The sequence below is a fragment of the Myodes glareolus genome, chromosome 15, assembly GCF_982192425.1.
Source record: "Myodes glareolus chromosome 15, mMyoGla1.1, whole genome shotgun sequence".
Lineage (NCBI taxonomy): Eukaryota > Metazoa > Chordata > Mammalia > Rodentia > Cricetidae > Myodes > Myodes glareolus.
In genome coordinates, this window is record NC_142040.1 from 22,687,591 (window position 1) to 22,790,355 (window position 102,765).

The window sequence follows — 102,765 nt, forward strand, 5'->3', positions numbered from 1 at the left end:
ACTATAAACAGACTTGGACCAGTTGGTTGACATCTCCCTACTGAGTCCTGGGGGCCAGTGCAAGCTCACTAGGCAACAACAACAACAACAACAACAACAACAAAAGCGGAACCTCTCCAAGCAAGGAAAATACAGCAGCTTCAATTCTGGAGAGCTGTGAAAAAGGTCAGCAAAGGTGGAGGGTGATCCCTGGGGAAAGAGCTATGGGAAGGGAGTTACAGTTGCAATTAGAGACAGAGGACAGAACCATGTACTTAAGAAAAATAGTTAAGAATATTACTGAAGAACATTTGCATAAGCAGGGCATGACATGCAAATGCACGGTTGGTGGAATCAAATGAGCCACCAGTGTCTGTGCGTCACTAAGACTTCACGATGCCACTGCCGAGTTTCACCCCGGGCACTGTGACTCTCGTCTTCATGCTGCTGGACACAGCAAACATCATCAGATTGATACCTCACCCTCTGATGGTCATCCCGAGACTTCCCAGAGGCTGTTTGTCATAGAATAGCTTTGCCCGAAGCCAAGAGCGCTGTAAGGAAGAAAGGACGGTTGGGTGTGAAACAAATGCAGCTGCATTTCCTATATGATAGGAAACTACTAGAATTCATTCACAAATTAATTCACCAAACTGACAACTAACTTGGTTTTTCTTTAGCAAAGACTGAGATCCGGCAGTAGGAGGGGCAAATAAGCAGCCTGAGGAATTTGGTCTCCTGTTTTGTTTTGTCTTTAAAGATGTGCCTGCATGAATGCCTGCCAGAAGAGGGCACCAGATCTCATTACAGACGGTTGTGAGCCACCGTGTGGTTGCTGGGAATTGAACTCAGGTCCTCTGGAAGAACCTCTGAGCTCCTAGCTTCTGAGCCATTTCTCCAACCCTGTTCTTCTCCTGTTTAGGGACCTGCACCAGATAAAGCTGGATCCTTGACCCGATCCTTTGCAGCAAAGAAGGATTTCAGGACAATCTTGGGAGGAAGCAGAGTTGGAGCTTCTTAAAAAATGTCTCTAGTGCTGAAGAGTTGGTTCAGTGTAACAAGCGCACTTGCTGGTCTTGCGGAAGACCAGAGTTTAGTACCCAGAATCCCTTCCTTCTCACCCACATCCACAATTCTAGTTCCAGGGCATCCAAAGCCACCTTCCAGCCTCTGCAGGTACATACACGGTACAAATACATACACGCAGGCAAACCTCATCCATTTAAAAATAATTTTAGAAAGACTTCTTTACTATACTTAGGAGAGGGTTACAGGCACCCGGAGAAAGGACTGTAAGACCCTCTGAGAGCACGGAAGTGGACTTCTCGAAGGACAATGGTGCTTTACTATCTTTGTGATAATCGGATACGGACACGGGTGGTTTCTAAAATTCATATCTTCAAAAAGTCACTAAGAAATTTAAATTAGGTCGCAGGATAGTTTTTGAGCTGTACCTGACAGGATTACAATTAATAAAAATAAGACCCAAGGGCCAGCAAAGTGGCTAAATGGGCTTACCAGCATTTTCCAGTCAGGTTAGCTTAGCTAAGCGTTGAATTTGATCCCTGAGAATCACAGAAATGTGGAAAAAGAGAACAGACTTCACAAAGTTGTCATCTGACATCCACATGTGTGACATGACACAACATACACATCACACAAATGCACACACACATCACCCCCCCATACACAGATCACAAAAATGCACATAAACATCAGACACAGACACATACTTCATACGCATGCACATACCAATAATAAATAGAAATAAAGTTAGGTCACCTTCGCTAAACAAAAATTAGTATTTTGGTTTGAAAATTTTCTTGACAATATCTGGGAGAGGAGGAGGAACTGCTCAAAGTCATAAGCACTTAAGCCCTCAGGCTGGCTTGTTGATGCTTTAATATTTTTATTTGAAAATCTCTCTCACGGAGTGGTGGTGGCACACACCTTTAATCCCAGTACTCGGGAGGCAGAAGCAGGTTGATCTCTGTGAGTTTGAGGCCAACTTGGTCTACAAGAGCAAGTTCCAGGACAGGCTCCAAAGCTACAGAGAAACCCTGTCTTGAAAAACCAAAAAAAAAAAAAAAAAAAAAAAAAAAAGGAAAAATCTCTCTCTCTATATATAAGACATTTCATCTCTGTTTTGGAAACCTTCAGACAACAAATACTATTAATTGTACTGGAATTCTTGATTGATAGCTGGCAAAAGGTTTTAACCAGACTCTAGAGTCGGGGTCCCCTTTTCTTTCCTATGCGCTCAAATTTCCCCCTGTCTTTGTCCTGCCTCAAGGCCTCACAGGCTTGGTATTTCCAGAGGAGGAAGGAGCAGCCTCAGGCTTTTTAGTGGTTATCAGTGTTTTTTTTTTCTTCCCTCTGTAAGGAATGAAAACAAAAGGTGTATGTGGTACAAAACAGTAATCACTTACTTAACCTCCAAACGAATGGGCTCTCTATGAACTCCAGAATCAAGCAATGTTTCCTTCCGTAAGGCGCAGTGACTCTCCTGGCACATCGAAGGGTGGCTGCTGTACAAACAGGGACTGAGGAACACACAGAATAGCAAAAGTAGACTGAAGTATTCAAAGTTACTTCTGTTGTAGAGAACAGTAGAAAATAAGGGGTTAACCTTGCATTAACCCTTGTTTGTTTTGGAGACTGGGTCTCACTTTGCTGCTTAAGCACGGTCTAACTCATGATCCTCCTACTCAGACCAGCAGGAGAGAGGCAGGGAGCTTACACCTATGTGCCTACATCTGTCTCACATTACCCTTTAGGTGGAGCACAGGATATACAGATTAAAGATAGGCAATGTTGTTGTTCGGTCATGAAAACTGGCCTGCTTGGGCAAACTGGCTCTTATCTCTCAGTTTTGCTCATTGCTTAGAATTCAGATAAGCATGTATGCTCTGAGTTGGTGGTGTGAAACTCTGGCACGAGTAATTCCATTTTCATTGTTAGCCAGGTGTGTTGGAGCCCAGTGTAGTATTTTAGTCTAAAACAGTGGCCTTTATTTAACAGTGCCATTTGCTACCCTGAGTGTCCATGGGCCATCCTTTGTATAAACCCTGGGTCCCACGCCAAATAAAACAGATCCCCAAGCAGAGAGCTCATGGCCGGAAGCAGGAATGTCTTCAAGTTAGTTTGGTGGGGGTCGATGTATGTGAGAGAATGAATTTGAAGCCATAGAAATGGGACAATTAAAATAGCAATCGCACTGCAATCTAGTGGAGATGAGGAAACGACTCTGCAGTTGTAGTTTGGCATGCTCAGAGGTCTCAGAAGTGTCTTGGGGTCCTCTGACCTGCCTTTTCCCTTTTCTAAAGTACTGGGAAAGGCTTTCTGCCATGTCCCTTCATCTCTCTGAACACAGCTGCCGAAAGAGGTCAGAATCACGTCTGTTTTCACACTGACATGTCAGTCACTACAGGGAATTAGACTTCTACGACAGTAAAGAACACTGAAAACAGAACATGACATCTAGAGTCCAGCTGAGGTTTTCTCCAGGATGATGTCTGTTCCTTGTCCATCTTCCCTGAAAGAGATAAAGAGATCTACCCTCTAAAGGTGACACATCCTGTATCCTCCCTCCCACCCCCGAATAAGAGGGTATTTAAACCTCACCTATTTGGCTCTTTCTTCTTCTTCTTCTTCTTCTTCTTCTTCTTCTTCTTCTTCTTCTTCTTCTTCTTCTTCTTCTTCTTCTTCTTCTTCTTCTTTTCTTCTTTTCCTTCTTCTTCTTCCTCTTCCTCCTCTTCCTCTTCCTCTTCCTCCTCCTTGTCTTCTTCCTCATCTTCCTCCTCTTCCTCCTCTTCTTCCTTCTCTTCTTCCTCCTCTTCTTCCTCTTCTTCCTCTTCTTCCTCTTCTTCCTCTTCTTCTTCTTCTTTTTTTGCTGTTTTGTTTTGAGGCAGAGTCTGATGTAGCCAAGGGCAACTTTGGACTGCTCTCTGGTTTCTGCTACCTCCATCTCCACCAGCCAAGGCTTATGCAATACCAAGATCTGAACTCAAGGTTTAGTGTATACTTAACCGGCTTCTTCCAAATGAGTTGCATGTGCAGCTCATCCACCCCCGCCCACCCCTGCTCCCACCCGTTTAAGTGTTGTGACTCATATACTTAAGCACAGTAGTAAATAACTCAGCAGTTAAGAGTGCACACTGCTCCCGCAGAGATCAGAGTTCAGGCCCCAGCACCCACATTGGGTGGCTTACACTACCTATAACTCCAGCTCCAGAGACTCCAGCGCCCTCTTCTGGCCTCTGGGGGCACCTGCACATGTGCCCATAAAACACACATCACATAGTTAAAATGTATTTAACCTAGAAATAAATAAATCAACGCATTGCCTTACTTGTTATTGGTTATGTGAATTATGCTTGTAGTTAAAACCATGAGCCTGCACTTGGCTCTGGCTTTCACCAGTTGCATCGCAGGCAGGAAATTATGCCACGCTTTGTCCCTCAGTCTTCCCATTCTTATCAAAAGCGCTGCCGCTCAGAGCTCAGCTGCGTACACAGCTGGACTGCGCAAATGCATCCTAGCAGCTCATGGGTTCTGTACCCTGATACCCTCTCCTTTTTCTCCTTTTCTAGTGAGTCTTGTGTGACTTGGGAATGGGGTAGACAGAGGCCTGGATAAAGAGAAATTGTCAGTACAGTCATCGTATATAAACAGCCCTGAGGTGAGCAGGTCTGAAGCCTGCTCCAGCACCAAGAGGACAATCCATGACTTTCCTCTGGCTCCGCCTCCCGTCCCTTCTCTCCCAAACCCCTCTTAGCATGGATTTAACAACATTCTACTTGTTTGAAATGTCTACAAGCCCCTGCAATGTCCTCTGACGGGAACAGCTTCTTTCTCTGTGATGCCCTAAGTTATCTCATGATAGGGGTGCTTGCCTGACTCAGTACACTTATAAAGAGCAGAGACCCCATTCTGTAAGTGTTTATATCCAGAGCCTAACACAACGGCAGACACGGGCAGCGCCTCGATTGTGTACGTGAATGACTCCAGGAAATCTCTGCCAGTCCTTCCCGTGCCAGGCTTCTAGCCAGTTAGAACAGAAACTAATTTCAAGTAGGTAATGCATGCCAAACTTGGGAAGAGTACCTGTCTCACACATTCCCGGATTGTCAGTTTCCGGCTTTGATCATTATTTTGAGTGTCCTTTGTGCCCGTAGCCAGAACTTTCCCACCAGGTCTCCTGATTCATGTGACATCCAATCAGGTCACTAGCCTGCACCTGTGTCTTTCAGGTCAGATTCAAAATTCTCAGGAGAATGTAGTTAATCCGCTCCAGCTAATGCGGCTTGGTTATCATTTCTCATCTTATCGGCTGGGGCCAGTTGGTGGGGTAAAGGTCTCTGTGACTGGGAGCTGTTTCTGTGACTTCCAGATTGTGGGTGGTTGGTGAGTAGGGGTGGGTAGAGGAACCCTCCCCTTCTTTAATGCGTCTGTAACACAAGGGTTCTGGTGCATAGAATTTGCCATGTGGTGGTGGTGGTGGGTGTTGAAAAACACAGAGTCCAGCTGGGCATTGGTGGTGCTTGCCTTTAATCTCAGCACTTGGGAGACAGAGGCAGGTGGAGCTCAGTGAGTTCGAGGCCAGCCTGGTTTTCAAAATGAGGTCCAGGACAACCAGAGCTGTTACTCAGAGAAACTCTGTGTTGAAAAACAAAAGATAAAATGCATATATCTCTCTTTTTCTTTTCTTTCTTTCTTTCTTTTTTTTTTTTTTTTGAGTCTGCATCTCATGTCTCTAACTGGCATTATGTAACCAAGGATCCTAAATGCCTTTGAACTTTTGATCCTCCTGCCTCCACTTCATTTGAACTTCTACTTTTCATGCCTCCACCTCCTGAGTACTGTGGTTATAGACATGTGCCACCATGCGGGTTCATACAGTGCTGGGGTTCAAACCCAAGACTCTGTGCATTCTAAGCAAACACTCCATCTACAAACATCTCAAGCCCCCTTAAAACATTTTTAAGTTAGAAAAATCTTTCTATGCTAGAAATATATGAGACTATCACAGCAATTATTTAGAAAAGTGTCTTTCGTTTTTCTCCACGAAGTTAGTGTGACAGTTAAGGCAGTGTGTTAGATCCTCAAGGGAGTTTGGTGAACTTTGGGACCTGGCATGCTACTTCTCACTTGTCCAGCAGGTGACAGGCTTCTCAAACATAAATGCTTCTGAGAGCCCTCAGTGCTGACTAGCTCTGGTTTCCTTCAGAAATCTAGTATTACCTTTAAGAAATCTGAGAAAGAAAAAGCGATCTTAGAGTCTGAGGAAATTCCTGACTGTGTGACCACAGTGAGGTTTCTTGTCACCTGCCAAGTCCAGTCAGCCACAAACTTGTGAAGTAAGCAAAACCTTTGGATCGGTATTTACTATTCACAGCGAGGGCATGGGGAAGCCAGAGTGCTCAGAAGATGCACACCCCACAGAATAGTGACTATAACTGCTCCTATAAAAAAGACTGGCATAAAGGCTCATCTGGTGAAGGTGCCCGCTGCTAACCCTGACCGCCTGAGTTAGATGTCACATGTCGTAAGTAAGAGTCAACCAGCTGGGCCAGGATGGCAGTCGCTACAGCCAGTCCATATAGTCTTGACGTCCTTTAAATTCAGGCTGGAAGCCAAGGTTCAACAGAGATCCACAAACCCCTTACATCTTGTCTTCCTGCAGCCTCTCAGGAAGCTGTTTATGGTAGAAGGACGTTATGGGGCCAAGAGAGGAGCTGGTCAAGCCATTGCCATAGTCTTTCCCCTGGGTTACTACTCTCTAGGGCAGTGGTTCTCAACCCCCCCCCCCAATGCCACAACCCTTTAATACGGTTCCTCGTGCTGTGATGAACCCTCCCACACCACCAGAAAATTATCTCGTTGCTACTCCATAACTGTAATTTCACTACTGTTATGAACCGCAACGTAAATATTTTTAGAGATAGAGGTTTGCCGAAGGGGTCGTGATCCCACAGGTTGAGAATCGCTGTTCTGTGGGCTAGGAAAGCCTGGCTTGTTCTCTAATGTTTTAGATTCCTTTTCTTCCCAATGACTTCCCTGCAGGCCAGTGTGCCACGTGGTCACTCACCTGTAACTCAGCCAAGATAATAGATGCTTTCGGGGAAAACACCACATCAGACTGCCGTTTCCAAGCGATTATACTTGTTCTTGTCCCAGACAGCAGTCACGCTTTTCTGTAGAATCCACTGGAAAATATAACTAGCCAGGAAAGTAGAAGAAGCATAGGTCAGAGCCATCATTTTCTGGTTAACACAACAAAAGCCAATAGGTCACATTCATGCCCTTTCATACTCTGGTCTTGGCCATGCAGTTACAGAGATGTAATAAAACAAACAGCCTCTAATAACATCGGAAAGCCTAGGTATCAAAGCAAATCAAGGTGGGATGCACTCATTACATCGAACCAAAGGCTCAGAACTTCATGACTCTCAGAACGGTCATGTGTTCAGGGCATGGCTTCTTATCGCTTCCCTTCAGTAGAGAGTTACCAGTGACAAACACAAGTCTGCCGGAGGTGTCTGTCAGGGAGAGGACAAAGGTGTAAATGTGGTGGTGCCTTTTGTGAGCTAGGACAGAGCTCAGTGGTCACATGCCTGGGCCCTGCATTCACACACACACACACACACACACACACACACAGAGAACAGAATAAATGACTTTCACAAGTGTGACAGGGTCGAAGTGTAGTCCTACCTCATTTAATGCAGATGAGAAATCCAAACACAAATTACTCCTGAAATTTTATAATGCAGGAAGGATTGAGACAGATGAAGGGGAGCAGTCTCCTGACATATAGCCAGGAAGTGAACTTTATTATAAGCACCCTTAGGGCCAGTAAGATGGCAGAGGGAGATGGGTAAAGGTAAGGCCCTTGCCAACAGGCTTGATGACCCGAGTTTGATCCCTGAAACTGACATGGTAGAAGGAGAGAACCGACTCCTGAAAGTTGTCCTTTGACCTCCACATGGGCACAGTGGTTCAGACATGTCCACACAGGAGCACAAAATTAATCAAATGTAACAAAGGTGTGTTACTAAGCCCTTTTAAAACAAATGCCACTGGCCACAATTAGTTCTTATTGTAAACGCCCCTTAAGACATTCATTTTCTTCACACCCAGACCAGAGAAGGATCACTTCCCTTGGTGGTGACCTAGCGTGGGTACTATAGGGACCAGTGCCAAAGGTCAAGGCTATGATTTATGTAGACACGAACCCTCATCTGCATGGCAGGCTAACCACGGTTGGTGCAAACTCCCTCTCCTGGGATGTTCATCCCCTTGGTGAACCAGCGGGAAGATTCTCTCCTAGTCTGCCTCCTCTGGTCTTCAACATCAAGCCCTATAAGAGTTAGTCAGCTCTTGACTTGACTTGGCTTGCTCACTTTTAGAAGAACTGGCTGGGCTGGTAACATGGAAAAAAGAAAGAAAGGAAAGAAGGAAGGAAGGAAAGAAGGAAGGAAGGAAGGAAGGAAGGAAGGAAGGAAGGAAGGAAGGAAGGAAGGAAGAAAGGCAGGCAGGCGGCAGAAACAGCAGAGTACAGAGTGGCGGTAGCCGAGACCACAGGGACAGCGGTGGAAGTGGCAGCAGGGAAGCCTGCTCAACCTAGCCATGGCAGAAGTGTTGTCATAGATGTGGGCTATCCTGTCAGCCCTGGCGGACTACAGAGGCAGCAGGCCGGCCCAGCTGCAGACAAAGCGGAGGGCTGCATCCACTGCTTCAAAAGAGTCAGAGCCACAATGTCAACGGCTAACAGCGGCGGCGGCGGCAAACGGGTGATGAGAGCTGCTACTCAAGCTGAAGCAACTGTGAAAGAAGTCACAGCAAAAAGAAGCGGCTAAGTAGTCAAGATGGTGGCTCCGACAGAACGAAGCAAACTGTACAGGTCGTGGTAACACGGGAGAGAAGAGGGTGACGCTGAAGAAGGGCAGGAGGCTACAAAGAGCCAGAGAGGTGAGCCCTGGACTCTAGATGAACTCTTGAGAACTGTCAAGTCTTCAGGCCCAAGAGCGCCCTAGGCATGGGAACTGAAACTGCTGTCCCTGGGTCTCTCTCCTATCTCCTGCACTAGAGGGCGCCACCTGCTGGCGCCCCGGGCTAACTGCTGCCATCGTTTGCTATGATCAGAAGCCCCAGAGACCTGCGCTGAGGAGCTGCACCAGCCTACATGCTGTTTCCCTTTCCACCTGGATAGAGAAAAAGGACCTCGCTCAGCTGATCAGAAACAGAACAATTCAGTGAAGGCAGTAGACATATGTGGCCTAAGCTGGCCAGCACTGAGGTCACATCTTATGGCTCTGACCCTAAGTAACACAGTGGAGTTTGTCTATGTCCTTCCCTAGAATCGGCAGAATGTTTCCACTACTGCCCAGGCACTTCTAACTCTTCAGATGACGACAGTTACTAATAAACTAATTTCCACTAAGGTGTGATGTGAGATTTCACTCCTGGAGGAGTTCCCATTGGACAGACATTAATATTCTAAGCTCAACATGAATTAGAGTAGGCATCAACGCTAGTCCAAAAGACTTCCATTGGACAGAGACTGAATAGCATGAAATAAAATATAAGTAATATTGTATTGCTGCGGGAGTACCTTCTGCTCCTTCAGCCAATATCCGCTGAAATACCAGCCCACTGGGGCATGTATATTTCTCTTTAAAAGAAGAGCGGCAAGCCTCGACTCGGCCTCTTGGTTCCAGTGCTTGGTTCCGGCTCCTGCTCCAGCGACTAGGCTCCTTTCCTGACGGTTTATGTGTATGTAAGTTTTACCCCCCCAAAATAAATACCCCTTTAAAACCTAACTGGTGTGGGATTGATTCGCCATTATTTGGCGCCTAATGGGGGGCCGGGCAGAACAAAAACACAAACAAGCAGGCCCAGCCTTATCATGTTACATTGTATTACTCAAGTAATATAATATCAGTATAAGTAATATATGCAAGGCTCAACAAGCATATTGATAACTGTGAGCTCACAAAGATAATGTAAATAATTTAAAAAGGAGTTTAGCAATTACAATTAGGGACAACTGAAAACAGGTGGATATTTATTCTGCTTTCTTTATGAATTGAACCAGTGAGGAATAAACTAAGTGGTGTGTGAGAGAGACTCCCAGAAAATAATCCCACCAATAAATATGATCATCTAAATGATAGCTAAATATCATTTTTACCTCTTAATAAAGTAATGATTGTGGGACATAAATACTAAGACAGCTAAAAGTTATGCGGGAGAAGGCAAATGGGTTGAGAGGCAACAGATAATGCTCCCCTAGATGGGAAACAATAGCGTGAGTCCTACAATGTTTGTACCAGGCCTGCAAAGAAACAGGGAACCCAGATTCATACAGAGGAGGCTCAGCCAAACCAAGAAGCCTCAGAACTGACCTAGTCTTAGAATCATCAGAGTACATTCGCATAGTTATTTTAAATGCTATTTTATTTGTTTACATTTTTAAATAGTATAACAGAAGGTATTTTTGAAAGATCCTAATTAGATTCTAAATATCTATTATTTATCCAATCTTTTATTTTTTAAAGTCACATGTTTGTATGTGTCTGTTTAAGAGTATGTGCATGTGAGTTCAGGGGTCCGCAGAGGCTAAAGGTGTCAGAGCTCCCTGAAGCTAGGGCAGCTGTGAGTCATGTGACATGAGTGAGGGAAACACACTCAACTCCTCGACAAGATGTCCTCTTAGCCACTCAGTTATCTTTCCAGTTCCCAAATCTTGTTATAGACCCGAACTCCTGAACTGTAATGTAGCAGACATTATACACACTTGGTCTGTACAGGTAGGATCTGCTAAATAACAGATTTATAGATTAGATGGATAGATAGATAGATAGATAGATAGATAGATAGATAGAATAAAAACTTATAGATACCTCCCAAAATAAAAATAAAGTACAACGAAGAAAGCCAGAGAATTTTGTGAAAATTAAGGGAGAAAGAGTAGACCACAGGGAAATATTAAGTGGTCAAACACAAGTTCTATCAGAGTTGGTAGAAGACAGCTTAGGGATGGCTTCCATGGATCGCGCAGCTGCTTCCCTCTCCCTCTGACTTATGACGAGGATGAACTCGTGCGAAGCACCCACAAGTGGTTGTCAAGCTCTTTCTATCCTATTTGTGAATGGGGCTGCATTCTTCTGCCCTCAGACCAAGACTCTGCCTTTGTCTCCCAAGCCCTACAGCTTTGTTGGAGCATGGCTCAACTCCCCTCCCCTGGATTTCTCAGGGCCACAGCTGTCCAGTTGTTATGGAATGTATTCTCCAGTCAGGACATGACCACTGCCCTCTTGAACACTCAGAAACTTGATTACTTACACAAGGTCAGGCCCACTAATGTTCTGCCCAGGGGAGGTGGACATTTCCTGGTATTCTATCTGTCTTCAAACTGTGTGTTTTGTTTCTTCTTATCCCTCTTGTTCTTTTTTATTGCAGGCCTGTGTAAGAGTAATTACTAATAACCACACGCAGAGGTGACACCAAGCTGTCTTAAGATCTCTGCTGCCAAATAAGCTTCCTTTTTCAATTTAACGTCCTTTCCTTTTCAATTTAGCATCACACAAGTTCTTAGGATGAATACAGGAAGCAGTCATGCTCTTTACCAAAATATCACCCAAAGTATCAAAATAAATCAAAAACAAAATAAAACAAAAACAAAAAAACCCTTGTCTCTAGCCCAGTTGATAATATTCTTTCTCTCTGAAACCTCTTGAGCTGGGTCACCACAATCTGACCAGCTCTCAGCACTACTGTCTTCAAGCGTCTACTAGGATGGCCCATTTAGGCCTGCTTACAGCATTCAACCTCTTTCCTAGCCTGAAGTTCCAAAGTCTTCCACATTCTTCGAAGTAAATCATGTGACCAGGTCTGTCACAACAGTGGCCCCACTCCTGGGTACTAACTTCAGTCATAGTTATTTTCTTTTTGTTGGGACAAAGCATCATGGATCAAGGCAACTTTTAAAAGAAAGCATTTACAGTTACAGAGGGCTAGAGTCCACGGCTGTAAAGCAAAGGCTTGGCAGCAGAAACAGCCAAGGAAGCAGAGAGAAAAAGCACACTGGGGACCACGTGAGTCCTTCAAGATCTTAAAGCCTACCCCCAGTGACACACCTTCTCCAACAAGACCACACCTCCTAATCCTTCTCAAAGAGTTTCACCAGCTTGGAACCAAGTGTCGCAACATACGAGACTAGAGGACTATCCCCATTTAAACAACCCCACCTTGTTCCATCCCCTGACTCTGCTCTCAGTTCCATCCACAGCCCCTGTCTTAGTTAGGGTTTCTATTGCTTCAACAAAACACCATGACCCAAAGGCAAGTCAGGGAGGAAAGGGTTTATTTGACTTATACTCCAGCATTGATGTTCGTCACTGAAGGAAGTCAGGACAGGAACTCAAACAGGGCAGAATCCTGGAGTCAGGAGCTGCCTGCTGGCTTCTTTCCCATGACTTGCTCAGCCCACCTTCTTATAGAACCCAGGACCAGGAACCCAGGGATGACACCACCCACCATGGGCTGGACCCTCCCCGACTGATCACTAAATAAGAAAATGCCTTACAACGGGGACTCATGGAGACATTTCCTCAACTGAGGCTCCTTCCTCTGATGACTCTAGCCTGTGTCAAGTTGACACACAAAACCAGCCAGTACATTCAGAACCACCCTTTTGAGTGTCCACTGCTCCTTACTGGTGTCGTGGCCCTGTAGGTATGATGACAAGCCTGCAGGATTTGGTTATGGTATGGCTGAAAGTTGTGACCTTGTCTTTTAATACTACATAGATGGCTTTGAAAGTGTGCGTGTGCGTGTGTGTGTGTGTGTGTGTGTGTGTGTGTGTGTAGAAGTTGACAAGGAGTGAAGGTCTTTGGTACTAAATAGTGAGTTCTGCCTTTTTCCAAGCAGGTTTGGAAAGACATTTTAGGCAGGAAGACAGGCTGTCAAGGGGATCCATCTATTCTAACTTCTAATGCTCACAGGCTGACTTCTGGGCAGGTCATCTTCTCCACCCCACATCTGAGTCGGGACAAGGTCAAGGTTCTCCCCTTGTTTCCAAACCGCAGCTGCTAACTTGAAGGAGCCTGGTGCCCCATACTGCACACCTTCTTCCAAGCATCCCCTTTCCTTCTCAACCATTTTCTTCTCCATCGCAATTTCCAGTGTCCCCTCTCCCACACCCTTCTTATCCAATGACTTATGTCTAAAACAGAGTGTGACTGTCAGCTACTGGGTGGCTTGTTACAGCAACATAAACATCATGCGGTCTAGAGAACTTAACCATGGAAATGCTATAAAAATGCATTTGAGTATATTCAAGGACCTCCCCCCCCAATAAACTAACCCTCAATCACATAAATATCTAACGTTTTCTCGAGAGGGAGGGGAAAGGCGTGGAATTGTCACTGGTGTCTCTAGAATGACACACAACTGCTCACCTTACCTGTCTGCTGTGATCTGTGTTTCAGAGCTTGGCTGTGGAAAATCACTGCGTTGTTTCATTTCTCCACGCACAGAAATTACTTTTCATTTATTGCAGTCTGAGCACACCTGGGGGAACGTCACACACTCAAATGTGAGCAGGAACACAAGAGAGATTGGGCGGAACTGCTCCAGGGAACAACTAAGAACGGTCCCTTTGCTGTGGGGACATTTCTAGACGATTAGAGAGAAAATCTCGCTGGTAATAATGATATCATGCTACTTTTGGACTACACACCTCAACATAAGGCTAGGTTTGGAACCTAGATTCTCAGGTATGCTAGGCAAGGGCCCTATCACTAAGCCAACTTCACAACCTCATTTGTAAGTCATGACCCGGTTGCTGTTGATATCCTGTCTGCCTTCAGTTGCTTTTTATTAAAAAAATTTTACTCAAAATATTTGTACATATTTATGAATGCAGAATGATGAACTCAAATTGAAAGTTTTGTGTGCTTATGTGTGTGTGTGTGTGTGTGTGTGTGTGTGTGTGTGTTGGGAGATGGTGTGCATGGAGGTCACAGGACAGCTTTCAGAAGAGGATATTTCTTTCTACCATGTTGGCTCCAGGGATTGGACCTGGTTGCAGGCATCTTTACCAGCGGCGGCATCTCACCAGTCCTAATATCTCTTTTCAAAGCCCTCTTCTTTTAACCTGCTGTGGCATCTGGAAACAAATTCAAGCAGATGCAGTCGTTAGCTTGCCCCGTTTTACCTAGTTTTTTTACTTCCTTGTTTCATGGAACAGGGTAAACAAACCTGCTTTCAGTGTTTTGATGAATCACGAAGCCAACAGTAAGATGTGATCTCATGAGCCCAGCCTAAGACACAGACAATGCCTGATCTCACTATCCAAAGGTGAGTACTTGGAGGACAGGGTTCCTGTCTTCCTAGCCTTGTTATTGTTGCTGAGGTTTAGATGAATTCTTCTCCTCCATTCTTGATTTCCATGGCTTTTGCATTTTGAGAGGGTGAGTGGAGAGAGAGTTGTGGAGGAAGAAGACAAAGACACTGGTATCCCTAGCCATATTCTGTAGAGTCTCCCTTAGAAGTGGCATGTCACTAGGATTAATGTTTTCTAAAGACAAATTTGAGGCTGTAGAAAGGTCGACTTTCACAAACAGAACCATTTTTCTCAATATCTAAGTTAATGATGTACCTACAGGAGATTGCTTTGTTCTCCACTAAAGTGAGCCTGGGAAGGGATTGTCAGAGAGGCTGAAGCAGTATCCTCTGGGTGCAAGGAAGGTGCTATCTCTGTATTAACTCATGTTAGAGAAGTTCTAGCCATTTCAGGAATTATCAAACTAATTGGGACAGTTTGGTTTGTCTGTCTATCTATCTATCTATCTATCTATCTATCTATCTATCTATCTATCTATCTATCTATCTATCTACCTACCTACCTACCTACCTACCTACCTACCTACCTACCTACCTACCTATCTATCTATCTATCTATCTATCTATCTATCTATCTATCTATCTATCTATCTATCTATCTGTTTGTTTTAGGAAGATGAGAGATGCGTTGCCCCAATTTGGAGAGCCCATCAGGAGGAGGCATGGATGATGTTGTTGGCAGCCTTGAAAAGATCAATATCTGATGTGGGATGTCCTTCTGCATATGTGTTGCTCTTATTGGTTAATGAATAAAGCTGCTTTGGCCTATAGCAGGGCAGAATACAGCCAAGCTGGAAGAGATATAGAGAGAGAGTAGGCAGAGTCAGGGAGATGCCATGTAGTTGTCAAAGGAAAAAGGTGCCTAAGGAGAAAGAGGCCAGAATGCTGGAAAATTACTGATAGGCCACAGATTAATAGAAATGGGTTAAGATATAAGAGTTAGCAAGGAATATGCCTAAGCTATTGTACAGACAATGTTTCAACTTAATTATATTATATTGTTAATATAGTTTCTGTGTGATTATCTGGGTCTGAGCAGTTGAGAAATGAACGAGCAGTCTCTAATTACAAAATGGCACCAGAAAAACCTTGCTGTCTACTCAGAGACTCTCTGCAATTGTACCAGACAGTAATCATGAAACTTAACCATGATTTTAGTTTTTATAGGACCCCACAGAAATAACATTGCCCCCACGAGAGCTGAAAGTAATTCTTGAAAACCAAGTCCCCTCTCCCAATGAAGTTTGCCTTCAAGGCTAGGGATATCATTACAAGTGGTATAGGATTGGGGGTGGAAATGAAGTAGGCTCAGGGATCTCTTTCGGGGAAAAAAAAGGGAATGGATGGGATGAGATGGTAGATAATAGGTAGATTATTACTTGCAAGCTATTATTTATAGATAATTTACCTTGGTATAGATTCTTGTTTATTGATACAAATTCAAATTATATTTGTTATATTGAATATGCTCCTATTTCTGCTTATAATATTGGCATATCTATGCAAAGTTATTTTTATCATATTATATGCATGCTTGTTTCTATCTCTGCTTAAGATATTTTGTATATTGTTGCAATTTTAGAATATATTTAGCATATTGCACTATACATTTCTACCTCTGATCATGATACTTTACAATTTTTTTAAATATGAAGACTTAGTCTTTAAGCTGTATAGGTATTATGAATTACAGGTCAACAATCATCCATGTTTGTTATAGTTAGATTAGTCAGGTTCTTTAGATACATAGAGATTGCATTTCACATAGATAGGTAATCTTCAAACACTTTAAAGAACTGTAGAGAATATGGCATTTAAATAATTTAGGATTCTGTTGATGCGATGTCTATCAAGATGAAAACAAGATCTAAGTGGAGTGTCTTCAGTACCCTACCTTCTCTTAGGAATAGATTGGTGTTGCCAGAAACCAAGAAACACCAAGTCGGGCGAGTGACTATGTCTTTTCTCTCTCTCTCTTTTTTTTAAACATAATTTCTTTATTGATTCTTTGGAAAATTTGAAACATGCACCCAAATTCCACTCATTTCCCAGTCCCCTGTATCTGCCCCACACCTTTGCAGCCCCCCCCCCAAAAAAAAGAAAATTTAAAAAGTGTCAGGGTCTGATGCCCCAATATAAACTACTTTTTCCTCTCTGGATCAGCATGGAAGCACGGGAATAATTGAGACACAGTTCACACAGCAATATCAGAAGGGAGTCTCAGGCTTCATTCAAATCCTGAAATTTTATCCCCCAAGGTAAACTAAGGTAAAAGTCCATTAACATTCTGTTTCAAGGGTAGCAGGACAGGACTATAGTCAAATCCTCAGCTCACTCACTAGCTTGGAATTCACACCTCTTCTCAGGTGAGCTACATAATTACAAAAAAAAAAGAGCAACATATCCTGAGCTTTTGTTAAGGTAGTAACCACTTGTCTGGCAGGGTATATGACTGCTCTGGATACTAACCATAGCCCAAGAACTTGTCTGTCACACCATGTAGAAATATGGGCCTACAAAAAAAAAAACTAACTTAAAACTAAACAAAAACAAAGAAACAAAACAAAAGAAAAACCCCTTCACTTCTCCATCTTCTCGGCCTCTCTGTTAGGGATATTTTTTAACGCGAGCTCCCTGACAATGCAAAAATTCCCAATCAAGCTAAATCAAAACAAGCCAAATAAAGAAATATCCAGGCTTAATGGGAGATCTGTGCCCCAAGGAAGACCACATGTTCTTCTTTTGGGGGATCACTTAAGTACCCTGGGGAGGGGTCAGGACCTGGCCTGCTGGGATTTGGAGTCCAGACCAGGCCTGGGGGCTGGGATAGATGTGAGGGACTGGGACCTACGTTCCCAACTTAACATCCTCCAACACCTACCTCTTCATTCATTTTTTTGGACCCTGAATCCAATCACCAAAGAGGAGTTGCCCCAAGAGACCACTCTCACACCACAGTTGATGTAAAAGCAAGAGGATTTAATTGTTGCGACAGGGTCTTTCAGCATTCGAGAAGCCAAAAGACCCCGAAGGACTGTTACAAGCTATTTTTAAAGCAAAAAGCCATAGAAACAAGGAGGGGGGAGACTCAGGGGTTGTTTTTTAACTATTGGGATTGGTTTATTCAAAGGGCTATTATCAATAATTGGTTCTAGAGCAGTTGCCAGATCAGGTGAAGTAAGAGGGAACATCTTAGGGTCACTTTGCCCCTTCCCAGGGACTGAGTCAAAACATCTGTGGACATCTGTGGGTTATCTTATCCCAATTCCAGGAATGGAGCTCTATTTGGAGAACACTCACAAGGACTCAGGGAGATGGAAAGTCCCCAACATTCTAGTACGTGCAGGTGCAGTTGTTGGGTTCCGGGGTATGGAGGAGCACTAAGGCTGAGAAGCCTCAGAAATGGTCTCAGAGTTCTACAATCTTATTGACAATGGGAGCCGAGGTGTGTCACACAGTAGACCCTTTTATCCAATCAACCTTACTTGCAAATGTTCATTGCCATGAGTCATTCATCTGGTTCAAGGCCTCTGTTTTCTGATATGCCATCATCACTGGGCACTCACCAAAACTCCTCTTGGGTTTCCGACGGCCACCCAAGTCACAGAGATCCTGTGGCTATGGTTCCATAGAACAGTCCGTTCACATGCCCCAGCAGGACATAAACACAGTAGATGTTAGGGTGAGCCAAACCAAGACCCCAAGTGTGGACCTGGGTGGTAACTGAGTTGGTCAGTGTGGGCCACTATGGCCACCCCACTCAGACGAGGGGAGGAGCCAGCTCTCCTACACAAAGGTCATGGGGCCAGCTCTTCCACGCTATGGTGAGGAGTGGGGTCATCATTCCCGAGTGCTGGGGAGTGGGAGCCGCAGCCTCCCAGTGAGGGGCAGGGCCAGTTCAGCATAGTTCCTCTGGCCCCCTGTGGTAACGCTGACCACAGACATCAACACAGACCCAATTGCTGCAGGACCAGGGACCCAATCATGGCTCTCGGCTGCAGTTCAGGTCCGGACAACACCATGATTCCGCGTGGCAACACAGGTCACTCAGATCGTCACAGCTCGGTCAGTGACACCACCCTCAGACACCACTCTCGGGTTTCAGCACCAAATGTCCCGCGCTATCGTCTCGCCAGCAAGAACCACGCGGGACACTAGGATTCTTCTGCAGAGAAGCTTTAATGCTTCTTGAGAGAGAGAGAGCATTAACTAACATGGCGGGGACCCCTAAATGAGGGAACCCATCCTTTATATAGGAAACAGTCCTTGCTTCGGACATGTCACCCTTGGATTGGCCCGCTGCCCATTAGCCCAGGTGAAGTCTCGGGAATAGGCGGGGACAGCAGTGGGAAGTTACCAAGCACATGTGCGCTCACCTGGCGGTGAAACCGGATGCCAGCGCCATCTTGTAATGGAGAATGTGGATGCGGCCCTTCACAATAAATGAGTGAATAAATTTATTAAGTAGGTTTTGTTTTTTTCTAAATTGTGATTCTGATCATGTGTCTTTTGAGTAAATGGCACTTGAATCACAGTTCCCATCAGAATACTCCTCAGGGGCTACAGTTGAAAATATTCATATTTTTTTAGATCATTAAAAAAAAAAACCTGTACTATTCCATGAGCAAGAGGAGTCCCTTTTATCTTAGCGTCACGCTGACTAATAAGGACTGTAATGAAGGGAGATGGATGGAGCCTAAGAAGCTAAGATAGGCAGGGTCCTAGGTCTGCAGCAAGGAACAACAAGATGACGACATTCCATTTCATAGGCTTCTTTCAGCCACAAAGGGGGAAATGTCAACACTTTTATAAAACACCAGATGTCAGAGTAATCGTTCCATAAAGGTTTTATTCAACTACCAAGAAAAAATAAATCTTAGAATTGAGTCACAGATAAGAGGCAGAGCGCTCGTGTTGTATACGCCAATCTCTTTAATGACAGAGCAATCAACAGCGTATTTCTGGAATTTAATTTCGCTGTGCGTAGATGACTCACAGCTCTTTGCAGGACACACTTGTTAGGAGTGTTGGCAGTTTGTTCGGTCTTCCTTTCAGCAGCAGATTCAGTGCTGAATCCACTGAGAACTCACATCTGATGTCAGAGTCCATACAATGGCAGAAGCTCGGGACCATCAGAGACTAGTGCCTTTTTTGCTATATCCTTACAGCGTCTAATTCACTAAATATGAGTCGCTGACCACCATTGCTGTTTTGGGTCACTTTCCAGTTGTTCTCAGTTATATCCACATCTGGAATCCGAGGACTTAGGAGGTAGAGGTGAAGGGTGAAAGGTCATCTCCTATTGTCTACTGAGTTGGAGGCCGGTCTGGGATATGTGAGATCCTGGAGTGAAAAACAGAAGGGAGGGGTGAGGGAAGAGGTCTTTATTGGGTTCACTGATTGAAAAATTGGCAAATAGAATAAAAGTGGAAGAATAGGTTCCTCTATATAGTGAGACACTCTGCAGCCATCAGACAACGACACCAGAATATATTGTCATATTTAGTTGCAGCTAGCCTACATGTTTTAATTTTTAAAAATAAGTTCACAAAATCTTAATATGATCCCATTTCTACATGTGTTTACAAAAGCATGGAAAATAGCTTAGAGAAAAAGCCATCATGATATAAGTGTTATGTGTGGTTGAAACATTTGGGTAGACTTTAATTTTACTTAAGTAATCTCAAAGATTTTAAAATAAGGTTGCATTAAGCCTGTGATGAAAATCTAAAAAAAAAAATGAAATAAAGACAGAGAAGATCCTGTTAGCTTGGATTAGAGGAACCTCAGCGTTAGCCATTAATTCATGATGCACTCAAATCACTCTGCACATGCGTGTGGTCTGTCTGCTGTGTACACAGACCTTTTATATGTGCTGAGGGGACTTGTATGTATGGGTAACAAATTCTTAGATGCTCAGGTTTTTTAATAGGAACTGTAGGCCACAGGCAACAGAATCAGAAAGCTTGAGTCAGAATGAATGCCAGCCGGCAGGAGATGGCAGAGCGCAGCGCCAGGACGAATAGGGTTCATTCACCCCCTGCTATGTTCTGGGTGCGAAACCCCTCCCCAGAGTCACCTGTTTTAATCTCTGCTGGTGGAACCTGCTGGGAGGCAATCAGCTGCTGGAGCACAGACCTCTGTCAAACAATCTGCTGCTCCCATTCCCGTGATGCCTTGCCTCTTCTCAGGGCCACAGCATTGGAGCAAGACGACCATGAAGGAGCACCCTGAAACTGTGAGGCAAATTACATCTTTTGTCTTCTTAAGTTGTTTCCTCAGGCATTTTTGTGACAGTGACAGAGAGTGGCTAATGCAACCACTTAAGAGACCAGATCCTTTGGACAGGGATTTCAACACCACATTTGAGCCAAGTTGGGGGTCTTCAGAGACAGAATTAAGTCCAGTCTTCCTCCTGAGTCAACTTCCAAACTCATGTTCAGGCTCTACAACAGTTTTGGAGCTAAGTAATTGAAGCAGGCCATGGATTGGCTGTCTGGCCTTGTGTGGTCATCAGCTCACACTGTACTTACTAGATGGAATATTTCATGATGAAATATTTTATCATTGCTTGAGTCAATACATCAAGTAAGCCACCCCATGCATAGTGGAAGTAGCTGGGTGAAGGCTAATGGACGGCTAGAGGGATGTATAGGAGACTCATGCGAGAACAATATAGCCTGGCCTCTAATTTGGGGGAAGTAGGAAAATGAATATTTCCTTTCTAAGGACTGCACTGGGAGCTGTCCAGGTGCCCAGGAGATGAAGAGAAAGAGGCAGTGACAAGGGACAGTGGCTGTGACTGTTGATGAGTTGGGGCTCTCATCGCCGAGTTACACACAGTCATCCAGCAGGGGCCTGCTGTTCTCTAGTAACACACTCTGCTGTCTCACCCTGCTTCTCCAAGTATTTTCAAGAGATATAAACATTTTCTGCTCAGTTTCAGACCCTGTTGCAAATTTTCCTGCCAGTGAGTTCAATCACATAGCCAAGGGGGAAAAAGGACGCAAAGGGAACAAATAATAATCACAACCAATCAGAAATCCCTGGGTGGTGATGATGGATGTTTTCCTGTGCATGAGCGTTTACAGGGATTGTCTGAGGAGTGCAGCAGAATGCCAGCAGTATTATAGGAACATCAGATAGTCTTAGCTTGCTCCAGCCCATGCTGGCATTACTGCTTTCCTCCAAGAGGCAGGGAGCTCTCATTCTTAATAGGCTAAGCTGTGTGCATTCTGTGACAGCGCATCAGCAGTGGGCTCATGTCGTGGGTGTGTGCAACATTGAGAAGGACGGTCACAGCGTATTAGGGACTTAATTTTCCTCCTCATGGGATGAAATTGAATCCAACAGAAGCATGAGCAGAGAGCTGAGGAGATGGCTCAGCTGATAAAGTTCTTGCCAAGGAAACCTGAGGACCTGAAGGTGGATGCCTGGCACCCACATTTAAAAACACAAAACAACAACAACAAAAACAGTCATGGTATTGTACAAGTGTAACCGCAGTGCTGGTGGGGCCAGAGACACATAGATCCCAGAACCTTGATGGCCAACCAGCCCAGGTAATTTGTGAGCTCTGGGCTCAGGGAAAGATTTTGTCTTAAAAACCAAGCAAAAGCCTGGAGAGCATGGAGAGTAATAGAGAAGACACCAGCTTCAGCCTCTGGCCTTTATGCACACCCACACAGAGACACAGACACACACACAAACTCTTTCTCTCTCTCTCTCTCTCTCTCTCTCTCTCTCGCTCTCTCTCTCTTTCTCTCTCTCTCTCTCTCTCACACACACACACACACTCACACACACAATCTCTCTCACACACTCGCACACACACATACACACACAAACTCTCTCTCACACACACATAGACACACACACAAACTCTCTCTTTCACACACACACACATACTCAACACACAGACACACACACAAACTCTCTCTCACACACACACATACACACACTCTCACACACACAAACACACTCTCTCACACACATACACACACACAAACTCTCTCTCTCATATATACACACACACACACAAACTCACTCTCTCATACACACACACACACACACACACACACACACACACATACACGCACAGGATGAATAAAGGAGTGGTAAGCTTTGTGAGTGCAAGGCCCCCTCAGAGTGCATTACACTCTCCAAGCACTAGCAATAAGCCTGCCCGTTCTGCTTACCTGGCAGCCTCTTCCTTCTGCAAGCTGATAAGAGAGCGGTGTGTGGACAGCTCATCCATCTCTGAGAGTTTAACCTGCCCCTGTGATGTGCAAACAACAGAACATCCTTAATGCAGTAGAGAACTCACTCGGAGAAGGTTACTTGAAAATCAGACTGTTCTCTTGCTGAATGCCTTCTAACCTCATCAGTGGTTCAGCGATTCCTTTTCAAATGGAAATCATTTGGTTATTTATTTATTTGCTATGTTTTGCAGCGCTGGGTACCAAACCCAAGGCCTTCCTCGTTGTAGGCAAGAGCTCTACTATTGAGCTTACACCTCCAGCTTGGTTTTCAGTTTTTTTTTTTTTACTCCTTTATGTGTATTTGTATATGCATGTTCTTGCAGGGTACACATGTGTTTGATGTGCTGGATAGTTTTATGTCAACTTGAAACAAGTTAAATTCACCTGAAAGGAAGGAGCCTCTCAATTTAAAAAAAAAAAATGTCTTCGTAAGATCAGGCTTCAGGAAAGCCTGTTGGGAATTTTCTTAGTTAATGATTGATGGGGAGGGCCCCGCCCATTGTGGGTGGTGCTATCCCTGAACTGATGATTCTGGGTTCTATGAGAAAACAGGCTGAGCAAGTCTTGAAGTGCAAGCATGTAAGCTGCCTTCTCCCATGGCCCCCATGGCCTCTGCATCAGCTCCTGCCTCCAGGTTCCTGCTCTGTTTGAGTTCCTGTGTTGTCTTCTTTGGATAATGAACAGTGATATGGAAGTGAAGGACATATTAACCCTTTCTTTCCCAAGTTGCTTTAGTTGGGGTGTTTATTCCAGCAATGGAAACTCTTACTAAGACAGTGGGTGTGCGTACATGTGTGTACACATATGTGTGGCGGCCGGACTTCATCTTGATGTTGTTCCTCCTCCAGTGAGAAACAGGTTCTCTCACTGGCCTTAGGCCAGACTGGCCGCCTAGCCCAGAGATCTATCTGTCTGTCTCCATAGTTCTGTTCCTGGAGTCACAAATGGATGATACTGTGCCTGGAATTCTTACATGGGTTCTAGGGATTGAACTTGGGTCCTCAGGCTTGCTTGGAAAGCGCTTTTTCAGTGGAGCCAACCCCACCCCCTTCAAATCCTTATTTATGTATGTATGTAATTATGTATATATGCATGTAAGTATGTATGTATTTATTTATTTATTCATTTTTACTTTTAAAGTTCTCATGCATCAACCTGAAGGCTTATTTCATAATTTGTATATATTGTTTTCTAGTTATTAAAAAGTACATAAAAAGATGTAAAATATGGTCCCTTTCCTTCAGAGACTTAAAATATTTGATAAACAATGTAAGGGATATGATTAAACATGAAAAATATCCTAAAATGAAGGGACTGAGTTGGAAAATCCAGGTCTCCGGGTGAAGTTGAGTGACCAGGACTATGTAAACAAATCTTTACCTGAAACGGATGGAGAGAACACTTTCAACCTGGAGGACAACACATCTCGAGCCACTAGAGTCACTTTTGAATCTGGTTAGAGGCAGAAGGAGTGTGCCCTTTGTGTGCATGCACACAAAAGAAATACACCTGGCAGCAATTTTTTTTAAGATTAAAAACTTGACCTTCCCAAGGTCATTGAGAGAGGGATGCCTGTGGGGTTTGTCCTTTCATTAGTCTGATACTGTAATGAAATACCTGAGGTAGGAGTAAGTTTATAAAGAGAAGAGGTTTGTTTACTTCTCAACTCTGAAGGTCAAAGCTCAGCACTGGAGAGGACTCGTGACAGCCGTCCACCACAATGGCAGAAGTTCACGCGAGAGGCATCACAGCACTGGATGGGAAGCTAAAGAGGCTAGGGAGGGGCTTGGCTTAACACTTCTGTTTTATCTGTTAAAAGTCTGCTTGTCCCATCTCTGGGTCCCATCAGAACTATCTTAATCTCTTCCGATGACTGTTCTCAGTGTCATCTTCATAGGCTCCAGTTCTCAAAGATCCTACCACCTCTAAACTACCACACTAGAAATCTAACATCCTTGGGGCACACAAAGTACCCAAGTAGTACCAGTCCTTAGTAATACTTGTTTCACTTGTTATACTGAGGGATAACCAAAAATTCATATCACTCCTCTGTTTGGGCATTGTGAAAAGTTAAATTCTGTTCAATTTTGTCAGTCAAATTTTGCTTTGTTGCTACATAAGTGTGCCCCTTCTTGATTGGCATGTTTGCCCTTCATGTTCACTTTAGTAACTTTTGAGATTCTCTGATGAGTCAGGGGCTGTAGTGATGAGGGGTCAGCAGGTCTGCTTTTCATCCAGCCTGGCTCCCGCATGGCTGGCTTTACACCCAAAATAACAACATACAAATTGTCTTTATTTAAACACTGCCTGACCCATTAGCTCTAGTCTCTTACTGGCTAACTCTCACATCTTGATTAACCCATTTCTATTAATCTGTGTATCACCATGGGGTCTTGGCTTACTGGGAAGATTCTAACCCACGTCCATCTCAGGCCAGAGCTTCATGGTGGTTGACTAACTCTGCTTTCTTTCTCCCAGAATTCTGTTCTGTCTACTCCACCCACCTAAGGGCTGGTCTATCAAAAGGCCAAGGCAGTTTCTTTATTAACCAATGAAAGTAACACATAGACAGAAGACCCACCTACATCAAGGGGCCTACCCTCTGTGCCTCAGAAACAGTCAAACTGAGATGGGTGGAACAGCACAGAAGGAAGCTCAGCTGACTTGAGACTCCATGTCAGTGTTCTGAAGACAGAGACACTGAGGTTTCAGAAAGGGACGCGCACCCACAAACCATCCTGCTCAGAAATCTTTGGGCCGGTCACCACCTCCTGATCTTAGCTTCCCTCCTGTGCTCTCCTGAGCTCCATTTGACAAAATATGCTAATTGAGAGCATTAATTGCCCTGGAATTAGTAATCAGAGGTTATGTGTCTATTTTGTTGACACTGAGTCACATAATAATTAAAATCTTTGTTTGTTTTATTTTTCTAATTTCTAAACAATGTTCAGCCATGCTGGGGCTCAAACCCAGGCTAGACAAGTTCTCTAAGTTAAACTCTGAGTTACCCACACTCATATCAGAGTGAGGGGTTTTAAAGAAAAGTTTTATGAATAAGTGGTTTGGGTTTTTTTTTTTGCTTGTTTGATTGTTTTTATTTATTGTTTGTTTGTTTGTTTGTTTGTTTTTTCTTTTGCTGTGTTTTGAGACAGAATCTCACTGTGCAGTTCTGGCTGACCTGGAACCTGCTCTGTAGACCAGGCTTATCTCACACTCACATAGATTCCTCTGCTTCTGCCTCCCAAATGCTGGAATTAAAGGTGTGCACCACCATGCCTGACCCTTATGAATAAGTTTATCCACTGAGCTGGAGATGGGATGCAAGACAAGTTAGCTCCAAGTAAAAGTGGGCAAGGCTAGAAAGGATCAATTCATTACAGAAGAAAAAGAAAATCAAACAAGCCCGTGGTGAGGCAGAGTGGTTCAGAAACTAATCCTCTGGTACCCAACTTCAAGTCCCAGCCCTGCCTGGCTATAGCACATGTCTTGGTTTCCTTGTCTCCAGAGGACAAGTGCTCCAAGTGGGCTTAGGTTCTTAGTACAAAGACTTCTTTCTAGCAAGTTCTTGGCGTATGGAAGCCATTGCTCTTCTTCCCCAGGTCTCTTCAGTTAAAGCTTTGCTTGCATTTGTCATTTATATTCAGAATAAATTCAAGCCGGATCTGTGATGTCAGACCTACTAAATTTACCTAAACTTTGACCAGGCAGAGGAATGGGTAAGACTCCAGGGAGAAAAGATTCCTGGGTACCACTTGTAGTGTTTGAACTAAGCAATGTCAGCCAGCCAGTGTCCACTCTAAGGGGAACAGAGATTGGGTTCCCTCCACAAGATGCTGTAGATGGGGGTCACACCAAGGCATGAATGGGGGGATTCCCTTCATATATACAATGATCTCCTCAATTTTAATCAATTCAAGGAGAGTTTTAAGAGTACAGATTCATTTAATTCCTGTTTACAACAATTATTTTAGGGTTTGGGTGGTATTCAACTAGAGAAGGCAGACACAGTGGTCTGAGTGATTTCAGTTATTCAGTTACATATTTGGTGATATCGTCAATGAAAGAGGGTTCTTACACAAAGTTCGAGGGAGAGAAAGATGACTAAGAAACAGGTTTAAACAAGAAAGATGACTGGAACATAGGACAGGCCGGAAGAACTTATTTATAGAAGGTGACCTCATCCTCATGAATTTCTCACCAGATCCTCTTACCCACCTCCCTTCTGATGTCACGACACTATCCCAGACATCCATCAATGAGCTGCATGCCCCTGCAGACATCCTCTGGTGAACTGAGAAACTGATGATGTGATTAGAGATTGTTCTGAGCATCATCCAGAAGTACGCAGGCTTGGCTTTCTGAGGCAGAAAACAAAGAGAGGTGGGGAGGGATTTAAACTGTGGCAGTTTAAAGCTTTGACTGAGTTTTGAGAAGAGGAAATTGGGGTTGTTCTTTAAGGGCTTAACTCACAGGGATTTTTTTTTTCTTTAGACAGGGGAGAGGGTAGTTATTTGAACTCCTCAATACACACCACTCAGTTCCTTTAGCTCTCCTCATTCATCGCATTTTTTTTTTTTGGACTAACGAAACACAGCCAGTTGGGTGGCTGAGTAGCATGGTAGAGGACTCTCCTGTGACTCTGGAAGCCAGAATCTAAAATCAGAGTCAGTGCTCCCTTGCAGGGTTTCTTGGAGAGTCCTTGTCTTTTCCTCAGCATTCTTTAGCTCATCACCGCCTGCTGTCCATCTCTGCCTGGTTGTCACACTCACACACTTCCACACACCTCCATTTCTGTGTGTTGTTTTCAGTTGCTGAAAACAATCTTTTTGCATGGAAGCAACAAAACCCAGACTTAGTCAAGCATGTGGGGGATACAAGTAAGGCTTTTAAGGAGAAGCAGTTCCTGAGTAGAGGGAGCCCAGCACTGGACTTGATCGTTTTGCTGAGGCTGGTTAAAGGGGAGTCATCTTGTTGCAGGAAGGACTGAAGAGCTCTCAGAAGCAGGAGGATGGGGAGAAATTGGGGCAGGGGAGAGCTAGGGGAAAAGCTGGAGGATGGGGAGAAACTGGGGGGGGGGCACATCATGAACTGGAGCTGCTACAAGTGAAGGAACCAGAGTGCCCAAGAGTTTGCCCTCTCGCTGTCCTCCCACAGTGGTTCCCACAGTCTCGTTTTCCTCTGCGCAGGACACCGGAGACTGGGTTTGAGTTTCATCCTAACCCAGCACAACATCTGTAAGGATTCTTTCTCCACCCAAGGTTATACTCTATGCTCATCGGTGACATTTCCAAGTTGATACAGTGTCGTCATGGGGGATGGAGAAGAGGACCAAAGGGGCAAGTGAGGTGCCACTGCCCTCTTAGACCATCCCCTACGGACAGTTACAGAAATCCAACGTCAAAATACCCAGAGCCCTTGGGACAACCTTCCCCTTCCCCCGCTTAAGCTGGGGGGGGTCTAACATGAGCTTAAACAAATTGCTAGAAGGTAACTTGTACATCCTTATCGACAACCAAAAGTTCTCAACATTGTTTCTGTTAAGACCCAAACAAATAATGAGCTTTGTGCCACTCAGAACAGTTAATTAAGCAGGGCGCTTTGGGTAAAGCTTTGTTGGGATGCTGATAAGCAGAGATGGCTGCCTAGGCAGTCTCTTTCTCAGGCCAAGCACATCAAAAGTTTTATTATAAATGGCCAGCGAGCATGCTTAACAAGACAGGAGTATCGATCAGGAAACAATTGTTTGCTGGGAGCAGGCGCTTGTTTCAATGTGTAATTAAGATAGTGTCAGTTGATAAAGACTCCAAGGAGAATCACTCCTCCAGCTCAGTGTCATTAATCTGGAGTCATGGCAACAGGCTGGCCTTGGCTCCTCTCTCTGGAGTTTGGTTTTATTAATGCATCTCCTGTTCACAAGTTACAGCTTGCTCCTTCCGAAGCTGCTCCCAAGTGATGAGGCGGAAATAGAGCGAGCCGCTGTTTATCTAGCACAAGACTTGAAGAAAAGCAAAAACAACCCACCCGCCGGGGCCGGCAACCTGCAACCGAAGGCAACCTTCCTCCTTAGTTCTAGTTATACATAGTTCTGTATGTGCTGGGGTTTCTTGCCGGCTTCGCGGAGCGTTCCTAGGACTTGTGAAACACTGAGACTCTCAGAGCCCACCTGATACCAAACCTGACTGTCAACAGGATGCCCAGGGGATCTGCAATCACACTAAAACTCAAGAGGTCCTGCCAAATATAGACTCCCCTTGGACCTTTCATCGATGGCTCTACAGGGCTTTCCTCACAGGAAATACCACTTCTCCCCGCCTCATTAGCCAGGGTGGTTTACGGTTTCAACAGGAAGTGCGAGACAGCCACTGTTTATCAAGAGCAGATGTGGCAATGTAGCCCACCTAGTTACTCTCGGGATGGCTTCGGTGCCATCATCCAGAACATCAAAGGCGGCCATTCTTGATATACCTAGAACCTGCCACACACAAGCTATTGCCCACTGCAGCCACAGTGCAGGAAGATGCAGTTGCCCTTTATTTATCACAGCCATGAAGTTCTTGTCTTACTCTTGACCTAGTGATCACGATTAAACCATATGGCTCCCCTGGGAGTCCAAGTCAGTGGTCTCGATCCTAGCAGGCGTGGGACAACCAAAGCCAAATCTTTGCAATTACAGTGAATGAAAAGGATGGTAACCACCCAGGTACTTGCATTTGAAACATTATACAAGCAACACTATGAGACTCTGTAGACAGTGATCCCACCCTTTGGTTTGGAGGAGTGTGGGTGGGTTTGTGGTAAGGAGGGGGTGGGAAGGGAGGGCTGAAAGCTATGGCTAACAAAGGAGAGATTTGGAGGGAGGGATGGGATGAGCCATACTTTCTCTTTTTAATTAATTAATTAATTTAATTAATATTTTTATTGTTTAAAACAATCTTTAAATTTAAATATATTTTAATCATCTTCTTCCCTTCCTACCCACCCAACTTTAAGTCATTTCTCAAAAAAAAACAAAAACCCAGGACAACAAAATCCCAAAACCCAAGAAAACAAAATAATATGCTGGTCAACTATTCCTGAACATGAGGCCTGCCCTGAAGTGGTTGATAGACCTAATGTCACTCCATGGGAGAAAATTGATTTTCCTGCTTGCATCAGGTATAAATGAAGGTTCAGTTGTTAACCTTTACTCTAGTGACTAGGTTTTCAATCAATCATTCATTTTTTAAAATATAAAAAATAAAACATAAGATAAAACAAAAACTAACACATCCAAGTTGGACGAGACAGACCAACAGACAGGAAAGTTGTTGAATCAGAGAATTCCCAACCAAGAGAAGGCATGAGAACCCAAGACCTACTTAACTGCACTCTCAGGCATCCACAAAACACTAAACTGTGAGCCGTAATATATAGGCAGAGGACCAGGAGCAGACCTGTGTGGGCCCTGAGCTTGCAGCTTCAGTCTCTGTGAGCTCTCGTGAGCTTTGCTTAGTTGATTTAGAACAACTTGTTCCTCTGGTGTCCCCTCTGGCTCTTGCATTCTTGCCACCTCCTCTTCCTCAAGATTCCCTGAACCCTGAGGGGAGTGATTTGATGGAGACCTTTCCTTAGGGCTGAGTGTTCCAAGGTCTCTCACGCTGTGTGATCTCTGGAGATGAGCTATACAATCGGTGACTTAATCTTCACAAACAAATGTGAATTCTAATCCTTTTTGGATGACTACCTGAGTCCTTGTACTTTGTGAACTGAAACCCTAAAAAAAATTCTTACCTATGTTAAATATTCTACACACAGGCTGATTATCTGATCAGAACTTGGATTATAGAGAATCAGAATGTTGTAGATACGCAACCAGCATTATCTCAGGCTGTCTTTAGTTCTTTAATAGTCATTTATTGCTTACCTCTATACATGACCTAAAACCTTTTTTAAAATTATTATCAGGTAGGATTTATTTTGTTTTCAATCATGCATCTCTTTTGGGCAGATATGTGCACATGGATGCAGGTACCTGGGGAGGCTGGAGGCATCGGAGCCCCTGGAGTGGATGTGAACCATCTGATGTGGGTGCTAGGAGCTGAATTCAGGTCCTCTCTGATAGCAATGCATGCTCTTAACCACTGAGCCATCTCTCCATCCCCTTGGTTATCAGGAAATTTTTTTCTATGTATTTTTAGAAGACCACTAGATTCCACCAATCAAAAAGTAAGAGTGTCATTAGATGAAATCTAAAACTTATAGCAGAGACTTTCTACAACCCATTTACCTGTAGTCTCTACCAATGTATTTGGTAAAGGCCTTGATTTATGACTTTTTTCTACTCTATCAATTAAAACTTCATGTAATAGTTTCCACATTGAAATATGTCATTCAAGACAACAATCTGTGTTTTTGGACTATGATCACTCATATTTAGCTTAAAATAAACTACCTCTTACTCCCTCTGAGGTGAGAGCTGTTTTGCACAGGCATATTGGTACCCAATGTGGGACTGCAAGGATCCTCCACTATTATCTCAAGTGTCAGGAGGATTGTTGCCAGACTCCAGCACAGCTTCATGTTTCTCTGTCTCCTCCTTGGATGAATGTTGCTGAGATATCTTGGGGCCCAGACTTCCCCTTTGGTTTGTTGATTTATTCTGAGGTATTTGGTGGCTATCCTCTGATTTGCTTCAGAGCATCTGTTTGCCAGCATTTGGTTCTTCCCCATTCCACTCCCCTAGTATGTACCTACATTTTTTTCTGTTTCCCATTTTCTACTCATTGTAACCTTAGTTTACTTTAGAACTTCCAAGAGCAACTGATGACGAAAATGCCAATGATAAGAGGCATTTGCTTCCTGCAATTCTGCAGGGTGGTGGTGTCAGGGGAGACTCTTCAAGATCATCAGCCTTGCTGATAGCCTCTTCCTGGGTTAGAAAGAACCAGATTGGCTCAGCTGGGAAGGCACACATGACACATGAACACCATGTCATGCACTCTGCACAATCCTATGAACATGCCTGATTCACCTGACTCAGCGGGCAGTATCCACCTTGTTGGTGAGACCCTGGGAGCTACTTCTGCATACAGCACATAAACCTGATCTAAAATACAATTCCCTTCAGCCTTCTTAGAGGTTTGCAATTTCCAGTAGAGGAAATAAACAATGCTGCAATGAGAAACAAACTCAAGTGAGAAGGAAATGTTTGGAAAAGAAAAAAAATGTCATCTGGTACTCCAACTGCTTCTGCGTTTGACAACTATGGTAACCCAACCTGCAAGCATTTGTAAATATTGGAAACATTTTATATTCATAATCTGGGGAGGAATGTTAAACTAGAAGTCTTAGGCAACAGAACTAAAGATGATAAGTAGCTCTACCTTAATTGGAATTTATAAGAATCTATGGTCAAACATACCTTTAATCCAGCATTAAAGAGGGAGAGGCCAGCAGATTCCTGTTATCTTAAGACCCGTGATCTACATAGTGAGTTCCATCCCAACCAGGGCTACATAATGATACCCTGCCTTCAAAAGAACATAATAATAAAATAAATAAATAATGTAAAAGCCATATGAGATTAATCATGGCATTCCTAATGTATGAGGAATTAATAAGAGACTTTGGGGAAATGTGTCAATATAAAGAGTGAGGAGGGAATAAACAGGCGGCTCAGCTGACGAAGTTTTTGCCACACCCTCATGAAGACTTGAGTTTGAAACCCTAGAACCCACACAGAAAGTCATGTGGGATTGTGTGCTCATGTAATCATAATACTGGGGCAGGCACAGCACGATTCCAGTCCACTAAAACTGGTGATCCCAGGCTCAGTGAAGAGCAACTGAAGAAACACCCAGCACTGAACCCTTGGTACACACCCAGAGGCAAGCATGAGCACACACACCGACACACACACGCACACCAGGGTCAACGGGATGCAAGTGTTGTCTTTCTTCGCCAAAGACGCTGCCTTTAGGTCTCTTAAGCTTCAGATCTACCCCTGATGGGAGCATCAGTTATCTCCTTACCAAACAATTACTGAGGATTCTGTTAAAATGAACGAAGCCCTTACCAACTGTCCCCAAAGGGAAACATTCACACTGCTGCAAGAGAGTTGTAAAAAATAGTAACTAAAATTCAGAACTGGCTACAGAGTCCCTGCCCAGTGAGCTCCCAGGAGAGGAAAAACTCAATGAGCATAGAGTGAAGCCCAAGTGGTTTTGCCAACTGGAAAAGACACACAACCGATAACTCCATTCTGTCTCAGGGGAAGGGACCCCCGTCGGGTAGTTCTAGCTGCCCCTAGGTGAACTCTTGGGCTCACGTTCTTCATGTACTAATAACTCCTCCAGAGAATGCACGGGAGACATCAGAGGGTCCGGGTCAGTTTTCAGCTACATCAACAGTTGAGAACAACAGTCGTGGAACTCAAACCTCTCTGGTCACACTTCTACTAGAGAGTGCTTCTTGAATCCCTTTCTATTCAGATTTTTTGAAAATCGTTGAGATATTTGGAATTTGCCTTGATTTGTTTTCCTAAGTATTAGGAATACTGCTGATGTTGGCTCTTCTGAAACTTGTGGGCCCAGTGACAGATTGATGATCCCTAGTCCCAGCAGCTCTCAGCCACCCTCTCCTTGGGAAAGCTGGCCCTTCATTACTGATTTGTTTATTTATATTCACTCGGTTTATGAAAGTGATTAATTCTTCATGCTAGCCACTTTCAAGACATATAGTGATATTTTATTTATGTTTTATACATAAAGTTTGCCTGAAGACCAGAAGGTAAAATAAGCCACTAGAGGCCAGGGTGTGGTGACTAACACCTTTAATCCCGGTACTAGGGAGTCACAGGCCTTTAACCCCAGCACTAGAGAGGAATATAAAGCAGAATGAGACAGGAACTTGCTCTCTTTCAGTCTGAGGATTTCTTAGAAGTAAGAGCTCTCTAGTGGCTGGCTTCTTTGCTTTTCAAAGTTGAACCCCAATATCTGCCTTTGGATTTTTATTATTTGGGCTACAAAGACAGATTTTTTAATAATATTGTATTTTATTTCTCTGTGTGCATATCTGTGTGAGTGTGTGTATTCATGTGTGTGCCATGCCCTTGGACATTGGTGAGTCTTATGACAGGAACTAAACTCAGGTCTTCATTGTTGAATTTTTAACTTCTGAGCCATCTCTCCAGTCCCAGGAGAAATACTTTAAAAATCACCAAACTGTGTGAGAACCTTCATTTTCTGTAATGAGAAGAAATGAGCATGTAATATGCATTGCCCCAAAACACAGCTCAGTGGGAATATAGGATTGTTTATTCTGGGCCAAATGTGACTGACCATGGCCCAGAAACAAGGATTCAGGTCACCCTGAATGACATGTTATAACATGAAAGCAGTTACTTGAACTAGTATGCTCACACAACAAAAAGGAAGTCCCTAAATCAATGCCTTTACCAAATGCCTTAGTGGGAATCACAGGTACGGGGTTCCAGGAAGGTGGGGAGACCTGTGCGGTACATGTCAGGTGCTCTCTGGTGACCACCTTAACTCCAGAGTTAGCGGAAGCTAGTGGCCACTAAGCTAACACACTCCTAACGCCTTCCTGACAGTCAGAAAGATGTGAGCTAAACACAGCAATGAGCAACGGTTAAGGGGGCCGAAGACAGCTGAAGATCTGCAGCATCCAGACTCTCCGTAATCACACAGTTCTACTCAACCAATCATACTTGTAAAGTCATCAGTAACGGGGATGACGTACTTTTTCCTGACAACTTGAGAGAATGCATTCTAGAACAGTGACCCACCCAAATGTTTACAGGTACGTTTCATCCTGTCCTCCCCATTGCCTGACTAGCCGCTCAAAATTGCTTTTCTTGAGTTGTGATGACTCTGTCTTCCTTACCTTCACACACGGAGGATTCAGTCTGCATTTTCCGCTCCCACTGTTCCGTTACCATTCCAGCCCCGCCCCCTGAATGCTTGTGCAGTGCGGAATAGAAAGCGCGCTGTGGAGTCTCGCTCCTTCTAAGTGCGTGGTCGTCTCAACGACCTGAGGTGACATAGTGTTCATTCATGTGTGAGGGAGGGCTTCCGATTACAGACCGTGTCTGAGAGAGAACTCTAAATTCGTTTCATTGAAAAGAATCGAGGAAATTAAAAGGTTTTTTTTTTCCTGTAGATTTGACGGTAGCCAGAAAGCCTTTGTTAACAGGGAAATGTTAAGTGATAACGTTTAATTAGCATGGGTTATTAATAGCTGGCTGCCTCGATTTACAAAGGCGCAAACTCAAGTTTTTACGTAACTGCAGCAGCTCCCTTGTGCGGTTCTTCCTGAATGGGACAGGGTGTTTGAAATCTTTCGGGTATGTTTTATTTGCCTGAGAAATGAGTTTTGTTTTGGGTCTTGCCATCTTGGAGAGCTGGTTCTCAGGGGAGGGGGGGAGTAGACTGAGGGGCCACAGGAAAGATGATAAGGCGCCTGACGGCGTCCACTGTACCTTGCGGTGCGGTCTTCCTGTATGTGAAGGCCAATTTGACTGTGCCTGGGTCCCACTTTAAGACTGTGACTGAGCAAAAGTGGCGCATTCACCTCAGATCCTTAGAAGGACTGCAGCGATAGGTCTGTTTGCTCACTACTTGTGTGCTTGACACAAGCTGGAGTCATCTGGGGAGAGGGAATCACAGTTGAGAAAATGCCTTCATTGGCCTGTGGGCCAATTTGTGGTACTTTTTTTTTTTTGAGTGATGATATATATGAGAGGCACTGTGGGCAGTGCCACCCTGGGCTGGTTGTTCTGGGTGGCCTAAGATATAAGCAGATTGAGCAAGCCATGAGGAACACGCCAGTGAGCAGCATTCTCTGTGGCCTCTGCTTCAGTTCCTGCTTCCTGGTTCCTGCCATGAGTTCCTGCCTTGACTTCCATCAGTGAGGGACCATGACCAGGACACATAAGGCAAAGAAACCCTTTCCTCCCCAAACTGTGTTTGGTCAGAGGGTCTTATCCCAGCAACAGAAACTAAACTGGGACCTTCTGGTTACCACACACTAAGGCTGGGGTCAGGGAGAAAGACAACATTCCACCATCTTCATGCAGGTAGCCAGATCTCTCCAAGAGGCAGAACACAGGGTGGTAGACCTTCCTCGGGGGGCTGTGCTGCCTCCAACAGGATAAACAAGGCCCACCAACCTCAGGGCGAATCTGCTCTGTTGGAGCCTGTTGACATACATATTTTAAACTCGTCCACAAAACACCTTCATCGCAAAGTCTCGATGAGTATTTAACCAAAAGTCTGAGCGCTGTCACCTCAGCAAGTGGAGACGTAACATGTGACGGTGCATTTGGCCCTTTCGTGACTGAGGTTCGCCTGCTATGCTATCTCCAGGCGTGTATATGGTCACTCTCGCTTTCATAAAGGCCAGGAACTGAGGCTGCCCCTGTCGCTTTCCTGGTGGTGCAGACCAGCCAAGGCAGCATGTCTCCACGTTGCTCTAGTGACTCACCTCAGCAGGGCTGGGCAGCAATGGGGCACAGACTCCCAATTGTGTGCTGTGCTTCCCTGGGCCTCCATTTCCCTATTTGTATGGTATGCACAGGTTTTATGGTGCATAAAGGTTTTATGGGAAGTCCGGGAAGCGGGATAAGGTACATCCAAAGTCACTAATAAGCATCAGCTCTTGTCATTTGAAAGAACAGTTGCCACAGTTCCTGTTTGTCCACCTTGCTTCTGGCTTTTTGCTTTTGAAAATCTACAGCCTTACAAAGCCTTACGACTGCCACTCTTCTCCCTGCCTTCTCGCTGGGGACAGTAATCCCAGGTCCCCAAGGGCTCTCAGTGTCACAGATTGTTTATCACAGCAAGGATCTGGAGAGGGAAGTGCTGGCCAGGCCTCTGCTCACCAGCCTGGAGTGCTGACACAGGACTGGCTTTCTGTTAGCAGAGGGTGAGGTGACGCTACCAACCTTGCAATGAACTATTTTAATGAATGGATCCCCTATTTCAATGAACTGTCAATAAAATTGTTTGCAGTAAGGATATGGTTTACGGTAAGGGTCTTTTAAGAAAAGAATATTTTCACACAGAAGAGTGGGCTCTGCACCCTGTCTGGGCACAGTTGCTGTGTGTCCCCCCACACCCCACATCTGCCATGTGAAGTGTGCATGGGCCAGGAAAAGCATGCCACCCCCACACTGCTTGCTACCAGTGGCAGGCAAGGGAGCTGGCTTTGGGGGAGAGAGAGAGAGAGAGAGAGAGAGAGAGAGAGAGAGAGAGAGAGAGCTAACCCTGTCCCTCACCAGCTGCAGCACACAGGAGAATGGGCCCTGCACCCCATCTTGATAGCACACTAGAGCTGACCCTGTTGTGGGGAGCACAGGTGAGCCATCCCTGAGGGTGTGAGAACAGGAGAGCTGACCCCCACCCCCCAAAATGCATCTTTTAGCAGTCCAGAGAGAGGGCCCTGTGTGCTCTTGTTTCGCCTGGGCAAAACAAGAGAACTGATCCTACCACTTAGCTGCAGGCTGCCCCCGGTAAGCTAGCCACCCAGGCCCAGAGCCAGGGCTATGGGTGAGCCTTCCCCTACAGCCACAGTTGAAGCATGTGAAGGAGCCAGACCTACAGATCCAAAACAGCAGGATCTCCATAACACAGGACAACATCAGGATATCCAAGAGAAGCCCCAGTGAGAACCCATTATCAATAATGTAGCAGAAGAGGAGGGCTCTGACCAGACCAGTAACTCATGTCAATGACCGCTTAACAAGTGAAGATGAACAGACCAAACCGTAAACTGTGGGACTCTCTGGGCCACACTACAGCTTCCATGAAAAGATTCTTATTCTTCTTTTTTTTCTTTTTGGTTTGGCTTTGTTTTGTTTTGTTTTGTTTTGTTTTGTTTTTTTTTGATTTTGTTTGGTTTCATGGGAGAGGTTGCATGGGCAGAGAGCAGAGGCCAGGGGACCAGAAGGTAAGTGGGCTCTGGATACAAGATATGAAATCCATGGAGAATCAATGAAAGTTAGGGGAATCCAAGAAAGGAATATTTTGTCTTTTACTACCATAAAGGCAACAAGTTGCTTTGTTTTCTTTTTGCAAAACAACTTCATTTAAAGGAGCAGCTCGGTTTCCTTTCAAATACAAACTTGTTCATAGCCTCTGAGATGAAATATGATTACCAAAGACCTGACTGAGTCCCATTAGAAAGACCTCACATCTTCACGATCGTTTTTACATTATGTCAGAACCATGGTCAATACTTGATACAGCCAAGTTAACTATTGCAATATGAACTACCTCATTAACTAATTGACTCTGTGTGCTTGGCCTTTAAGGAAAAAAAAGTCCAGTAGCTGTTATGGTTTAAATATGAAATGTCCCCTAGAAGCTCACAGGTAGAATGTTTGACCCCGGCTGGTGTTGCTACCTTGGGAGGTATGAGAAGGTTCGAAGGCATGACCTCACTGAAGGACATGGGTCACTGGGGACATGCCTTTGAAGGGCACACTTGGTCCCTGGTGGCATCTTCTTCCTCTCCCTGCTTCCTGTCTACTGTGCAGTGAAGTGTCTTTCTCCACATGAGGCCATCATCATGATGTTCAGCCCCAGCAATCCGCAGAGCCCAGGATTCAGAACTGGAACTCTGAAGCCATGAATCAGAATAACCCCTTCCTCCTCCTATTGTTCCAGTCGGCATTTGGAAGGACAAGCAGATCAGGAACTAGTGAGTTACTGCTCCCTTCAGTACTTGTTTGAAGGGCTGGAGAGACGGTAGCTGTAGCGATGTCAGAGAAAGACAACACTTCAGTCAAGAGGGCCTTTGCTGTCCTTCAAATCACACACAGGGAGCCACCCACTTTCCCTGCGCACTAGTGGACTTGGTCATCTGAGTCATTAGCACAGGTTTCATTGTCTCATACACAAAAACCTGAGATGAGGAGAGGAGTCACTGGGAGGGTCCCATACCTGTCCACCCTTCTAAAGAGGAGGCCATGGCTCTGTCCTGCTCATCCATCCTTCCTTCTTAGTGTTGACACTGAGCCTTTGTCCTACAGAAAGCACAGGCCACTTTGTCCTTCCTTATCTGCAGAGGGGCTGAGCACACGCTCGCCAGGAGCAGAATCCAGAGTCCAGATCAGAGACTTCAACTTCTATCATGTGCCTCAGGCCTCTAATCAAGTCCTTTCTTCCCTCTCTCTTGCCTCTGATTCTTCACTGTGTGACATTTGTCTTCAAACACAAAGAAAAGAACGTGGGATGTGAAGAGGAAAATGGGCAGTGATCGTTACAGATGACCCATTAGAAGACTAGGTGCGTGCTTGTTTATTTGCTCATACAAAAGTATCCCTTCTGCCACGCTCCGCTGCAGACAGGAGTGCATTCAGACATAATTCCCCATGATTACCCTTTGATTGGAGATTCTTTGTACAGCTTCTCTTGGGCACTTTGAGCATATAAACAAACCGCCTACAAGTAAATCCCACCCATCAAACCCGTCCATCACATCCTTCTTCTTGTTTGAAGATTCTACTTTGCAGGCAAACATTGTGTCCCGGTTAAAATGACAAGAAAAGAAACTTCAAAGTTGAGACAAACCTGGGTGAAAAAAAAATCTTTGTTCATGAAATTTGTTCTGAGCCAAATGCATTTCCTTCCCCAGGAAGAACTAAGTAATAGATGAAGAAAAACCCATCCAATGCAAGTAAGATTAATGGTTAAATAGGGAGCAGAAGCTTTGAGCTACTAGCAGCTCTGCTGGAAGCCGGCTTAATGAATGTTTTAAGTAGCACCAAAGAGCCAGGCTGAGCAGACTGACATGGAGCTGACCTTTATCATGATTTAAGGGTCCTCACTCTGAAGCCCTGAATGGGGTGCAGGGGTCTGTGAACTCTTGGCCAAATCCAGAGGTGTTTATAACTATATGGGATTTCTTTCCTGGCCCGTGATCCACAGGTTGTAAAGGAGTCTAAGAATTCCCATCCCAAGAAGATCCTTTCAGGGCAATGGGCAAGCTGGATGGAACTATAGCAGTGGGACCCTTGGGTTTATGTGAGCAAAGATGCGCATTTGAAGTATTTGTCTTCAAAGGAGAGTCAAGGCAGACCTGTGTGGATAGCTAACAGCCAGATCAGGGAGAAAAATTGAAGAATAGCTGGGAATTGGATTTAGATAATTGCCCAGTAGAAAGAATGAAGCCTCTCGGCAACTCAATAAAACAAAACTACTTCACATAAGGTCGAATGTGAACATTCTTTGTCTGAGGCCATGCAGAGACTCGGGCTCTTCTCCTAACATCCTAGGACTCTGATGTCTGATGACATTGCGATTCTCTGTTAGGATTCCCGTATTTGAACAATAGATAGAGAACGTATGAGAGAAAATGTCACTCTATTCATTTTCCTTCAGTCCGAATTCAGTCAGATGACCAATGCTCTATCTACTAAGGGAGGCTGGGAAATGTAGTCTTTACCCTCAGAAGGGTGAAGAGAGTGGAACCCTTCTACCCCACCTGCTTAAATGAAGCGACAATCCTACAGAGTGTCTAGGATTGCAGAAAACAAACTGGTCTAGAAACTGGGAGAAAACCCAATGCCCTGGACAAAGTCATCCTCAGATGCCATGCAGTAGAGGCAGACTTCTAAGAAACGAACAGAAAGGCAGCAAAGTGTGGTGGCACATGCCTTAGATCTCAGCCTTTGGTAGGCAGAGATGGGTAAATCTCTGGGTTCTGAGGCAGCCTGGTTTACATTTCAGGCTACCTGAGGCTATAAAGTGAGACACTGTTTCAAAAACCAAACAGAAAAGAACTGAAAAGGCAATCAGACAGTGAGGCCGGCCATGGTCATAATCAACCTATGAGTGAGACATAAAGTCACAAGAAATTTAGAACGAATTGTGAGTAGTGGTGCCTTAACTGCTGAACTATCATTTACAAACACCAGGGTTGAGCCTGGTAGGGTGAGGGTGGGGCAAGACATAGAAAGATTAAAGAGATTGAAAGGGGATGCCAGGGGAGGCAGTCAAGACAGACTGTGAGATCTGTTGTTCAAGTCCTTCCAAAAGGTTAGGATTGGGTCTAGAAAAGGCAGGGCCCGCCAGTAGGTCAGATGTGAGGAGAGACACATGGGAACCAGGAAAGGCCTGGCATGACTTATCCTTTATGTTGCCAGTATACCAGGGTGTGATGCACACACCTTTAAACCCAGCACTCAAGAGATAGAGGAATCCAGATCTCTCTGAGTTCGAGGCCAGTCTGGTCTATACAGTGAGCTGCAGGCCAGCCAGGGTTACGGAGTGAACCTGTCTCAAATAAAAATAATAATAAAAATGTTACCAATAACATCTTTCAGTTTCTTTCCAAAAGTTTAAAATATATATTTGTTTATTTTTTCTCTATCTCTGTCTGTCTGTGTATGTGTGTGTATATGTGTGCGTGCGCGCACGCATGTGTGTATCTGTATGTAGGTAAGAGGGCAATTTTTGGGAGTTGGTTCCACCATGTGTGTCCCAGGGAACAAACTCATCGGTTTGGTAACTCATTGCCTTGGTGGCAAATGACTTTTCCCACAGAGCCATCTCACCAGCCCCTTTCTCAAACATGGACACACTCTAAAACAAAGAACTCATATTTCTACAAATTGTGTCTCCAAGAAGAGTGTAAGATACTTAATTCCTGTTGGAAATAACCTCTGTGATGAGGCCATGTACTCTGAGTTTCCTCAGTGGCTTGTGGAGAACACTCGTCTGCTCCCCACTTCCTGGCCAGGAACAGCCAGTGCCCACTGCAATTCTCTCTCTCAGCACTACATTACCCAGATCACCACTCCGGAGTTCTGTCAGCTCTAAGGAATCCAAAACAGCTTAGTTCATGGCTTGGCTCTGCCCCACATGGGAACATGATTTTTCTTTGAGTAAGGAAATGACCACCCAAGAAAGCCAATACACCAGTCTGTCAAGATGCCAACATTCTGCTTTATTTATTGACATTTAGATTTATGAATGGAAAGGGCTTTTTGCTCCCATGCTATAATTTGTAAACAGAAGAATGAAGTAAAAATAACAGATACAATTCCTTTGGTATACCCAAGACTTTGACATCTTTTTATTTTGTCGCAAGACTGTGAGTGCCACCGATGTCCTCCCCTTGTGGCATCTGCCCTTGCCACACAACTGTTTTCCTCACTTGCTTGACTCTTGCTTCACCAGTTCATGGATGCAGCACACCAAACCACAAAGCGTTTCCAGCTCCAGCCTGTTGTCTACCTTCTGTTCCTTGATACGACAAAAGGAAGCAAAATTGAAACTCATGTATGCACATGTTCAAGGCTTGGAATACTGACTGTCATGAGAAACTTCTCACACGCCGCCAACCAAGATCATATACAACAACTATCAAGACCTCACTCAGCTAGCAGCGTGCCAATTACCAAGCCAGTTATTCAAAGACTAGACAAACAGAATTCCGGGATGTTATTTGCGCTCGAGGCTTCTAGCTCAAAGGGTTCCAGCTGACGATACTCGAATGTCACGCGGTTGATGTGTTTCCCACTGGAGACCATGCGCACCACAGCGTTGTCGCAGCTGATTTTCATCTGGGCTGTAATTGATGGGAAAAAAAAATAATAAACGTTTTCCAACAGGCTTAGAACAGACAGTGAAGCCCGTGCTCTCCACTACGTAAGTTAAACAGGAAGGTGGGATAGGGTCATGAGCCCTCACATAGTCAAATCACTTTCAGTCAAAACATCTCTCTCTCTCTGTCTCTGTCTCTGTCTCTGTCTCTGTCTCTCTCTCTCTCTCTCTCTCTCTCTCTCTCTCAACTATTTAATTAGTTGTAGAAATGTGTAGTGGATCCAGCCTTTCTCTACACATACAGGAAAACCATAGGACAAGGAAAGCTGGCTAGAAAGAGGTAAGATTTCTCTTTGACCTTTGTCCTGTCTTCCTGCCTGAAATGCTTAAGTGGCAAAGGGGACAATGGTAACCAAGAACTCTGTCCCATGCTGGCCTTTCTAGACGCAGCAGACAGTTTAGAGTGGGAACAGAATCTGGGGGTTTAAGTGGCAGTTAGTGCAGAGAGGCAGGACTGTATGGTGTTAGTGTGGACCAGACAATCCCGTTTATACCTTAAGTCTGGATAAAGACTACAGTTTGCAGATAAATGAAACTCACTTGCACAGAGAGGGTACACACCGAGAAGGCCAGCTATTGTTCTGGTGTCGTGGTTCTCAACCCTCCTGATGCCTCAACCCTTTAATACAGTTCTTCACACTGTGGTGATCCCCAACCATAAAATTATTTTCATTGCTACTTCATAAATGTAGTTTTGCTACTGTTATGAATTGTAATGCAAATATCGAACATGCAGGATTTCTAATATGCATTTGACCCCAAAGGGGTCGAGACCCACAGTTTGAAAATCAGTTTGCTATTGTTTGCCAACACCTTTCAAACTGTCCTCATACGGAATAGCTTCGAACGTTCTCACTTGGCCTACATCCAATGCTTTCATGGTCTGAATGGGCACCCGACACCAGTTTGTCACTTCTCCTGGCAGATGTGCCCAAGCGACTCACAATGAAAGTCAGATTATTTCCATTGAAAATTACTTTCCATCTATTTCTATTACCACAGTTTGATTCCTGAGACACATTTTATCTGTCGTATGATAATTCTCCGCTGTTTTAATTTTCTCAGTCTCGCCCCTCATATGTTGCCTCTGCAGGCTATTTCTCGGTGCTGAGACACGGTCCCACTATCACCTTGTCACAGGCACCTCACACACAACCCTGGGAGCAAATGAAGCAACGCGGCCTGATAATGTCAGCAGGGTGACAGTCTATTTGAAGGCGTGATGAGTTTCAACCCTGATTTTTTTTTTTACACACAAATATGAAAGAAGCTAGATTAACTGCTGCCTGGAGGCCGTGTTTGTCTTTCTTTAGATAATTCGGAAGCCTGATTTTCTTTCTGGTGTCTCTCTGAACATGAATCTACATGATATGTCCTGTTTCCTTTAGCTAATGTGCATACTATTTGCTTTGACATAATTTCTAACAAAATTCAATTTAAAGGACAGGGTCTCTAATGGTTCCATGGGTTTGGACCAAGCTTAGAGGACATGGAAACAGGGAGGGTTCCAGAAGGAAGCAAAGCTGCCTGTGTCAGCTGTGTAGGTCAGCGGTAAAGCATTTGTCCTGTGTGTGGTGCCCTGGATATGGCCCCTAGCGCCACATAAATAAATGAATAAGAAATATTTTTAAGCAAGAAAGAAACCTAAACTACCCAACATGAATCAGAAAGTGATATAATTCTAGCTTTAAATCACTTAACTTTGGTTTAACTATGCCCCTAATTTAGACAAAGCAGTTTTTGGGCCTTCGTAGTACCTCCTCACCTAACCTAAGTCGTATAATTCAAGCAGAAATAAGATGACTTCAGTTATCTAATTTTAAGTCACAGGTGTTCTTCAGGCATATCATTTCACTCCACTCAAGTCCATGTCCCTCGGTTGTTTCCCACGGCAGTGCTGGAGCCATGCGGCGTCTCAGAAGGCAACTGCCGAAGACCGTCTGCACAGCCATGCGCAATGACTGCGTCCATCAGAGAAAAGACCAGTCAGTCTAAAAGATTCCTCTGGGCCTAATCATGTGTACCTGTGATCCCAGCACTCCAGAGGCTGAGACGGGAAACCAAAAGTGCTAGGCCAGCCTGGGCTACTTAATGAGACCCAGGAGAGAGAGAGAGAGAGAGAGAGAGAGAGAGAGAGAGAGAGAGAGAGAGAGAGAGAGAAGGAAAAAAAGAAAGAAAACTATCTTCTCAACTTCAGCATAGTCAGTTCAGACACCTTTAGGAAGCAAACTTTGCCCCAGTGAGACAGCTTGCCTTGGTCCAGTCCAACCTGTCTCATGGAGCCATTTCCATGCCCGTGAATCTGAGGAGGAGGCAGGACATACCAGGTGACCCTTCCTGCCTACCTGTGTGCACGACTTCTCTTTCAGAGATGTTTTGTTTACTGAGGACTCAGAGAGAGAAAATACTGGTGACGTGACCTTATTTTAACATCTGGAGGCAACTGATCAAAACAGCTGTCTGCTTTGCAACTGCATTACCCAGTTGGAGGAGGGTCTATGAGGATGAGAGAGGAGGGCCTCTGGGGGGGAAGGGTCTGTGCCATTTGGTGCTGGTGTTCTTTGTCTTCAGTTTTAATTTGCCTCTTTCTAGACTACCAGTGATTCCTGTAACCTAATGTACAGGTATGAGGACGACTGTATAGAATTGTTCTATGGAAACCTCTCCCACCACATACAATTATTAGTTTGGTCCTAAGGTCAGTAGTGCATACCCCATCCTCACACACCTTAACTTGAGCATCCCCTTAGGTCCCAGACAAGGCAGAGCTGGCCCCATTTGGCAGTTACATCCTAAAGTAGCTTTGTATTAAAGATGAGTACTTGGAGGTTTCAGAATTTGCAGGTGGGTAGCAGTGGCCTCTGAAAGGCTAGTATAGCCGCACAAGTTGGGGAAACTCAGGAGCTTTGAGGTGTTCTAGAAATCTTGCTGCTTTGCTGTGTGTGTGCTGTAAGTAATCCAGCCCTGCATATATGTATGTACATATCATATATGCACACCAATATATGTATATATACCCACATATGTACACATACATGAGACTTATCATATACAGGTGGCAAAGTTATATAGTTATCATTTCATTATTACGCTGTTACCAATCACAGATATTTTTACCATTTGAACTGCCAGTCAACAAACACATTTGTCTCCAAAGAATAAAAGCAGAGACCTTCCCTAAACTGGAGAAACATTGTCTTTTTCATAGTTTTCTCTAATATTCTCACTGTTCTGCAGGCTCCTCTTTTGGTATTTTTACTTAGGGAATAAGTTCTATTACTATACATAGCCTCTAAAGGAAAAGTCACACATTGACTTGACATCTAAAACAATTTTTTTTGGTAGAATTTGTCTTCTTGTATGTTAAAAGTTGGAGGGTTTTGTTCAAGGGAATCACCCTGATAGCTACTTATGTGACAACTGAAGAACCATCTCACCAGGGCCATGAAAAGGGGAGCACAGGTCCGCTAAAGGCATCATCTTGGAGGGGTCCAGTCCAGGTCCTCCCAGCAGCTCCACGAAGTCACCAGTTCCGCCACAGCTGGCTGCGGGTTTCTAAGAGAATAACAGCAGTGGACGAGCAAGATGTAGGTAAAACCTATCTCAGAGACCAAACTGAGGCAAGAGAGGATCAGCAAGGGCCCTCTGTCGGCCCTCATCCTCTGCCTGTGCCGTTGACTCAAGCATCAGAGACTCCAGAAATCGTTGAAAGTGAAAAACAAACAAACAAACAAACAAACAAAAAAACCCTCCCAAGAATTAGTTTTCTAAATCGGTCAATTAGTCATGTTTTTAAATGTATGTGCACTTTTTAAGGGAGAAATTCAATGACTGGAAAAATGAAGCTGGAATTTGTAAGCTCAGAATAAGATGTGTAAACACAGCCTGTGCTTGGACACATGCCGTCAGATGGAAAGAAACCCAGTCACCTGCAGTTTATAATTGTATTATAATATGTATATTTAAATTCCATGTTCTCCCTCAGCTTCTTTGCCTCTTGTTAATAATGGAAAGTTTCAGTACTTAGAACATGTCTCTTCTACAAGAAAGGATTTAGATTACTCATGAGTATATTTTCAAAAGAATAGAACTGTAATTTGGGGCTCAAGTAAGTCAGACTTACCACTGACTTAAAGAAAACCTTTAAAGAAAACCAAATCAAATCCTTTTCATTGCACTCAGAGGAAGAAGTCATCCTACTCCTCGGAACCATCATTACCTACTTCCCCGAAACCTCCCACTCTTCTCAGTCAAGTGATTTCCAGGCCTCACTCAACACACAGCAAGTGTGCCTTCTCAGTCCCAAATGTGGCCCTTGGCTCCTGCTTCGCATACCCGGGTTGGCCTTGACTTCATGCCAATCCTCCCAAACGCTGGTTTATAGGAGTGAGCTACCACACCTACTAATGTGTCTTACGCTCTTAGCGAAGCTTTCATCACGGCTTCACATTTTCAGTGTGGACTGCCTCCCACCCTCCGTGTTGCCAGAGACTCATTGACTCAATTGATTCGTTGATTCAATTGATTCATCGATGTGTGCTCATTAAGAGATCTAATGGTATGTGGCAGGCAGCCAGAAGTTAACCAGCTAAATCCTGACACATGGGAGCCCAAATCTAAAACTGAGACCTTTAAACGCCAACCACGCAGGTGCACACATATCAGACATTTAGAGGGCACTGAAGATTGATGGGAGCTAAAATTCAAGCATTATATAATGGTGACTATTTGGCTAAGGAAAGGCGATCTCGGGAGCGGTTTATGTTTAAACAGCCTACTATACGCACGGCTGTTTGCTTAGGTACTTCGAAGACAATTTCATTGTATGATGAAATAAAGATTTAATTAGGCCCACTGTGCACTAGTTTGTGAACTGAGAGTCAAATAAGCTATTTAGAAATGAAAGAACATAATTGCCTTTCCCATGAGTAGGTAGGCGGAAGTTTCCACTTGGTGAGCGGTGACGTCTCTCTCCTCTCGGTAAATCCTCTCAGGTTTTCTCATAAACAGTGGCAGAAAGGGAGCTGCACAGGGACCTGTCTGGGGTTCTGGGCCTCCCAGTACCAACTTCATGGCTGTGTTGAGGTTTTAAGCTCCTACCACCTCTTGCTAGACTGACCCTATGTCAAAGGCGCACCCCAGCTTGTTGAATTGGAAGTTACGTTCCCACTGCTCATGATGAACACTTGCAGTCTCTCCTCCCAGTACAAAGAAACTGAGGTGCTTACAGAATGATCTTGAGCGGTTCTCTAACAGCAACCAGGGTCATCTCACAGGGGCCGTGGGAAAGGTAGCATATCCCCAGGCCATTCACCAGGTGGGAGTCAGAGTGGCCTTCAGACAACACTCAACGGGTCATGGCCAGCAGAACCCATAGCTTTCCTACTGCGCCTGCTGCACACACCTTCACAGGGACAGCACACGCTACACTGCCTCCATTCCCTGCTGCACACGCAGCACTGCACACACCTGCACAGGGACAGCACACACTGCACGGCACACACCTTCACAGGGACAGCACACACTGCACTGCACACACCTGCACAGGGACAGCACACGTGGCACTGCACACATCTGCACAGGGACAGCACACGCGGCACCGCACACACCTGCACAGGGACAGCACACGCGGCACTGCACACACCTGCACAGGGACAGCACACACTGCACTGCACACACCTGCACAGGGACAGCACACGCGGCACTGCACACACCTGCACAGGGACAGCACACACTGCACTGCACACACCTGCACAGGGACAGCACACGCGGCACTGCACACACCTGCACAGGGACAGCACACACTGCACTGCACACACCTGCACAGGGACAGCACACGCGGCACTGCACACACCTGCACAGGGACAGCACACGCGGCACTGCACACACCTGCACAGGGACAGCACACGTGGCACTGCACACACCTGCACAGGGACAGCACACGCGGCACTGCACACACCTGCACAGGGACAGCACACACGGCACTGCACACACCTGCACAGGGACAGCACACGCGGCACTGCCCAAACCCTTTCTACTCTACTCCTTCCTGTTTCATGGATCCAGCCAGCCTTTTTCTGCCTGGCAGCACTGTTCCCTCTGCTCCTCCTCCTTCCCATTGCTGCTGCTCCTTCTGGTCTATTGCTCTGGTCAAACCTGAAGCATCTTCTCAGAAGTTTCCTTTTCTGACCACATCGTCTCAGGCAGTTCTCTCTGTCTACCACTTTCCTGCTCCTGACTCTCAAACCACTCTGCTGCATTTTCTGCACAGACTCACTGCGGTTTGAAATCTGTGGGAATTTTGCCTGTCATCCCACTAGAAAATAGGCTCCCTATGAGCAGGACCTGCCTTGTTCATTGCTTATTTTTAGAATCTAGAATAGTCCCTTATACAAAGGAATTTTATTGTTGTTGTCATTATTATTATTATTAATTTGGTGGTAGTAGTAAAGGAAGAAGTTTGCTGCATAGTCCAGGCTAGCCTGGCACAAGAGGTTCTCCCATCTCAGTCACCAAGTCCTGGGATTACAAGTGTAAGTGACCATACCTAGCTCTCAATACCAAGGCCACAAAAAGTAGATTTTAAAGGAACTAACGCCTTGATGCCTAGAACACAGTAGGCTCTAAAATGTTAAGGGGAATACCAAAACATTCGATTCAATCCCTAACGCGCAGATATCTCAGTCTGTCACCACACCTTCCACCTTCTAGATTCTACACAAAGAACGGCATGGCATCTGAACACTCTCAGGCTGGACCCAAGGCACTCAGACATCCTTACAAAGAACCACTCCTCCATCAAGGTCCAACAACAACAAAGGAAAGGCACATGAGTCTGGTGCTGGAGGAAGGTGGATGGAAATGATTCTTCTCAGCCCTGTTCCTTATTCAGTTTTCACAAAGATCTGAACGTTTGAGAACCCTGGCTGCCTCTGATCCCACCAAATGCACGTGCTATTTTAACTTAGGCCTCCGAACAAGGGAACGGAAATGAGTGTGACTCACAGAGAAGTCACGATCTGGGCCAATAGACACAGTCGAGCCAGCTTTCATCTTAAGGCACGTTCGGAAATTGATATGAAAGCAAGTTGGTAGGAAATGTCACAGTTAATTTTTTTTAGGCAAAATGTCATATAACATGCTCTTCAAAACTTGACTGCTATTTGCAATATCAAAACCCAATTTCATATTTTATGCCGCCGTTAGCATTCTTTCATAGAGCAGGGCTGTCAATGAGAGAGCCTTCCTTCGTATCCAAAGAAAATTCCAATAATCAGAAAAGCAGCTGCGTCGATGACTCACCGGAGGCTCGGCTAGGAGAGGGCTTTCGCAAAAGAGGAAAGCACAAGAGCGTTCAATTGTAATTACATACTGCAGCTTTCCCAAATGAAAGCATTTCCTAAGTCACCAGAGGAACACTCGAGTACTCAGGACGGGCACCTGAGTGCTTGCCTCCAGCGTGACTGAAATAGGCTTTGGCAGAGCCTGGGCAGCACACAGGAGGCTTAGAGTCGGCGGCCCCATGCTCCCAACTTCCTGACACAAGGTGTGTTTTGGCTCCGATAAGGCCAGTGACCTCACCAAACAGTCAAGGAGCAAGCAAGCCACTGACCTTTAACTGAAGACCATGCCAGTGTCCCAGAGTGAGATCAGAGATTCTGATTGCCACGGGGTAGATGATAGAGAAGCTGCAGTTTTGGTGCTGGTGTGGGACCACCAGGGTAAACCTTCCACTCGGGGTCTGGGAGATGACATTGCAAGCTTTTGGGGGGAAAGTTACAATTATATTATTTGGAATGCTTTTTTTAAAAAAAAAAATACAAATTCACGATGTCTTCATTCTGTATTTCAGTTCATGGACACAGATATATCCAACCTGGGGCTCACTGACCATGTGTGGCCAGAATAGTTATAAATGGGGCCGATAATATTTATAGACTATACTCTTATATCCCAACATCCTCAGGGTGGTCCTCTCTAGTTAGGTTTTGTGCCGAGAGGGCATATATCACAATGACAGTCTGAGGAAAGGAGGGAGGGAGCTGGAGAATAGAACTCGTCAGTAACCTGTGGATGTGCCAGGAAGCACTGGGGCTTCTATCCTTTGTCTCTGGTTTATAAAAACCCTAAGGCAGGAACTCTTGTCCATCACACCTGAGAGTGGTCCTAGGAACATTTCCATTAAGTCATATCTAGGACCAAGCTGGGAGGACAAGGCTCAAAGGTGAAGCCAGAACCTAACACTGTGTGAAATCCTCACCCCTAAATTTGGAGCTATGGTTAAAACAAAACAAAACAAAAAAGCAAAACAATAAGGTCATAAGTAATTTTATTTTAAATATGTCATGATCATGACAAAAGAAGGTGAGAATAAAATAGACAACAGCTTTATTTATATCTAGTACTTATTTTCTGGGGATTGATTAATGCAATGTTGACTAAATGGCCATTTTTTAAACCTTGGTAGTCTTAAGGCTTTCTGAAGTTTTTCTTTTTTTTTTTTTATTTCAAACTTAAAACCGAGTTGTTCTTCTACCTATGAAACAGAGGCATGGAATTTGCCTTTGGGCTAACCTACCTCCTTATATTTTTTTATTACCCTTAATTTCAGAAAAAAGTGAAATTCCTTGACAATTCTAAAAGGCATCTTCTGATTTCTCACCAAGTAGAATCCAGGAGAAATGGGTACTAGCCAATCATTCTACTTCTCAGATAGCCTCAAATCTTCAGCCTTCTCTCTCTCTTTCCCTCCCTTCCTCCACTTCCCTCCTTGATGCTGGGGTTTAAACCCCAGTTTGTGCACCCCCAGACAAGCGGTTTGCTACTTAACTCTAGCCCAGCTCACGGAATTTCCTCTTAATGGGGAAACAAGTTGATATGTGAACTCATTTTACTCAAATCACGCTCTTTCTGCTTCAGCTCTATAGTTTTACAGCCTAACCTGCGTGTTTCTCTATCAGAAAGGAGCTGAGTTAGGGTGGTGGCTTCATGGTAGAAGACGACATGGAAGAAAGCAACCAGAAGCACTCTGGTCCATCTCTCTCCTCAGGGTGTGGCATCTGCCCACCTCATCTCAGGAGCACCACCTTCCAGTCTTTGTTTACAAAGTTCTAACACCAAATGATCCTTCGAGTTTATCCTGCATCTGGGGGATGGTTTGGGAGATTAAAATTAGTCACTGAACCCATTGTAAAGCCTTGGGAGGGCAGAACAAGACCTTGGAGGAAAAATAGAAGTGTATGTACCATATATGAGAGTATTGCCTAGCCTGGGAAATAAATCAAAAACTGTGGCTGGATTTTCATAATAACAGATAAAGACTTCACAGCGCTTCTTGGTTAAGTCTGTGAAGTAGCGTCTGACCTTTACAAAGCAGGTGTGAACATCTACTCTGTGGGAGTCCTGTCTTTGCCTTGAGCTTACTTACGGAAGAGGTTGGGGTCGGTCTTAGTGGTTAATGTGAATCCATTCCCTGGTTCATGGATCCTGAAGAACACCATGGCCACATTCTGGGACGATCTGACGCTCCTTTGGGTTAGACCACTCTCACAGAAATCTGTGTACCGCTTCATGGTGGGTAGAGGGTGATCCTGAGAGCTTGGGAATTTCTCCCCCTTGAGGATCCAGCCATCAAATACCTTCAAATGATGATGATGATGATGACGATGATTAATAATAATAATAGTATAGGCATAAACGGTCACTTTCACCAACTCCTGAAGTCAGCGTTTGTTGAAAAGAGGGGGGAAGCTACCCAGCAATGAGCCTTCAGTTGCAAGCAGGGACCCGCAGCCCCTACTCACAACCTGCTTGCTTTCCATTCATAGACATTTTGAATGTGCAGATTGGTTGCAAGTAATCTTATCAATTAATCTTTTTTCTGCATAAGCCTTCAAGATGCTAAGCTTGCACACCTTCTAATACTTTATCAACTAGTTTGGTAAAAGGAAATTATAGACAACACTGATGGTTTATTTTGCCTTTTCCCCATTCAGGTGAACTCTACAGGAACTCTACAGGAGCGCTACTTGAGTTTCACTGGACCTCAGCTTCTATTTTGCCTCTAGTCAGTGAAATGTGAGCCACAACAAATCTCAAAGAATAAATAACAGCAACAAAAGTGTTCTGGATATGATGGAGGATGTTTGTGATCCCTGTACTGCAGAGGCTGAGCAGGAAGCCTCATGAGAGTACGCCCAAGCTGGGTACATAGGGTGATTGTGTCAAAGTGATGTGTGGGTGCGGGGGTGGGGGTGGGGTGGAAGGGGGGCCAGCGACTTCTTTTCCAGTGGCTCCCTCTTCACATTAAAAAAAAAATCATCACCTCAAGTTATTAGATAGATTGATGATAGATAGATAGGTGTGTGTGTGTGTGTGTGTGTGTGTGTGTGTGTGTGTGTGTGTGTGTGTTTAATGCTGCAGTATGATGGTGCCAGTTAGTAAACCACGTAAGACTTTGCTCATCGCGTCCTAAGTTAGCTTTGGGACAAAGGGTCAAAGTCAATTGACTCCGCTCTCAAAATCACAACAGGGCTCCGTTTTAATGAGTCCATCATAGCATCATTACCAACAATCTGGGTGCAATTTTTTTTTTCTAGCAAGCTTGACAGCTTTCCAAACGGTTCTACTTTGGAAGTGCCAAGCGTGAGTGTTTTATTAGGGCAGTAGAACTCCACCCACCCTGCCTCAGCTACCTTGTGTGGCTGAGGAGACTGAAGGGGGGGGGGAGGGGTCTGTGAGGCTTTGTAATTCTCTTCCCTTCTCACGTATCTTAAACCAAAACTCTCAGCATTCATTCCACGAACATTGTCCTGCTACCCCCAAACCCCATCAGCTGGGCTCCGAAGAGCCTCTGCGCTCCTGGAAGAGCGAGGTGGGTTCAGATGGCTGATGGCAAGAGGAGAACTCGCCACCTAAGAGGTTCTCACGGTAGACTCGGGAACTCCCGCTAATTATTTTTGCCATGTTTTGTCCGCCCCAAATTGCAGCACAGCGTTTCACGCTGCAAGCTCGAGTACTAGGAAATCCCTAGGAGTTGGGGAGCGCTCAGAAGGGAAACGAAGCCACCAAAGTCCAGGGACCTGCAGTGTGTGGGGCTAGACCCTCCCTAGGAATCCAGCCTCCTGAGTCTCGCCCAGTGAGCTTCTGAGACTCAGGAACAAACTGGTTCAGAGTTGCCCCCAGGCGGGCATGCTTAGGGGCACGGGGCTGGGACTGCGTGGAGCGGGAGCCCCCTCACCTTCAGGAAGTCCCCGCCCTGGCAGTCGATGGAGACCAGGTCGTAATGGATGGTGATGAACTCCTCGGGTTCCCCAATGAAGAAGACGGCGCAGTGTAGCTGCGGCCGGTCGGCGGTGAAGGTGAACTGGCCAGGGAGGCTCAGCATGTCCAGGCATCCTGGGGGAAAGCATGGAGCCAGGAGTCCCCACCTGCCTCAGGGAGCCGCTCTCAGCCACCCCATTCCCGGCCACCGCCCGCGTGGTGCCCCATGCCGGAGCTCCCAGATTAGGCTGCCCCTGGGTTCCCTCGCTCTGGCTTGGAAGGAACCTCAAGGATGTCACAACCAGGAGGTCCCAGTCAATCCCCGGCCGGAGATCCTGAAAACCTATGCCCTAGATGCAGAGCCCCAGCCTCCCGCCTCCCGGGCGCCCACACAGTGGAGCAGAGCAGCCCCGACTCACTCAGAGCCCGGCGATATGGCTGCTCCCCGGCCAGGTCCCGCTTCAAATTGGCGCCGAAGAGCAGAAAAGGGTCATAGTCCGCGGCTTCTTGCGCCTGGCAAGGAAAGCAGAACGGTCCGAAAAAGTTCAGGGGGAGGGAAAGAAAGAGGACCAGGAGCAGGGAACCCTCCTTGCAGCTCAGGAAAGCGAACTGAGAGGGCGGCTACGTCTCCCCGTCTCCCCGAGTCTGGGGACTACCAGTGAGTCTTAGATTCTTTCCATCAAATCAGGGTACCCAGGCATCCTCGGCGGTCAGAGAAAGGCAAGCAGTTAGGATGCTGAGAGGCAAGTCTAGGAGAACCAGGGGAAAGTGGATGCAAAAGAGGGGAGACTATGAGCCCCTCCAAGTGTCCGTGGCTGAATACTTGCTGGAAAGGTGTTAAGAATCAAGAAGAATTGCTCACCTCTAGGTAGCGGCTCTCTCCCCTTAGAGCTGTCAGAAGGATCAGAACGAAGTGACATTGGAGTTTGAAGTTCGGTGACATGCCGGCCTTGTCTCTGCAGCTGGTGCGCTCTGCTGTGGAGATCTTAGGCATCTCTTCCCACACCTCCACCCACGCTGAGATCTCGAGGCTGCTAGGGTCCCTTTCCTGGGTCTCTTTTATAGAGCAGTAGAGAGGGGAGGCTCTCTGCCCCTTGACTGATCCGAGCTTAGTTACCATGGGTTACCCTGCCTCGGTGACAAAATACGTGGCAATGACGAGGGTCCAGCTCTCAGCCACAAATATTGCAGCACGGCCCAGCATTATTCACCAAGAATGACTCCAATCATTAGAAACTAGGGACCTGAACGTATAGGAGAAAGAATGAGGCAGGGACAGAGTCTTTGCCCTATCATTCCATTATACTATATATGGATATATGAAATTTTCAACTTTGCAAAGAAAATGACAAAATTACACACATACATAAAGTGCCCAGACACTTATGATCTCATCATGGCCCTAGTCACATAATTGTGGATGAGATTCTGCTGGGGATGGCCAGAGAGTAGCATTGGTGCCACTACCAAGCCTCTCCATAAGCCACACAAGGTATTTTCTGCTTCAAGTCTTTGACAGAACCTGGTTTTACAGAATTTTGCAGGCATGAAATTCCAGGCTTCCTAAACTCTGCTTTCTTCTGGTCCAGTTTTCCATCAGCGTTCCTTGAAGGAAAGGCGAGAGTCTGTAGACCTCTGGAGGTCGGCTGGGCTGTCCTTGACCTGGGCAGTTCACTGTGTACACACCCCTGGACAGTTTCCTGTAGGCAGGACTTTAGCCTCTCAGGAACCACTGTGAGCATGCTACTCTATTCTGTGCTTCCAAACACCTGGGGCACTTTGACTCACTTTTCTAAAGCTCCCCAGACTGACAAACAGACCCAATCAGTGGGTAGGAATCCTACAGGAGTTAAGTGTAAGTTTACTTTGGCGGAAGACCGCGGCTTCTGCTTTCCGTCCAGAGCCATGAACAATGTGGAGATATTCCCCTCTGGGCTTCCCTAGTCCCTAACTACTGATCGAAAAATCGAACATGAGACCATGATGTAAGGTTTTAATGGAAGAAAATAGCTGTATTTGTGGTTTAAAAAATACTGAAAGGTCACAGTAATCTCATGCTATCCGGATTTGGTGTTTTCGTCTTTGAGACAATTTTGAACTCTGCAGGGGCTGTGTCTTAGGAGTTTCATGTGGAGGTCGTCCTGTCCTGGTCTAATGTTACACACTGTCCTTAGACCAGACTACGGAGCAGGAAGAACACATACAAGTCACAAGCACTGGCCACCATGGCCTGTTTCCATCCTCCACGCTGTTTACTTACCTGAATTTCAGAGGGGCAGACAGAACGCTGATAGAAACAAAAGAAAAGCTAATAGCTTACCATCACCTGGCCACCTTAAAGGCATTAGACCATCTTCAGGACCACATCCCACCCTGTTTGCACCTAGAGGGATCCTGAGGTACATTCGCCTGGCATACCATGACCAACTCTCCTCTCCCATCAATGTAGACCAGGCCTTGACCTGCCTAGGGCTCACCCCAACACTTACATTCAGCCCAACACAGTCTTTTCCACTTTGGGGGTGTGGAACTTGTGCCATCTCAGCTACAAGCTACTCATTGACCTCATCAAGATAATTAACATCAAGAAGATATTGTTTTCGTTCTCTACATGCTTTCACACACAAAAATAGATAGATAGATAGATAGATAGATAGATAGATAGATAGATAGATAGATAGATAGATAGATAGACAGATAGAGGTTTTTTTTAAGTTTTTACATAAACAAAAATGAAGCTAGTCATAGTGGCACATGCCTGTAAACCCAGCACTAAGGAGGCAGAGACAGAAGGATTGTGAACTCCAAGCCAGCTTGGTTTCATAGTGAGACCTTGTCTCAAAGAAAGAGAAAGAAGGCATGGGGGAAGAAGGAAGACAGGGAGGGAGGGAAGGAGGAGAGAGGAAGACTAAGGAATAAAACTCACCACAGTTATCCAAACCCAGTAAAACTGATTCCATTTGCTTTCACGATGTCTTAATGTTTGACTTGGCTGATACTTGTTTTCTCGTGGCAAGAAAACGGCATGAGTTCTACTTCCTGGCAGGCATTGAGCACAGGACACAGTCCAGGTCACAGGGATGGTGCTATCCAGCTGATTTCTGGAGCTGACCCATCCTGCAGATCTGGGACTTCACTTGCGTATATGAACAGTTCCAACCACCGCTCAACCGCTGGCAGTCAGTGTTCTACCCTTTGCTGCTAAGACGTGGCTATTTCAGATACTTCATATATGTGCACTCCTTAGCACTCTGAAGAATTGGGATCACAGAATTTCCAACTAGCTTGGGATACATAGCAAGATGCATAGCTTGGGATATACAGCGGTGATGGCGCACGTCTTTAATCCCAGCACTCAGGAGACAGAGGCAGGTGGATCTCTGTGAGTTTGAGGCCAGCCTGGTCTACATAGTGAGTGAGTTCTAGGACAGTCAGGGCTATGAAGCGAGATCCTGCCTCAAAAACAACAAACAAACAAAAAACCCACCAGAATACTGCAGTATTTGTCATCTATGACTGGCTTATTTCGTTTAGTACAGTTCCTTAAGGCTCATCTAGACTTAGTAGACAATGGGATTTGCTTCCCTTTCTTTGGTAATAGCCATCTCAACACACAACAGTGTGAAGTCAAGGCTCACTGTGCTTTTTATTTGCTTTTCCTTGATCGTCAATGACGTTGATCATCTTTTTATATAATTATAGGTCATTGATGTGTATTCTTTGGAGAAATGTCTCTTCAAATCCCAAGACTGATCTGGGTGCACATGTCTTTAATCCTGGCATCTGGGAGACAGAAGCAGTTGATCTTTGAGTTCGAGGCCAGCCTGGTCCACAGAACTAGTTCTATGACAGACAGAGTTACACAAGGAAACCCTGTTTCAAACAACAACAACAAAACCCCGAGCCTATTGGATAGTAGAGCTAGGTTTTGTTTTGTTCTGCCATATAGAATTCCTTGCACACTGTAGAAATTAGTGCACTGAAGACGAGCGGTAAGTATTTTCTGGCATTCAATGGTTTACACTATTGATTGGGTCCCTTGCTGTGCAGAAACTTTTTAATTTGATGTGACATCCATAGCTTATTTTTGTTTTTGCTGTGGGTGTTCTTGTTGTCACAACTATGAAGTCATTGTCAAGATCAATACTGTAAATCATTTTCCCACTTTTCTGATAGTTTTACAGTTTAAGGTCTTCTATTTAGTCATTAATCCGTTTTGGGTTTATTTTTGTGGATGATGTAATTTAAGGTTTGTTTCGTTCTTCTGTATGTGGATATCTAGTCTTCCTGAGATCAGGAATTACCAAGACCACGTGTCCTTTCCTCATTGTGTATTCTTGGCACCCTTGTTCAATTTGAGCACACCTGACTATATGAATCTAATCCTGGGCCTGCTGTGGACCACGGTCTCTCAATGGACCACGGTCATCTCTCCTTAGCCCAATACTGCGGCTGACAGCTGTAGCTTTGAAGTTTGAGGTCAATAAGTCTGCTGCCTCCTGCTTTTTGTTTTTTTCTCAGTATTTTTTAGTTTTCATATTAATTTTAGAATTTTTTGTCATTTTATCAAAATACATTTTAATATTTTAATGCAATTGTCTATCATCAATAAGATTACTTTTTGGAGGTATTCAAGGTCAGCAAGAAACTGAGACAATCCCATTTGGGAACTGGCATGAGCCAGACTTGGATGATGTCCTCATGTTTCAGCGACTTTCAACCCATGTGAAGATCTGCAGTCAAGAGAAGTTAAAATCTGGTGGGGGGGCTCCAAGTGATTGATAGTCATTCTCGTTTGTTTGTTTGTTTGTTTGTTTGTTTGTTGAGACAGGGTTTTTCTATGTCACTTTGGAGCCTGTCCTGGAAGTCACTCTGTAGACCAGGATGACCTCAGACTCACAGAGATCCTCCTGCCTCTGCCTTCTGAGTGCTAGGATTATGGGTGTGTGCCATTACCACTTGGCAATAGTCTGCTTTCCAGATGTGAGGATGTCTTCAGAATTCATGGGGTGGCAGAGGGATGGAAGCAGGTACTCAAATGCCATTCCTCAGCCTCTCTGCAGGCTGCCACCCCTGTCTGCAGTTACTGGGGCTTCACAAAAATTCCATGTCACTGTTAGACAGATGAAAATACCTGAAATGTATGTTCTTAAAATTCTTACCCACAAACCTGTGGGAGGAAGTCTGAGTCCAGGCCAGTCCAACCGTCATAACAGGGTTGTTCCCATGAGAAAAACGGAGAAGCAGTTTCTAGAATCCTGCAAATTGTAGGTACCTGACAGGGATTACTGCATTAAAGTAGAGCCATATCGAAGCTCGTTTATCTTTCATTCCCAGTAGAAAACACTAGAATTGAGCTACAACGTCTGTGTATTTGTGTTAAATAGTAGAGAGTGTTGTGCTATATCCAGACAACAGGCTGTATGATAGCATTTCACCAGCCACACAAGAGCAAAACAAAACACACGTGGGTTCAATGAGGTCTTTGGTCATAAATCTTCTTATCTATGAAATGGTTGTATATTACCAGAAATTACTGTAGGCCTCAAATATTGTAAGCAATGCAGATAGAATAGACATAAATGGCCGCTGTGATTAAATTACCAATCCTATTCTGTGTCTTCATCATTAGGGCTTCACTTCTAATGGTAACAGTTTTGTCAGAGGCATACATGGGATATGCTTTCATATTATTATTAAATTAGAATGAATGACTTCATATTAGAACATTAACTGACTTTAAAAGCCGTGGCCAGAAAAATGAGAGGACTAGATTAGAATCTAATTGCAGAACTGTATTTCAAAAGATGAGCTAGGGATGGGTCCCACTAAGGTTTATGTGCATAAAGAGAGAGGGGCTGATCTCATCGGAGAGGAAGGATGAGAGACATAGTGGAGTAACACTGAGAAGATGGAAGAATGGAGAAGCTGACATTCTAAGGTAAAAAGGGGAGAGAATCGGGAACTACCCTAAGGAGGAAGCAGCTGGGCCCCATGCCAAGGATTGTTGAGCAGCATCAGTTTCAGGGTGATGAAACTGAAAAGTTTGGGAATCAGCAAGTGTGGTCAGTGAGTGAGAATGATAGGAAGAGAGAAGAAAGAGGACAGGATCTGCCCATTCGCCACGAGCAAGGAGCCAAGTCCACGCCAAAAAGATATCTCTGTATCCGACCAGATAATCAATCCTTCTCCAAAGACTCCTAGAAATGAGTCAGAATAATAAATACTTGGGACTTTAAAAATGATAAGACAGGCCGCACAAGTGAGACGGCACCGCCCAGAGCAAGCGGCGGCAGATTAATCACTGTCCAGGAGCCTGGGCCTTGTTCGTGTTTGCGCAGGTCCCTTGACTTTGGAGTGACATTATTTCCTCAGCTCACTTCTCTCAATTATCCCATGACTAACATCTCTCCCAGAGATTATAATGAAATGCCACTTCATATCCTTCACTTCCTGCTTTAGAGGGAAAGACTCAGTGAGGTCCAGAGCCAGTGGGGTGCGTCACCGGGTAGTGGTGACAGCACTGAGCTGTGACATCACCAGCAACAGCTGCCTCTTCCCTGACAGAAGAGAAGTAACGCACCATGAGCTGTGCTTCTGGTGCTGCAGAATAAATCTGAAGGACGGAAGCTTTTGAAAAGGGCAAGATCAGAGAGACACACACCCCAGGCAGCACGTCGCTGTCTGTGTTAGCTTCTTCCCTCACTTCTGTGCAAGACCCCACCAATGGATTAAAAAGTATATATACATAACGGACAAAATAGGCACCGTCAATGCCGTTTGCCTCAGACCCCGGAGGGACTCGACACAGCATTGTGTAGTTAGTACATAGATGGCAGCCTGGGGGAAAATCAATTTCATCCTGAGGTAACCCTTGTGTCCATCGTGAAAGTCCCCACACCAGGGCCTCCCTGCTGAGTACTTCCTGCACCTCAGAAGCCAGGAAACCACTGTCCTTTTGAGCCATTGGAGAGGTCTGTTTTTCAAGGAGGAGCTAATACAAACCCTTCTGATCTGCGTTCCCCAAGCTTTGCCTTGGGGATCCCCAAGTTTGCCAGCTCTATGACGGCTTTTGTCTGGAAAGCCCTCGACCCAATCACCATCTGTCTATGTACAGCCTTGTTGCCAGAGAGCTACTTCCAGATTGAACAGGCATCTGTAGAAAGAAGAGGCCTGGTGGGGAGCTGGGCTTGTAGGGAAGAGAACATGGTTGAAGAGCAGATGCCATGAGTAGCCTCTGGGCCTCAGCCCTGTGGCCAGAAAGCCCTCACCAGCCGGTGCTAGACCTCTGAAGCTTTGCAAAGCGCTCTCCTCTTTTCTGTGCTGTTATTTATGTTTCTGATTGTCACCACTATGCACATTTCCTCTAGGACACCTGGCGAAGGAAGGCCACTTTATGTCGTAGATTCAGAGTTTAGACAGTAAAATGGCTATTGACATATTCATTCAAATATATAATGTGTATATGTTCATTCATAAATTCATATATATATGAATGCTAACTAAAATGCTAACCAACTTTACCGTTAAAAAGTAAACAACAAGATCAGATGGACAGGCCTTTTTCCCTCTAATGATTTATTTATTTTATTTTATGTGCATTGATATTTTGCCTGCATGTATGTCTGTGTGAGGGTGTTGATCTCCTGGACCTTGAGCTACAGTTGTGAGCTGCCATGTGGGTGCTGGGAATTAAACCTGGGTCCTCTAGAAGAGCAGTCAGCGCTCTTAACCGCTGAGCCATCTCTCCAGCTCCAGAAAGGCTTTTCAGTGAACAAAATTGAAACAATTTAAAATACAAAATAAAGTGATGCCAGAGTCTAACCCATTGTGCAGAATAACCTTTCACAAGCCTTGCTAATGTTGAGAACTGATTGGATAAATTTTAAGTAGAGGAAGAGAAGACAGGTCTCTGACACAGAATAACCCCAAAGCATTTGTGCCGGTGTTCTCCTAACGTGGGCATTAAATTAGAGCTTTCCTTCCCCAAGGTGGGGAGGATGAGCCAGGAGTAGTGCTAACAGTAAGAAACTGCACAAAACACTGCCTCGGCCAGGCCACAGCTGCTATCGTAGTCGAACAATCTTACAAACAGCGTGACCTCGATATGACACAAGAAAGGTGACACATTTAGCCGGACGCGGGTGGCGCATGCCTGTAGTCCCAGCTACTCGGGAGGCTGAGACAGGAGGATCGCTTGAGTCCAGGAGTTCTGGGCTGTGGTGTGCTATGCCGATCGGGTGTCCGCACTAAGTTCGACATCAATATGGTGACCTCCCGGGAGCTGGGGGACCACCAGGTTGCCTAAGGAGGGGTGAACCGGCCCAGGTTGGAAATGGAGCAGGCCAAAACTCCCATGCTGATCAGTAGTGGGATCGCTCCTGTGAATAGGCACTGTACTCCAGCCTGGGCAACATAGCGAGACCCCGTCTCTGACGAAAAAAAAAAAAAAAGGAAGGAAGGAAGGAAGGAAGAAAGGAAAGAAGAAAGGAAGGAAGGGAAAAAAGAAAAAAGGAAAGAAAGAGAAAAATAATAATAATAATAATAAAAGATGACACATTTACCCCTGAAACCTTCCCTGCTAAACCCTTACAGCGCCACTTAATCGTGACTAAAGCATGAGCCAGTGTCCTGTCGAGAAGCATCCTGCGTCATACCTAAGTAGTACTCCTCAAAACTGCCCAGGCCACGAAAACATCTGAGAAACTGTCACAACCAAAAGCAGCCTAAGAAGATATGGTATAAAATCATACTCTAGGTGAACCCTGGGGCAGCAGAAGAGCACCAGGAAGGCTAAAGAAATGGAAATAAAGGGTGAAGCTAGTTGAATGGGTTTTTGTTTTGATTTTTGTTTTTGTTGTTGTTGTTTTGTTACTTGCTATACAGAAGCTTTTTAACTTGATGGGGGCCCATTTGTCAATTTTTGGTCTTATTTCCTGCACTGAGGGAGACCCATAAAGACAAATGCCATATGTTCTCTCTTAAATGTGGATCTTTGGGCCCTGTCTCAAACAAACAAACAAACAAACAAACAAACAAATAAATAAATAAATTCTCTATTTTAATTATCTAGGCTTGAAAGTAAACACTTAAGCCAATGTGTTCTCAACTGTAGCATCTCCTTGTGCCTGGACTCAAGGGAAACCCAAGAGGCCAGGAAGACAACATTCACGCACAAAGCATAAGAGGAGAGATGGGTCAATTACTTTCAGTAAATCAAGGACACTGTGAGTCAGATAGACCCCCAAATAAACACCCATTGCCTTCCTCTCAATTTAGAGTTTGAAAGAAAGGCACTGAGGTCCGAGGTCGGGCTGAGCATCACTGATGCTACTGAGATGGGTTTAGATTGCTACATAGGGCATTTCATGGTCCTTTGTTCCTTCCTGTACAGACCTCTGGGTGTGATGAGATCAAGCGAGGTCAAATCAATCTCAATGATGTGTCAAATTAGTAATCCTATTAATTCCATATTGTCACCTGCTCTTTGGCAGGTTTGATAAACCACATGTAGGATTGATTATGCAAATGATTTCTGGTAAATTAAAACATCTGTTCCACACATTACAAGCCTTGAAGGTGAAGGTCTTACTGAAGGTGAGCTTCCATTCCACAGGAAACATGATGTGGCTCCGCGCACAGAGGTTTGCCAGCACCTCAACTCACCCTCTGTGTCCTTCCTTTATCACGTTCCCCATCAGGAGGCTCTGTTTTGGTGCGTTGGACTATAAGCTTGTTTGTTTTTCATTCATAATACGCATTGACATGAACTATAAAAATGAGAGTGAAAAATATGGGATAACAATGAGAGATTTAGCTTTCCCCTTCATAAAAGGATAATTTACAAGGCCACAGAGGACAGGGAAAGTGGTCATGCTAGAAATCATTCTAGAAGGCCTAAGGAGGATGCTTAAGCTTTGACAAGGCCTCAAGAGTGCTCCTTTGTTGGAGGAGAAATGCTACGATGCTATATGATGGAAATGGAAGGGCAAGAGGGCTCCTTTCCATCTGGAGCCCTCAGGAAAGCACGAGTCCTCTTCCTCATGACTTCATCGCTTCTGAGGACCCATCTCTTAATATTCTTGTATCGGGATGAAGTTTAATGTTGAATCTCAGAGAAGACAGCATCATCCAAACCATAGCACATGTTAAGTTTCGCTTTAGTGAGATCTTGGTTATGATGACTTTATCTCCTCCTTGCTCTACCTAGGATTACCATCCCTGTCACAAAACATCATAATTCAAAGAAAGTTGGGGGCAAAGAGTTTACTTGGCTTACACTTCCACATCCATAGTCCATCACTGAAGGAAATCAGGACAGGAACTCAAGCAGGGCAAGAACTGATGCAGAGGCCATGGAGGGGGATTGTAGAATATTAGTTGAAGATGAGTTACATTTGTTTATGCTGTGGAACATTTGTTTAATGACGCAAAGACATTGTATTCTTTTATGTTGCATTTTTTTAACCCTGTGAAACTGTGTTACTTTGCCTGTCTAAAACATCTGATTGGTCTAATAAAAAGCTGAATAGCAATAGCTGCCAATAGCAAGGCAGGAGAAAGAATAGGAGGGGCTGTCAGGCAAAGAGAATAAATAAGAGGAGAAATCTGTGAAAAAGTCTAAGAGTGAGAGAAGGAGGAGGACTCTAGGGCCAGCCACCCAGACACATAGCCAGACAGACGCAGAGTAAGAAGGAAGGAAAAGACATACAGAAATAGAGAAAGGTAAACGTCCAGAAAAGAAAAGCTTTAAGAAAAACTGACTAGAAATAAGCCAAGCTAAGGCTGGGCATTTACTAGTAATAATAAATCTCTGTGTATTTATTTGAGAGCTGGGGGTGGGAGCAAAAGAGTAAAAGAGTAAAACAACTGACTACGAAGGGGAGCTGCCTACCGAAAGCTCAGCCTGCTTCCTTGTAGAACCCAGGACCACTATCCAGGGGTCCTCCCACGTCACTAAGATTCCTTCAACATAATTCCCTCAATCACTTTAAGAAAATGCCCCTGTAGGGTTACTACAGCCTTATGGAGGCATTTTCTCAAATGAGGCTCCCTTCTCTCAGATGACCTTAGCTTGTGTCAAAACTAGTGAGCACACTCCTCTATAACCTTTTCTTAGTTGAATTTCAAATAGAACAATAAAGTGATTCTTAAGTTTTAGTTCCTCCTAAGAATCACCCAACCAGGCCAATCAGTCGTGGTGGTGACCGCCTTTAATCCAAACACTAGGAATGCAAAGGGAGGCAGATTTCTGTGAGTTCAAGGCCAGCCTGGTCACACAGCAAGTCCCAGGGCAGTCAAAGTTACATGGCAAGATCTTGAACAAAGGAAGGAAGGAAGGAAGGAAAAGAAAGAGAGAGAGAGAGAGAGAGAGAGAGAGAGAGAAGCAAAGAAAGAAAGAACCATATGGGGATCTTGTTAAAAGCAAAAAGATTGACATTTACCAGGACTGAAGAAGCATTGAGGTCGAGGAAGCCACACTTCTTGGTCACTCAAGGTATCCCTAACCCAGGGGTCTGACTATATTAGAAGAAACCCTGGGAAAGGATGGGTGCTGAGCAAGGTAGCGTGGAAAGTGTTTAAGATAGGGTGTTGAGGCCAAGCAAAACGTGTCCACTGGTGCAATAATGGCACCAGTGTTATAGAGGTAATCAACTGCTTTCTGGTTGAAGTTGATGCCCATTCCACAGGAAGGAACTCACATCTTATACCATAAACCTGGTCAGAGACCCATGGCTGGTGAGGCACAGATCCTAGTGGGGAAGCTACTGGTGTTTTTGTTTCTTTGTTTTGTTTTGCTAAATGTACAAGATATACCCACCAAACTCCCTTCTCAATAACTATGTCTGTGTCTATAGACTCGTGTTATTTGTCTTGGGTCAAAGAAGTTTCTCTTTGCCTTGGTCAGCGGTGACTGCAGACACTCATAACTGGTCAAAGAACTAAGAATGAACGTCTGTTGGATGTCCAGGCATAAATGGGACATCTATACTCCCCTCTCCATGGCTCGGCATATATCACAGCAGCAATAGCAGGAAGCCTGTAAGAACTGAAGAACCGCTCTGACAGGAATCAGCAGGGAGTACCTGGGAGGGGGTGTGAGGTTAAAGGAAATGGCGGATTGCAAGAAACGGGAGACAGAAGACAAAGGATAGACTGGGAGGACTGAAGGTGAATGCCAACCAGCCCCAAGTTTATTTCTTAGCCAGCATATGTACTAATTGCAGGCAAAAGGCAGAACAAAGAACAGTACAGTCAGCTAACCGCCTCCCTGCTCTGCACTGTCCTTGGGAGAAAGTGCACGTGGTACTTTGTCTCTCACAAGAACTCAGCTAGCAAGCAGCTTCTAATCTCTAACGAGGAGTGCCTCCAGCTGGCATACACCAACCCAAATCTTAATAGAATAATGTTCTCTTTCATCTGGGCAGAAATGCTCTCTCTTATGGACTAACACAGAAGTTACTCACAGCCCTCAAGGTTGGAAAAAGCAGAGCAGGCAAGCTCAAACTCAAATGACTTCTTCAAGTCGGAATTGACTCCAGATGGAAACTGAGTCACGCAGTTTTTCAGGTTTTCAGGTCTGACAAAGCTATTGAACTCTTGAAATCACAAAAGTTGGGGTTATCGGCATAAGATCGGTGGAGACTGAGCCTGTCAACTCCTTGTCCTGAAAAGGGGAGTGTTTTATGGCCTCACCCTTCCCTGAGGTTGGATGTAACTTAAAGGTTGATTGGAAAGGGAAAGAAGGTTCCTTCAGGAGTCTAGTCACTGCTGCGAACAATTCTTTCTCATGGCCCTGTGAGAAACCCTAATGGAACTTCCTAGGTCATGAGGAGGATGTGGAAGGAGAGGAGACCTGAAGTAGAAGGAAGACTATTGGACAGAGGAAGGGACTGGAAAAGTGATTGTGGAGTGTGGACCACGATTGAAATGCATTAGACCTATGGAAGAAAATGTCAGAACAAAATCTGTTATTATGTATAATCCATACATGCTAACTAAAAAACATTTCAAAGTAAGAAAAATTTAAAAGCTAGGACTTGATGCATAAGGATCAAGCATCCAGTGGCTGCTAACTCCCACCTGAGGACTGCGGCAGTCTCCCCAAGCAAAACCACTCCCCAGGCAATCTTAGAAGGTGGGTAATTATCCACCAAGGTTTCCCAGGCCCGGCTGGGACCCGACCAGACTAGAGAGTTATTCTTCTTTTGTTTGTTTTGTTTTTTGAGACAGGATCTCTCTGTGTAGCCCTCGTTGTCCTGGAACTCACTAGATAGACCAGGCTGGCCTTGAACTCACAAAGATCTGTCAGCCTCTCTCCCCATCCTTCCCACCCCACAGCTCTAGAGTACTGGGATTGAACCACCCTGCTTGACTAGAGACTTCCTCAAGGAACATTTACATCAGCTCCCCACCCTCCCATTCAATTCTATAACTGTTTCTAGGGTAAAACAAACTGCCTTACTCTCTAGGATTCTCCACTGCTCTGGGGCTCCTGACATCAGTGGAGAACTCCACACAGAGGATGCACTGAGCGAGGCTGGACTCCACCTAGCAACTGTAATGAACAGGCTTGGGAAGCCTCACCCTGGGGACCCAGTCTGACGTCAGGTGCCCGGCCTGGCTTCTCCATAGCTCTGAAGAAGCCCATCACCTGCTCCTTCAAATCATTCCAACCATACACACAGCTTAGAACATGGCATGCCTTCTCTGGGAGTACATCCTTAAACAATCTTTATTTTAGAAAAAGAAAGAAAGGGGGAAATCCACAGTTGCAAATAGCAAAGGCAAGAATTATTCCACTCAATTAAATTTATTACAGAAGTTCTTCTTTGTTTTCTATGGGATTTATTTCTGCATTGATAAGTAAGTCTCATTTCGGTTTCTAATTAGTTTTGGCTCCCACTGGTGCCTCGCTGCTTTGTTTAGTTTTAAATGTTACAAGGGCTTTATTAAAGGCCTTTCTGCTCTTGGTTTCCTGTCTTTAATCTCTCTCCCCAAAGGCAAGCAGAAAAAAAATTATAAGTCTGGTTTCATAGGCTTTTGTTTTCTTGAATGTCAATGAATGAACGAATAGTTTTTCTTTAGAAAGTGGGGTGATGGAGTCTTTCATCTGTGGCTTGTGGAGGGCCCTGGGCAGCATTTTCCTAGCTGGAGTTCCGAAGGATTCTCTGCTTCCTCCAGTTGTTTGTTTTGCTTTTTGAAAAAAGGTCTTACTGTCATCTAGGTTGGACTTGAACTGATGGTAATCCTCCTGCCTCAGCCTCCCCAGGGTTAGGATTTGCGGTGTGGTCCACTACAACAGGCAGCTATTCTTACTTCTGTCTTCTTACTACAAGGACATAAAAATCATATGCGTCAATGTTCAGAGGAAGTTTGGCATAGCACTGACCTTTCAGCTCCACCGACTTACCTTAGACTGTGTCCATGGAATGGCTGAATAACTGCTGTTCTAAACAGATGCCAGCGAAAAACAATGGCGAATCTCGGATCATTTTAGTGGAGAGCCAAAGGAGAGGAGCTAACAGTAAACACTTGAATTTACAGTTCGTTGTTCTAAAAGATGAAGACGCAACACAACTGACCTTTAAAGCAATCGACATCCTGTGGAACTGTATGTCTCTTCTGTGTCTGTGTCTGGATGTGTAATGTGTCATAGTTTATATTCTGTGATTTAACTAACATGCCAGAGGGAGAAACTAAAAGAAAAGTTTCAATATTCTAGAAGAAGAGGCAAAAGGATCATAAGTTTAAGGCCAGTCTGGGCTACATAGTGAGGTCCTGTCAGAAAAGACAGAAGAAAGAAAGAAAGGATGGAAAGAAGAAAAAAGGAAGGAAGGGAGATAAGAAAGAAGAGAAGGGAAGGGAAGAGAAAAGAATGGAAAAAAAAGAGTGAAGCCAGGGAGTGAAGGAAGGAGGGAGGGAGGAAAGACAGGAAAGAGGGAGGAAAGGGGAAGAAGGGAGAAAATATGGAGGCCCAAAAATGTGAGCCTATTTCCACCTTGACCAAAGGTCAGAGAGTTGGAACTTACTTCTATTCCTTCAAAGTTATTGTGTTTCTAGCTCAAAGATCCCACCTAGATTTAGGTCAGAGAGCTCTGCTCTCTCAAGGTTATCGTCAACAGGTGTGATTAATATCCAGTCCTTGTATTTCAGGAATAGAGAAGTAGATATGTTTCTACCTCAAACAAAAGTCTAGGGATCCAACTAAGGTTCCAGTTCCCTTAAGGAGATAACATTGGATTCCACCCAGGGAGTGATTTGCCTACAGAATATTCTAGCCTAGGATGTGAGTTCAACTTGTTTTGTTATAGTATCAGAGTGTTTAACTATGGATGTACCCCGTGACCTTCAACTGTTCTGTTCATTTCCTTGAATCATGTTAGGTGAGTTCTTTGTCTTACTCCTACCTTTTGGGGTCAGGGCTATTTTAAGCCATTGGAAATTAAATGTGGGTGATTTCAGTATTCACTGGAACTCCCTCCTGGTACTATTCTATATGTTTCTGTTTTATTATTTTTATTCGTGTCTTCGTATTCTTTGCTGATATTTCTAAATTCCCACATCCCTACCCTGGTGAGGGGTCTTTTTGTCAAGGCTTGTCCCCAGCAAGGGAGGAAAGGAGGGGGGAAGGATGGGAGGGAAGGGAAAGGAGGAAGGGAAGGGGAAGGTGGGGGGGGATCCTTTCCCATAAGATGACTTCATTTTATTACTTTTTTTTTTTTTTTGCTTTGTCTGTTATTCTGAGAATTCCAAAGAGGTCCCACCCCTCACCTTGTTCTTTTTTTTTATTGGGCCAATGAATGTAGAAAATCACCTTCTTCTAAAGATCCTCCTTAGGATGTTCCAGTGCCCACCATCCTCCAGAAAGTCTTAACTTTATGATCCTCAAAGTCTTTACCTTTCTGGTTCTTTCTATAGCACTTCATCTCTGCCAAATGTCAACCACAGAATGCTCTATAAGAAGAGAAAGAGACCAGAGCACCCTCATCTGTCTCCCTGTCTCTGTCTCTGTCTCTCTCTGTGCATGTGTGGCTGTCTGTGTCTCTCTTCCTGTCTCCCTCTGTCTCTATGGCCTCCTGCTCTCGGTCACTGTCTCTGTGTGTGTCTATCCATTCTCTCCACTTTTCTCTCTCTCTCTCTCTCTCTCTCTCTCTCTCTCTCTCTCTCTCTCTCTCACAGCAGAGCCCACTACAGCAACTGCATGGTCCCAGATTTGTCAACCTCCAGAACAGGGAGAAAAGAGACTCCATTCCGGTCTGCTGCCAAAGCCATCTCGCCTGCGGACATCTGTTACAGCAGCCCAGGTTAACTCAGCCCCCCTCCACCGACCTTTTTTTCTGTTATTCAGTTCAGGGTACATTTATTCACCGATGTGTACTGGGGGATAGTTTATGAAATATGGATGTTTACTTTTTTGAGCTGTTGTGAAGATTAAGTAAGATAATATGCTAAAGGTTGGATATCTACTAAGTGAAAAACAGAATTCTACAGACACTGGCTCTGGTCTTTGTCTAGAGAGACAGGCCCAACATAAATAAACAAGCCTGGCTTCCCGCCTGGGGTAATCTTAATGCCAAAGGGACTGTCTCTCTTAAGAATAGGGAAAAAGCTGGGCAGTGGTAGCTCACGCCTTTAATCCCGGCGCTCGGGAGGCAGAGGCAGATGGAGTCTGTGAGTTTGAGGCCAGCCTGGTCTATAAAACGAGTTCCAGGACAACCAGGACTGTTTCATAGAGAAACTCTGTCTGGGAAAAAAGAAAGAAAGAAAGAAAGAAAGAAAGAAAGAAAGAAAGAAAGAAAGAAAGAAAGAAGAAAGGAAGGAAGGAAGGAAGGAAGAAAGAAAGAAAGAAAGAAAGAAAGAAAGAAAGGAAAGACGAAGAATGGGGAAGGAATGATTTCATCTGAGTTGAGGCATCAGCATGGTTTGGAAGGCTTTCCAACACTCTCAACCCACTCATCACAGAATATCACCATCTCTTCAAGAAGCAAAGACTGTTGTCTTATTTCTTGCTGCTAGTCCAACCACAGGCTTCAAATCTAAAAGAGTTAACACTATGAAGCTAAGGGTTTAGCTCAGCGGTAGAGTGCTTGCCTAGAAAAACAAACAAACAAACAAACAACAACAAAAAACAAAGACTTTAAAACAGCTTCCTGATTCTATCCCCAAACAACAAATGCATATAACATAGTCATATGTCACATAACGAGTGGGCCAGCGGCAGACCGTACAATAAAGGTCCCATAAACCTACCTAGCTGCCTAGTAATAGAGTCTGCTCCTGCAAGTAGATTCTGGGATGGTCATGCAATGCTGGAGGTAATCTCATGAACTATTTCTCAGAATATATCCATCACTAGCAGTACATTTCTATCTGTGCAAAGATAGGTCTGTGTGTCAAAAATAGGACTGCAAAAATATAACCAACAGTAAATGAATTGCCTGCTCTACTGTGTTTACTCTATTCAGTATAAACTTTTTAAAGTATGGGGCTGGGTAGATGGCTCAGCGGTTAAGAGCACTGACTGCTTTTCCAGAGGACCTGGCTTCAATTCCCAGCACCCACATGGCAGCTCACAACTGTCTGAAGATCCAGTTCCAGGGAATCAGACACCTTCATACCAATGCACATAAAATAAAGTTAAATAAGCTATAAGAAATTTTAAAAAAATAAAGTATGTTTATTTTTAAAACAATGAGTGAATGCCTCTCCCATAAATTAGTATGATGAGCAGAAAACACATTAACTGGATTGAATCTGTAACTGTTTCTCCATTGCAGGTGGTGAAGGATCATTCAGGAGTCCCAGATGAGTTCCCTTAATCTGGCCACCAGCTTTCTCTGCTTTTCTGCAGATCTGCATGTGTACAGACCTCTTCCCAATCCTTCTGCCTGCAACCTTCCTCAGAGAATGCACAGAGCCCATGCAACCTCTCCTGGGTTGCTCCACCGCTGACTTCTTGTCAAAAAAAAGTGGGATGGGTTGTATTTTAAAAATATCTTCTCCTCTGAGCTCCCAAACCATCTCCCAGAATGGTAATGTGGCAAGAAATCATAGGACCATAAACACCCTGAACCTCTCTTTATTCTACACTCCAGACATAATGGTCAATTTCTCCAAAACACTAGCAGTGAGTCATACCCAAAGATCAATAGAACAGACTCAGTGGTATTAAACAGAGCCATGAACTGAAGGTGAAATAGCCCCCAGATGACCAACTTCTGAGTTGGGCAGCAGTGTCTCAAAGGGCAGGGACCTCATAAAGAACTTCCTGCTCTAGTCTTAACAGGAGGGATTGGTCCCATGGCCATCTGCCTTAACAGCGGAACCTAAGATTGTATGGCCCCTCAATTCACATAATGAGATTTGTGTGCCTTCCCATGGAAATGAGACAGATTGTGTGATAAAGAGCTGAGGGCATGTCAATCAAAAGAGTCACTCATGACTTGCTAAAGCAGTAAAGAAGGCTTTATTCAAGAGGAAAGATAATGATGGGGTTTTGGAGTAAGGGAACCCCAAACTCAAGCTCAGCTTCAAACACAGCAAAGAAAAGTGGGAAGTCTATAGCCCATGAAAGCCCACAGGGAAGTGGGGCTCTCGACTACAGCACAGTATTCTCACTTTAGCAAACATAACCCAGAGAACTAGGGTCCCAGAAAGTCAATGGCCCCCAAAACCGCCTCAGGCCAGTGGCTCCTGGGTGTCTGTCTGGTGTGGGAAGACCTTCTGTTTGTGTGTTGCTTTGCTTTTCTTGGTTAATGAATAAAGGAACTGCCTTGGTTTGTTGATAAGGCAGAACTTAAGTAGGTGGAGAAGACAGAACTGAATGCTGGGAGGAAGAAGGCAGAGTCAGAGAGACACCATGGAGCTGCCAGAGACAGATGCTGGAAATTTTACGGTAAGCCACTGCCACATGGTGATACACAGATGAATAGAAATGGGTTAAATTAAGATGTAAGCATTAGCCAATAAGAAGTTAGAGTTAACGGGCCAAGCAGTGATTTAAATAATATGGTTTCTGTGTGATTATTTCGGTTCTGGCCGACTGGGACAAACAAGTGGCCCTCCTCTTCCGTCAATTCTGTGAGCTCCGAGAATGAGTTTCACGGACAGGGCAGAGGGTGAGTTTTTAGGGAGTTCACTATAGGTTCATGGGTGAGAGCTGAAGAGAAAGCAAGAGTGCATCCCAAGAAATGGGGGGCTCTCCAGGGTCCCCATCTAGGGGTTAGTAAGGCCTTACTGGGTTAAGTTCTGGGAGTGAGCCAGTTAGCATCCTGTGTCCCCTCCCGTGTTAGAGCTGTTTGCTTGGCTGACTTCTCCATCACCTGCACTGTTGGAGTCTGAGTCACAGCAGGAAGAGCAGAGCAGTCAACCTGGTGATGGGTGTGGCAGAACGACAACTATCAGGGTCTGGAATGTGGACCAAGGGCTTTAGCTTGTGTCAAGTTGACATAAAACTATCCAGTAAAATATATATATATATATATATATATTATATAATTACTTATTCTATGTATAATAAGTAATATATATTACTTATTGAGTTGAAATAGAGCACAAAAAGTGCTTGAGGCAACTTCATTTTTCTGAAACATGGACCTTAGCCCCATGGGCTGAGAAAACTCTGGCGGAGACAGTCATAACAGCAGGCATAAGTGACACTGGGGTTTCCTTCACTCACCCCTACAATGGGTAATTGTAACAGATTTTCTTCCCTGTTAAAGCTGCAGATTTCGAAATAAGATGGGCACGTTGACAACTTCACACAGCCCTCCAGCTTCGTTCCTTCCCTGGGTTGCTGCAGACTCAGGCTCTCTGGGCTCCCCTCTTGCCCATCAGTGGTTCTCAAGGCTCACCCTGAGGGCTGCCCCGGCTGTCAGTGCTTAGCAGTCCCTGCTATTCCCGTCAGACCCCCTCCCGTGAGTGAGGCTTCCTGGGTGCTCTCCACTCTACTTAGCCCTTCAGGAGCTCCGGGAACTTCCTGACATCACAGGCCCACACAGCCAAGGAACGCCAGCCAACTGTGTAGGTGTTCCATGCTGACGATGGTAACATTTCAATTGGACACATTTATGGTAATTGGCATCCTCCTGCCGGTTGTTTCTAGGCTGCATTTAGAGTGAGGAGCATTCCAGGACAGCTAGGGAGATACACAGCCTTTCCTGGAAGGTGGCAGGCATTTTCTTGGGACCTGGGTATATTCCACTGTAGTAAACCATGTCTCACTATGCTGGGCCTGGAGGCTCAGTAGGGAAGAGGTCTTACAGTGGATTTGTGTTTCTTTTTCGTTGTTTTTTCGTTTGTTTGTTTGTTTCTTTGTTTGAAACAGGCTCTTACTGTGTAGCCCTAGCTAGCCTTGAACTTACTATGTAGACCAGACTGGACTCAAATTCACAGAAACTAACCTGCCTCTGTCTCTCAAATGCTGAGATTAAAATGTGTGCTGCCCAAGGGTGGGGGGAAATTTTCCCCCGCCCATCAATGCCTGAGGAGGTAGGAGAGCTGTGCCCAGCACTCATCTGTCATGTGGGGTGTGGGCAGGTAGGGGGGATGCTCCCCCCTCAGGTGGGAAGGCTGGCCCAGGAGAGCTGTCCTTGCCCCTTATCACTGATAGCTCCTATGCCCGCCTGGGCAACACAGTAGAGCGGGCCCTAAAGGTGTAGTGTGGACGAGCAGATCCTGAGGCCGTGAAAGTAGAACTGGACCAGCCCCCTGTCCATCTTTTCAAGAGGTGACTCAGCCAGGGCAATGCTGGAGAGCTCACCCTGGTGGTGAAGACGGAGCGGGGAGGGGAGCTGGCGGACTGATTAATCCTGCAACTGCCCAGGCCCAGAACCAGGGTTGAGTGCTGTCCCACCCAAACCTGCACCGCATCTGTGACCTGCTGGAGCACAGGTAGGCGTGGGGACAGTCCTGTGTGACACCAGGCAGCAACCAGATGTCCAGGAAGAGTCCCAGTGAGTGCCCAGTGTCAACAGTGTAGCAGAGACCAGGGGCCTCGAACCAAACCGACGATTCTTTGCAATGAGCAGCTGATGGATAAAGAGGTTTACTGTGTGACTCACTGTTATCATTCATTAAGAGGTCAGTGACCTGAGGTTGGTCCCACGAGGGGTGGCAGCGGGTCACCTGAGGCCTTAGTGGGTCCCCTGGCGAGTGACCTGTGGCCTTGGTGGGAGAAGGACAGATAGATACCCCATGCAGAGAGAGCTGGGGTATAGAGTTTATTTAGTGGGTTATGGAGGGGGAAGGGAAAGGGGAAGGGGAGAAAGGAGGAAAAGAGAGTGAGGCAGATACTGCCTCTCTGAAAGAGAACCCTGGCAGGAATGAGGTGGAAGGGGTGGGGTTGGGAGTAGGCGGAGCTTGTCTCTTAAAGGGACTGGGTACCCAGATGACAGACCAGGATAGCAGATGGGTTACAATATTCCCATCTTTTTCTTATAATAAAAAGGAAGGGCATTAGGCATAGCAGGTTGAAGGAATTGGGGGTGGCAGATTCTCAAGCCTGCATTCTGCTTATTTGTAGGTGTCGAAGTCTTTCTTGGGATAGCTGGGTGCTGGTCACATCCTGGGGTAGCTTGTCGCTTTACTCCTATCCATGATTCATGGTGTGGAACTTTCTGGTGTCTCTTGGACCTGGCAAGATGTTGGCAGAGCAGAGGACAAAGTTAAGTTTAGGAAGAAAAAAATTTTTTTTCAGGACCAGGGAATTGAAAGGGGTGTATCTGACCTGTTTAAGGTGAATCTTTTAATTCAGCTTCCTAGAACTCACAAGAATTTTTGAGTTTGCGAAAACGTAAGTTTTAGCAGAATGACTGTGACAGATGCTTTTACACATGAAAAGTATCTTTAAGACTATGAAAGGCAGTATGAGAGAGAAATTGATAACTTATATTTGTCCTCACACCTTTATAACTTGCTGCTACACACTTTAATAACTTGCATTTGTGTATCTTTAAGACTATGAAAGGCAGTGTGAGATAAAAATTTGATAGCTTGTAATTCTTCTCACACCTTTTATTTAATAACATATTAAGAAATTATACTGAAATTTGTTTGGTGACTTTGCCCTTCTAAACTGACAAAACCTCTCAGCTGTCAAACTGCATCAGAGATCTTTGAGAAGAACTAAATTTTACTTGAGTTGCTGATTTAAAAAATGACAGAGAACGTACTCAATTGTCTATCTAGAGCCCCTCCTCAAAGTCCTCCATGGCCGTTGAGGGTCATATTTGCCTTTTGCTGTTTAGTGCACGGCCTGCCAGGTTTTAGAAGATTCTGTGGATTAGGAAATCTGTAGGAAGACAAACCTCACCTCAGTCTGAACAGCTAGGCAGTCGATTCCATTTGTTTCTTTGTCCACATCTGGAGATCTTCAGGGGCTTAGACGAAAAGCAGTTCTACCCAGTGGTTAGCGCTTTCACTTGATGAAGTGAATTGTGGATGGATGTTGTTCTGTGCCCATCTGTGTTCTGTCTTCTTTGAAGGAAATAGAGTGCTGCTGCTAGGAGCCAACCTGTCTCTCTGTTATGAAAAGTCTTTTAATAATTAAACATTTAAATGCCATAATACCCAGATCTCTGAGCAATTGAGGGTTGTTTATCAGGTATAGATAAGTTATAACTACAACATAGGATCTGCCTGAAGAGCTGGGTCCAAGCTTGACTGAACCGGTTTTTGACTTAGCAGGTGAGATTTATACTTGTGAAAAACAAAGAAAGAAAAACTGTTTGCAATAGAAGCCTACGGGTAGAGCTGGCAATAATGGAGAACAGCTTAATACACTTTAAAGCAGTGTTGGATCGCACACACAGTATTTTTATGAGACTTAGAAGTGTCAGATCACATAGCTGGCTAGGGGTGGGATTTCATATGGAGAAGTCCCACTCTTTGGCTGGGGTGAAACGTAGTTAGTCTCTTGCTCCTCCCTTTGTTAAGCTCAACGAAAATGGCTGCAGCCATGATTGTCTGCGTGGTGTAACTCTTTAAATTTAGCTGTCCGCTGGTAGAAGTCAGAAATGTCAGCCTATTTCCCACGGGTGAGGCAGAAAAACAAACGACTGGCTCACGTCGTTATCCATTCATCCACAAGATAACAGGGGTGCGGGCGGGGGGGGGGGGGAATACAAGAAAGGGCAGTCTCCTGAGAGACACTAGGCCGGAAGGAACAGTATCCCGAAATGGATCCACAGATCCCTGAAAACCGAATGCACCACTCAGTGAGCACAGCCTAAGGCAGAGCTCAAGAACCTTGCTAGTGGGAAATGTCAGAGATGATCTGACCGATTGTCCCAGCAGACTGACAGAAAGTTGGGAAGTGGGCTGGTAGAAGGTCCAGGTTTAGGATTTCTGCCTGTTGTGCAGCAATGACAGAAACAGGGCTCGGTGAATGGAAGAGACAGATTCCACCGCTGTGATGGCAGGCAACAAGGGGGAAGGGGCCAACAGGAGAGAGTGCCTGATAAGCTGTCAAGCCAGGAGCCGGAACTGAGCAGAACTGAGCCCACGACACAGAGCAGGGCCCAGCAGCGGTGGGACAGTTTAGCACAGGTGTGATTAAGTGCCAGGAATGAAAAGCAGATAGAAAAACAGAAAAAGTGAGCTGCTTTTCCAACTGGCAGAATGTAAGCTGATGATAGGCAGCTAGGTAGCTTGATATCTGGGGAGCGGGGGGGGGGGGGGGGTGCAGTCTCCATGAGTACGGCAAAAAGATCAAAAAGATCCAGAGACCGAATTCCAGTGTCCCGGAAGTTCAGCATGGAACACAGCTCAAGCTGACTTTGGGTCATCACTCAAAGTCCAAGGGCCATGAGAATGGATGGGCACAAACCGAGTACCTACGTTGCCACGTGGAGTCGGAGGCCCAAGCGAGGGGCTTTAAGCCCCATGGGCAAGCGGTTGACCAGTACTGGTGCCACTAGAGGCAGCGATCCCACGAGGGGAATCTGGGCCTTGGCGGATCCCCTTGAGGGTCCTCTTGGTAGGTGGGACACCATGAAGGGTAAGAGACCGACAGATAGATACGCCATGCAGAGAAAGCTGTGGTATAGACTTTATTTAGTGGTTTATGGTGGGAGAAGAGAAAAGGGAAAGAGGGGAAAGGAAAAGGGGGGGGCAAAGAAGAGAGAGAGGCAGAAGTTGCCTATCCGTGTCACAAAACCAATGTTATCATTCATAACTCTGGGACCTGAGGCTGGTCCCATGAGGGGGGTCACCCAAGGCCTCGTCAGGTCCCTTGGTGGGAGACAGACAGATAGATATGCCATGCAGAGAGAGAGTAGGGGTATAGAGTTTATTTAGTGGGTTATGGGGGGGGGGGTAGGGAAGAGAAGAAGGAGGTGAAGCGGGGCGGGGGGGAAAAAGGGAGAGAGACAGAAGCTGATTCTCCAGAAGAAGGACAGATAGAGAGAGGGAGAGAAGAAAGGGAGGTCTGCTTGCCTCAGCAGAAGGGGAGAGTTTGGGAGTGGGCGGAGTTTTTCTCTTAAAGGGACAGGATGTGTAGGTGACAGACCAGGCCAGCAGATTACAACACTCACTGTGTTATAAGCATCCAATGAGATTTTCCTTTTCCTTCTTTCTTTTTTTTTCCTTTTTAAATTTTAAATTTTATTTTGTTTTATTTGTGGTGAGGGAGGTTGCAAGGGCAGAGGTTGCAAGGGGACAGGAGATGGGTGGGATTAGGATGTATGATGTGAAAAACACAAAGAATAATAAATAAAAACAAAGTTTAAAAATGTGTTTCCAATGCCAAATACAAAAAAAAAAGAAAAGAGAGAAAGAATTTCAAAACAATTATTTGTGAATGGATACCAAACACCAAGTACATGAGGGGATATATATTTCAATACATTTATAACATTTTGCTTTTTGAGGCAGGGTTTCTCTGTATTTCGTGGCTAGCCTGGAACTTGCTCTGTAGATCAGACTGGCCTCAGACTCAGGGAACAGTTTGTCTCTGCCTCTTGAGTGCTGGAATTTAAGATGTGCACCACCACACCCAACCCCTGCTGGGAGGAAGGAAGCTGGCAGGGCCACTGTAGAAGACAGGCTGGCAATTGCTTACAAAGCTAATACATTCGTACGTTGTGGTACAGTCATTGAAATCTTTGGCACTTACCAGGGTGCATTAAAAACTTGTGTGTGTGTGTGTGTGTGTGTGTGTGGTGGCACAAGTCTTTGATCCCAGCATCGGGAGGCAGAGGGAAGCAGATCTTTGTGAACTTGAAGCCAGACTGGTCTACGTAGTGATTTCTGGACCAGGCTAGAAGTACACAATGAGACCCTGTCTCAAAACCAACAAAACAGCCTGTGCAGGAAGATGACTCAGAAGTTAGAGCATTTGCTGTTCTTACAGAGGATCTGAGTTTGGCTCTCAGCACCTATGCCAGACAAGTAATGCAGGTCCAGGAGATATGACGCCCTCTTCTGGCCTCTGAAGGCACTACACTCATGTGCACATAACCATACACATACATGTAAATACATTTTTAGTAAAGAAAAACATATATACACAACAACTGATATATTTCCGGTGGCTTTATTTGTAAGTATCAACACTTGGACACAGCTAAGACAGCATTCTGTAGATGACTAGATAAACTATAGTACATTTGAACAGTGGAATTCAACACTAAAAGACAATGAACTACCAGGGCATGAAAAGCCACAAAAGATACTCAAATGCATATTGCTAAAAAAAATAAGACCATCTGGAAAGGCCACATAGTGAATGATTTTATATACATTTCATTTTGGGAAAAAGAAATAATAGTGACTATTAGGAATCTCCAGCTGGGGTCCCCATTCTCCACTCTGGTCTCACTCCTCCCATTCCAAACCCTGCTCCTGAGAAAGCCTGCCAAAAGTCATCCCCTCCCTGGGGCTGCTTGAGATTACACCTACAGGCTATAGAAATCATATTTGTCATGTGATTCCTCCCCTGCTTTCCCAGGAGTTTCTTTGCTCTGGTCATTAAACCTGAATTTATTAATTTGGTTTAATTTGGTTTACTGCATTGGTGGTGGAAGAACCCAGCAGCTGATGGTCCGATTACCAGAGACAACCAGAGTGTTTGTGGCTGTAAGGGTTAGGTGGAGGAAAGGTGACTAGATGGACACAGGTGACTTTTTAAAACAATGAGAGTGTTTTATGTGATTCTATAGTGATGGACATGTCATCAGACATGTATCAAAATCCCCAGGATGTACACCACCGAGTGTAAACTGCAGAGGACTGGCAGCAATGCAGTGTGAACCGCAGAGGGTGGGCAGCACTGCAGTGTGAACTGCAGAGGGTGGGTAGCAATGCAGTGTGAACCACAGAGTGTGGCTGCCAATGCAGTGTGAACTGCAGAGGGTGGGCGGCAATGCAGTGTGAACTGCAGAGGGTGGGCGGCAATGCATTGTGAACTGTAGAGGGTGGGAGGCTCTGCAGTGTGAACTGCAGAGTGTGGTTGGCAATGCAGTGTGAACTGCAGAGGGTGGGCAGCAATGTTGATGTAGGTTCAGTTGTAACAAAGAGAACATTCTAGTGTGTGGAGGTGACAGTGGGAGAGCAGGGGAGTAGTCTCAAGTGGTTTCTGGGTCTGCTCTATACTTTCTACTCATTTCCTGTCACCCTAAAACTGCTCTAAGAACAGGTTATTTTTTTAAAGCAAATAAAATAGTAACATGCTATAAAAAAAGATTAGAAAATATCCAATGTTAGTGATGATGTAAAAAAAAACAAGATTCACACAGAGATACTGAAATGCTAATTGGCATAAGGTTTATTTATCATGTGTATCTATCATCTATTGTCCATCCATCCATCCATCCATTCATCCATCCATCATCATTATCTATCTATCTATCTATCTATCTATCTATCTATCTATCTATCATCTATCTATCATTTATTTATTTATCTATAGTACCAGGGATTGAATTCAGAACCTCATATACTAGGAAATTTCTCTGCCACTAAGTTACATACCCACCCCAGGCCCACTCCCTTTTTGCTGAAACAGTGTCACCAAGCTGCCTAGGCTGGTCTTGAACTTGTGATCCTCCTGCCATGGCCTCTTGAATAACTGGGAATACAGGCCTGTGTCACTAAGCTTGGTGGCATAAGATTTTTAGACAGAAACATGACACTCTCAAAAAGAATTTTAAAAACATATGTTTTGGTGTAAGTTTTAAATTTTAATCCTACAGAAGGTTTTTTGAAGACTGACAAGATATATTTATAGTTGCTCTTTGAAGCACTGTTCACAAACGCTAAGAGCAGGAAATCAGCTAAACAACCAACAAACTGAGGGACATAATGGAAATATTGGCATTGGTATCTCCAGAGTCTGTGGAGGCCCAAAAATGTGAGCCCATCTCCACCTTGTCTGAAGGTCAGAGAGTCTGAGCTTGCTCAAAATTATTGACAACAACCAGGGCTACACATCCTGACACAGGATGTGGTTACTTGGTCTTTTTGACATTAAGATGGCCCATACCGGTAGATCTGCTCCACCCTGACCAAGGGTCAGAATATTCAAGCATACTTCTTCTCCTTATTTGGAAATAGGAGGTTTGACTTTGGGAGTGGCTGCCTTCAGGATACTTGGTCTAGGATGGTTTCACTGCCTAAACAACAGAACGCAAACGACTTGATGTCTCAAAGTATTAAAGCAAATAATTGTTGTGGTTATCCTTTGTAATATGTTAAAGCAGTCTGTTGTCTTCTTCCCCCGTGGTATTGGGGTATAAAAATGTATGGAAAATTAAACACAGGCCATTTCAGTTTTCAGTGAATACTCCCAGTATTATCCTATGTTTCTGTTTTACTATTTTATTTGTGTCTACATACTCTTTACTTATTTTTCTGATCCCCACATCCCTACCCTGGCAAGAGATATTTTTGTCAACTATGGTCCCCAACAAGAATCAACTTTAGCCTCAATACTCAGTCAATTGATGGTCTGGGCCTAAGCTTTTCCTGGCTTCTAGGAGATTAGCTAGTCAAAAGCCTGTTCTAGTACCTCTGTTGTACTCTCTGAACTAGCAGTAATGGTGGAGTTGTGTAGCCAGCACTTACTTAGGCTGCCTCACATCAGAAAACAACTAGGAATGGCATTCAGAAATGTTCTGTCTATGAACAGTATATGAAGTATGGTGGATAAACTTAAGGCTGGGCAGGCTAGAGAGAAGCCTCAGCAGTTAAGAGCTTTCACTGTTCTTGCAGGGGACCTGGGTTCAAGTCCCAACACCCACATAACCTTCTGTAACTCCTGCCCCGGGAAAACTGATGATTTTTCTGCACATGGTGTACATACATGCACTCTTGGGCACACACAAATACCTATAAAATCAATACTTCTTTAAAGTAAGGCTGGGAATTTCTTCATGTATGTTATACTTTGAAATTCTATTGAGAGTTGAAATAAATATATAAACTTCTTACATGAAATTATAAGAAATACTGATCTAAGAGTCTCCTTTTTCTAATGCAATGATCTTTTTAAATCTCTGTGTATGTGGGGTGTGGGTATGAATGTGGACACTCAACATGCCATGGCATACGTGTGGAAGTCAGAGGGTAACCTTGGGTGTTCGTCTCTGTCATCCTTCTTGTTTGAGACAGGGTCTGTTTTTGTTTGCTACACAAACACTAGCCTGTCTGACCCATGGGCTTCTTGGATCTCTACCCCCATCTCACCAAAGATCACTGATTGCAGCTGCACATCACTGAGTCCATGGGCTCTGGGGATTCGAACCCAGGTTCTCAGGCTTGCATGGCAAGCACTTTACGCACTGAGCCCTGTCAAAAGCTGCTAATATAATGATTTACTGTATAAACTTTTCTTTTAGGGCTTCTTGAACTATGTCCCACAAGTTTTGTTTTGATGCACTTTTAATGCGTTCAATGTGTATTAGAAAATTTCCTTAAGATTTCCTTTCAAAACTCGTGCTACAGTGCCTTAAAAATTGCATTTAAAAACACATGTAATTTATAATTCTCTTTGATAGTGCCACGTTTCTGTCTAAAACCCTTATGTCACCAAGCATTGCATCTATGTAGTGATTGTGTGTGTGCGCGTGCGTGCATGAGTGCGTGCCTTTACTATCTGAGCTATCTTACCAGCTCTTATGTATTTCTTTTAACCAAACTGAGATCATATCAAAATCCTGCTATTTAAAGCTCCTATTAGGATAGCAAAATGGCTCAGGAGCAAGCTTGTTGACCTGAGTCCGTTCCCCAGGATCCACATGCCGGAGAGAACCAACTATTGCAAGCTGTTCTCTGACCTTCACAAGCAGACACACACACACACATGCTAAATAAAATTTTGAAAAACCCACGTAGTGAATGGCTTCCATCCATCAGATCAACACCTGACTGGGAGTCACCTGGTAAGGGCAGATACTCTGGTTTTTGGGCACATGAAGACTTGACCATCCTTCATAGGTGTGGGAGGAGCCAAAGGGTCTGCGTTTCTGTAAACTTACAGGTACTGCTTGCTAGTAGAAACAGTCTAACTCTGGGATGAAAGGAGAGAGTTTTGAACAGCTACACAAAGGAGTGACTTAGGAACACAGTCAATAACTCATGCAGAGTCTTCTTCCCCTCTGGGGGAAATCAGACAACACCGGGATGTTAGGGAGGAGAAAGTTGGGGTAAACTGAGGGGTGGAGAGTGGAGGACATTGGCACACTAGGGATAAATGGAACCTTAGGTACAGAACTTAGGGACTCTTAAAATAAAAAAACAGGGCTGGGGGGTGGGACACTGCAGTCATTGGACAATGTGATGCCCAAGTATATTTACTATGATGCAGCATCTATAGTAAATACAGTGTTTTTTAAAAAGCTTTAGTGTGTGTATACATGTGCATGCATGCGTCTACAAGCTACATGCTTATGGGGGCCATGGAAGCCAGGAGAGAGTGTCAGATCCCCTAGTGCTGGAGTCACAGGCTGTGTGAGCCACTAGCATGAGTGCTGGAAACCAAACCTGTGTCCTCAGGAAGAGCTGAAGCACAAGCACTCTCGACTGCTGAGCCATCTCTGACTCTCCTATGTGAGATTTAACACTGGCTGAAAATCTGATGGAGTGCTGATGCCTGGGTCCTACTGAAATAGTTTAGAACATTGGGACAGGGTGGTGGAGCACGTCTGTACCTGTCTGTCTGTAATCTATTCACTTTTTGTTTTTACTTTTTGAGACAAAATATGATTCTCCTGCCTCAGCCTCCCTGGTGTTTGGTCTTACATGTGTGAGCCAACACATCTGGCTCAAAGATCTATATTTCGAAGTAGTGTGGCCATCGTATGATGAAGAAAGAACTCTACACCTCAGTTGTAAAGATTTAAAGCTTTAAGGAGGCGATTTGAAAACAATTTCAGATTTCTCTCCTTCGCACCCGTTACCCAATTCTCCTGCCTTCCTAAACCCCACACCCTTGGATACCCTAGAATGTGCGCTCTCCCAACCATCCCTGCTAGTCTATGCCCACTGCCTTCCCATGTTTCTCATTTTTTAACAATGCTTCCCATGTCTTTGTCCTACCAAACACTTGACTCACACTTCTGCCTCTGGGAAGACTTCTTTGACCTCGTTCTTATTCAGTTTCTAGCACAGCCAGTAGCTCTCAAACCCAGGACTCCACACGGTCTTGGGATATTGTCTCCTATAAACTGCTCTGTGTGGTGACCTCGGTAAATAAAGACCACTAGCAAGCACCCATTCAGAGACAGTTTGCAAATGTGTTTACGCTTCAATTTTATTTAAACCCTAGAACATGACAAAATAAGCCAAAGAGCGTCCCTGGACATAGGCACTAAATAATTTTGCCTTCAACAAAATTATTTTGTGTAGCTAGCCAAAGTGGGGAGGGGGGCACAGGAAAGAAAGGAAACCCCATTTACTTGAGAAGGTCTTTCGGTACATTGTGCAATTCTTGCTCATTTGAAATCTAATTTGAGACATAAATTGCTTTTCCCTACTTTGGATTGATTTTCAGAAACACCATGAAATGAACATCGTTCCCAACTTACTTCTGTTTGGAGAGCATCCTTCTAAGAACAAAACAGTGAGGAAGTCTTTGGATTCACTTTTCACGTTTCCATGGGCGCCTTTAGAAAACGTAAGCTTCAGATCAACGAAATGGAAAGTGTAAAGGCCCCTGAGGATGCCCAGGTCTCATGGACACAACAAAATAACCTCTATTATATGGGGTTTTATTTTCAATTTTGAAAAATAGACAAAAAAAGGAAAGAACCTACACACAGCCAAAATACATGTTCAATTTTGTTTACTTTCTCCTGCCCCTTTAAGAGAGAGTGAGGGCCTGATAGAGTGAAGATTTTTTCTCTTGAGTGCTTTGCACCTCTCTGCTTAAAACTGGTTTGAAAAAGACAAAAACATTGTTCTACATAAACAAAACAGTGGGTCTTCTATCTAGAATGTCAATGGCTGGCAAATTCCTTCGTGCGTTTATTACAGAAATATATATGAAGAACCTATTACCTGGGGGCCAGGCCCTGAGACCTTTTCTAATCCAAATGAGCCCCTTCAGTATCACTGATGTCACGATGACCCCTGCCCTGACAGTCTAGTCAGCCATCCTCCCTCCTCATCTCACTCCTCATGATTTCACCCTCTTCCCAGGGCTGGGTGCATCTTCTCCAACTTCCAAGGCACCTCGCCCTCCTCGCTTTCTTTCTGTCCCGCTGTCCATGGTCACCCCTATTAGACTCAAAATACATGAGCTCTGATTCCCTGTTAGGTGAGCGCTGTGTTCGGGACAGACAAACCCTTCTGGCTTTGTCCTCCACCATCCTTGGGGACCAGATGGATTGATGACATTCCACCCCCAGCCTCACCTAGACATTCCAATGAAAAGGAAACAGAAGAACTAAGAGGTGGAAGGAGGAAGACCGAAAACCTCCCACGGAGATGGCAAAACATTCCTCAAGATTCCTAGCAGGCTGCAGATTCCCTTTCTTAACACAGCTGTACGGCAAGCTTGGCTCTCCCAGCTGTACAACATATTGGGAAACACATCTTTTTCGCTGGTCACATGCCACCCTGCATAAACAGAGTTCTGGAGTGTAGAGAAAGGCAGACTGTGAGTCAGGCCAACAACAGTCTTCCCTGTCAGCTCTCACAGATCTTGTCAGTCTCTCCCCCCAAACACTTCAACAGCATGCCTTCCCCTTCCTCACCAGATCCTGGCATGAGCCATGGTGAGCCACCATGGTCTTTCACCCTGCATGCCTTCCCCTCCATCACCGGATCCTGGTTTGAGCCAAGGTGGGCCATCATGGTCTTTCACCCTGCATGCCTTCCCCTCCATCACCGGATCCTGGCATGAGCCACGGTGAGCCACCATGATCTTTCACCCTGCATGCCTTCCCCTCCCTCACCAGATCCTGACGTGAGCCATGGTGAGCCACTGTGGTCTTTCACCAGACACAGCAGAGCCTCCTTCACAGTTGCTCTCTGCGCCCCCCGCCTTCCCCGGTACCTTGAATCCTCGCTTCAAATGCCAACTTCCTTTCTTCCAAATCTCCCAATTATCTGTCACAGTTTAGATCCCCGGAAGCTGACCTGTAGTCAAGGACTCTTGCTCAGGTCATTTATTTTAGGCGCGGCAAATAAGTTGGAGTACTGCAGTAAGACACAGGGAAGGGAGCAAGTATTCTTAAGGCCTGATGCCATTTAACCCTAGGGAAAGCTGTGGGAACTGGTATCCGGTGTAAAACTTAACTGAGTCCCAGAGGTGTGGGAGGGTATTTACACACCAACTCCTAAGACTGGCTGTATTCAGCTCTTACAGCTTGGACACCTAGTCCTGAGTCCACCCACCCCAGTCTGACTTACTGAAGGTCAGTCTTTCTCTTTACCAGTCTTTCTGCTGGCAGTCCTTCATAGCTTCTGCTATTTATTTGAAGCACAATTAGCAGTCTATAGGGAGAGCCAAGTCATCTCTTCAGTGACAGAGGAATTGCAAAACACAATTCAAGAATGAGATCTTGGAAACGCATCAGCTTTGAGTCTTGTTTCAAAAGTGAGTAAATTTGTGGGTGCTCTCTATTTGACAAATAAGTCATAACATTTTTTAATAGCATCAGTAAAGTTTAAAGAGGGCATAGGATCTGGAATCTTTGTGTAAAGTCAGTACATCAAGGTAAATATAACTTAATTAAGGCTAGTAAGTGTACATATAGAACGTCTATAAGTCATATCATTGAGTCTATAAATGGGAAGGATATAGGCTCACAATAGGTATACAACTTTGGATCTATTTCTGCCGCTCATCGGCTTGCTAGTCATCTTTATTTGCCTTTCTTCTTCAGTTGCTCTACAAAGTAATCATTACAAGCAACTGTCAGAGCTGCCACCATGACCACAAATTCATTAAAATCCACTTCGTTGTCCTTATTGGCGTCCAGGTCCTGCATTATCTTATCCACCAACTGGGGATCCTTTTGGCACTGAAAAGAAAAAGAAAATTTTGAAACCAAATAGAAGATCCGAATATCAATCCACACATCTTCGAACACCTGATTTTTGACAAAGCAGCAAAAAATATCAAATGGAAAAAAGAAAGCATATTTAACAAGTGGTGCTGGCATAACTGGATATCAACATGAAGAAGAATGAAAATAGACCCATATCTATCACCATGCACAAAACTCAAGTCCAAATGGATCAAAGACCTCAACATAAAGCCAGCCACACTGAACCTTATAGAGAGAAAGTGGTAAGTACACCTGAATGCATTGGCACAGGGAACCACTTCCTAAATATAACCCCAGCAGCACAGACACTGAGAGAAACAATTAATAAATGGGACCTTCTGAAGTTGAAAAGCTTCTGTAAAGCAAAGGACACAGTCAACAAGACAAAATGGCAGCCTACTGAATGGAAAAAAGATCTTCACTAACCCCACATCAGACAGAGGTTTGGTCTCCAAAATATACAAAGAACTCAAGAAATTGGACACCAGGGGCTGGAGAGATAGCTCAGCGGTTAAGAAATTCCCAGCAACCATATGGTGGCTCACAATCATCTGAAATGAGATCTGATGCCCTCTTCTGGCCTGCAGGCAGACACACAGACAGAATATTGTATACATAATAAATAAATAAAATATTTTAAAAAAATAAAAAAAAGAAAATGGACACCAAAGAAAAGAAAAGAAAAGAAAAGAAATTGGACACCAAAAGATCACATAATCCAATAAAAAATGGAGTACAGACCTAAACAGGGAACTCTCAAAAGAGGAATCTGAAATGGCTGAAAGACACTTAAGGAAATGTTCAACATCCTTAGTCATCAGAGAAATGCAAATCAAAACAACTCTGAGATTCCATCTTACACCTGTAAGAATGGCCAAGATCAAAAACACTGATGACAACTTAGGCTGGAGAGGTTGTGGGGAAAGGGAACACTTCTGCATTGCTGGTGGGAATGCAAGCTGGTACAACTCTTTTGGATGTCAGTGTGGCAATTTCTCAGAAAATTAGAAAACAACCTTCCTCAAGACTCAGTAATACCATTTTGAGGTATATATCCAAAGGATGCTCAATTGTGCCACAAGGACATGTGCTCAACTATGTTCATAGCAGCTTTGTTTGTCATAGCCAGAACCTGGAAACAACCTAAATGCCCCTTGACTAAAAAATGGATAAGGAAAATGTGGTACATTTACACAATGGAGTACTACACAGCAGAAAAAAATAACAACAGCTTAAATTTTTCAGGAGAATGGATGGAGCTAGAAAACATTATTTTGAGTGAGGTAACCCAGACACAGAAAGACAATTATCACATGTACTCACTCATAGGTGGTTTTTAAATATAAAGCAAGGAAAACCAGCTTACAAACCACAATCACAGAGAACTTAGATAACAATGAGGACACTCAGAGAGACTTACATAGACCTAATATACATGGGAAGTAGAAAGTAGAAAAAGACAAGATCTCCTGAGTAAATTGGGAGCATTGGGGACCTTGGGGGAAGTTTGAAGGGGGAGGGGAGAGGCAGAGAGGGGAGCAGAGAAAAATGTAGAGCTCAATAAATATTAATAAAAAATTAAGAAAAGAAAAAGAAAATTTCTAACTCGGAGGCCTGGAGTGTCATGGCAACTGAGGTCACATCTTCCTTCTACTGGCATGAAAGTTTTCATTCTCATTTTAGCATCTAAAGACGATTCCCAAGAGTCTATCTACAAAAAGATCTGAGCCACTCTAGAGTCTAACCCCAATTCCAAGTCCACAGAACGCCAGCACAGACCCAAAGGTCTAGAAAAGCAAAGTAGACAATAGCAGAGTCAGTGACTTATGGATGCTGTAAACGCATCTACTGGGCACTGTAGGCAGAAGACCAGGACCCTGGGAGACTGTGGAGTGGCTCAGGTGGAGGACCAGGACACCTGAAGAAAGCTGGGTAACATAAAACAGGGGCTTCAAAGACAAAAGGGACAGTGAATGGCCCTATCATTTATCATCTGTAGGCTTTGGAGCAATCATGTAACATTTTAGAATTCCCTTAGTTGTCCCATGGGAAGAATAGCCTTTATTCACATAGTTGAAACTATGAAGATGCTTCAACATATGTGAAGGTGCTTAGCACCAAGTTTGCTAGATATGGCCAGTACAAGTACTAGACACCTGGATGGATCTACCCTGGAAGGAGAAAAAGACAAGATCTCCTGAGTAAACTGGGAGCGTGGGGGTCACGGTAGAGGGTTAAAGAGGAACAGGAGGAAGGGAGGGGAGTGGAGAAAAATGCATGGCTCAATAAAAAATATGGCATGTCTTTCAGTGCATACTGTGTACCAATTAAGAATGCTCACCATGTGTATTTATTGAAATGTGCAGTCTATGTTGTCAGACAGAAAAAGGAAATAATAGGAGATTTTCTAGAGCGACCCTCTTACAAGCACACCTACACATGTGCACGTTACAGAATCAGAAAGGCTGCCTACAGGATGACAACATGTCTCTCTGGGAGGTGATGTTGGGAGCAATCATGTTTTCTTTCTGCATACCTGTGATTTCTGACTTTTTCACAAGAAGCATGTAGCATATGTATAATTTTTTCAGAGGATAAACACTGACATTGACAATATATATTAAATAAAAACATTTTATAAAACAGCATGTACAGTATGATACAATATTTGTAAAAAAGAAAATCACTTGTAAACATATCTGTCTGTGTGTGTGTGTGTGTGTGTGATGTGCGTATGCATAAGAAAGCTAGAAGGCCATAGACTACAATGTTAATAGCCGTTATCCACGAGTAGTTGGATTATGGGTGATTATTTTTCTTTTTTCTTTCCTGTGTTTTCTAATTTTTCTACAATGAACATGTATTACTTATGTAATAAAAACTAATAATAAAAGTTTAAAAAATAAAAAATAAATAAATTTTAATTTCAGATAAACAACATGTATTTTGTGTGTGTGTGTGTGCGCGCTCCTGAAACACACAAAAAAGTACCCAGAAGCCATTTTGCTTACTGCTAGAGTTAGTTTCTCCAAGTGTTGACAATTACATTGAGTTACTTTAAAACCCCATGTTCAATATTCTAGTACAGCAATAAAATATATAGCTAGTTATACCCAGGGTTATCCTTCTAATTAATAATGGTAGCTGTACCTGGAACTCTATACAGCAGTAAGGAAAATGACCCCTGCCAGTGTATGAAGGAAACACAGATCTCCAGGGCTCTTCCCAGCACTTGAAAGTCTTGAAACAAGTTATAAACAGAATGTACGCAGCACTTGTCCCCAAAGCCACATCCCACCTGTGCACCAGCAAATGAGGCAGGAAAATGGGCTCACCGTGAGGAATTCTGTGAGCTCCCGCTGTAATAGCATCTTCAGTTCTCCTTTGTTGAGCTTGAACCTGTCCCCCTCTTTGCAAGAGTACCGGTGGAAGATTCGGATCATCGTGTCCATGGCCATCTCCAGCTGGGTGGGCATGCTGGCAGCAAGGTGGATTACTCCAAAGCAGGGAGCAGGGAGCAGATAGGGAGACAACGTCAACTCTTTCCTGAAAACAGAACACACAAGTGGTAGCTCTTAAGCTGTAAGAACCGTTCACTAAAGACAATGAGTGCTCCGATCATCCTAGAGCGCCCACTAAAGACAGTGCTCCGTGCATCCTAGAGCGTCCACCAAAGACAGTGTTCCGTGCATCCTAGAGCGTCCACCAAAGACAGTGTTCCGTGCATCCTAGAGCGTCCACCAAAGACAGTGTTCCGTGCATCCTAGAGCGTCCACCAAAGACAGTGCTCCGTACATTCTAGAGGATCCACTAAAGACAGTGCTCCGTGCATCCCAGAGCAAGCTGCAAATGAGAACTTTGCAGACTGTTTTTCCCCTTCCCAGTTCCCACTCCTCCAATCTGTGTGCCTCTGACAGTTCATAGGTTAGCAACTAGACGGACCCAGAGTCATGTTAGAACACAGAATTGAAAACCTGAAGCAAAAGAGAAAGAAAATCCCTTCCTACCCGTTCCGCAGGAGGTAGCTGTCTACAGGTGCTCACGGTTACAATCTGAGCGCTGCTGGCTGAGTTTCCACTTGGCACACCTGTTCCCAACAAATGACAATTATCGGAGACAAGAGACTCAACTGGAGAGGCCTCTGAGTCTGTTTTTTTAATCAGCAGAACGAACAGGTGTGTGCTGCTGCCCCAAGGGCTATGGAGGGAGGTGGGTGCCCGCCGGGCCTTAGCAAAAACAGCAGAGTGCGAAGGGAAAGCCCTCCGTTCTGCTCATGTGGGAATATGGGTAGACGTAGAAGTATATTGCTAGGAAGCTGATGACGAGGATGGAGTTTAAAAGGAGCAAAGAAGAAATACTGGTTCAATGTGTGTGTGTGTGTGTGTGTGTGTGTGTGTGTGTGTGTGTGTGTGTGTGTGTATGAGCACGTGTGCACTCGGCTGCTCGCGTTGGATCCCTACTGGCCACATAAAAAGTCAGGTGTGGCATCCAGAGGAACCTTATCTTGAAGAAAATCTTACTGCTATTTTTCCTGGAGTGTATTAAATGCAAAAACCACAGATACCACTGGTCTCTCCTTGAGGTTCAGTTTCCTGCTAAAACTGCCCCCAGTCTTTGTGGCCACGTTTCCTCAATTTTGAATGCTCTGATACACTCCAGCTCTGAAATGTTACCCCAGACTATTCTTGGGCACGTCTATAATTCTAAACCTAAACCTTTAGCCCAGACGTCTGCTAATCCCCAAGATGATCTGGGCCCCTTTTTCCTGGAGTCCCATAAACTTGATTAGGATCCAAATAAAAGGCTTACACTCTTCCCACTGTGGGAGGATGGCTTGGGCCATCTCTGCCACCCACAGCCCTTTTCCAACCCAACTTCTGTCACCATTTAAATGCCCACTCCTTACCATTCTTTGCCACCTTCAGACCTGGGGCACTAGGCTCCTAACAGCACTCTGGGCTGGGTGTTGGGGTTCCTGCCGTCTGATAACCATTCTGCTGTCGCAGGAGCTGATCACAATATTGTCAGCACCCACATGTCTGGATACTCATGGGGTCTGGCCCTGTGTGCACACAGATGGAAGTGTTGTGCTCTCCTGCCTTGACTGCTCCCACCTACTCATTGACTGAATGTGAATATTTCCTCGTATACAATTTTCCTACATTCTTCCTAACCCCCTACCCCATCAGGGAAGCTTTGGGGACATTCCTGTGATCCTTGTCACACACTCTCCACACTTGGAATGATTTCTTTAGTCTTGAACTCCATGCCTGGTCCATCTTTGTAGACCATGGCATGTATTACAAGATTGGGCTCTAGGAAACGCTCAGAACCCCTTGCTTGTTGCCACCTGTGTGGTAGATACCTGTAATTCATGCACTTGGGAAGCTGAGGCAGGAAGTTGGCAAACTCAAGGTCAACCTGAGACACAGACCCATAGTGAATTTAAGAAAAGCCTGGCCTGCAAAATGATACCTATTTTAGAACAGGGATCATGGGAGAAGGAGAGAGAGAGAGGATTGTGGGGGACGCGGAGGACTAGCCAGTCATGATAGATGGACAATAAACTAGGGAAGGGATCTGTGGTCTCTCAAGAACTGGATTTTGGGGCTGGAGAGATGGCTCAGCATTTAAGAGCATTGCCTGCTCTACCAAAAGTCCTGAGTTCAATTCCCAGCAACCACATGGTGGCTCACAACCATCTGAAATGAGATCTGATGCCCTCTTCTGGCCTGCAGGCATACCCACAGACAGAATATTTTATGCATAATAAATAAATAAATAATAATAATAAAGAACTGGATTTTGTCTATCTTGCCTGTACATTTATTTAATTACCTTTATTCTGCATTAAAAACTTTGCTCATCAAAAGGATAGGGATTATTTGGATGAAATACAGTTTGAATTTGGAATTGAATGTTACTAGGCTAAGCACTGAAGCCACATATGCACAAAAATAAATTTTATGGAGTTTGTGGGTCTCAACAGTATTGTATTCAACTACAAAGCCATCTATTTGGAGAAGCCAAGGGACAGATAAAACTTCTAAAAGAATGGGGCAGTGAGGGGGCTAGAGAGATGGCTCAGCGGTTAAGAGCATTGCCTGCTCTTCCGAAGGTCCTGAGTTCAATTCCCAGCAACCACATGGTGGCTCACAACCACCTGTAATGAGGTCTGGTGTCCTCTTCTGGCCTTTAGGCATACACACAGAAAGAATATTGTATACAATAATAAATATACAAAGAATATTGTATACATAATAAATAAATAAATAAAATATTTTTTTAAAGAAAAAAAAAGAAAGAACCGGGCAGTGATGGTGCATGCTCTTAATCCCAGCACTTGGAAAGCAAAGGTAGAAAGATCTCTGTGAATTCAAAACCAGCCTGGTCTACGGAGAGAGCTCCAGGACGGTCAAGGTTACACTGAGAAACTGTCTCGAAAAACAAACAAACAAAAAGCAAAACCAGAAAACTTCTAATAAGACAGACAGACAGCATAGGTTAAAATGCTACAGTTGGATTTAAGAGCTGAGTTTGACTCCCCCAAAGCCAGGCAGATAGATTCCTGTTTCTCAGGCTGGCTCAGATCTAAAGGCTTTCTTTGGTGTGTGCTGCCCCTTAGTGTCACACTCTGGAACTGCATCTGAGAGCCCTCTCGTCGAATAGACTTTGGATTTGAGCCCATAAAATAAGTGACCCTTAGCGGAGTCTTATAAAGTAGCCCTGGCCTGAGATCTCCAGAAGACACTCGGGAACAAAGACAACATCACAGGCTCAATGAGACTCTGTCACCCTAGGGACACAGACGCACTGCTCACAGCTGCCCAGAAGAGCCGTCCTGTGTACTTCGCTTGTTGCCTCAGTTTGTATCCTTTTCCCTTTGACATGGCACACGCCTCTCAGAGCTAAAAAGACTCTCTAACTTTACGTCCAAATTAGAGTACAAAGAATGAGGAAATGGAAAGAAGCGGAAAGGCTTAAGAGCAGGTCTCCTGGGGAGAGGTGGAGGCTGGCAAAAACCCACAAACATGAGACTTTTTAAAATTCTATTTGTTTGTTCCTTGGTTAAATGTGTATGGGTGTTTTGCCTGCATGGATGTTGTGTACTGCTTACATACCGGGTGCCTACTGAGGCCAGGAGGCCAAAAGGGCGTTGGATCCCCTGGGAACTGAAGTTACAGACAGTTGTGAGCCACCATGTGGGTGCTGGGACCTGAACTGGGTCCTCGGGAAGAGCAGACAGCACTCTTAACTGCTGAGTCAAATCTCCAGCCCAGAGAATTCCTTTTCAGTACAGTGCTTCAAAGTGAACCCAACAAGAGAAAGGGGGAGCTAGAGAAATGAGTACTGGCTGCTCCATCGTCAGGACTGGGGTTGGGATCCTAGCACAGAGTCAAGTGAGCATCCCCACACACTTGTCGCTCCAGCTCTGAGGGGTCCAGTGACCTCTTCTGGTTTCCATGCTTAAAGGTGGACACACACACACACAAACACACACACATACACACACCAGGAATCCCTGTCAGCATGAGGAAGAAGCTAACACAATTGAATCATTTTACCCAAGGTGAACTTAACATACGGACATTGACTGTATGGAGGATTATTAAGAGAGGAGAAACTGACCACTGGTTTATTGTCTGTCTTTAGTACGACCAGATGTGTAGCAGGCTGTCTCAGACTGTCAGCCCCCAAATCACGACATGGAGACTTATTATTAGTTTTGAATGCTAGGCCTTAGCTTAGGTTCTTTTCTTGTTAGCTCTTATCACTTAATTTAACCGGTTTCTCTTCATCTATGTTTTGCCTCAGGACTTTTTACTTTTCTTTCATTCTGTCTGTCCTATTCTGTGTCTGTCTGCCTGGGAGTTGCCTTCCCAGCTGGCCCAGAGCATCTCCCTCATTTTCTCCCTCATTCTCTCCTCTATCGCCTAGATTCCTCTTCCTACTTATTCTCTCTGCCCCCAGCCCTGTCTATCCCTTCACTGCCTTAGGCTATTGGCCATACAGCTTTTTGTTAGATCAATCAGGTGCCTTAGGCAGACAAAGTAAAACAGCAGCCCATATTTCCATAATGACACAAATGCAGCATAAACAAAGGTAACACATCTTTGCATAGTTAAAGTAACGCTCCACAACACAGATGAAAAAGAATAACTTCTAAGACACGAAAAGAAGGGCTGGAGAGATGGCTCAGCATTAAAAGCGCTGACTGCTTTTGCAGAGAACCTACTTTCGGTCCTAGGACCCACATGGTGACTCACAACGGTCTGTAACTCAGTTCCAGGAGACCACACCCCTGTTCTGGCACCAAGGGCATCAGGTACACTCATGCTCATGCATACCTGCAGGCAAAACACTCATAAAATAAAAATAAATAAATCTTGTGGGGGGGGTGGGAGGGTTGTTGGAAGGGGAGAGGGTTAGAGAGAAGGAAGTAGGAGAGGAATGGGGAAAGCTCGGTGGACCGGGATGGGGGGAGGGAGGAAGGATGAATATGGGATCAGGGAAGAATATATTTCAACTAAGGGAGTCATTTTAGGGTTTACAGGAGACTTGATTATATATGGGATCCCAGGTCCAAGGAGAGATCCCCAGATTGTTCTCTGGACAGAGGAGAGGGTGCCTGAACAGGCCTTGGCCCATAACCATACTGATGAATATTTTGCTTATCACCATAGATCCTTCATCTGGCGAAGGATGGCGATACAGACGGAGACCCACATTGGAGCACCGGACTGAGCCCCCCCAAGGTCCAAATGAGGAGCAGAAGGACGAAGAAAATGAAAAAGGAAATAAGGACTACGAGGGATGCTATCACCCACTGATACAAGGGGACGGATCTAATGAGAGTTTACCAAGGCCAGTTGGACTGGGACTGAACGAGCACGTGCTCTAACCAGATTCTCGGAATTTGGCCGGATTCTCTGAATGTGGCTGGCCCGAAGTCTTTCTGAAAAGCCATTGACTATGACACTGGAACTTGTTTCCTCTGCATATACTGGATTTTGGGGATCCAGTCTGTTTGGATACTCACCTTCCTGGACCTGGAGGGAAGGGGGAGGAACTTGAACTTCCCACAGGGCAGGAAACCCTGACTGCTCTAAGGGACGAAGCGGGAGGAGGAGAGGGAGTGGGGGGAGTGGGAGGGTGTTGGGAAGAGGGGCGGAAATGGAAACTTTTATAATTTAATAAAATTACTTTCAAAATAAATAAATAAATAAATAAATCTTTAAAAGTATATATACACATTAAAGAAATTTAAAAATCCCTTAACAGCAAAGTCTGTTAAGCATCATAACAGTGACTAGAAGATTGTCTAAGACATTATCTTAAAATAATTATCTTAAAATAATGGAAGACTTTTATACAAATGATTAGCAAATAGAAGACAGGCACTTTTCTGTCAAAGTGTATTCCCAGGCCAGAGGGAGTAGATAAATCTTGATCTAAACCTCAACCAACTACACTGGCCATGTGGCCTGGGTGAGTGGCAGACAGCAATGTCACAGAGCTAAACCTCAGGTCATGTCCCTTGTCAAGGCTAGTTGTCACCAACCAAAGACATGCCCCTCTTGTGACCAGAATGCCGGAACAGGATTTCATCGGTAGCTAGCCCCGTGACCCTCGCCTCCTGGTATTCTAACTCTGTGTGGTCCCCTGAGGTAGGTTTAAAGGTTACGGGACAAGGGAAGGAAGAAAACCCCTCATCACAAACTCTGGCTCAAGCCTTTCAATAAGTGGGAGTCAAGATTTCTGGTACAAACCTGGGCAGACAGCTCAGTCAGTAAAGGGCTCACTTTGCAAGCATAAGAACTGAGGGGTCCATCCCTGGAACCCACATTAGAATGAAGAGATGGAGAAATGAATAAGCCCCAGCACAATTAACAGTATTAGGAATATTTTCTAATGTGAGCTCTCTGCCGATGCAAAATAATCCCAATCAAGCCAAATCAGACCAGATTAAAAGATACACAGGTTTAATTAGACACCTGCGCTCCAATAATCCCAATCAAGCCAAATCAGACCAGATTAAAAGATACACAGGTTTAATTAGACACCTGCACTCCTGGATGGCCTCGAGGGGAATGGAAAGTCACCAATGCCACCACCAGAGGGGAAAAGGAAAAAAACCACATGTTAATTTTTTGGGGAGCAGTTTAAGTAGCCTGTGGGAGTGGTCTTGAGCTTTTCTGGGGAGGGGTCAAGGTTCGAGGGGTACAAGGGAGGGGCCTCCAAAGATGGAGGTCCGAGGCTGGACTTACATTCCAGACTGTTCGTATAAGGGGTGACAGGAAGCTGAGGTGATACTTATGACCAACATCTTAGGCTCTCTTTGGAAAAGGGGTGTCGACTCAAGTCTGGCTATGTCCTGCAGGCATGGGGTGACATGGGGGAGGGGAGAGTTGGTGGGTTAATGCTCAGTGAGAGTTGTGGCTAGAAAGGCATCCTGTTCACTGTCAACTTGAAGATGCAGGTATTTGTTTGTTGAGGGAGGTAAGAAGGCAGGTGTCTAGGAGAAAAAATATTGTTATTACGAGTTTATATCACCAAAGATGAGCGTGTCAGGATGAGGAGCAAGTAGGCCCTTCATTGTAGCATCTTGGAAAACCGGAGGCTGGAAGGCCCTGTCTGCTGGATAGACCAAGTGTCCCGAGTCGGTGCCGGCTTGAGCCTGGTCAAGTTGCCTCCAGTGAGAATATTCATTTTCTGTAGAAGTACCTCAAGTTAAGATAACAACGAGGCATCCTTAAGGCCTGGATAGACATGGTTTAATCGCCTTTCTCTGCTGTAAACCTACAGTCTTCAAGGAGTCTCACAAGAAATCCCATTTATAATAAAACACACCTCTTAACGCCCAGTTTTATCTTATCTGATTACGGTCCACAGCCCCCTCAAGGCAAACCTGTAAAGGATGGAGGGGAGTTTCTTAAGAATCATCTAAGACGCAACTTGAGAGCTGCCAAATCGTTTATGCTATTGCCACTACACGTCCAAGAGCCGCTCTTGAGAAACGCACACCCATGCTCTTGGGTGTGTCTTATCTGCTATCTGAGAGCCTCTTTTTCTATAAACACTCCTGCTCAATTCGTGTTTAAAATCTCTTGACTAAATTCCATCTGCTTCAGGCCATCTCACCCTGAAATCCTTTCTGGGTGAAGCCGAGAATCCAGCTTCACTGACATGGGTATCTATTTCCGAAGAGAATTCCTCTGCTGGCCACAGGCAGCTCCATCCAGCGCCCCTTCATCATTTCCACCCGCAAACATAGATTGTGTTCCCTAACGCTGACCAGGATGGAAAAGACACCTTGCTCCTGACCCCGCTTCTGCTAGGATCTCTCCATCTGGAGGCAGACAGCTGCTCGGGAAGTCTCTGAAGAGATAGATCCCTGAGGCCCTTGACGAGCTGATGCAGAAAGCAGATCCCCTGCTGAAACCACAACTTCGGAGTCACAGCACAGCTCTTGAGAAACCAGAAACAAGGGTCTTACGACACAGCTCCAAAATCCTCTCATTCTATGACAATAAACAACTAATGAAACCTGTTAAATCTTTTGAGTCCTTTAAAAAATATTCTTCAAGAAATGGTGCTGTCAATAGACGTGCTTAAGAGAATTTTGTTTGGAACTAAGATGTGGCTGGTGAAATCTTCATGGGACTTCAGAAAGACCCTGCACACGAGCCCTGCAGGAGAGGGTGCTGTATCCTATTTCCTACGGCGCTTTTCATGGCAGAAAGGAAACTGAGAACTTGAAGGGAGAAACAGCGAGTTTCCAGCAAGTGAGCACCTCCTTAACAACGATTTTATTTTCTGCATCTGAGTGAATTGCCTGCACATATGTCAGTGCACCGTGTGCATGCATGGTGCAGGCAGGCCAGAAAAGGGTACTGGATCACCTGGAAGTGGACTTATGGATGGCTGTGAGCCACCATGTGGTTGCTGGGAACTGAACCCAGTCCCCTGCAAGAACAACCAGCACTCTTAACTGCTGAGCCTTTTTTGTTCTTCTTGTTTTTTGTTTTGTTTTGTTTTTTGAGATAAGGTCTCCCTGTGTAGCTTTGGAGACTGTCCTGGAACTCTCTGTACAGCAGGTTGGTCTCGAACTCACAGAGATCCCCCTGCCTCTGCCCCCTCCTTCCTCTTGTTGGGATTACAGGCATGGACCACCACCATCCGACCCTTCCTCAATATCTAAATAGAATTGGTTAATATGAGGTTTTGATGACATTGTTGTTACCACAAACCAAAGTTTCTGATTCTGAAAGTGTAACCGAGGGTCTCAAAGCCACACTGTGTCAGAGCTCAGATGAGCAAGGTCTGCTCCATTAGAATGCCTCCAATTATGTCCAAAGCCCCTTGGAAGTCATTGGAACTTTCCAGGCAGTAAGCTTTTGTGACATTCAACCCAGAAGTCCAAAATCCTCCTGTGGCCCCTCTCCAGATGTTATCACCATCTAAGGGGGTCAGGGCCACCTGGGAGTCTCCAGCAACCTGAGAAGCATCCTGCTTCGTACCTGAAGCCTATCTCCCCTGTGTTCTGGCACAAGTGCAGGTATAGACCATGCCCATCATGGAGACAATGGGCAATGACCGTAAGGTTCAGCAGCGCAAAATGAGGGCTTGGAGCCTACATCGGGTTGGTTCTTATCCCATCTGTCCTGAAATATGGTTTTAGATCTAATTTCTGGAAACCTTCTCTTTTTCTTTTTCTTTTCCTCCCAGCTCTTGTACCACGCACACCACTCTTGTCTAGAGCTCTGCCTGCTGAGTTGCCATTCAGTGGGGTGAATCTCCAGGGAACCCTACCTCTGCTCCAGAAAACAGGCCCGAAGTGGGGGGGGGGGGTTCAGAAGTACTGATCTTGAAAGACTGGATTTGCAGGTTACAGACCCAGTTCACACAGTCACAGAGGAAGAGAGAGAGTTGTTGTGAGGGGCTGTGGGCAGGCCTGCTTTTCATCCCACACGGCTCCTGCATGGCTAGCTTAGCCCCGGAAATAACAACACACAAATTGTATTCATTTAAGCACTGCCTGGCCCATTATCTCTAGAGAGTTAGTTACTGACTAACTCTCATATCTTGATATTAACCCATTTCTAATAATCTGTATATCACCACGAGGTGTGGCTTACTGGGAAAGATTCAGCATGTCTGACCTGGTGGCTGGCTCCATGGCTTCTGGCTCATAGCCCTCTTCCCAGCATTTTGTTCTGTTTACTCCGCCTACCTAATTTTCTGTCCTATCAAGGGGCCAAGGCAGTCTCTTTATTGACCAATGAAAATAACACAATAGACAGATAACCCTCCTCCATCAGAGAGTGTTTGGATCTTGGAGTTTGTCTCCGCATGAAGGAAAGCTTCTCCTTCCCAACTGGCTCTGGCTGAGGGTCCAGGTTCAAGGTTCCACCTCACCTGCTCCTTTGGGCGTGAATACCTAACAGCCTCAAAAGACCCGGATCCCAGAAAAGGTGTCCCCCCAGCCCACTCTGGTACGCCCACTCATTTCTTCAAAGGTTCAGAAATAGACTGATGTTGGTAAAGTGGCTCAAAAAGCCTTACCTTCGTTTGTGAAGTTCATGTGGTAAAGAGAGTCTTCTGTTGGTTCCGCTCCCCTTGGGCGGGCATCAGATGTCTGACCTACATCAAACTGCCACATCAAACTGTCTGGGTATAATGATCCCTTAAGGATTTCTCTTTGAGTTTACATGGCTGTTAGGACGATTTCTTATACCATCGTTCTAAGGGGGTTTAGCTGAAAGATACTTAGCCCTCACGCGTTTATAAGCATCACTTATGTATTTGGTTTTAGGAAGTGGTGCCTAACTGCAGAGAGTACCATGATGCTGGGGCTAGGACTTTGAAGGGTTCTTTGAGACCTGGCTCTACATTGTGTGATCTCTTTCTCCCTCCCTTTCTCTGTCCTGTCCCTCACTCTCATGTCATGGGTTCAAGTTCCCGGCAAAGCCTTTAAGGTACAGTGTAGACCTCAACCTATAATATGGGTCGAGAAGCCTCTGGACTTGTGCACACTATACACCTCCATTTTATTGTCTTGCTAGAGAGAGAAACTCTGCCCTTGTTCCCATCAACAGATAGTTGGCAACTTGGAACTGGTCCTGACAGCTCTGTTTCCTAGCGAGTATAGGCTTGACCACTCTAACTTCTAGTTAGATAAAAACTTCCAAAGATATCACTTTAAAAAGTGGCTAGGCAAATAGAAGGCAAAACCAAGTAAGGATAGAATTGCAAGGATTTCACAAAGCTGGATTTTGTTGTGAATTGTTTTTATTGCTTCTGAAAATATTGGGTCAAGGCACTCTTGAAGAAGACCATTACAGACAAGTATGCAAGGGCTGGTGAGATGACTCAGCGGTTAAGGCACTCGCTGCCAGGCCTGTCAAAATGAAATCAGTCCTGAGGACCAACGTGGCAGAAGAAGAGAATCAACTCCTGCAGGTGACCTCTGACCTCCACACACATGCTGTGACACACCTACTCTCTCTACACACATGCGTGTGTGTATGCACACAAATAATCCACACACCTACTGTGACACACCTACTATCTACACACACGTGTATGTATGTACACAAATAACCCACATACATGCTGTGGCACACCTACTTTCTCCAAACACAAACACACACGCATGTATGTACACAAATCAAGGGGCTGGAGAGATTGCTCAGTGGTTAAGACACTGGTTGCAATAGACCAGAGTCCCCAATACCCACATGGCGGATCACAATTGTCTGTAACTCCAGTTCCAGGGGATTCAAGACCTACTTTGGGCTTCTGAGGACACTAGGCATGCATGTAGTATACACATACACACACACACACACACACACACAATTTATATATATAGTGTATATATTTGTATAATATGTGTATATATGTGTATTGTTGCATATATGTGTGTGTATGTAGATACATTCATATATATTCAGGCAAAACACTCATACATATAATTTTTTTCAGCCTTTAAAAATAACTAATGTGTTTAAAAAGGGCGAGGGAAGCCTAGGAACTCTTACCTACAGGATGCCCAAGAAGAAGCATGCCCAGAGCACAGCCAGCCTCACAGCACTGGACTGCACTTGACCCTGTCCCTCTCCTCCGCAAAGCCTCTTCTCACGGCCTCCGTGATGCCAACCAATGGCAGTTTCCCTCCAGCGGCCTGTGCTCTTTTACTTAGTAATCGTGCATCTGGGCCTTCTCCCCTGTTTTTAGCCAGTTCTGCTAAGCTCGGCTCTTGATTTTGCCCACAGAGTTTTCAGATCCAGCTTCCAGCTCTCCAGACTGTCACCAGTGCCGCTGCCTGTCTGCCCACTTGGAATAGTGTGCCACGGCAACACGTCTCACAGCCCAGTCTTTGCCTATGTTGCTCTTCCGGTCACACCCAAGAAGGGCAATTGGGTTGTGGGTGCCCTTTATCGCCTTTTCTCTGGACTTGGATCAGTTGTGGTTGCATAAGCTCACGAGGACAGTTGTCGGCTCCCATTTTGTCATTCCAGGGTTTCCACAGGGTCACCAGAGTCACCAAGTCTCTTCCCTGCCTCCTTTCACCTTCAGTACGCTGGGTATCTTCTCTGGCTTGTCCCTTGATGGTTACAATACAGCTGCCACGGGCCAGGGAGTCACATAGTTGGGCTGTCTCTGTGTGTTCCTGAGAATTCCTAAGTATTTCTCAAGTTTCTTGGAAATTTCTAAAAGTCATCCTTGTATTAGGCTAGCTTGACA

The 102,765-nt window shown here is 44.8% G+C and overlaps 2 protein-coding genes, 1 long non-coding RNA gene and 1 other non-coding gene across 4 annotated transcripts; 2 read left to right on the forward strand and 2 right to left on the reverse strand.

Moving 5' to 3' along the window:
* Window positions 1–41,579: 41,579 nt before the first annotated feature.
* Window positions 41,580–54,747, reverse strand: Crhbp (corticotropin releasing hormone binding protein). Its single transcript, XM_048455825.3, has 7 exons — window positions 54,384–54,747; window positions 53,941–54,034; window positions 53,499–53,656; window positions 51,687–51,897; window positions 49,872–50,020; window positions 45,697–45,814; window positions 41,580–42,224 (listed from the first exon to the last, which is right to left on the reverse strand). The coding sequence occupies exons 1-7, from the start codon at window positions 54,639–54,641 to the stop codon at window positions 42,067–42,069; spliced, it is 1,146 nt and encodes a 381-aa protein (XP_048311782.2). The 5' UTR covers window positions 54,642–54,747; the 3' UTR covers window positions 41,580–42,066.
* Window positions 54,748–61,654: 6,907 nt separating this feature from the next.
* LOC148119649 (signal recognition particle RNA) lies at window positions 61,655–61,956 on the forward strand. Its single transcript, XR_015735065.1, has one exon.
* A 10,398-nt stretch (window positions 61,957–72,354) lies between these two features.
* LOC148119650 (uncharacterized) lies at window positions 72,355–88,509 on the forward strand. Its single transcript, XR_015734964.1, has 3 exons — window positions 72,355–72,419; window positions 84,513–84,635; window positions 86,947–88,509. It is a non-coding gene; the product is annotated as an uncharacterized LOC148119650 (long non-coding RNA).
* On the reverse strand, window positions 84,714–90,706 carry S100z (S100 calcium binding protein Z). Its single transcript, XM_048455827.3, has 2 exons — window positions 90,351–90,706; window positions 84,714–86,988 (listed from the first exon to the last, which is right to left on the reverse strand). The coding sequence occupies exons 1-2, from the start codon at window positions 90,489–90,491 to the stop codon at window positions 86,830–86,832; spliced, it is 300 nt and encodes a 99-aa protein (XP_048311784.2). The 5' UTR covers window positions 90,492–90,706; the 3' UTR covers window positions 84,714–86,829.
* Between the last annotated feature and the right edge of the window lie 12,059 nt (window positions 90,707–102,765).

What these genes read in the sequence shown, in the direction of transcription:
- Crhbp (XM_048455825.3), bottom strand. Translation starts at nt 54,641, where the DNA reads ATGGTAACTAAGCTCGGATCAGTCAAGGGGCAGAGAGCCTCCCCTCTC. An exon ending in GCCATATCGCCGGGCTCTGA is followed by an intron (nt 53,657 to 53,940) that starts GTGAGTCGGGGC and finishes GCTTTCCCCCAG; the next exon opens with GATGCCTGGACATGCTGAGC. An exon ending in AGGGCGGGGACTTCCTGAAG is followed by an intron (nt 51,898 to 53,498) that starts GTGAGGGGGCTC and finishes CATCATTTGAAG; the next exon opens with GTATTTGATGGCTGGATCCT.
- S100z (XM_048455827.3), bottom strand. Translation starts at nt 90,491, where the DNA reads ATGCCCACCCAGCTGGAGATGGCCATGGACACGATGATCCGAATCTTC. An exon ending in AGCTCACAGAATTCCTCACG is followed by an intron (nt 86,989 to 90,350) that starts GTGAGCCCATTT and finishes TTTTCTTTTCAG; the next exon opens with TGCCAAAAGGATCCCCAGTT.